Source organism: Pteropus vampyrus, unplaced genomic scaffold (genome assembly GCF_000151845.1).
Source record: "Pteropus vampyrus isolate Shadow unplaced genomic scaffold, Pvam_2.0 Scaffold276, whole genome shotgun sequence".
Lineage (NCBI taxonomy): Eukaryota > Metazoa > Chordata > Mammalia > Chiroptera > Pteropodidae > Pteropus > Pteropus vampyrus.
Genome location: NW_011889057.1, coordinates 2,648,504 through 2,787,309, shown reverse-complemented (window position 1 = coordinate 2,787,309; position 138,806 = coordinate 2,648,504). Strand labels below are relative to the sequence as shown.

The 138,806-nt window shown below is 46.8% G+C and overlaps 9 protein-coding genes, 2 long non-coding RNA genes and 1 pseudogene across 36 annotated transcripts in view; 6 read left to right on the top strand and 6 right to left on the bottom strand.

Annotated features, from left to right (window-relative positions):
- SPRYD3 (SPRY domain containing 3) overlaps positions 1-6,044 on the bottom strand; it is a 14,286-nt gene extending 8,242 nt beyond the window's left edge. The window contains exons 1-6 of the mRNA XM_011375849.2: positions 5,906-6,044; positions 4,078-4,224; positions 3,011-3,086; positions 2,393-2,517; positions 1,933-2,068; positions 898-1,083 (exon numbers count right to left, since the gene is read on the bottom strand). Coding sequence (XP_011374151.1) covers positions 898-1,083; positions 1,933-2,068; positions 2,393-2,517; positions 3,011-3,086; positions 4,078-4,224; positions 5,906-5,982 — 747 coding nt within the window. The 5' untranslated portion in view covers positions 5,983-6,044. The remainder of the gene's footprint in view (positions 1-897; positions 1,084-1,932; positions 2,069-2,392; positions 2,518-3,010; positions 3,087-4,077; positions 4,225-5,905) is intronic.
- Positions 6,045-9,520: 3,476 nt separating this feature from the next.
- LOC111729707 lies at positions 9,521-17,240 on the bottom strand. The gene is made up of 3 exons (XR_002776346.1): positions 16,962-17,240; positions 14,297-14,396; positions 9,521-10,471 (listed from the first exon to the last, which is right to left on the bottom strand). It is a non-coding gene; the product is annotated as an uncharacterized LOC111729707 (long non-coding RNA).
- A 147-nt stretch (positions 17,241-17,387) lies between these two features.
- IGFBP6 (insulin like growth factor binding protein 6) lies at positions 17,388-21,868 on the top strand. Its single transcript, XM_011375845.2, has 4 exons — positions 17,388-17,852; positions 20,548-20,687; positions 20,861-20,980; positions 21,538-21,868. Exons 1-4 carry the CDS (start codon positions 17,519-17,521, stop codon positions 21,658-21,660), a joined length of 717 nt encoding a protein of 238 aa, XP_011374147.1. The 5' UTR covers positions 17,388-17,518; the 3' UTR covers positions 21,661-21,868.
- A 119-nt stretch (positions 21,869-21,987) lies between these two features.
- Positions 21,988-32,493, top strand: SOAT2 (sterol O-acyltransferase 2). The gene is made up of 15 exons (XM_011375844.2): positions 21,988-23,174; positions 23,670-23,725; positions 24,251-24,387; positions 24,741-24,800; positions 25,149-25,256; positions 26,706-26,982; positions 27,525-27,594; positions 28,171-28,255; positions 28,740-28,785; positions 28,998-29,127; positions 30,078-30,175; positions 30,590-30,688; positions 31,193-31,328; positions 31,809-31,954; positions 32,155-32,493. Exons 1-15 carry the CDS (start codon positions 23,099-23,101, stop codon positions 32,203-32,205), a joined length of 1,575 nt encoding a protein of 524 aa, XP_011374146.1. The 5' UTR covers positions 21,988-23,098; the 3' UTR covers positions 32,206-32,493.
- Positions 32,494-35,224: 2,731 nt separating this feature from the next.
- On the bottom strand, positions 35,225-35,907 carry LOC105302666 (annotated as a pseudogene).
- Positions 35,908-47,776: 11,869 nt separating this feature from the next.
- Positions 47,777-68,319, bottom strand: CSAD (cysteine sulfinic acid decarboxylase). Of its 11 annotated transcripts, none has more exons than XM_011375833.2 (15): positions 68,197-68,319; positions 57,108-57,244; positions 56,698-56,824; positions 56,528-56,618; positions 56,063-56,169; positions 55,498-55,613; positions 54,930-55,009; positions 54,564-54,618; positions 50,682-50,798; positions 50,541-50,605; positions 50,170-50,251; positions 49,561-49,760; positions 49,349-49,400; positions 49,086-49,175; positions 47,777-48,153 (listed from the first exon to the last, which is right to left on the bottom strand). In XM_011375833.2, exons 2-15 carry the CDS (start codon positions 57,231-57,233, stop codon positions 47,980-47,982), a joined length of 1,482 nt encoding a protein of 493 aa, XP_011374135.1. In that variant the 5' UTR covers positions 57,234-57,244; positions 68,197-68,319; the 3' UTR covers positions 47,777-47,979. The 11 variants fall into 11 exon arrangements, with proteins under 11 accessions (XP_011374135.1, XP_011374133.1, XP_011374132.1 ...); XM_011375831.2 differs by lacking the exon at positions 68,197-68,319 and adding an exon at positions 67,842-67,970; XM_011375830.2 differs by lacking the exon at positions 68,197-68,319 and adding an exon at positions 67,678-67,745.
- ZNF740 (zinc finger protein 740) lies at positions 67,676-77,306 on the top strand. 9 transcript variants are annotated; one of them, XM_011375836.2, is made up of 8 exons: positions 67,844-67,947; positions 68,785-69,098; positions 69,649-69,773; positions 71,418-71,567; positions 71,897-71,986; positions 72,421-72,544; positions 72,844-72,962; positions 73,984-77,306. In XM_011375836.2, exons 3-8 carry the CDS (start codon positions 69,720-69,722, stop codon positions 74,071-74,073), a joined length of 627 nt encoding a protein of 208 aa, XP_011374138.1. In that variant the 5' UTR covers positions 67,844-67,947; positions 68,785-69,098; positions 69,649-69,719; the 3' UTR covers positions 74,074-77,306. The 9 variants fall into 9 exon arrangements, with proteins under 9 accessions (XP_011374142.1, XP_011374138.1, XP_023376442.1 ...); XM_023520674.1 differs by having other exon boundaries at positions 69,616-69,773; XM_011375837.2 differs by having other exon boundaries at positions 68,785-69,296.
- Positions 77,307-77,751: 445 nt separating this feature from the next.
- On the bottom strand, positions 77,752-91,187 carry ITGB7 (integrin subunit beta 7). Its single transcript, XM_011375829.2, has 15 exons — positions 90,658-91,187; positions 85,990-86,193; positions 84,164-84,365; positions 83,902-84,072; positions 82,937-83,178; positions 82,433-82,591; positions 82,058-82,153; positions 81,809-81,898; positions 80,680-80,826; positions 80,142-80,335; positions 79,596-79,819; positions 79,166-79,385; positions 78,819-79,027; positions 78,324-78,484; positions 77,752-78,068 (listed from the first exon to the last, which is right to left on the bottom strand). Exons 1-15 carry the CDS (start codon positions 90,898-90,900, stop codon positions 77,988-77,990), a joined length of 2,643 nt encoding a protein of 880 aa, XP_011374131.2. The 5' UTR covers positions 90,901-91,187; the 3' UTR covers positions 77,752-77,987.
- Positions 91,188-92,890: 1,703 nt separating this feature from the next.
- RARG (retinoic acid receptor gamma) lies at positions 92,891-113,486 on the bottom strand. Of its 5 annotated transcripts, none has more exons than XM_011375826.1 (10): positions 113,200-113,486; positions 112,373-112,439; positions 108,630-108,964; positions 97,716-97,864; positions 97,328-97,469; positions 96,491-96,651; positions 96,113-96,289; positions 95,513-95,717; positions 94,903-95,061; positions 92,891-94,156 (listed from the first exon to the last, which is right to left on the bottom strand). In XM_011375826.1, exons 3-10 carry the CDS (start codon positions 108,811-108,813, stop codon positions 93,957-93,959), a joined length of 1,377 nt encoding a protein of 458 aa, XP_011374128.1. In that variant the 5' UTR covers positions 108,814-108,964; positions 112,373-112,439; positions 113,200-113,486; the 3' UTR covers positions 92,891-93,956. The 5 variants fall into 5 exon arrangements, with proteins under 5 accessions (XP_011374128.1, XP_023376513.1, XP_011374130.1 ...); XM_023520744.1 differs by having other exon boundaries at positions 92,893-94,156; positions 112,373-112,436; positions 113,200-113,448; XM_023520745.1 differs by lacking the exon at positions 108,630-108,964.
- A 190-nt stretch (positions 113,487-113,676) lies between these two features.
- LOC111729715 lies at positions 113,677-123,541 on the top strand. The gene is made up of 3 exons (XR_002776357.1): positions 113,677-113,706; positions 121,240-121,307; positions 122,738-123,541. It is a non-coding gene; the product is annotated as an uncharacterized LOC111729715 (long non-coding RNA).
- Positions 123,542-125,993: 2,452 nt separating this feature from the next.
- MFSD5 (major facilitator superfamily domain containing 5) lies at positions 125,994-128,371 on the top strand. Its single transcript, XM_011375825.2, has 2 exons — positions 125,994-126,181; positions 126,762-128,371. The coding sequence occupies exon 2, from the start codon at positions 126,780-126,782 to the stop codon at positions 128,130-128,132; it is 1,353 nt and encodes a 450-aa protein (XP_011374127.1). The 5' UTR covers positions 125,994-126,181; positions 126,762-126,779; the 3' UTR covers positions 128,133-128,371.
- A 4,782-nt stretch (positions 128,372-133,153) lies between these two features.
- ESPL1 (extra spindle pole bodies like 1, separase) overlaps positions 133,154-138,806 on the top strand; it is an 18,860-nt gene continuing 13,207 nt past the window's right edge. For 2 of the 4 annotated variants that reach the window (XM_023520723.1, XM_011375820.2), the window contains exons 1-7: positions 133,224-133,408; positions 133,639-133,730; positions 133,939-134,994; positions 135,246-135,350; positions 135,516-135,636; positions 137,452-137,588; positions 138,606-138,799. In XM_023520723.1, the coding sequence (XP_023376491.1) occupies positions 133,396-133,408; positions 133,639-133,730; positions 133,939-134,994; positions 135,246-135,350; positions 135,516-135,636; positions 137,452-137,588; positions 138,606-138,799 (1,718 nt within the window). In that variant the 5' untranslated portion in view covers positions 133,224-133,395. The other 2 variants (XM_011375823.2, XM_011375821.2) reach the window with 2 other exon arrangements.

The window sequence follows — 138,806 nt, the reverse complement described above, 5'->3', positions numbered from 1 at the left end:
TCTGTTTTGCTATGAAAGACTAAGCTGAAAACAGCCTGGATTGGAGTGAGACGGCCAGAGGGTGGAGAAAAGGCTGAGCCCTGTACAAGAGGGCAGCAGAGGGACAATTCAAAGTGGGAGGCCTGGGCAGCCCACTAAAGGTCAGGGCAAGACCCCTGATTCAGCATCCCTTCACTCCCAACTGAGCATGAGGTGCAGAGGGGAGATATGAAAAATTTTCCTCTCTCAAGGTCCATAGGGTTGCCAAGAAAGTTTACGGTCCAGGGAAAGATTAAAGAAGGTATGACAATAAGATGTACAAAACAGCCAATTTGGGAGGGTCAAGGATTCTCACTGAATCTTTATGTGCCTCTATTCTCATCCTCTATAAAATGTAGGGGTAATACAGAAGAGATTAACATTGATGCTTACTCAACAAAGATCTCAAAGAACCTTCCCCCACATGCGTGGCACTTGTGACCACACCTGCCCCACAGCATGGTGAATGGAAAACCTGGGCCAGCTAAGCTGAAATCAAGCCTAAAGGGGCATCTGGGCATCCTGCCTCCCAATCTGCTCCAGCCTCTCAAAGACAGGTGTGCGGGGCAGCAGAGGACACCAGGTGCTGAAGGAAGCAAAAAAGGCAAAGGAGAACTACTATCTGTTCTAATAGTAAAGCTCTCAAATGAAGGGCAAGGGAAGAAAGAGAATCAGCACAAAGGAGAAAACAGATGAGGACTCAAAGAATCATTTCAAGGCCACGGGCTACTCTGCCAAAATTCCCATTTCCCTAAACCCTAAAAACGACATTGTCCTCACCTCCAATTCTAAGCAATTCAGCCAAGCTTATGTGGTCCACAGGTGTTCTGCCCAGCCCTCCCTACCCAACCCACTACTGCCCCACTGCCCCTTACTTACAGTTCCACAGACTCTGACATCATGCAGCCGGCCCCATTCATCCTCATAACTGTCCACCATCATGACACTGTCATCCTCACGGCCCAGCTCAGCATTGAGATGCAGCCGTACCTCCTCACCCAGGGAGTGCATGCCCACTGCTGGGAACAGCCCATCTGGGGACATGGGCATGATGGTGGAGCCCACCTGCAGTGGAGGGAAGGAAGGAGCTGACTTCTAACTCACTTTTCCATAGCTCATTTAATTCTCACAGGGTTCTTTTGACATGATGATGCAATAAATAATAATCACACACACTGACAGACAGTAAAACAGAGGTATAGAAAAATTCTAAAAGCTGTTAAATACTCCTGGCCAAGTAAGGTATCCAGAGAGCTAGAAGGCAAACACAGGTCTCTCAACTTGCTGCCAAATACTTTTGGTATGAGGGAGTGTGCAGTGGAGCAGGAAAGTACTGAGGCCTAGACACTGAGGGAGTAGGACCTCTCGGCCAAGGCCTGAGGAAGCAGTTTTCCCAGGGTAGGAAATGGTGCTGGGTAGGAAAAGAAAGAAGCCGTGTGGCTCTCTCCATGGGTTTTTATCTCATCTCTTCTCCACTACTAGTCTCTCCCTAAACATGGAAGGAGAAGTGAAACAAGGAAAAGAAAACACAAAAGGACACATCCTCGAAAATATTCTAGTGGAAAATCAGAGAAGACCTCCAGCTTATACAGCCAGGCCACAATCTCTTTTCTTCCTGCTCAAAATCCTCCCCCAAATCATCCAATTCTGTCACCCAGAACTTTTGCTCATCCTCCACTGTACTAACTGCCCCTCTGCATTTGTCATATGGATAATGTCCCAGCTTCCCCTGGGTAGGGGAAGTGCATTCTCCTACACACAAGAGACTTCAGAAGAACTTGACGCTGGACTGAAGGAGATGGGAACTAAGCCCGTGGGTCCCTGGGCAAGCCTCATCCAGCAGACTCTTATCACTCCCACAAATTCTTAAACAGCTTCAAGCTGTTTAAATCCTACTTGGGATTTTCCACTTACCCGCTTCCCATTTTTAGTGAAGAAGATCTGAGCAGTTTGCACATCAAAGGACACAGGCTCAATGCCACAGCCAATCCGGTCCCCGGAGTTGCACTTTGACCCAAACTGGCGGCCCTTGGCTCGGCCATTGTACAGCCTGTGGACAGAGCAGCACAGACACATGACCCAAGCCAGGCCTCCCGACTTCTCCCCAGTGTCAATAGCTGAGGCCACATCTCACTGCTCCCAGTCGCTCTGTGATGGAATCTACCTATGTCCTGGTGTGAGTCCCACCCTTCCCTCTAAGTCTGCAAACTTCTAAGTGTAGCCATCAAGCCACCTTTCTGTCCTAATCAGAAAAGTCTATAAAAATATCCCAAGATAGGTGAAGGAATAACAAAAGTCACTATGAGGCAGTCCTTTATATCTAAGATTCCTGAATCCAGAGGAAGAAGGTCAGGTTTCACAGGAGGCAACTCACTTGCCATCATCAGCATGGTAGGCTACAGAGTCAGGCAACCAGCCAGGCTGGTGATCCAAGCTGTAGTACTGAGGGACCAGCCCCACGGCAATGGTGCCACGGACCCCACTGTCCACAATAGACACCTGGAGGGAGAAGAGCAGGGCACAGTTAGCAGGGATGGGAAATGAGAACTGCTGGGGGTACAGGGGATGGGAGTTAGATATCAAAGAAGGCTGAGGCTCAAAGAGACAACACACATGGGAATCAGAGAAAGACAGGGCACTCAGAGGGAAACTGGGAGAGTGGGGGCCTATTTTACCATGATTACTTAGAAAATAATTTCCAATCGATGGAACAAGGTATGAGATGAAGTAGATGCCTGGATTAGGGAATAGGAAAAGACATAGGTTAAAATCCGGGATGTGGGTCAAAGTCTACTTAGATGAGGGGCAGAAGAATAGAAGGGACAGGGTGACAGGACTCCAGGGCACCTATCTCTCAGATCAGGCACCGCGCCATCCTGCGCTCTTTTTCCAGCCAACAGGACAGCCCTGATGGAAAATTAAAAGGCCCAGATCATGAATCTAGTTAAAAAACTCCTTAGAGCTTAATGATCTCACCCCCTGCTCTGCCCACCTCAAAGTAATTGCTGTCCTTGGTCAGGGGCCGAGAAGCCACATAGCAGCCAACTTCACCGGAGTTTCCATGGTAACTGAGGGAGGAATGAGTGGGGAGTTCCATTAGCAGCCTAGCCCAACAGTTGGGGGGAGGGCCTCAAGATCCCCAACCACCACCCTGCCAAGGCCAGCACAGAGGAGAATCCATTAGACCACACTTCAGGACATCTGCACAGACACCATAACAAGATACTCGAGGTCACCCACCCCTCCTGCTGCCTCCAGTCAGGGGCCAACCCACACCAGACCAATGCAAGCCTGGCTTCTTCATTTCCAGGGGGAAAAAAAGCAGAGATTCTCTTAATTGCCTATTATGGGTCTCACACTCCTGTCTAATCTCAATCCTTGATGCTGCAGCTTCAGCCCTTTTCCTTTGGCTCTGTCCTCAGAGGAACTGGAGAGAGGCTGGTCTTTATCCTCTCTACCAACGTCCTTTGTAGACTGGAAGACAGTTATTCAGTCCCCATGCCTGTTTTCCTGTCTCTAGGCTAAATAGCACTACTTCTTTCTCTCTTTAGTGACAACTTTGTGAGAGAGTTAGGCTCAGAAGGAGTCAAAGAAGGGGTTCGAGCCAGAAAAGAGAGAAAATAAACGCACACACAAACTAAAGGGTTGTGGAAGGTGGTGGGCAGGATGCTCTATATAAATGCCTCTCCCCAAACAGAAAATCCACTGCCTCTGAAATGGCCACTCTTCACCTAAGGCAACCCTGAGACGTAGGCAGGAGACCCAGACACTCCACAGACCCACTGGAGTCCTCTCAAAAAGTTACTTGGGCAACTCTTGAGGCCTCAGCAGTCTCCTGTCTCTCACATAACTGCTTCCAATGCAGACCAGGACAGTGACCCAGAGACACAGGCAGAAGAGAATGCAGGGGGAAGCAGCACACACCACTAAGGAAAACCTCAAGGTCAACATTCTCCTCCCAGTGCAGTGTAGACTGTCCTCTGCCTCTGAAAAAAACCCCTTTTCATCTCTAAGATCTAGCACAGAAAGGAAAATGTAAAAACACTCGCCTAAACTCACCTCAAAGTGTCTCCATCTACAAGAATGTGTTTGAACCTCTCCTGATACCGGAAAGCCCGGACCTCCCGAATCTCCCGGATCCGCCGGCGCCAATTCAGAAACCGGTAGTGCAGGTTGAGGTCATCCATCTTGTTCATGAGAACAAACCTGCAGGTGGGCAAAAGGGGCTTAAAAAGGGAGCAGGGCCCTAAGCAAAGCACCTCAGCCTGTTTGACCTAGAATGTGGAGAAGGCACTGGACTTAAAGCTAGTTGCCAAGATTGACCACAACAATCCCCATCTTCGTCCTTTCATTCAACATTTACTGAGCTCCCACTATGTGTACTGTTCCAGGTGCTAGGGATACACTGTGAAGAAGATGGATGGGACTTCCATTCTAAGAGGGCTTCCATTCTAGTCTGAGGTGTGACAGAAAATAAAAACGCATGAGAATGTTAGATAGTGGGGAAAAAAGCAGAGTGAGGTGATAAAGTATACGGGGTGAACTCCATCTAAGGAAAGCCTCTCTGAGAAGGTAACATTTGAGTTAAGAAGGAGCCAGGCACGTGACAAGCCCCAGAAAGAGCAATCCAGGCACAGGCGACGGCCAGGACACAGGTCTTGGGGTAGAAGAGAGCTGGCATGGTAGAGAAATAGAAAAGCCAGTATGGCAGGTGTGTAGGGAATGTGAAAGAGAATGTACAAGAGGATGAGAAGGCAGGAGCCAGATCGAAGACCAGGGGTCCTCAACTCCCAGGGCCGTGGACTGGTACCAGTCCATGGCCTGTTAGGAACCGGGCAGCACAGCAGGAGGTGAGCAGCAGATAAGCAAACGAAGCTTCATCTGTATTGGCAGCCGCTCCTCAGCACTAGCATCACCGCTCGTCAGGCATTAGATTCTCAAAGGAGCACAGGTCCCTGGTGCCAAAAAGGTTGAGGACCACTGCTATAGACCATAGTTAGGAGTTTGTATTTTATTCCAAGTATGATGGGAAACCTATTGAGGGTTTTAAGCAAGGAAATGACATGATGTTAAGGTCTGTCTGGTCTTAAAGATCATTTAGGCTGTTGGTTAAAGAACTGATCATAAGAGCGAGAATGGCGAACAATTAAGAGGTTGTCACACCAGTCCAGATGTGAGATGGCATCCACTAAAATAGTAGCAGTGAAGACTTAGAGTAGGATGATTCCATCCTGGTATTTAAAGCACCAACTGGTGCTAACATATGAATGAATGAAAGAATTTTTTCTGGGAGCCAGAAGTGAGAAAAAGGTGCGCTACTTTTCTCTTTCCATCCCCAAACCCTGATACAGGGGTCCCATCAAGGCCTGACAGTGCCCTGCACACAGTAGGTGCTTAGTAAGCCTTGGCTGGGCTGAATTCAAGCCCAATGCGCGTACTAAACCCTTTAGCAGTAGCTACAAGCCACCAACCAGGTGACTAGAAAGGTAGGCACCTGCAGGACAGCGGTAGGACTGCCTTCCCGGCACTCGGCCAGGATAGACCAGAGGCAGATGTTGGCGCCCCAGACCTAGGGGCATGTGATTGCCCAGAACTCCACAGCCATGACACCGGACAGGGGCGGCCGCAGCAGGCCCCGCCTCCATCCTGGGCACGGCCTGGTCACTCAGACGAGACCCGGGGGCAATGCGGCCAGGCTGTCAGTGTGACTACGCCAAGTCTCCCCAGGCCCCACACCCGGCCGTGGGTCCTGAGGGAGTAAGCCCCAGAGACCTGAGCGCAAGGCCCCGCCCATGAACCCGGAGCCCCAGGCCAGGACCCCCGCCTCTCGCCTCAGACTCTAGGGCGACCTGAGACCTCTGGGACACCGCCCCCGATCTCCGCCTACCGGGGCCGCCGCGTCCTCCTCATCCATAGGCCTCTCAGCTCGCTCTCTAGCTCTTCGGCCGCCGCCACCACACACATCCGGGTCCCCGCCCTTCCTACGCTCTCCGTCGCACGCCCCTCACCACCATTCCAACCAATCCGAAATGGCCTAGGATGAGAGGCATCTGCAAGAGCCAATAATAGGGCGAGGCAGGGTCGGGGCGCGCCCCGGTGAACCGGTACCTAGCGTTGGGCGGGGTCTGGTAAACCCGAGTGTCTGGAGGATGGGAGGCGGCGTCGTGGTGCGCGGGAGACGTGCTGGGCGGCTTTGGCATTGACAGGGCGGTCAAGGGATGGCTCCTGCCATGAGCGAGGCAATCGGAGAAGAACACTGCGCACCTACAAATACTGCGTTCCCTGAGCGCTCGTTCTGTGCCAGATCTGATGCTAAAAGCTTTGTGGGAATGTTCTTTTAATTTATTCAACAATCTTATGAAATGAATCTTGTTATTAGCTCCTTTTTGCAGATGAAGAGCCTGAGGCTAGCCTCCATAGTTTGTACGCTTAATGTAACAGTATGCTTTATATTCTCCTGATCTATGCTATTACCATGTGCTTTATATTCTCCCGAACTCCATTTCATGTCACCTTTCGCACATTCTGGAAAGGGCATTCCATTCTAGGAGAAGAGAACTTCAGATGCAAAAAGCGCAGTGGCAAGAAATGTCATGCAGTTCAGGAACAGAGAGGTTTGGTGTGACTTAATGAAAGTTAGACTGGAGTCATAATGTGAAGGAAAGAAGGACACTAATATTTATTGAACCCCTACTGAAGGTTGTTAATCGCCATTCTGAGGAGGACTTCCCCAATTTCCTCCCATCATCGAATTTCTTTTCCAGATAGGAAGGTTTTCCCCGTCTGTGTCCTCATATTATGTCTTTTACATCTCATTTATAGGACTTATTACAATCATACTTTTATTATTAAAGTTACTTCCGTATGTCAATCTGTCATTGCCTGACTGTGAGTTCCTTCAGACCCCGTGATTTATTGTAGGTACTCTACAAATGTTGAATGAAATGGAAACCATCATCATGTGACCGCTTGGCATACTGGAAATAAGACCCTGGATTACATAGTTCTGAAAAGTTACTCTCCCCAATTCGTCTCCAGCTCCTTCTGTTTCCTTTATTTCTTCTCTTCCACTTCCTCTTCCTGAGCTATGAAAATAGCCCGTCTAATGGGTATGTAGTGATATTCCATTGTGGTTTCAATTTGCATTTCTGTAATGACTAATGATATTGAGCATCTTTTCACATGCTTATTTGCCATTCATATATCTTCTTTGGTGAAGTGTCTGTTCAAATCACTTGCCCATTTTAAAAAATTGAGTCATTCTGAAAGTTCTTTATATATTCTGGATTCAAATTCTTTATCAGATATATGGTTTACAAATATTTTCTTCCAGTCTGTGGCTTGTCTTCTCATTCTATTAACAGTGTCTTTCAAAGAGCAGAAGTTCTTAATCATGAAAATGTCCAATTTATCAAGTTTTTATTTTAAGAATCATGCTTTTGGTGTTCTATGTAAGAAATCTTTGCCTAACCCAAGGTCACAAAGATGTTACCCTATGTTTTCTTCTGGAAGTTTTATGATTTTAGGTTTTGCATTTAAGTCATAATCCATTAAATTATTTTTATTTTGAAACAATTTTATATCTGCAAAAATAGTACATGGGATTCCATATACCTTTCACCCAATTTCCCCTAATGTTAACATCTTACATAACCATAATACAATCATTGAAACCAGGATATTAACACTGGTACAATACTGTTAAATAATTTCTAGACCTTATTCAAACATCACCAATTATCCCACCAATGTCCTTTTTCTTGTACAGGATCCAAACCAGGATCCCACATTACATCTACTTGTCATGTCTTGTTAGTCTCTTCTGTCTGGGACAGCAGTTCAGCCTTTCCTGAAGAGTATATGCCAGTTATTTTGTACAATTTCCCTCAGTTTCATTCTATCTGGTTTGCTCATTATTAGATTGAGGTTATGCTTTAACAATTTTCTTGAGATAAATGATTCATTTTGAGTTAATTCTTGTATATGGTGTGAGATATGGATCGAAGTTCATTTCTTAGTATATAGATATTCAATTGTTCCAGCAGCATTTGTTAAAAATACTATCCTTTCTCTACTGAATGGCCTTTACACCTTAGTGAAAATTACTTGAGCAAGTTAAAAAAAATACTTTTTTTTTTTAAAGAAAAGAAAAAACTCAATGTGTGGCTATATTCCTAGACTCTATTCTGTGGCACTGATTTGTCTTTATCTTTATGTTTTGATTACTGTAGCTTTATAATAAGTCTTAAAATCAGGTAGTATAAGCCCTCTAATTTTGTTCTATTTTAAAGTTGGTTTGAGCTATTCTAGAGCTGATCCTTTTCCACCTGAAAAATCAGCTTGCCAATTTCTACCAAAAAAAAAAAACAAAAAAAAAACTCAATCTTAATTTTAATTGGGATTACACTGAATCTATTTTATTGATTAATTTTGGGAGAACTGACATTTTAACAACATGAAAGTCTTCCAATCCACAAACATGGTATATCTCTCAATTTATTTTTCTACTTTAATTTATCTCAGCAATGTTCTGTAGTTTTCAGTGTGCAGATCCTTTGTCAGGTTTATCCCTGAACTATTCCGTATTTTGATACAATTGTAAATGTTACTTTATTTCAATTCCCAGTTTTCATTGCTAATATATATATAAATACAATCACTTACAAACATATGAAAAGATGCTCAACATCGATAGCTATTAGGGAAATGCAAATCAAAACCACAATGAGATACCATCTCACACCTGTTAGAATAGCTATAATCAACAGGACAAGTAATAACAAATGTTGGAGAGGATGCAGAGAAAAAGGAACCCTCATACACTGCTGGTGGGACTGCAAATTGGTACAGCCACTATGGAAAGCAGTATGGAGATTCCTCAAAAAACTAAGAATTGACCTATCATATGATCCAGCAATCCCACTACTGGGTATTTACCCCAAAGACTTGAAAACCCATATCCAAAAAGATATTTGCACACTGATATTCATAGCAGCATTATTCACAGTGGCCAGGACATGGAAGCAACCAAAGTGTCCTACGATAGATGACTGGCTAAAGAAACTGTGGCTCATGTATACAGTGGAATATTACTCAGCCATAAGAAGAGATGAAATACTGCCATTTGTGACAACCTGGATAGACCTCGAGATAATCATGCTAAGTGAAATAAGCCAGACAGAAAAAGTTGAAAATCACATATCACTTATATGTGGAATATAAACCTAAAAGCAACAAATGAACAGGACAGAGACTCAGGGACATGAGCAATGGACTAATGGTTACCGGAGGATAGGGGGCTGGGGAGGAGAGGAGTGGTAGACAGGGTAAAGGAGGTCAAATATAGGGGGGTTGGGGGAGGGTAAAGTGGGTAAAAGGGATCAAATATATGGTAGCTGAAGGAAACTGGACTTTGAGTGGTAATCACACAATAGAATATATAGATGTCAAATTATAATGTACACTTGAAATTATATAATTGTATTAACCAATGTTACCCTAATAAACTTAATTTTAAAAATACAGTGCAATCGATTTCTGTATATTGATTTTGCATATATTTGATTTTGATGTATGAAATTTAGTTGCTATTTCTCTAAACTTACTCTGATTGTCTAATATTAAATTCTAGACTCTCAGGACAAAATTTTAGGGAGGGAAAAATAAATATTTATTATAACCAGTGTTTTAGTACAGCCCAGAATACTTTCTTCAACAGATTTGCCAAAGACAGGCTATGGGAGGGCATAGCTGGCCTGCCGAAACCGCAAACAGCCCCAGGTTGTCTTTGGAAAGAAGCTTGGGGTAGTCTTACAGTTCAAGAAGAGGGAGAAGAGGAAGTCTAGTCTTTTCATGACTTTTCAGGCATCTTTTATCTATGATTTTATTAAATTTTTTCTAACTTCTTTCTTTTTCAGTCTGTGCTGTTTTTCATAACAATACATTTCTTCTGTTTATTCCCACACCACCCCAAACATAAGACTATCCTTCCTTTTATTTGCCTTAAAACAACCTCTCTCTGGCTCTAGAAATCACATGTGGTTTGAATATTTAGAGAATTTAGAGGGAAAAAACGTCTGTATTTAATTTATCCAAAGTCTTAATGTTTTTCTACATCATGAAAGTTTTTGTGTTGAAGTGAAAAGAGCATTGAACTTGGAATCCAGTGTATCTCACCACCGAGCTGTGTGGCTTTTGGTAAGGCATTTAACCTCTCTGATATCGCTTCTTATCTTGATATAATAATGGAACATTGTGAGAATTATGCAAAAAATAAATAAGCAATCAGTGAACTTGGGTCGAATCTGAATATCTCTGTCTCCTCTTCAGATTGGAGAGCCTTCATCTGTTTGGTTAGTGCTCACAGGCTGGTAGCCCACCTTGCTGAAACATTGCCTTTCCCTGCATCTCTTCCAGTCCAATGAGGTCTTCTTTCCAAAGCACATATTTCCAGCTGTAGACACAACAGTTTTGAAGCAGGGTAAGATCATTCATCAACAAATACTGAGTACCTTAGTGTGGGCCAAGAAATAAGTTAGACACTTTATTCATTCATTACAGAAAAATAAATAAATAATTGAGTGCCTACCATGTACATCACATGAATTATCCCTAACACTCATAACAATTCTGTAAAGTAAGTATTACAACTTCCATTTTATAGATGGAAAATAGAGGATATGGCCCCTATTTTAAAGGTGTTCATAAGCCAGTTAAAAGTAGACAAGACATAGTATATGAAAAGCTGCTAGAAGTACAAGACAAACTATAAGAGGTATTAAGAAGAGGCACATGATAAACAGCCACGTGGTTGTTAAAGGCAAATGCTGCTCCCTCTGCCTAGAGGCCTTTCTCTCAAGTCCTCTCACTCACAAACTTCTGCTTCTCTAAGAATTAACCAAAGTACCACCTCTTCTGTGAAGCCTTCTCTGATTCTTCCAGGCAAACTTAAGTTCTACTTCCTCTGTGTTCACTTGGCTCTTAATCCTTCTTATTCTTATATAGTGTCATTGTTGATTTGCTTGTCTGTTTTCTCCAGAGACTGTGAGCTCCTTGAGATTAGGGTAAACAAACTTATTCAATTACATTCAGAGCTTGATAATAAAAATTAGAGAATATGTGGTTAGAGAAGAAGGAGAAGTTTAAGAGTGTAATTATGAGCAAAAGTTCGGATGTTTGAATTCAAACAGCATATTTGGTCAAGGGGTAGGTAGTTCTTGTTGGGTAATAATAGAGTTATAGAACCAGTGGATTTAAAACCAAGGATATGGACTTGCTGCTAGAGTTAATAGGGAGCCATTGAAGATTTCTGAACAGAGGAAATTATATGCTCTACTTTCATTTCAGAAAGAATAGACTGGGTACAGAGTCTATCATATCTGAAAACTGGGCAGTCCATAGGAAACTATCATCATGGTTCAGGTGAAAGACAATGAGAACCCAAACCATCAGAAGCCATGGAAATGAAATATTTTCAGACCAGATGGGGGAACCATTAGGAGGGAGTAACCAACAGGAATGAGTAATTTCATGAAAAAGAAAAGAGTGGAGGATGACTGGGAAATTGAGAGAGTGATGAGACCAGTGGCAAAAAAATAAAGAAATAAAAGCCGAGGAATGTTTTGTGGGGGGAGATGATAAGTATGGTTTCAGATAGTTTGAGTTAGAAATAATGATAGGTGGAAATTTCCATTAGGAGCCTCGGAAATGTCTTATGATTATTTCTCATATTCTTCCTTCTGTTGCTTACTATTCTAATAGCTATTTCAGCCATGGCAACATATTAAGAGTTCAGAATTTAACCACAGATGTTCTGTGAAATGGCCCTTTTCCCAGACTAAGTGATCATATTAAAAGCCCTTGAGAGTGTAATCCATAGCCCATGAAGAGGCCTTTTGGAAATGGATTTGCCCAGCAGATGTTTCTAAGCAAAGACCTCCAACAAACATGCCCCCAAATTATTAGGAGGCTGGCGACAATGAGGCAAGTCATAGAGGGCTCAGGTGAGATCTGGATTCAAATCCCTGCTCCAGTAGTTCTTTCTTTAAAACCTTAGCACTCTCCTATAGAAAGAATATTGGGAATAATAAAATCACCCACCTTATAAATTTATAGTGGAGATTAAATGTAAAGGGCTTAGCACAGTTCTTGGCATATAGAAAATATTAGATAATGTAAGTTTTTATTATTATTATTATCAATAGTTCATGTGACCATCCTCTTACGGTCCCCAACCTTTTTGGCACCAGGGACCGGTGCTCCTATGAGAATCTAATGCCTGATGATCTGAGATGGAGCTGAGGCAGCGATGCTGGCGCTGGGGAGTGGCTGCAAATATGGATGAAGCTTCGCTTGCTTGCCTGCTGCTCACCTCCTGCTGTGCAGCCCAGTTCTTAACAGGCCACAAACCAGTTCTGGCCCATGGCCTAGGGATTGGGGTCCCCTGCTCTACTAGACTGTGATCTTGTTGGAAGCAGGAGACATGTCTTACTTATTTCTATATCCTCACCTCAGGACATGGCCAAAAATTGATAGTGACCACCAGAAGCTAGAGAAAGGCAAGAAAATGTTCTACTCAGAGTCTCAGGAGGAGCGTGGACCTGCTAGCACCTTGATTTTGGACTTCTAGCCTCCAAAACTGTGAAACAATAAATTTCTGTTGTTTTAAACCACCCAATTTATGGTACTTTGTTACAGCAGCCCTAGCAAACTAATACAATCCGTATGCATTCATATATATTTATTTCGTACCTTATTTAATCCAATATAATGTTATTTATTTTGTTGCTCAAGTTGTTTTCAGCTTTGACTAGTGGGAGCTCTTTCAGATTAGTTCTTATGTCTCTTTCATATCCTCCCACCCTTTTGTTTTTTTTTGAGTGCTTCCTTACTTTCTGGTTCTATAAGATGCTCCAGCTTATCTTAAATTTCCCTGCCCTAGACCTAGAATCAGCTGTTTCTGTAAGGAATTTTGTTTCCTTTTATTGGAGAATAGTATTTTGAAACCAAGATCGAAGTTCTAGGAATACTCACCACTGTTGGGGTGTCATTGCTTCTGGGCCCTCTCAGTGAAGGTAATACATGTGTTATGCTAACCATGTATACACACATATCTATACTTGTTTCTGTATCTAGCTCTGTGTGTGTGTGTGTGTGTGTAAAACATGAGTTCATACTGATGTCTCAGATTCTAACCAAGTACCACAGGGTTCATACTAGCCTTCCCCCTTGCTTATCTGTAAATTCTCTCCCAATGTCCATTACTTACTTGATCAACCTCAGTATATATGTAAAGCAGTTTCAAAAATTTGTAACCCATTAGCCCATGAGAGAAATTATCAACTAGAGTACAGTGTTTATGTAGAATATGCTGTTCTTTTTTTATCTTTAGACTTATAGTTTCTAGTCAACCATTGTTTTTCCAAAGTTACTTAGGTCAGCACCTTTTTTTCTTACCCCCTGCAGTGTGTTTACGCAGTAAATGTATAATACAGTTAGATTCATTTGTTACAGTCTACATTCTAGTATGCTGGTTGATTTTTTAAGTGTTTTTTAAGTGTTGGGGGGATGGACAGATAGAAACTCTTAGCTCCCTGAGAGCACAATTTTTCCCTACTTATGTTACATCCACATAAATAGATGCTCTATGACTCTACTGAATATACTTTTATTCATTTAATTACAAAAAAAAAAAAAAAAAAGCAAATTTCAGATCCCCAGTCACTGCTTCTTGTCTACCCGTGATTCCTAGCTCACAGCCATCTGGCTGACTCCGGCCCTGTCTAGAATACTGCTTTGCTCCTTTCCCAGCTCTTCTTTCTCTGATATCATTGGGATCCTGGGAATCTAGACAAAATACATATCATGCACACGTATACACACATACACTATTCTGCCCTCCTTGCTCCTTTATCTTTGTATCCGTTAAAGATGTGCTTTCCTATCTGAGCCTCCCTCCACTTCCATACCCATACCCATCTCTTCTCCCAAGCTCTATGGTAAAGACCTGTTCTCCTGAGGCCCAGTTTCCTTCTTCTATTGAACCCTGAACACACTCTGGGCCTCTTAACTCTTGGACCTTTACTCTGAGAGCAAGGAGGAAAAGAGAAAAGAGAGAGGAGGAGCTGAGAGGTGGGAGGGCCAAGACCACCCTTGGGGAGGGCTGGGCTCACTTAGAAGTATTTAATACTGAAGGAGCCTTAGGAAAGTTGCAAGGAGCTCCCTTCACCTCTCAATGCCCTCCCCCAAGACTGCCTTTGCTCCCACCAAAAACACTAACCTTTATTTGTATCAATTCCAAATCCTTGTATGGGCTGGAAGCTGGGGGCCCAGAGATGAAGAAAGTATGAGGTCCCAATCTCAAAGCACTCACAATGTAACTGGAAAAATAAGATATAAAAAAAATAAACAAAAATGTAAGATAGTAACACAATAATGGAGGTGAATTCAGAAGAAGGCAGACAGCTGGCTGAGCAGGTAGGGAAGAGGTGACAGAATTTGGTTTGCGGTAAAGGGAGTGTAGGGAGGGTTTAGTCCTTGTGAGCTAAAAGCTTAGAGTCCAGGGGAAGTAATTACCTCTGAGCACCAATTATACTACACCTTCATTTCCCCTTATCTCAGTTCAGGCCCAGAGACGGGAAACTGCCAGGGGTTCTGGGGAAGGTGATGCAACCAGCTAGCTGAAGATGGTGCACAGGGGTTCTGGGGAAGGCGATGCAACCAGCTAGCTGACGATGGTGCACTCCAGGGCCATTGTCCACAGGGCCATGAATGCCAGATGGGTTCTATGAGGCGTAGGGGGGTAGACACGGAGTACCACAAAAGGCCTTTGGGGAAGAGAGTCATACAAGCAGGACTGTGCCTCAGCAGGACAACTGGGAAGCTGTGTGTGGAATAGATGGCAGAAACGAAGGCTGGAGACCGGCTGAGGTCATCATAACAGTTCCCATCAGGCTTACAGACTTAGGCCATGTCATGATGTGATCACTGTCCTCCTCTCTGGGTTTTTTTTTAATCTATGGACTATGTCACAACTTGTCTTTCCTCAGACTGAAGCTCAAAAGGGTACTGGCAAGCCCCCTCCTTTACAGCCTTGTTCTCAAAAGGAAGTCAGCACCTGACAGTGCCATGGATTTGGAGGGAGGGGCTGGGCGTGAGAGATGCAGAATATAGCAATCAGGAGGACAGAGTGTAATGTGCAAGAGGAGGAGGAATCCCAGCAGAGTTTATTTATGGAAAAGCCTAAGTTATAGCCCAAGCTATTTAGCCTTTTCACAGCTCTGGCAGAAGCTTTCGGCAAACTCCTCTCACACAGAAGCCAGACAAATTCCCATGGGTTTGCACCTTGGCCCATACTACATACTGAGTGCCCACTGTGCTTCAGATCCCTGCTCTGGATGCTGAGGTGGAGGGTATCCCTACGGGAGAAGAAGCCGAATTCATGAGTCTCAGTCTGCAAGAAAGAGCCTGGTTAGACCCCAGCACCAAACATGCAAAGCTCTGGACATCCATGTTGGGGGAATGGGGAAAAGGAAAGTGCAGTACTGGGGTGGTGAGCTGTATTGGATCGTGTAACCAAGCTTAGACTTCAGGGAGGGACCAAGCTGGGGAGGTGCAAGCATTAAATCTGTAGGGTGGTGGTGGCAGTGTAGGATGAGGGAAGGGAGAGTTTGAAGAGAGAGTATTAAGAAGAGAGTGGTAGGTGTGAGAGGCTAGCAGAGGACCAGGCTTTTCTGCAATATAAATTACCAAGGAAGAGCACAAACATATTTTTAAAATCACACTGAGATCCTGCAGGGAGCACAGCCAACTGATCCCCATCCCAACTTCCCACAGGCCCTGTCTTATTCAGGAGTGGATTGCTGAAGCCCAGGAGAAAAGCTCTAGCCAGAACCATGTGCAGGACAAAATAAATAGTGATAAGAGTTTGAGGAAAGGACAGAGCTCTCCACCCTGGGGTTAGAGCTTGTGTCAGGAGATCACAGAGCCTCACAGGGTGGAGGAGAGCTGCCCGCTCCCACACTCCCACACTCCCACACTCCCAAACCCCCTCCTCCCCACTTGTCCAATCTCAGGGCTGCTGCTGAAAGACCCTACTCCCCAAATGCAGGTCTTAAGGTCCCAGAGTAGCTGTTGGGGGAGTGGGTGCTGGGAGTGCCATTCTTTTATTTCATATTTACCTAAAAGTTCAGGAAGTTCTTGCTGACATTCTTGCTTGGGGGCCCAGAATTTAAACTGATTCACTGCCCAGAACCCTTGTTTTAGGAAAGAATGAGATGGCTATTGCATAACCCAGAGCCTGGCGTTGTGGGTTGCTGAAGGCAACGGTCCTTCTTCCCTCTAGGAAGGAAAGCTGGGCTGGAAGTGTTGGGGATGGGTGGGGCACTCCCTGGGGAAGAGTAATGCTGGTGTGAAGAGACAGACTTGTGTAATGAGGGCCCTCAGCCACCTTCGGACAACCCCTGGGCATAGCACAACGTGATGAATACAGATAATTCACTGGATGATACTGGGTGGGGGTGGGATGGGGGACAGGTTCTGGGAAAGGAGAGGAATGGAGGGTAGGCTGACCTGAATGAAGGACTGAGGTTGGAAGTTAGGGGGTGCGTCCTGCTCTCTGACCACTGTTCCTAAGCACCAAGTGTATGGGTTCCTCTGACTTTGTTCCACCCCTATAATTTCAACTGGCCAATCTCCCCCTTCCCTGTCCCTGCCTCCCAGGTTCTCACCCATGTACACTGACCCCTCTGCAACCCTTCCAGACTCTCCTGACTCCGCCATAATGCTAAGGTTTCCAACAGTTCATTCGAGGTGTGCCTCCGCACCTTGTCCCCCAACCTTTTCTATCGATTTACCCAGTCTGGCCCCCCTGACACTCGTTTTCAGGGACACCTTCTCTTGCCCCACCCTCAGTATTACTCTTCCACTCTTTGCCCTTGACCTACTTTCTCCCATGAGCAGTCGGTACTCCCAAGACTCCATTATCCATCATCTCGGACTTTTTCCTCTTTTCATTCACCCCCAGCCCTCTCACGACTTCCACGCACAATCTCTCCTCTGTCCACTTGTAGACTGCCATCTTCTCACTCCCCACGGGAGCCCCTGCATGCCCCTGCAGCTACACACGAACTGGATTTCAGGTTTTCTCTTCATTCCAACTTCTGTCCTCTCCTCCTTCCACCGCTTTCCACCCTCCAGTTCCTCCAGCCAGCTGTCCAGCTCCCAAATTCCGGGCGAGATTCCCGGGAACAAAGCAAGAAAAATCAGAGTAATTTGGAAAGTAAACAGAAACCGGGAAGGGAGGGAGTAGAGAAGAGTGGGGAGGACGCAGGTGGGGCGGGCCTCTCCAGTCCCACCCAGTTTAGGGAATGCCTCTGCCTTTTTCCTCCCACCCTCCTTCACCTGGCTCTTAAAGGGCCTGGCCTCTGACCGGAGGCTACTTAAGGCAGTGGCGGGCAGCAGCTGCGCTACGACTGCTCTGGGAGGAGTGGACGGGGCAAAAATGCTGACCATGACCCCCCACAGGCTTCTGCCACCACTGCTGCTAACTCTGTTGCTCGCTGCCCGCCCAGGAGGCGCCTTGGCACGGTGCCCAGGCTGCGGGCAGGGGGTGCAGGCGGGCTGTCCAGGGGAGTGCGTGGAGGAGGATGCGGGGCTGCCGGCTGAGGGTTGTGCGGAAGCTGGGGGCTGCCTCAGGAGGGAGGGGCAGCCGTGCGGGGTCTACACCCCTAACTGCGCCCCAGGACTGCAATGCCAGCCGCCTGAGGAAGAGGAGGCGCCTCTGCGGGCGCTGCTGCTGGGCCGCGGCCGCTGCCGGCGGGCCCGCACGCCCTCGGGTGAGTCCGCGCCCCGCCCCTGCCCCGCCCATGTGAGACCCGCTACTCTCCAGGCAGGGTACTGAAGAGGTGGGCGCGGGTAGCCCTCCGAGGTCCTGCCGTAGACACTTCTCTGCAGCCCTGGGGGCCACGTTAGGGAGGTGAAGGGGCAAGTGCGGGGACGGCTGGAAGGCTGGAGTGAGGCTAGGTCCTGAGGATAAGGCAGGGAGTTGTCTGAGTTCTCAACATTCTTTGCTTCCTCTATCATTTGTCTTGAGGGGAAAGGGACGGGGTTATGGAGGGGTTTAGAGCCACGTCATATGCCACAGAGGCCCAACTCCTTCAGCCCTAAACCCCCAAGCTGGAAAAAGGACTCAGATGTTCTCAGCTTCCATTTGAAGAAAGAGGGAAGGAAACCCTAAGCTCCCAAATCCGCACACCCTGAGAAATATCTCTTCCTCTCTTAATATCAGGGTGTCCAGAGCACCTGAACATGAGGTCTAGAACAGAAGATTCCCCAAACCCAGAGTTATTTCAGACTAGACTAGGGTCAGAGGGCAGGCGCTTCGCGCCCCTGGGGAATGGGGTGAGAGGTGGGAAAAGAAAGAATCTGCAAAATCAGAGTTATGATTTAAAGCTGTTCAGAACCCTCTACCCACCCCACCCCAGGGAGGAGAATAGAAGGCTGAGTCATTGAGTGGGTGGGACAGAAGTGAGTCAGAACCCCAAAAACGGGGGGCAGCAGGGAGATGGGGAGGGCAGGAAATGCAAACAGCTCCCACTCCAGGGGTATCTGAGCTGCATCCATTGCTCTTCTGCCCCATCTCCCTGGTTTCTTCCATGTGAAGGAATAGGGAATTAACCTGCAGTTTCTTTCAGTCTCAAATGCAAGTATCCAGGCTGCTAGGGGTTCTTCCTAAAAGGAGTGGCCCAGGTGGGCCGGAGGAGGCAGTGGGAGCCTGGTCATGGTAGGGTGCCGAATGGAGGGAATGAGGGGCAAGGGCTAAGGAGTGTGGAGGGAAGAGGATCAGACTCCTACAGAGGAAGTGGCTCCAGCTGTGAGTAATAGGCAGATGGGAGCACTGTCTAGGTTTGAGGTCTGGGGAACTGAACAGAGCTTGCTTTGGGCACAGAGGGGGAGAAATGATCTTTCCAGCGGTCACAATATCTAATTTTACAGCTGGGTGAATTCCAAGCAGTGCATGCTCCCCTCCCTGCCTTTTCCTGCCCTGATGACCTGACTTATCGCCTCACCTTATGCCATCCTGAGATCGCCCCAGGCACCCCAGACACCGTGTGTAAATCTTCTCCAGAGCCAGGAGCAGACTGCAGGTTGGAAGCTCCTTATTCCCTGCATTGTTGCAACCTGCCCTCTGCCCATCCAGGGCAGAATGGTACATTCAGAATCTCACATGCTCTGGGACCACTGGAATTGAACTGGGCTGAGACACAGGGAACCAGAAAAGAGAGGCCCCCGCTGCCCCCAAAGTAACCACAGCTCAGGCCTAGGAGAGGTGGGCTGAGTCACAGCAGGGTCACAGCAGGGACACACGTTCCACTTGGGTCCCTGTGACCAATTCCACATCCGTTGCTCTTCTGCCCCATCTCTCTGCCTTGGTGCACCCCCTGTTGGCCTTCTGTGGAACAGACAGGTCTTTTCACTCCAAACCCAAGGCCTCCCAATGTATCCGCTGGGGAAATAAGGTTCAAGACACCCACCCACCCAGTGGATGCCTGAAACTGCAGATAGAGCCAAACCCTAAACAACTTCTTCGACTCTGCCAGAAATGTGGCAGCAGTTTCTTCATCAGCAGATGCAGCCTCTCCAGTAATTTTTATATTTTTCAGTTTAAACTTATTCTTGAATCTGTGTAACCATCCCTTACTTTCAGTAAATGTGTAGGTGTCACTTTATTTCAAGGGATTCCTTGCTGAAGTCTTCATATAAGCTCAGTGCTTTCTGTGGCAACACATTGCCTTCAATCACATCACATTTTCTGTTTGCGTCTTCCGCCCACAAATTTAATGTCTTTTCCATCTTAACTAGGCACTTACCACACACTGTGGCTGTAACTTTTGCAGTTTGAGGTTTGACAGCAAAACTGGCATGAATTTCTTTTTCCTTTTTCACGATTTGACAGATAGAAGATTCTTTGTTACTGTAGATCTCAGCAACCTCAGCATTAGATATGTTTTCTTTTTTATTAAGTCAAGAACTTTCACCTTTTCACTTAAAAGGCAACACTGGACAAAGGGATGATTCCTATCTGGGCGGGACAGACCAAGAGGGCGTGAGATTTCAACATATTACTCAGAACAGCGAGCAATTTAAAACTTATGAATTGTTTCTTTCTGGAATTTTCTGTCAAATATTTTCAGACCTCTGTTAACCACAGGTAACTGAAACCACAGATGTGGGGCAACTACTGTATTTGTATTTGTTCCCGATTTTTGCTTTTCAAAGCGCTTCTTCCTTATAAACCGTAAAACTTGTCTAGGGATGTTGTCAGTAAAGGTAATAATACCATTTACCAGAGAAAGAAGATGAGGCTGCAAGAAGGTAAGGGAAGAGCCAGGTTCTGACCCCCCCCATATTCCCTCTCTTCCACCCACTTCAGCGAGTAGGGGGTGAGCAAGGCTCTTTTCCATTTGGCTCTGGTCTTTGACATCTGGCTGATTTCTGGCCTCTTCTTCTCCCATCCTCTTGTGGCTGTAGGGGAAAATCCTAAGGAGAGTAAACCCCAAACAGGGACTACTCGCCAACAGGATGTGAATCGCAAAGACCAACAGAGGAACCCGGGGACCTCTACTACTCCCTCCAGGCCCAATCCTGGAGCTATCCCAGACACCGAGATGGTGAGTTTGAGGCTGGCAGGGAGCAGGAGGGGTAGGGAGCCCTGGAGATGCCCACCTGAGACTGCTTTCTTGGACTCAGAGAAGTCTCTCAAGTCAGTCCTGGTAGGGCCAGTGGACTGTGCAGTGGAGCTTGGCTGAAGTGGTTCTAAACTGCCTGCTCTCCCTTCCCCCAGGGTCCGTGCCGCAAACACCTGGACTCAGTGCTGCAGCAACTTCAGACCGAGGTCTACCGGGGGGCTCACACCCTCTACGTGCCTAATTGTGACCATCGGGGCTTCTACCGGAAACGGCAGGTAAGGCCACTCCTCTCCTCCTCTTGGTCCATCAGTACAGGCTCCTACCAGGAATTGGGGAGGGGGGTTCTTATATAGTTTTATAAATAAGACATTGTTCCTGCCTTTAAGGATCTCCCAACTTTAGGGTCTACACAGAGACTAAACAATCACACACTGTAGTAGCGGAGTTAGGCTGCCTAACTCAGAGGTGCACAAATGTGAGGCACATCAGAGTCACCTAGAGGGCAGTGAACACACAGGTGGCTGAGCCCGCACAAAGAGCCGGAGAATTTGCATGTCTAAGTCTGTCCCTGGTGATGCTGATGCTGTTGGTTTGGGAGCCACATTTTGAGAACTACTGTTCTAGCCTAGAAGAATGGCACAATTTTGTGGGTGGAGAAGAGGAGAAGCAAGGGAAGGGAACCCGGCGGGCCTTACAGTCCTGAAAACTCTCAGATGTTTCTGCATACTCAGACATAGGAGTCCACACGTCATCCCCTCCCATCATGGAACCCCTCCCATCTCTCCCGCTGGAGCCTTGGCCTCACCTCTGATCCATATGCCTCTCTCCCCAGTGCCGCTCCTCCCAAGGGCAGCGCCGAGGTCCCTGCTGGTGTGTGGATCGGATGGGCCAGCCTCTGCCAGGGTCCTCAGACAGCAATGGAAGCTCTCCTTGCTCCACCGGGAGCAACGGCTAAGGCCAGGTGGGGACCCACAGGGCCACTGGCAAGAGCATGGGGCTATCGTCTTGCATCATTTATTGAGTAATGAGTAACGCAGGGGCCCTGAGCGCCAAACCCCACCTTCAGGCCCTGCCCCATTGACCCTTCACCCCTGGGACCTCACACTTGGAAAGATTGTTGGTGTTGGCTTGGAGTGTTAATAAAGCTGTGTTGGGGTTCTCAAGTCTATGTCTCTGTGTCCACCTCTTATACTTCTGGAGCCTCTGGCCCTTTTCTCTACCTCCCTACCCCCCATAGCAGATCTCTTTTCCTGTGGACTACTTTCGGTCCTTCTTGCTGCGCTTGGAACAAAGAAGGCAGCCATTGGCAGAGTTTTCAAGCCCTGAAGCCTCACTCAACTAAACAGCAGGGAATGGGGGATGGGAGGTAGAGGTGGGGAGACATTGAGCCCATGGCCTTGATCTAAGGTTGTGATCTTGTTTCTAATATTGATCTTTGGACACAGGGGAGAGAAAGAATTAATAGTTAATAGCCAGCAGGAACCCAACAATGAGGAACTCTCAAAGCACTTACCCTTCTGTTACTTCCTACTAAAAAGGGAAAGAAATTATTATTTATTGAGCTCCTCCCATGGGCTGGGCCCTGGACCATGTGCTTTTATCTGGACTACCTCATTTTGTGTTTACAGTAATCTGGTGAGGTAGGGACTTTTGTCCCTGTTTTTTAGAGGAGGAAACTGTGGCTTTAAGTATTTGGGTCACTTGCCTGAAATTACACAGCCAAGAGTTAGAGGGAGGCTTTAAATCTGGTTCTTCTCTATGTGACAATGCCTGGAATTCCTTAGGTGCTGAAGACATGTTTGTTTTGCCTACATGCTAATCCAAGCAGGTGTAGGGAAGTGTTGACAGTCAGAGGCCTTAACACCCAGCACTTCCTGGAGGAGCCACAGTACCACAGTTGTCACAGGTGTCAAACCCATCGGAATACTAATCACATGCAATATAGTGTTTTCTGAGTCGACAAGGTTCTTTTGCACACCTTATCTCATGGTCTAAGGGAGCTGAGTGCACTGATACCTGAAGATGTTTCTGACTCCACCTCGACCTTCATTCAGCCTGCTAGGAAAGAGATTTCCCACAATGTGCATAGCCACCACTCCAGTGGGAGAGAAAGCAGGCTCCCTCAGAGCTGGGCGTCTGTGTGGTTGGGCTGTTGGAGGGTTGCATCCAGTCCATTCCTGGACAGCCAGCAGAACCTGTAGCTGAGAAGCACTGCCCTCCGGATCAAATAACCTATCATACTCCTGGAGGCCACCTCCTCCTGAGAGGACTTTAGTCTTTGGAGCTGTCAGCTGAGCTGAGAGAGATGGGACCTCTCCTGGCTGGAAGGCTGGGAAAGAAAGGAGGGAACACAGCAGAAGCCACCTGCTGCCTGGTCAGTCGAGCCTCACATCATGGAGCCAAGGGCAGCCCGACTGCGGAGGAGAGCAGGGCCCAGGGGAGAGCAGGAGAGCAGACCGTCCAGAGGAGGTGAGCCACTCTCTGGGAGGGTAGAAAGCTTGGGTGGGGTTGGACGTGGGGGTACCCTGTTGAGAGAGGCCTGCTGTCCACCTGCAATCCTGCCTGCTGTCCTGGGAGGCCAAAGAAGGCAGACCCTGGCCTCTGCCCCTAACCACCCAGCCGGGAGAGGGAAAAGTAAAGGAACATTCAGACCTCTGGCCTTGCCTTGTCTTTCTGATTCTCTAACCTCAGAGGGTGAATGGAGCGGCTTTCTGTTCCCTGGGTACTCTGTTTCCAGTAATGTCGTCAGGCTCCCTGCTTGCTGATGGCCCCCTCACACCCTGCCAAAATAACTTCCTCTTCTGACTGTCCTACCCATGATACTAGATATCAACTGGTTGGGGGCCGGGAGTCTGCTGAGCATACAGAAAGCATTTCCTGCTCTGAGGATGCCTCTGGGTTTGCACGAGGCAGCAGAACCCTAACTCCTTCCCCTTGGGTGTGCCCTTTGGCCCCTCCTCTTAGGAAATGTTGAGGCACATGGAAGCTCAGACTTGGTGCAATGGACCCGACATATGGAGGTAAGGGACCTCAGAGGTCAGAGATCAAGATGGGCAGGTCCTGTAGTGAAGGGAGGTGGAGGTGAGGACTGGCTTGGTGATAAAGACAATTTGTTTGGGGGTTCAAACCCCTCAGATCAGGTTAGAGCTAAAGGTTAAGATGAGGGGGCTTGAAACACAGGTCATCAGGGCAGGAGCCAAAAGTCATACCAGTGAAGAGTCTTCTGTTAGTGGGGCTAGAGGTCAGGAGAGGGAAGGCTGGGGTCAGGGAAAAGAGTCACGTCAGAGATGACAAGGTGGTTGGGATTCAGACTCAGAGACTGGACGTGTCACTCCTGTTGTTTTTCCTCAATCTTCACTGCTGCCATGGGAAGCCAGAGGGGGAAATTTCCTGAGGAACCTCTGAGCAGGAACCTCTGAGCAGGAACCGTGTTTTCTATCTAGCGTTTAGCAGTGCGCCTGGCACAAAGAACTTACTAAAATGTTGGGTGAAGGAGAGTATGGCTGACCGGATGACCGGACGGTGAGCCCTGCTTTGTCCTGTAGGCTGTGAAGATGCAACTGCTGGAGCAGTTTCAGGGTCAGCTGCTGGAGCTGCTGGATCGGGCCATGTCAGAGGCAATACAATCTTATCCACTACAAGGCAGACCTCTGCCTACTATCCCTCCAGATTCCTTGAGCAAGTAAGAATCTGAGTTGCCGGGGGCTGAGGAATGGCTGGAGCGGGCTCCTCCATCGTAAGGATTACAAACCATAAACATTATTTCACTTGCCCTTTGTCAGCATTCACGTGACTCTCACTTCAACCTTCCCTTTTCTCCTCTTACCGCCTCCGCCATCCTAGCACTGACCTCCACCTCTGGGCCTTGCTATGTCCTGGCCCTGACCTTCTGCCTGGTCCTGCCCTCTGACCCAAGCCTTGACCTTCCTGTACTATAGCCTTTGGCTCCCAAGTATTGATCTTCTGCGAGGTCCTGCCCTCTGCCCACTGCCTTCTTTCTTTGGGTCCCGACCCAGGACAACTGTCTCAATGCAGGACCCAGGAGCCATCCCTAAGGAAACGGAAAGTTTTCATCATTCGCAAGTCCCTGCTTGAGTAAGTCAGGAGTGAGGACAGGGGGTGGGAAGAAAAGAAAGGGCTTTGGGGATCCAGGATACCTCTGTTCTCATCCCCAGGCTCTAGGTGATTTTGGAGAGGACTTGGAAAAGATTTTTAAGGTTCAGTTTTTCCATTTGCCCTGGGCGTGACTGTGGAAGAAAGGTCACCAGAATAAGAAGTGTCTGGGCTGAAAACAGCTTTGGACAGATGTCCTGGCCACATCCCAGCTCTTAGATGGAAGTTCCCAATCACTAGGCCTCATTCTCACATATGTACAGTGCCTGAGCTAGTCCATATGACCTTAAGGACACTCCCACACTGATATCCAGGCCCCTGTTCCTCCAGTGAACTGATGGAGGTGCAGCATTTCCGGACCATCTACCACGTGTTCATCGCCAGCTTGTGTGTCTTCATCATCAGCACCCTGGCCATCGACTTCATTGATGCAGGCAGGTAGGCACCTCTTCTGACTGGGATAGGCACACAAATCGGATCAGACCCCTTGGGTCCCCAGGGCTGTATCTACCACTGGCTCGAAGGGGCACAGGTTCCCCTTTGATTATTGCACACACATCAGCATTGTTTTCAACAACGTTCCCACCTAAAACACGCTCTTAGCTTCTTTTTTCCACAGCTTTGGATGGCTCTTGGTCTGTCCTCCCAGAGTCAATCAATCACTCTGGGGACAACCACTCAAATACTTCTCAATAGGAATCTTGTCCTAAGGCAGATGCACACTTCCCACTCCTCTGCTCTCACACACTTCTTTCTAAGTTCTGTTCAATTCAAGTAACCTCCTTTCGGCACCTCCTAAGTACCAGCCCTGGGGGCCAGAAAGATGAGGAGCAGACCCCCTCCCTGTCTATGAGGCACTCGCGATCTTGAGGGGAAGACAGACATGCGTATAAGTGCTGTGGTGGGTCATTTTCCCCCAGACCTCCCCCTAACTCTGGGGTGAGCTTCAGAGGGCCGTACACCCCTGGGGGTCTATATTTGCATGGCCCCCACCCCCAAGTAGCGCTTAGGAAGCAGGAAAAAGAAGAGGATCAAGGGTCTGCAAGTTCAGCAACAGCACTTCCTTTAGGTAAAATTATTGCTAATCATCTGATAAAGAATAAAATCTCAAGTAAAAAGTTCAAATACACGTAAAGTAGCAGTCCTTCTTGACCACCCCTCAATTCCAGACTGCTCCCCAGAAGTAACATTTTTAACAATTTTGAGAGCTTCCCTCCAGAGCATTTTCTGTGCATTCCATTCACATGTATGTAAGAACCAAAGAGATGTATTTTGTGTGGTTTACATAAATAAGGCACTTACTATACCTATTATTTTGTTTTCACTCCCTAACAACCTAGCTTAGAGATCTTTCCATGTCAGTCCATTGATTTTAATGAATGCAGAGTCTGGAACTGCCCAGTTTCGTTTACTTAGTCCTGTTCATTTAATGAACATGTAGGTCGTTTCCAATTTTTCACCGTTGAAACCATATGCTCTTAATCTAAGCAAACAAAACACTCGACAACCTGCTTTGTATTAACTCAAGTCTACAGCTACAGACACTGCAAAAGAACAAAACAAACGAAAATCAAAGTTAAACTCTAAATATCTCCCATCCTAATACCTATCGCAGATGAAGTACGGAGCCCTTCTGCAACACCGCAAACTTCACAGAGGGCTCTAATGGTCATTTGGAAACCCATTTCCTGATACAGTCTCCTCAGGCAACGCCCTTTGCTAGAAGTCCCGGGCAACAGAGGTGCTATCTTGAATACCTTCATAGACGGAGAGCTCACAATTTTAGCAAGATACCTCAGTTTATCTTCCAAGAGCTCTGGCCGCAGAGGAAGGGGACAAGGATGAGCTACACATTTGTCTACTTTGTCTCTCCTTCCCCACTCCAAGGCTGATGTTGGAATTTGACCTGTTGATCTTCAGCTTCGGACAGCTGCCCTTGGCTCTGATGACATGGGTCCCCATGTTCTCGTCTACTTTGCTGGCGCCCTACCAGGCCCTGAGGCTGTGGGCAAGGCCCCAGACCGGAGGGGCCTGGACACTGGGGGTGGGCCTGGGTTGCGTGTTGCTGGTCGCCCACACCGCGGTGCTTGGCATTCTCCCCGTCCACATAGCGGTGAAATATCAGCTCCCGCCAGCCTCCCGCTGTGTCCTTGTCTTTGAGCAGGTATGGGCGGGGCCAATGGTGGGGCGGGGCAGGTGAGATTCAAAGGGTGGTGGAGGCCCTGGTGAGGGTGGACGCTCGATATGGTATTGGCGGGGCGGAGCTAGTTACTAGGGGTGAAGTTTGGTGCGAGGGATTTGAGCGAACTAGCAGGCTCCAAGGAAATGTAAACGAAATGGATCGGGCTATGTAAAAATAATCCGACTCCCCGGAGAGTCACAGGGGATTGGCCAAATGAAGGCTTCGCCCTGGCCTTTCCTGTACCGCCTTACCCTCGCTTCATCCCAGCAATAAGGCTATCCGACAAAAAGATAAACTATGGGCTCTGAACACACAGATTTTACGATCTGCTTCTTCCTCGCTCCCTCTTTCCCTCCTCTCTCTCCCTCTCCATCTCTCCATCTCTCCATCTCTCTCTCTCTCTCTCTCTCTCTCTCTCTCTCTCACACACACACACACACGCACACACAAAGGAGAGCACAGAGAGGTTAAGTGATCTGCTCAAAGCCACACAGCAACTTAACCTCCCTTCCACTCCATGTCAGGTCAGGCTCCTGATGAAAAGCTACTCCTTCCTAAGAGAGATTGTGCCTGGGATCCTTTGTGCTAGAGGAGGTGAGGCCTTCAGCTGCCCCTGCTGTGAACTCAGTCTTCTTGGCTGTTTGAATACAGCCAGAGCAACAGGATCCTCATTAAAGCTCTGACTTCCTAAGCCTATCTTGCCCACTGGGCACAGTTCTGGCCTCCGACTGGACTCTGTGGGCCTTAGACATTAGGTATTCTCAGGTCCCACCTTTGAGAGAGGGCACACACTGTTGCCTAGGACTTCTGGTGCTTTCCTGTTTCCAGGCCTAACCTGGAAAGACCCAGGCTATGAGAACCTTATATTAAGAAGTCAAAACAGAAAGAGAGAGAGAATGGGTGGTGGAACTTCTAGGTGCCAAATAAAGCTCCAGCATTAGAAAATGGGGTGCATGGAATGGAAGCAAAATAGGGGTATTAGAGAGCAGGTTCAGCTCCTGCCCAGTTTCACCTCCCAACTCCATCTCTAGACCCAGTATTCAGCCCCTGCACCTCTGTCCTGTCCAGCTGTCCACTTCCCAGTTCCACTGCCTTTCCCCAGCAGCCCCCCTCACCTCTGCCCTCTCTTCCTTCCCCCTTCACTGATGGACTCCTCTCACTCCCCTCCAGGTGCAGGTGTCTGGGCCCCCAGTTTCTCCAGCTACCTCTATTTCCTCTTCTGCCCCACACTCATCTACAGAGAGACTTACCCCAGGTAAGATCCTGTACCCTTTCCCTAAATGCCTAGGCCTATCAGAGACCTTGCCCTCCTCTCCTCTCCCTGAAGTCTCCAGCCTCACCCCAGACACTGGCCACTTTGTCCAGAAGCATCCCATCACAAAGATGGGAAAGAAATGGCAGGTAGACTACTTTTCTTCCTTACCCAGCCCATGGTGACACAAGGGTGATCAACTGTCATGGTTTGCCCAGGACTGTCCTGATTTTAAGGACTAAAAATCCTAGGTCCTAGACAATCTCTCAATCTGGAGCAAACACCAGATGGTTTGTCACCTTAGCTGACATCCAAGCTAAAAATCCATTTGCTATCTCCGTTAGGTGCAAAGTGTTTTAGGCTCCCACTTCCCCCAGATAATCCTCCCAGACCTGAGCAATTGAGGGGTTATGGAGAGAGGACTCCAGAACCTGGGCCCCCACCTAAGCCGGAAACAAGAAACATATCATTTCTATTGCTGCTGCAGGACACCCAACATCAGGTGGAATTATGTGGCCAAGAACTTTGCCCAGGTCAGAAGATAGGTTAGAAGGGTAGACCACCTGTGACTCATAGTGGCTGAAGGGGCATTTCTGGGAGTGGGATGGGGGAAGCCTGGGGAGGAGATCAAAGGGTGGTGTTAAGGGAAGAGGAGGCAGATGCTGGGCTGGAGTCCAATTCCAGAGTAAGGGGACAGCTGCTGGTGCTCCCTCTCAAAGTTAGGTGTCCATTATTTCTTCTCCAGGCCCTGGGCTGCATCCTCTATGCCTGTTTCATCCTGGGCCGCTTCTGTGTTCCTGTCTTTGCCAACATGAGCCAAGAGCCCTTTAGCACCCGTGCCCTGGTGCTCTCTGTCATGCATGCCACATTGCCAGGTATGCCCACTAAGGCAGGGCTGGAGAAGGCTGCACCCTGGGGAAGGCTTAGCAGGGAACTCCTCCTTCCCCTCACTCTTTACCTTCAGTCAGTTTCAACACCTTTTCCCTCTGACTCTCCTTTCACATCTGTCCCCTCCTATCATTGCTTATTGTGAGCATCTCAATTCAGATTGCTATCTGCTCGCCCTTTCCACAACAGCCTCCCAATCTGTGTTCCTCCCACCTGAATTTTTCCTTTCCCATCTGCCTCTGAGGACATTGCTGCCCAGGTGAACTTCCCTCCTACAGATGAATTGTTCCTGACTCTGCTTCAAAAGCTCCAATGACTCCCCATTGCTGGCATCTCCAGATAAGATTTAAACCTTGGCCTGGCATCCAAGGCCCTTCTGATATGTCACATCCCACCACAAGCCCAGCCATTCCCTGAAAGGCATGCACTTCCATGCCTCCGGGCCTTTGTTCATACTGACCTCTCAGCTAGGGATGTTCTTTCCCCACTTCTCAGCTGTAGAATCCAATTCCTTTTTGGAGGCTCGTGTGAGATCCCCCTCCTCTAGGAAGCATTCCTTTTTAAGCTGCCAATCACCATGACCCACCTTCTGCACTCCCAAGCACAGCAATGGTCACCATGCTTAACTCCCAATACATTTGACATTGATACCTGCTTGGACATGTTCCTCTGTCTCAGTCTCTCTCCCCCTCCCCGCACCTCTAACCACTCTGTGAACTCTCAATGACCAGGAGCTATGAGAGTCATCTTCAATCCCTAACATCTGTTGTGGAGTACATGAGCAAATGGATGAATTAATGTGTGCATGAATTAGTGAATGACTAATAAATGATGGGTAGGAATTGAGTCCTTAGTTGCTAGATGAGGGTTCCTCAGATCTTCCTGGGGGTTCCAGGTGGGCCAGTCTGACCTGCAGCCTCTTGTCCCCACTCACCAGGCATCTTCATGCTGCTGCTCATCTTCTTTGCCTTCCTCCACTGCTGGCTGAATGCCTTTGCTGAGATGCTACGATTTGGAGACAGGATGTTCTACCAGGTACAGCCTGGACCTAGGCCATTTGGGAGCTGGAAGCAGGGAGGGATAGAAAAGGATCTGGGGAGGATGGTGGTTATACCGGGTGTCGACTCAGCTATGCTGTCTATCTCCCACGATGGGAAATGCGCTCTTCTGGGTGTGGTTATAATGCCACCTTTCTATCTCCTGACCAGCCAGGGCTAACTGCTTTTGTGTGGATGGTACTTTGGAAAGAGGGAGAGTAGGAGGGAAGGCAAAGACCCTAGGTCCTGAAGAGGGATCTGGGAGAGTACTTGCTATCTCTATTCTGCCTGGATCCAGCCCTGTGGGAGAACATTGAAACGGGGCAGGGGGCAGGGGTGAGAAGCTGGGGCCTGGAAAGAAACAGGGTGATGCTCACCTTCTTTCCCCACCCTGACCCCACCCCTTCCCCAGGACTGGTGGAACTCCACATCTTTCTCCAACTACTACCGCACTTGGAACGTGGTGGTTCATGACTGGCTGTACAGCTACGTATATCAGGATGGGCTGTGGGTATGGGCTCTGCAGACCCCCTCAGCTCCAACAGTTAATGGAGCCTCTCTGACACATCCTCTCCTTTCCCCTTCTGCACCATCCACCTTTTCCAACTTAAGGGCTCCTTGACTTCCATCTGCTCCCATTCTACCCAATCCAATGGGCAGAAAATTCTTCTTGTGATCTAACTTCCTTCCTTGTCCTTAACTTCAGCCCCTCCACAGGGCCTTTCTGCCCTCCTAAGGAATGTATATATCAGTTTTCAGTTACCAAGAGTTGTCACATACATTTAATCTTCACAATAACCATTAGAAGTAAGTATTATATCCCCTTTTAAAAATTGCATCTAAGGCCCAGCGGTCTCATAAAATGCTCTTAAATAAGACATGTCAGCCCTTTTGACCCTAAATTCCGTAGTCTTTCCATTGTACCACACACCCTCCTGGCTTCCTTAAGGAAGGGGCTCTTTGTGGAGGGGTCCTAGGGAGACTCACTCCATCTTTCACACCCTGGCCCTGCCAGCTCCTTGGTGGCCAGGCTCGAGGGGCAGCCATGCTGGGCGTGTTCCTGGTCTCTGCAGTCGTCCATGAGTACATCTTCTGCTTCGTCCTGGGTTTCTTCTATCCTGTCATGCTGATACTCTTCCTTGTCATTGGAGGTGAGCTTGGCTTCTGTGTGCCACTGGAGGGGAATTCACCCAGAGGGAGGAGGCCTGTGCTCTTTCTCCTTGGGGAAGCCAACACAGAAGAGGATGTGCATGCCTTGTGAGAGAAGGCATGAGAGTTGTGTGTGAGAGTTGGGTGAGGAGAGACCTGGAAGCAGGGAGGGAAGCAGCATCGGGAGGCGGCAAGATTTCTGGCTGGAGAGGAGCATCTGAATAGGACACTCACAGAGGGAGGCAAAGGGGAAAAAATTGATGGAGGTTAAGAGGTTCAGTATGAGAGCCAAGATATTGAAAGGTAAACTGAGGAATCCTGGTTTTACATGAGCTACTTGAGGCCTACATGGGTTGTTGTAGCTGGTTTCAACATCTTTCCCAATTGGATCTTCCTGTTCCATTCAGGGCTCCTAGGAGAGCAGCCAGGGAGACAAGGCACAGGTATCTGGAGTTGGGTGACAATCTTTCTTCCTGCCTCAGGGCTGATGAATTTCATGATGCATGACCGGCACACAGGCCCAGCGTGGAACGTGCTAATGTGGATCATGCTTTTTCTGGGCCAAGGCATCCAGGTCAGCCTGTACTGCCAGGAGTGGTATGCACGGCAGCACTGCCCCCTGCCCCAGGTAAGGCACCATGACCCATTCTCAACTCCCTATCCAGGAGAACATGCCTTCCCTTCCTAAGACAGATGCCTATTGTTGCTCAATTCAACAGCTAAGATCAGGGTCAGGGCCTGGTTTGGGGGTGATGGCTTTCATGTCTTGGATACACAAAATGGGCACTAGGAGGGACCTCATTCACAACTCACCTTTCTCTGGCACAGACAACCTTCTGGGGACTGGTGACACCTCGATCTTGGTCCTGCCATACCTAGAGGTCAGGGCAACTTCGCTGCCCAGATGACACCATCAAGTTCTTCTCCGCCTGTGAAGCCTAGACCAGGGCTCATCTCTGTGTTCCCAGACTCAGCTCTGAAGCAAAGGGGTTTGGCATGCATGACTCCATCATGGAACTCCAGGGACTCAGATCTGTAGACCTGTGGACAGCTGAGCTCAGACTCAGAATGGTGGTGGTTCATTCCCTTAGATTGGGCATAGGGCCCCTCCCACTCCATGGCAGTCTAGACTTGGAGAAACTTGAAGAATTTTACACATTTGACAAATGTGGGGTGACTTAGAGAGATCTGGAGCCACCAAGGGCTTGGTTCTTTTATTTGTATTTCCAATACAATAATAAACTCTGTGTCTCTTTTTATTTCTTTCTTTATTTATTCATTCATCATTTGTTGAAGGCCCACTTTTGATAGCCACTATTAATTAAAGAGTTGTGTCTGCAGAGGCAAGACTTTATGGCAGGGAGGGCTGAGGGTCTTGGGTAACATCCTGCCTTACCTTCTCTATGCCACCCGTCTCTTTCCAAAACCCAGCCTCACCCCCTCTTCCAGCTCGACTCTTTTTTCAGCTGACATTTCCACACCCCTTTAATCCTTCTGCTCCTGGCAACCTCTAGCACATTTTGGGAGGCCACATAGCAGGCTGCCTTTCCTTCGCAGACCCAAGAAAGGAACAGACATTAGGCAAATCTTTTGACTTCAAGGGCCTCAGTTTCCATGGCTATAAAACGGACATTAAAATTAGGAGTGTCCTGATTTGTTTGAGGACAGCAGGTCAAAATATTCATATTCAGAACCATTCCAGAAACCAGACTGTGTGGTCGCTCTAAGGAGAGGGTCATCTCCATCCTTCCTACACAGATTCTTTGCCTAACCTGGTGTTGGAGAGACCTCTGGATCAGGAAAGGGGGAATATTAGCCCCAAGGAGGCTGAGGACCAAACAAACCAGGGTTCCTAAGAGAGAGAGGAGGTACTTTTTAAAACGTTTTAACAATATCTATAGTATGTCTTTCTATGTCAATAATATAGGTATATTTCATCATTTTAATTACTGCATGGCATTAAGTTACATGTATATACTATAATTTATTTAACTAATTACATACATTTCAATTGTTTTCCATATTTTGCCCTTAAAAACAATTCTAGGATAAACTTTCTTGTGTGTCTATCTGCACATCTTTGTGCATTTTCTGAGGGGAATGTTCTAGAAGCAGAATTACTAGAACATAGGGTTGGCTTACTTCAAGTTTTTACGCACTGTCAAACCTCCCTCTAGAAAGCTTACTTGAAATTAGTGTATGATATTGCCCATCTCCCACCCCATTATTGATATGGGGTTTTGTCAACTTATTTATTTTCATCAATCTGATAAACAGAAAATTATGTCTATTGTTTTTATTTTGCATTATACTTACTACTTTTAAAAAATGAATGCATTTTCCTATGTGTACTGGCCATTTTTATTTAATATTTTATTTATTTGTTTGTTTATTTTTGATAGGCTTTATTTTTTAGAGCAGATTTAGGTTAACAGCAAAATTGAGTGAAGGTAAAGCTTTCCCATATGTCCTCTGCCCCACACAAGCATAGCCTCCTCTATTCTCACCATCCCCCACCAGAGTGGTACATTTGTTACAATTGATGAACCTGCCTTGACACATAGTAATCACCCAAAGTCCATAGTTTACATTAGAGTTCACTCTTTTTTGTTGCACATTCAATGGATTTGGACAAATTGATTTATTTCTATTTTTAATTTTCTCCAGTTTTATTGAGATATTATTGACATTAAACCTATTCAAGTTTAAGTTGTAAAATGTGATGGTTTATTGTATTAATGAAAAATGATTGCCACAATAAGGTTAGTTAACACTTCCATCACCTCACATAATTACCATGTTGTGTGTGTGGTGATAACATTTAAGATCTCCTCTCTTAACAACTTGCAAGTATATAATACAGTATTGTTAATTATACTCACCATGCTGTACACTATATCCCCAGAGTTACTCATCTTATAACTGGGAGTTCGTACCCTTTGACCAACATCTCCCCCATTTTCCCCCAACCCCTAACACCTGGTAATCACATTCTACTCTTTATGAGTTTGGCTTTTTTAGATGTCAAATATGAGTGAGCTCATACAGTATTTTCTGTATCTGACTTATTTCATTTAACATAATGCCCTCAAGGGAATTTAGACAGATTTATAATGACATGTATCCACCATTATAATAAACAGAGTAGTTTCTTTGTCCTAAAAATCCCCTGTGCTCTGCTGAATACTTTATTTTTTATTTTGTTTATTTTCATATTTATTTTGACTGGCTAAACTTTAAAATTTTTCATTTTAATTTTATTTTTTAATTGTTTTTTTTTTTTCAAAATAATTATAGATTCACATGCAGTTGTAAGAAATAACAGAGGGAGACCCCATGGACGCTTCACCTCGTTCCCCCCATGGTAACATCTTGCAAAACTATACACGACTGTGTACGATGTCACAACCAGGATATTGACAATCTCATCAATATATAGAACATTTCCATCACCACAAGATCTCTCATTAGCCTTTTAGCCACACCCATTTCCCTTCACCTCATCTCCTCCATAGCCCTTGGAAACTGCTAATCTGTTCTCCATTTATATAATTTTGTCATTTCCCAAGCTTCATTTTTTTTTTTAATTTAAAAAATTGTATTTACTTAGAAGCAGAGTGGTATTCAGTTAACAGAACAACAATTATTTCATACAAGCTGCATTGGAGACAACTGAAGATGAAAAACTACCATCCCCATATATAGCTATGTTGTGCTGTGCACCCAATAAGAACCTGCTTGAAATTTCTATGCCAATTTACAACCCCCTTACTGTACCAGGCAAGGTTAGTGGCTACTGAAAATGCCCCAGGACAGAGCTATCTAAAGACACATTCAGTGACATGTTAACTATACAGAAAAAGACATTGTACAGTTTAAAAACAAATCTTACACAGTCTTACATTTCAATTTTTTTCTTTAAAAGGAGTGACTTGTGTACAGGGGGGAGGTTAAATGCTTTATAGACAAGAAGAAAAACTGTGCTAGAGCCAACTTATTCATCATCATCATCTTCTTCACCTTCGTTTTCTTCCTCCTCTTCTTTCTTTTTCTTGCTGTTTTTCAGCCTTGACAACTCCCTTTTTCACCTGTCAGGCTTTCCTTTAGCTCAGTATGCAGCAATATCCTTTTCATATTTTTCCTTCAGCTTAGCAAACCTTCTTTTCATAAGGCTACTTTTCATCTGTAGCAGTGTTATTCCACATCTCTTCCAGATTCTTTGCAACATCACCAATAGATAGGCCCGGATGCTCTCCTTTGATTTTGGGGCAATACTCAGGATAAAAAAAGAAAAAGGCCAAAGGAGGCCTCTTGGGTGCATTGGGATCCTTTAATTCTTTTTCATTACCCCTTTTAGAGGGGTATAAGTTTTCATTTCTCTTTCACAACAGACCTTGTCCGCCTTTGCCATGTCTTTAACTTTTCCTTTCTCTTTCACAGACATGGTCTTCAACCTTCTTGCACTCCTCTTATAAAACTGAGAAGTTGACTGAAGCATCTGGCTTGCTTCTTGTGCTCCTCCCAGCAAGTTTGCACAAAGAATACATATGATAACATTTTGCCTCTCAGCCTAGGATCTCCTTTACCAGTGTTCAATTATTTTTCTTCAGTGAGCACAGAGCCGCCCAGTGTCCATCTGGCTTGCACCTGCCCCAGCACTCTCTCAAGCTTTATTTTTAAAAATGTAATTATAACTTTAAAATGTAACAATAAAATATTTATATCATCAAATAAGCTTCAGTGTTCAAATTTCCAATTTCCTCAATTTTTTTAGTTTGCTTGTTTAAATCAGAAAACAAATAAGCTCTATACCTTGCAATTAGGTAAGTTTCTTTTTATCTGTAGGCCCCTATGCCATCTCTTAGTTTCACTTTTTTTACTCATCAGAAAATGTACGATTTTAGCTATTTCATTCAATGAATTTTGTATATATCCATGTAATCATCACCCAAAACAGAACCTTCCCATGCCCCCAGAGAATACTCTCACATCCCTATCCAGTCAACTCCTCAACAAGAGGCAATCGCCTTCTGATTTCTACTCTCATATATTAGTTTGATAACTTCATGTAAATAGAACTCTACAGTATGTACTCCTTTATAAATGGCTTCTTTTGCTGAATATAATGTTTTTAAGACTAATCCATGTTTTGTATGTATCCAACGTACCTTCTTATTTCTCAGTGGTATTCCATGAATGAATACGACATAATTCGTTTATCCATTCACCTACTGATGGATGTTTGGCTTGCTTCCAGTTTCAGGTTACTACCAATCAGGCTGCTATGAAGATAATAATATAAATCGTTTTGTGTGTAAATTTTTTCTTTTCTTTTTTGTAAATACCAAGAAGTTGGGTCATAGAGGTGATATATGCTTCACTTTATAAGAAGCTGCTAAACGTTTTTTCAATGTAGTTTTACCATTTTACTCTCCCACCAGCAATGTATGAGAATTCTAGTTGGACCCACAGGACTTCTCACTAATGTTTGATTTGGCTAGTCCATTTTTATTTAAGCCATTTTAGTGTAATTTTGATTTGCATTTCTCTGATGATTAATGGCATTGAACACTTTTTCATGTTTATTTACCATTAGTGTATCCTCTTTTATAAAGAATCTATTTAAGTCTTTTGCCCATTTAAAAAATTGAATTGCCTTTTTGTTGCTGATTTGTAGAAATTATATATTTATACATTCAGGTTATGAATCTTTTATCAGATATATGTATTATAATTTTTTTTCCTAGTTTGTGCCTTGCTTGTTTATTTCTTAATGATATCTTTTGATACATATGCTTATTTGCATATTCTTGGGAGGACAGTCAAGAGCTTTGTTCCATAGTTTGTCTTCATAGAAGGACACAAGGTTGCTGGAGAATAAGGAAGGTTAATAGGAAAACTTTCACCCTTTTGTATTTTGTGCTATACCAAATGGTATTTTGAATACTACCTACTCAGAAAAGAAAACAATAAAAATAAAAGAGTTTAGGAGTTAGCCATAGCCTGGGTCCATTATAGGTTTGAGCATTTTAAGCTTTGTAAACATAAAGAAGTTCTTTACCTAAAAATGATTCTCACATATATTGACATCTACTAAAGGATTCTATATTATATCCATTGATCTAGTTTTAGTTCGATGCCATCATGTTTAATTAAGGTAGGTTTAGAGGAATTTCTGCTATCTGGTATGCTGAATCTTCCTTCACTATTTTTCTTTTTTGTATTTTTTTCTTTGATATTCTCAGGAACGTTCTTCATGTGGAGTCTAAGATCATTTGATCCTTTTTTCTTTCTAATCCCTGTTGGCTTCTATTTATGGCCTTGAGGAAATGAAGGGACACATGCCTGAAGTTTGTATCATTAAAGAGTTTGGATTACTTAGACCTTGGGATTGATGCTTGTCATGTAACAAGGGTATGTATCAAGTATTTGCAAGGTCATAGAAATAACTGTGATTGCTTCTTTAAAAAATGGATTTGATAATGTATGTTTATACATAATCTAGTATTGAGTAATACAGTTTAACAGTTTTATTGAGAGATAATTAATATATGTAAACTGTATATATTTAAAGTGTACATTTGATAAGTTTCAAACAGGTATACAACTGTGAAATCATCACTACTATCAAGATGATGACTATATCATTCACCCCAGAAAGTTTCCTCCTGTCTATTTTATAATCTCTTCCTTCCGTCCATCTCCATCCCCAACCCACCATCCTAAGGCAATCACTGATCTGTTTTCTGTCTCTTTAGTTTGCATTTTCTAGAATTTTATATCAATTGAATCATACAGTATGTACTCTTTTCTATCTGGTTTCTTTCATTCTGCATAATTATCTTTAGATTCATTCATGTTATTGCATTCATTCCTTTTTATTACTCAGTAATAGTCCATTGTATTATAATTAGTTTATCTATTCACTAGTCTACCAACATTTGCGTTGTTTTCAAATAAAGCCATTACGAAAGAAACTGCTGGGAGCATTTCTGTACAAGTCTTTGTGTGGACGTATGTCTCATTTTTCTTGGGTAAATACCTGAAAGTAAAATGGCTGGATCATATGGTCAATGTACGTTTAATTTTTGAAGAAACTGCCAAATTGTTTTCTGAGGTGGTTGTACCATTATACACTCCCTCTAGCAGTGTATGAGAGTTCCAGTTGTTCTAGCCATTCTTGGCACACTTGATAAGGTAAGTCATTTTAACTTCAGCCATTCTAATAGGTGTGTAATATTATCTCACTGTGGTTTTCACTTGCATTTCTATAATGACTAAGGAGGGTAAGCATATTTTCATGTGCTCATTTACCATCAGTATATCTTCTCTGGTGAAATGTTCATTCAAATCTTTTGCTCCTTTTTAAATTGGGTTGCTGGGGAGCATTTGAGATTTTACTCCCCAGTATATGTCATCAGTTTGGCTCAAATAAACTTATAAAAATTTTTTAAAAAATAAATTGGATTGGTTTTCTTATTTCATTTTGAGTTCTTATATATTCTGGATACATGTCCTTTATGAGATAGTTGATTTGCACATTTTTTTTCCAGTTCATGTTTGTCTTTTTATATCCTTAATAGTGTCTTTCACAGAGTGAATTTTAATTTTTTTCATTTGGTGTTGATTTCTAATAATTTGAATTTTTTTGGCTTTTATTATAAGAAGCTGGAAAAATATAAATTTGGCTTTGTTAATATAATTATATAGAACCTCTCTACTGATGATGAAATCTATATAATATAGTAATAAAACTGCAATACACAATTGCAGCTAATCCAAGTCTACTTTCAAATAACACTACACTACTTCATGGGTGGTATGAGTTTCTTATAATAACAAAATAATCTTTAATTCCTTGCTCCTGTCTTTTACCATTGTTATCATTTATTTTATTCACATATAAGCATACATAAGCATATATGTGGTATAAACATAAGCATACACAGTCAAATATGTTGTTGCTATTATCACTTTAAAGTTATGTAAGGTCAATTAAGAATAAAAATAAGTTTTAATTTACTTTTACTTATTCTTTCTTCAGTGCTCTTCCTTACTTTATGTAGATCCAAGTTTCTGACCTATGTTATTTTAGTTTTAATTGAATACAATTTATCTGTTTGGTTTTTTTTCTTTTACAGACCATAGTTTTGGTGTGGTATCTAAAAAATCTTTGCCTATCTGGAAGTCACAGAGATTTTCTCCTATGTTAGAGTATAGAAGTTTTACTAATTTTGGTTTTACATTCAGGTATGTGATTAATTTTGAGTTCAGTTTTGTATGTGATGTGAGGTACATGTTAAATTTCATTTGTATGTAACCTACTGTCATAGAGCTATTTGTTGAAAAGACTATCTTTTCTCCACTGAATTGCCTTTGCAATTTTTTCAGTTTCTTAAAGCAAAAGCCAAGGTAATTGATTTGAGATTTCTTTTCTTTTATAAGTGTTTAGTGCTATAAATTTCCCTCTGAGCACTGCATTAAGTGCTTTCCACAAATTTTGATATGTTTTATTCAGTTCAAAATACTTTGCATCTTCTCTTTTGGTTTCTTCTTTGGCCTGTGGGTGGTTTAGAAGGATGTTCTTTGGTTTCCAAATATTTAGGAGATTTTTCTTGATATTTTTCTATTATGAAGTTCTAATTTAAGCCATTTTGGTCAGAGAATACACTTGGTATGATCTGAATTGTCTTAAATTTACTGAGACTTGTTTTATTGCCCAGAATGTGCTCTATCTTGTAAATGTTTAGTGTGTACTTGAAAAGAAAGTGCATTCTGTTGTTGTTATTCTTATTGTTGGGTAGAATGTTCTATAAATATCAATTAAGTCAACTCATTTAATAGTATTATTCAATCTTCTATGTCCTTACTGACTTTCTACTGGTTCTATCAATTATTGAAAGAGAGGTGATGAAATAATTATAAGTTTTTTCTATTTGATTTTAGTATAGTTCTAGATATAATTAGATATCTATAAATCTCCATGAACACTTAACAGTATAATATTTGCCAGGTTTATTGCTCACTGCATGCTTGTTCTTTCTCTGCTTCATCTTTCTCTAGCTTGACTTCTCTGTTCTCTAGCCAAATTTTTCTTGAGTATTTCCTCAGGTGATATATGGGAATCCTTTATAGCTCCAAATATCTTTCTCTTGCACTGACAGGTGAATACTTCTTCAGTTGGGTATGAGATTCCTGGGTAGCAATCCTTTTCTCTCAGTGTTTCCATTTTTATCTTCCAGTGTTGCAGATGAAAAGTCCTGTGCCAATCTGATTTTTTTCCCTTTTAGATAACTTGCTTTTTCTGTCTAGAAATTTGAAAATGTTTTTCTTTAATATGGAATTCAGGAGTTTCATGCTTACGTGTAAGTGTTTTCTTTCTCTCTCTCTCTCTCTCTCTCTCTCTCTCTCTCTCTCTCTCTCTCTCTCTCCCTCTTTCTCTCTCTCTCTCTCTTTCTATATGTATGTTCCTGTGCTCTTTAAGTCTGCAAGTTCACATCTTTCTTCAGGTTGGCAAAATATTCTTCTATTTCTAAATTATTGCCTCTCCTTGAAGGAATTAAGAAGTACATATTGGTAGTTACAAAACAGTTACAGGTATGTAAAGTACAACATAAGGAATATAGTTAATAATATTATAATAACTATTGTATGGTGTCAGGTGAGTACTAGACTTATTGGGGGGATCACTTCATAAATTATATAAATGTCTAACCACTATGCTGTACACCTGAAACTGATATAAAATAACATTGAATGTCAAGTGTAATTGAAAAAATTTTTTAAAAGGATCAGCACTGGATCATAGTGACCCATAATCCTTTCTTGGGCTGTCACTAACAGCTTTGAGTCTGTCATTTTAAAGAATGCAATTTATACTATAATTCTCTAAACTGATATATGTGTTTAGATGTACTCTCTGTGGAGTTCATAATAAAAACAATTAAATTGCAAAAAAAAAATGATTGCCTCTCCTCCATCTGTGTCTTTTCTTTCTTTTGGAACTAACATATTTGAATGTTAAGACTATTGAATCTATTCTCCAAGTCTCATATTTTCCTCATTTCCATCTCTTCATTTTATTTGCTCTGTGCTGCTTTGAAATATTTTTCCACTTGTTCTTCCAAGCCACTAATATGAGTCTCAGCAGTAATCAGACTTCTCTCTTTCAATACATATACTAATTTTCTTGTTGAAAATAATGGTTTTTAGTTCCAGAAAGTTGTGTGTGTGTGTGTGTGTGTGTGTGTGTGTGTGTGTGTGTGTACAGTACTTGAATCTCTTTAAGTGCTCTTAATATTTTCTTAAGTTGTCATATATCTCTTCAGTGGTTCCTATGCTGTCTGGTAGACAGGAAAACCAGCTATAATGACTTCATCCCTGTAGGGCCAAGGCCCTCTGAGTCACACTCTTCCAATATCCCCATGGTCCTGACCTCTGCTCAGGGGCTATCCAGAGCTGGTCTGCAGGCTCCTGCATGGTGAGAATAAGGAAGCTTCCCATCAGGTCTTGACACCAGGCCTTCCCCTTACCAAACTCCAGCTCATGCCTTCAGGTGCACACTCTACCTGTTGGCCCCAGCAGCAATAAGGCTAAGGAGAGAGACAGATGTTTGAGGATGGGAATGGAAATTCCCTTAGAACAATGGTTCTCAAGCTTGAGCATTCATTAGAATCACCTCCAGGGCTTGTTAATATAGACGGTTGAACCCACTCCAGGAGTTTCTGATTCGTTAGGTCTGGCGTAGGGCCTGAGAATTTGCATTGCTAACCAGTTCCCAAGGAATGCTGATGCTGTGGTCTGGGAACACACTTTGAGAACCACTGCATTAGAATACACCAAATCAAGTCCTCCTTCTTCTTCAAAATTATACCTCTTTTTATGGTAAGGAAATTAATCCCATGTCAGGAAGGCATCCTCTCCTCGTTTTACATTGGGTTCTTCCGCTTGTTTATAGTACTGAGGCTTGTACAGGACTGGGCTCCATCCAGGCCCTCTCCTCTACCCAAGCCCTTGAGGGCGCTTTGCTGCCCTGTCTCCTGGTCTGAGAAGAAGGCACCAGGAGAGGCCAAAGCGCCCAGAGCAGGATGTTCTTAGGTGGAGCTGAGTCAGACTGGAAGGCTTCTCCTTTGCACAGGCTTTCACCTTATGGTAGCCTTGTTTTACCCCATACCTATAGGGTGGCAGTGGAGCTGCCCGCCCTCCCTCCAGAACTCCCTGGGGTCAGTAGGGATGTGGGGTGGGAAGTGCCTAGAATAGCGGGGTGTGTGTACAGGCAGGGAGGGCTCTGGGACCACCTTCTTGGCCAGCAAGGGTCTCCTCCTGGACTAGGAACCACCATGTCTTCCTGTCTGGGATCTCTTCTCTGCTGCCTCATCTGAGTCCCCCAAACTCTGCACCCACCTTCTTGCTTCAAACACCTTCCCTTCACTCCTTTGATTTTGTCCAGTCTTCTCTTCAAAACTCCTTGCCTGTCCTGGGATACTTGCCCCACTCTTCTGCAACCCCTCCCGTGCAGTGGTCTTTGACTGCCATAACACCTCATACTCTGCTGTTGAGAGCATCTCCCTCCCATATTACTCCTCCTCTGCTCTGCTGTTTGGAGCTCTCCTCCCATATCACATGCTCCCTCTAAGATCAGGAACAAGACAAGGCTCTCCACTATTGCCACTGTTATTCAATATAACACTGGAGGTCCTAGGGAGAGCAATCAGTCAAGAGAAAGATATAAAAGGCATCCAAGTAGGAAATGAAGTCAAACTGTCACTTTTTGTGGATGACATGATTCTCTCTATATAAAATCCTAAAGACTTCACGAGAACACTGCTAGAAACAATAAGCACATATAGTAAAGTCTCTGGATACAAAATCAATATTCAAAAATCCATAACATTCCTATACTTTAATAATGAAGTGTCAGAAAAAGAAGTGGAAAAAATAACTCCTTTTGCAATTGTAACTAAAAGAATAAAATACCTAGGAATAAATCTAACAAAACATGTGAAAGATCTATATAATGAAAACTATAAGACTCTATTAAAAGAAATCGAAGAAGATACAAAAAAATGGAAAGATATTCCATGTTCTTGGATTGGAAGAATCAACATAGATAAAATGACCTTATTATTTAAAGCATTATACAGATTCAATGCGATACCCATCAGAATTCCATTGGCATTTTTTTAAAGAAATAGAACAAAAAATCATCAGATTTGTATGGAAGCACAAATGACCCTGAATTGCCAAAGCCATCCTGAGAAAAAAGAATGAGGCTGGAGGCATCACTCTGCCTGACTTCAAATTATACTACAAAGCAACAATAATCAAAATAGCATGGTATTGGCAGAAAAACAGACATACAGACCAGTGGAACAGAATCAAGAGTGCAGAAATAAACCCGTATTTATATAGGCAAATAATTTTTGACAAAAAAGCCAAAAACATAGTGGAGTGAAGAAAGCCTCTTCAATAAACGGTACTGGGAAAACTGGAAAGCCATCTGCAAAAGAATGAAACTAGACTGTTGTCTGTCACCACATATCAAAATTAACTCAAAATGGATTAAGGACATGGATATAAGACCCAAAACAATAAAGTGCATAGAAGAAAACATAAGAACTAAACTCATGGACCTTAGACTTAAAGAGAATTTTATGAATTTGACCTCAAAGGCAAGGGGAATAAAGGCAAAAATAAATGAATGGGACTACATCAAACTAAAAAGCTTCTGCACAGCAAAAGAAATCATCAACAAGGTAAAGAGACAACCATCCAAATGGGAAAATATATTTGCAATCAATGCCTCTGATAAGGGCCTAATATCCAAAATATACAAAGAACTCATACAGCTCAATAACAACAAAAAAACCCACAAACAATCCAATCAAAAAATGGGCAGAGGACCTGAACAGACACTTCTCCCAAGACATACAAATGGCCAACAAACATATGAAAAGATGCTCATCATTGCTATTAGGAAAAGGCAAACCAAAACCACAATGAGATACCATCTTACACCTGTTAGAATAGTTGTTATCAACAGGACAAGTAATAACAAATGTTAGAAAGGATGCCGAGAAATAGGAACCCTCATACACTTCTGGTGGGACTGCGAATTGGTATAGCCACTATGGAAAACAGTATGGAGTTTCCTCAAAAAACTAAGAATTGATCTACCGTAACATCTAGCAATCCCTCTACTGGGTTTGAAAAGATGAAAACTCGTATCGAAAAAGATATCTGCACACTGATGTTCATAGCAGCATTATTCACGGTGGCCAGGACATGGAAGCAACCGAAGTATCCTACGATAGAAGCTGTGGTACATATATACAATGAAATATTACTCAGCCATAAGAAGAGATTAAATACTGTCATTTGTGACAACATGGATGGACCTCGAGATAATCATGCTAAGCAAAATAAACAAGACAGAAAACGTTGAAAACTACAAGGTATCACTTATATGTGGGATATAAACCTAAAAGCAACAAACAAACAGGACAAACAGAGACTAATGGACATGGACAATAGACTAATGATTACCAGATGGTAGGAGCAAGGAGGGAGGCAGATGGGTTAAAAGGGGTCAAATATGTGGTGACAGCAAGAAATCTAACAGTAGGCAGTGAATATACAATGCAAAATATATATGGCTTACTGTTGATTTGTACACTTGAAACTTACTGGATTTCGTTATCCAATGTCACTATAATAAATTTTTTTTTAATTAAAAAAAAAGAATATGGACTTTAAAGTGTAGTGTCTATGTTAATTTCCTGAATTTGATAATTGTACCACTGTCATTTAAGATAATATTCTTGTTCTTGGATAATATGCACTAGAGTATTAAGAGATAAAAGGGCATAATGTATACAACTGACTCTCAAATGGTCCGGAAAAAAATATAGTACATATATAATGATAAAAAAAAAAAGTCAAAATGTGAAAGATTGATTAATTTAAGTAAAGAATATATGGAAATTCTTTGTAACTATTCTTGCAACTTTTCTATAAGTTTCAAATTATTTCAAAATAAAAAGATTTTTTAAAGGTACATAAACAGGAGAGAAATAGTCAAGTGAAGATATAGAATAGATAAAAATAGTTCCAAGTGACAAGTCAAATGCTGACTTTACTGTAGCTTTCTCCCTTCCATCCACTTTTCTAAAAAGGCTCTTACCCTTGACCTCAGGAAGCTGCCACATCCTAAGTGCCTCACTCAGCTTTTAGTTCCCCAGCTCCTGGCCTACCTCCCTGTGAAGGTACCATTTTTCTTCCCCAGGCATTTGGAGGCTGGCCTCTTGAACTCTTTGAGCCCTTAAAACCAAAGAAACCCCATTCCAACACTGCAACCCGCCCAGGTGTTCCCAACATCCTTGGTTCCCTGGGGAAATATAATTTCCCCAGGCCAAGGGCAAGATGGGTAACTTAAGCTGCCTCATCTTTCCCACAAGCAGTAGATTCACAGTGTACAGTTAATAAAAAAAACCCTAACACCCACACCTATGCATTATATATACCTGTCGACAGAAGCAGGCTAGGTCCAATGGGTAAGAGCTGCAGAAAGATGGTCTGAGTTTGGCTTTCATTCTACCATTTAAAAGTTGTGTGACTGACAGCAAGTCAACCAGTACCTTGAGCTCATTAATCATTCACTCAACATTACCCACCTATTAAATATCAGACTCCATTTTAGGAGACAGTGATACAAAATCCCTGCTCCCAGAACTTACATTCTACTTAAGTGAGACAGATAATAAATAACTGAAACATAGTATGCCAGATGCTTATTCATATCATGGAGAAAAAAAAGGGCAGATAAGGGAATGGTAAATCCAAGACTAGAGGGTTAAAATGTAATTTGAAATAGGGTATTTAAAGAAGGCTTCACTAAGGAGGTGATATCTGAACAAAACTCTAAAAGCAATGAGGGAGCAAATCACGTAGATGAATGAACATTAAGGCAAAAAAAGGACAGCAGGTGCAAAGGCCCTGGAGCAGGGATATGCCTAGGTTGAGGGATGACTGCTTAAGCTCTTTGAAGGCAGGGAAAGAAATTACACTGAGCAAGAGCTCAGTAAATATTGATGGGAGATGGGAAGCAAGAGAGGGACTGTGATATTCAGAGATTTTCAGGTTGAATTTCAGGAACAGAGGAAAAGTAGCATCAGTGTTATAAAGCTGAAGAAAAATAGGTGATCAACTGATTTTATGTCCTGTCTTTCTGGCTTTCTCTTAAAAATATTTCTCAATTGGAGATAATTCATGGAATTCGAAGATTTTTTTTTTATGTTTGCTTTCTGGCTTTGAATTGAAAATAAGGATTTTGTTTTTTTAGTTTGTTTTACTATATTTAAGACATTTTTCAGATATATAAATCTCTTTAAGATTAGGGCTTGGAATTCAAATTATTAATACTCTCACAATTTTATATTTGGAAGAAATCAAAATACCACTTATAACAAGAATAATGAGCTTATGGGGGAATTATTTGTAGTTATGAATAGGGCTTTTTTTTCCCTCCAAATGGTCAAGAGATTTGGATGTTCTTTTGCTATGGTTTGGACAGTTTGTATTTACCTCTTCAAATAACTTTGGATGACTTTTATATGACTATGTTATTATTTTCATAAATGGTATTTTTAGGAATTGGAAATAACAAAAAGTTCTGGTAGACTTGCCACTTGTCCTTAATTACTTATGTAACTAAACGCCTCTTTCCCAAATGACTGAGAAGCAATACCAGCCAGGGATTCTAAGCGTAAAATGGATATTTTTTAAAACGGTAGCAATAATAGAAGACATAACAGTGGTTTGGTTGCTGGGTTTTGTTTTTTTTTTAACTTAGTTTCTATTTAAATTATAAAAAACAAAATTCTTTTTTTTTTTTTGTGAGGATTTTTCAAGAATGATAAGTGGACAAGGCTCTGGTCTCAAGATACAATCAATGCCCATTTGTTTCAATATCACTAAAGTACAGTTAATTTTAGAAAGACTCCACTTTTGGTCTTTTCGCTCCCACTAAAGATTTTTTGTGGAAAAATTTCCCATTTTAGACTCTCATCTGCCTTTTAAAAAAATTAATTTGCATTCTTTCTATTATTTGATTGAAAGGTAACAAATTCTAAAACATACCAAAATAATATAGTTAAAATTTTAACTTTATTATTTTCCTATTATAAAAGTAATGCATATTTATAATATAGTAAAAGGTGGGGCACAAAAGGCATAAAGAAGTTAATTTTTAAATTGTCTATAATCCCATCCTAGGGAAAACTATTAACATTTTGGCATATTTCATCTGTCTTTTCCTCTGTATTTTTGAATGTAGCTCAGATATTACTATATATAAAGCAATGTATTCAGCTTTTTTAACATAATATTATATTAAAATTATTTTTCTCATATCAATAAAATCCTCTTTGTAAACATAATTCCAAAGGCAGAATAACATTCCATCATAAGGATATACTATAGTTTATTTAAACATTCTCCTGATATCAAATACTTAATAGCAGAGTTAGTAGGTCAAAGCATATAAACACTATTATAGCCACTTTTTCATAAAAAGTTTGATAACACACAGTGGGAATACACAGAGCCAGTGAGGGTGAGCGGGGGTGTCAAGACCAGCAGCCAGAAGGCGGAGGCTCAGAGGTCCTGGCCTAACCGTTCCAGCTCATTGAGAAGGAAGTCCATATCAGCCCGGGTCAGCGCTGGGTTGGCCACGACCATGCGGAAGAAGTTGCCCCGGGTCCCATGGGGCTGGTAGCCAATCATCATGGAGCCCTCCTTCACCATGCGCTCCTTGAGTATAGGGGCTACCTATAGATGGGGTGCAGAGAGCGTCCAGTTGCAGCCTGGGGTCAGGTGAGGGGTGGGGTGGCTTTCTGGCCATCAAGTTACCCAAGATACATTTCCCTCCCACCCAGCCATCTGCCGGAGGTAGAACCAATTGCTCTGATCCTGACCGTGGCCTACTTCACCTTTTTCTACCACATCTAACTTGCTTGGCCTTCCTACTCTATGCTTTATTCCCCCATCCTGCCTATCTCCAGGTTGTCATATGGACCATTTTCTGCCAAATCCTGACTTCTCCCAGATTCCCAACACTGCTTTAGTCTAACTTCAAGCCTTAGTCATTCTAACACCTTCTTCTCCCCTCTCTGAATTCCTGTAATGTATTTCATCTGTATCCTGTCATCTAACATGCATATTACAAGACTGCCTTGAACAAATAGGTAACTCTTGTTTTCTAAACATTACTCAAAGGCAAAAACATTGTTGTCCCTTCGTTTTATCTGTAGCACCTAGTACCAATCCATCCCTAGGGACCTATAACATGTCTCCTTTGCCTCTAAGAGGTATATCTAGACTGACATTACCAGGTTGTTCTGTCCCTGGTATCAGTGAGTCAAGCTCTTCTGTGATCTGTCTGCCTCACATCTGTCTTGGGCCTCAGCTCCCAGAAGAACACCCAGTATATAGCACAGAGGTCTATATACTGTACACTGGTGACTTCCTCTGCAATGTCCCTCTCTATCTTCTCACTTTTCAGAAACATGCCTTATTCTCCATTCCCATCCCCACAGAAATGAAGACAAGTTAGTGTTGTCTTCTAGTTCACGTCCCTACCTCTAGAGCAAGAGACCAGCAAAGAGAACTGCCGTGCCACTCACAGCCAGCAGGGGGTAGAAACACACCAGCTGCATCAGTTCCTGAAACTGGTTAACCAGAGCTGGGAAGAGAAAGCCTACCTTAGCCAGCCTTTCACTGTAATCCGGACTTTCCTGCTTGCCCCGCAGGCTGGGGGGCACAAACCAGAAACACACGTTGACGAACTCAGGCTGGGAGGAATGAGGGAGGGAAGAGTGTGAGCTGAGGAAGGTGGACTGTTCCCCTCTCACCACTCCTCTTCCTCCATCAGGGAGGGTTTTTTGTGTAGGATAGATTGTGGTGGATGGGGCGGGGGGGAGGGGAAGGGTACAGGAACATGCAGAGAGTACAGGGTAGGTCATACCTCCATGACCAACACAAATCCTTCCCGCTTCTTTATTTCCTCCACCAGGTACCTTCAAACAGAGAGTGAGAAATCACAGGTGGAGGAAGAAAGGCAGACATATAAAAAGAAAAGAGACCCAGAGAATGAGCTAGAGAGAGGCACTGAGAGCAGGAAAGGGGTATGAGGAAGAGACACAGAGGAGGGAAACTAGAACCACTCCTCACTCCTACCGGGCAAGGGCAAAGGCCTGGTCAACACGCCGCTCCAGCCCTTGCCCGCCCTGTGCCTTCCACATGAGCCACAACTTCAGACAGTCCACACGGCGGCCACACTGCACCACTTTGTCTCCTGTGTCCAGAGCCACGTCGTAGAACTTGTCTTGTTGGAAGAGGTAGCTGGCCTGGGAACCATGGCAGTGCTTGAGCAGGTTCTGTGAAGGAGTGGGGGACTGTCAGACCCCACTCTCCCCACGTAGGTTTCCTTTAGCACTATATTAGAGGATTTCTTCCTTTCCCTGCAACCAGGTGGCACTGATGGGATGACTGCCAACTAACTTGGACCTTTTTCTCTAGGTTTTCTCCCGACACTCAGAGTTCTTCCCAAACTCAACCCAGGATTCCTTTGATTACAACTTGGAGCTGGAAAGTTTTTCCTTTGCATGAAGACAAGCCACGGGGGAAGTGAGGGAGCCCACTACAGGGAGTTAGGGTGGTCACAGATTCAGCTACAAATGGGATGGTAAAGAGAACACAGTGAGGCCAAGTCTCCCTTGAAGGTGGGATAGAAAAGGATACAGAGGTCCAGGGTGAGAGATGGGGACAGGGCAGGGGCAGACCCACCGAGGTGTCCTGGAGAAGAAGAGCCGAGCACTGCAGGCCTGCTGTAAGGAGCTTGTGGGGATTCCAGGCCACGGAGTCAGCCCTTGAGTGGGTATAGCAAAGCTGGGTCAGCTGGCTCCTCCTCAAGTCACCCAACCAAGCCCCCCTCCCTTTCCAGTCCTCAGTAAAGGGGCTCCAGTTTCACCTCAGCCCAGCAGTCAGGAAGAATTGCCATGTCTACTGTCTGACCTCCCAGCCCCAAGCAACCATCTCTCCAATCCTCCTCTCACCAAACTCTCTCCCCTACTCCCATCTGAAGCTCCTTAGACTATGACCATTTTGTGGAACAAGAATTTGAAGGGTGGGATTCAGGGAGCAGGGTCCATATGCACCTCTGGATCCCATCCAGGAGATTTCTATGTGTCTGTGATAGCAAAACACTTCCACCCCAGGCGGCCTGTGGAGTAGAAAAAAACAGCAAGGGTTTGGCTTCAGCTCAGCCTATTACACCCTCAGGCCCAAGTCCCACTCACGTCCACATGCATCCACAGTCCGTGACGCTGGCACACATCAGCAATTGCTTCCAGGGGGTCAAAGGCCCCTAGTACAGTAGTGCCAGAGGTGGCACAGACCAGGAATGGCACAGCACCCTATTGAAAAAATGCAGAGAGAGTAAAAGGCTGTGAAGTCATCTCAAAAGCAACCTAGAGCCTGGTGCTATAGCCTAGCTCTAAACTCTCTGCATGTCTAACCCGGGCTCTTTCAACCTTACAATGTGTTACTGTCTCTTTTAATTTGCAGATGAAAACACTGAGATTCAGAGGTATTAAGAAACCTGACCCTAAGCTGAAGCTCCAGAGATGGAACCTAAACCTAGGTCTGTCTGCTGGTCTGTCTCCAAAGTTCATATCCTTTCAAAAAAATTTTTAATGTCTTACTGGAAGATCAAAATGATATTTTAAAAATTCTAATAGTACAAGTTTATAAAGAAATTAAATAGTATTCAAAAAAATACCACAAAGAAAAGCCCAAGCACAGATGGCTTTACTGATTAATTCTACCAAACATTTAAAAAGAATTGGCACCAGTTCTTCACAAACTTCCAAAAAAGCAGAAGAGGAGGGAACACTTCTGAATTCATTCTATGAGGCAAATATTACCCTGATACCAAAACCAGACAAAACATTACAAGAAAACTAAAGACAATATATCTTATGAATATAGACATGAAAATCTAAAACACACTAGCAAGTCGAAATCAGTAACATGGTATATAAAAAGAATTATATACCATAACAAACTGGGATTTGTCCCAGGGGTGCAAGCTTGATTTAATATCCAAAAGTCAATTAACATAATACAACCTATCAATAGAAAATATTTAAAAAACACACATTTCAATGTGGTCTATTGAGCATCTCAACAGACAAAGAAAAACATCTGACAAAAATCCAACACTCCTTCATGATAAAAACATTTAACAAATTAGGAATTGAAGGGAACTTTCTCAACCTTATATAGGGCAACTAAAAACCATGGCTAGCATCACACTCAAAGGTAAAAGACTAAAAGCCTTCCCCCTAAGATCAGGAACAAGACAAAAGATGCCCACTCTCCCCACTTCTATTCAACATTGTACTGAGGTACTAACAGGGCAATTAGGTAAGAAAATAAAATAAGAGGCATCAAGATTGAAAAGGAAAAAAAAAGATTTCTATTTCTAGATAACATGAAATTGCATAGAAAATCCTAAGGAAACCATTAAAAAAAACCAAACTATTAGAATTAATAAATGAGTTCAGCAAGTTTGCAGAGTACAAGACCAATATTAAAAAATCAATTGTATTTCTAAACATTAGCAATGAACAATCCAAAAATGGAATTAAGAAAAAAACTGCATTTACAAGACCATCAAAAAGGATAAAATACTTAGGAATAAATTTAACAAGAAAGTGCAAAACATATACTCTGAAAATTACAAAGCATCATTGAAAAAAAAATCAAAGAAGACCTAAATAAATGGAAAGATGGTCCATGTTCATGGATCTACAGATTGGACACAATCCCTATAAAAATCCCAGCCGGCTTCTTTGCAGAAATTGACAAGCTGATCTTAAAATTCATGTAGAAGTTTAAGGGACCCAGAGCAACCAAAACTATGTGAAAAACGAACAAAGTTGGAAGACTTATACTTCCTGATTTCAAAACTTACTACAAAGCTACATTATTCAAGACAATGTGGTCTACACTATCGACATGCAGATCAATGGAATAGAATTGAGAATCCAGAATTATACCATCATAATTACAGTCAACTGATTTTCAACAAATATGCCACAACAATTCATTGGAGGAAAGAATAGTCTCTTCATAAATAGTGCTGTGACAACTGGGTATCCACATGTTAAAAAAAAAAAAAAAAATGAAGTTGAATCCCTTTCTCACATACACAAAAATGAACTCATAATGGATCATAGAACTGAATGTAAGACCTAAAACTATAAAACTCTGAGATGAAAATATAGGAGTAAATCTTCATGAGCTTGAGTTAAGCAAAGCCTTCCTACATGTAACACTGAAAGCACGACTAACCCAAGAAAAAATAAGCAAGTTGAACTTCATCAAAATTTAAAACTTCTGTACTTCAAAGGACACCATCAAGAACATGAAAAGACAACTTAGAGAATGGAAGAAGATATCTGCAATCATATATCTGATAAGGGACTTATATCTAGAATAGAAGAAAATAAGCACATGACAGGATGCTCTACATCAGCAGTCATCAGGGAAATGCAAATCTAAACCACAGCAAGATACCACTTCACACCCACTAGGGTGGCTATAATAAAAAAGAGAAATAACAGGTGTTAGTGAGGATGTGGAGAAACTGGATCCCTCATACTGCTGGTGGGATTGTAAACTGGTGCAATCACTTTGAAATACAGTCAGGCAGTTCCTCAAAGGTTAAATATAGAGTTACTATATGACTCAGCAATTCCACTACTAGGTATATAATCAAGAGAAATGAAAAACATATGTTCACATAAAAACTTGTACAAAAATGTTCAGAGCAGCATTATTCATAATAGTCCCAAACTGGAAACAACCCAAATGCCCATCAACTGAGAAAGTGATAAATAAAATGGGGTACAGCCATACAATTAATATTATTCAGCAATAAGAAAGAATGAAGAACTGGTACATAATACAACATGGTGAATCTTGAAGACATTATGCTAAGTAAAAGAAGTTCATCACAAAAGACCATGTATGGTATGATTCTATTTCTACGAAAAATCCAAAACAGGCAAATCCATAGAAATACCAAGTACATTTGTGGTTGCCTAATGGGAAGTATGGGAGTACTGGGAATTGATGGCTAGAGGGTATGGGGTTTCTTTTTGGGGTGATGAAAATATTCTAATGTTTATTGTAGTGACGGTTGAGCAACTCCATAAATGTGTTAAAAACCATTGGATTGTATACTATAAATAGGTGAATTGTATGGCATGTGAATGGAATTATATGTCTATAATGCTACTACCCAAAAAAGTTTATACAATAAAAGTGATACTAAGTGTTCTAATTGCTGCTCATACTGCTACTCAAAGGTAACATCCATAAGTCAATAAATATACAATGTTCTAAATAACAATAGGCTCAGAGTGTCCTTTCTATACTGCAACTTGCTATATGTACTTTATATATATACACGGATACATATATATATACACACTTAAATATATAGTGGAGGTATTTTCATGTGTGTATATATTCCCACCTTATTCTTTTAAATGGCTACAGAGTACTCCAATAATAACAACAACAATAATGGCAGCTAATATTTACATATGCTTCAATGCTCTAAGTGCTTTACATATATCAATTCATATAATCCTACAACAATCCTATGTGATAAATTCTATATTATGCTCATTTCTGAAAGGAGGAAAGCAAGACACACAGATATACCATAATTTATATACAGACATTTAAAAAAATTTTTTTTAATTTTACACTTTGCCCAGTACACAGAATTCTACATACTATGATGATGATTTATAGAATAAATTCTAACAGTGGGACTTTGAATCAATGGAGAGATACATTTAAAATTTATATAGATAGTGCCAAAAGACCCCTCAACACCCTCCCTGTGGTGCTGTCTTGGGACTTCACTCAGTGACTCAGTCATGCTCCTGCCTCTTGGAGTCTGATCCAGCCTGCAAGTCTTGGAAGAGCCCCTGAGAGGACCACAGAGTATCCTCCCCGCTCAGGCTCCCTATGGAGCACTTCAGCCCACAGGAGAGATGTGCACAGAGATCAAGAAAAAGGATGAGGAATGCCTTGAGTAGGGAGAGCCTAAAGAGAAAGAGGGATCCTGCTCCATGAGCCAGTGCTCCTGACACACTCACCTCAGCCTCAGCCAGACTGATCTGTCTCTCCAGGTCCTCAGGGATCATTTTCCCTCTAGAAAAGAAAACTGAGTGGGTAGGGAAGTAACAGGTTCTCTAGGCTGGGAGGTAGAAGTGTTGAGAACAGGGTAATGTGGGGTTAGCCATGCAGAGGCCACAAGGTTGATACTTCCCTAAGAAGGGTAAATAGATCTCAAGGAATGGGGCAGGAGACTTTAGCAGGCACTGAGAGACAGAAGTGGCAATTTGCAGGAAAAGAGAGGGGAGAGAAGTCCACCAGGGGTATGGGCCTGTGGCCAGAGCTCCTGACAGCAGGAAGGTACACTGTACCAAGCCAGGTCAGGGCCACGTGGACAAGACCTTCACCTCTCATCTGCCTTGACCACTCGGACACTGTCAGTGCCAAGTCCCAGAAAAGCAGCTCCCTTCTTGATGGAGTAGTGACACTGTGGAGGAAGGCAGAGGGCACATTAAGCTAGGGGAGAGAGGGCAGGGAGGATGGGAAGGAGAGAGACTAGTAAAAGTCAAACATGAGCTGCAAAAGATAAGACCCTGCAGGCCAGGGCTTCTCAAGCATTCTTGTGTCTTCGAATCATCAGGGTGTCTGTTAAAATGCAGATTCAGTAGGTCTGGGGCTTGAGATTGTGCATTTCTAACAAATGTCCAGGTGATACTGATGCTACTAGTCCATGGACCACTCTCTGAGTTAGAAAGGGTGTGGACTGTGTCCATTGTACTTGTTTTTCCTCCCCCACCCCAGACAGACGGCAAGGTGAATGGGAGCCCCCTTGACTAGAAGGAAGCACATCTGCTTGCGGGCAGGCTGGCCTTGGAGAAGATGGGTCTGGGCAGGCAGAGGACCTCAATGATCTCAGATTCAGCTGACTAGAGATTAAAATCAGGAGCCCAGGGTAGGCCTGTGCTGCTTCCGCACCTCCTTTGATGTGAAGAGGGCCAGGGGTGGCAGTGCCCGGAGGCCCCTCCTCTTACAATCTGGGTAGCGCTGATAGCGGGCCAGGTTTACAGCGTACATGTTGGAAATGGAGCCACCTGTCACAGAGAGGGGATGGTGGCAGGAGGGAGAGACAGTGGGTCAAAACTGAAGCTTGCCTCCCCTGACTTCGCTGCCCCAGAAGAACTGATCAAAACACAAGTGATTGGCTCCCAGGCCACAAATTCCCAAGGCTCTACAAATGGCATGATAATAGCCCAGAACAGCCCAGGGATCCACATAGGGATCCCCTGACTATCGGCCTCCATATCCTGGGCTGCCCCTAGGACAGCCCCCACCTGGAGAGAGCAAGCACTGCAGCACTGATCCCATGGACTGTTTGGCAAACAAGATACAAGGTATTATTGGGCAGTCTCTCTGGTTTGGCCCCAGCCCAGCTGGAGAAGAAACAAAGAGGAATTCCCCCTCCCTGCCAGCTTAGAGCAAGAGAATGGTGGGGAAGGAGGAACACTTAAAAACATCAAAGGCCTCCCTCCTTCTCACGTACCAGGACAGAAGACCCCATCCCCAGAGCTCCAGCCCACCAGCTCCCGCAGTTTCTTCAGTACCTCTTCTTCCATGAGTACAAACACAGGGGCAATTTCATACGTGTACCTGCCAGGAGAGGGAACAATGAGAAAGGGAAAGAGGCGGGGGAGTCCCTCCAGGTGAGACTTTCAAGACTAGTGGGAGAGAGGAGGTGGTGAGAATGAATGAGGGAGGGGTCCAAAGAGAGGAAGGAGTTGGTGACAAAGAACCAGAGAAGCAAGAATGAAAACAAACTGGGGTCAGGAGCAGGAGAAAGCTTGGAGAAAGGGAGCCCAAAGAGCAAGAGAGGAGACTGTGCCAGCAGAGATTCTCAGAAACCAGAGAAGAAGGCAAAAAACCATTCTCTTCCCCTCCCCCTAGGGCACATTTCCAGAAAACCTATATCCTTTGTGGGGTGGTGGGAGGGGCTCTTGGCATGGCTCACTGGCTGGTGTTGAGGCTCTCGGTGACAATGCGCCCAGCCAGAGCATGGGGATCCAAACCTGAGAAGAGCTGGTTGAAGAAGTGAGGGTGACCTGGAGAAGGGGGCAGGGAGCTCAGAGTGGAGCTGGGTACAAACTCCAGACACTCTTCCCACCAGAACCCAGGGCTCACAGGTCTTCACGCTATAGCGGATCACAGCCCGGCACCGCTCCAAGATCTTCTCCTGTGACTCCCCCTGGCTCCGCAGCTCCAAATCTAGCAGCTGTTTCAGCTCCTTTGGCTCCTTCCACTCACAGACCTAGGAGGAGAAGCAGGAGATTCTGGTGGCCCTTACATATTCCATTGTCTGGCAATCCAAACCACATCTCAATACACACAACACCATCAACCTGCACTTAAAGCAACAAGGTAGAAATGTTTTCAAAGTGACACATGAATAAGGTAAATAAACAGTAAGACCCAGTAAATAATCCCTGAGGCTCACAGTGAGACAGTGATGAATTCTGGGAAGTAGCCTTGTTGGAGGAGGAAAGTCCTGAGCCAGGTTTGATGAGCAGGAAAAGGAGGGAGAAAGGACCCACCTTCTCAGAGGCACTGGTCCCTTTCCGAATGACCTCATCCACAACAATCCCAAATACATCCCGGAGCAAGGCTTCTGCAGCCACAGGGTCCCCATCAAGGGAGAAGAGTGGTTTAGAGTCAGCCATCAGGATAAAATCTGTGAGCAGAGCAGGAGTTATTCCCTATTCATCCTGTGTACCTGACCTGGATCTAACCAACAAGAACCCAACCCCGGGCCTCAGGCCTGACTCAGTCCTGCAGCTCAGTCCCAGCCTTCACTGTTACAGACGAGGGCAAGTGAGTGTCCAGGGAGAAAACCAGTAGAAAGAGGGGGGAAAGAAAATGGCAGTTAGCACTGAGTAGGTGGAATCTAGTGGCCACTGCCCACCTAAGGCAATGACAAGAGGCTTACCTTTACACTCAGGTCTCCGTTCAGGTGAGCTGGAGGCAGAGTACACAATCGGTTTTTCAGAATGTTAGGACCAGGGCAGCAGAGGGAGTGAGGTATGGGCAGCAGTCACATGACCATGACATCACTCTCGTGACCCTTGCCCTAAGGAAAACTACACAGATTTGAGATAGGGACAACAGGTTGAGATAAGTCCCCTGAATAATCATTAGCTGACATGAAGAAGGAGAAAAATGAGATGAGAGACAAAAACACACACTATATTAATTTCAGGGTTAAGAGGAGCAGAGAGCCAGCAGGAAGAGGGCCTTTCTACTGTGAATCAGAGGGTCCAGAGTAGAACGCATGGGAGTTATTTGGCAGGGAGACAAGTGTGGGTGTGGAGGGGGAGCCATGTGGGGGGCAGGAGGCTGGAGAGAGGGACAGGTGCAGGAAACTGCTAGAGGTGACCCTGGAGATTGCAGGGGGTGGAATGGGGGGAGGGCCTGAGAGAGATAGGTGGAGGTGAAATGGTTTAGGCAGGCCTCAGAGGCCAATCTCTGCATCTCAACCCTTAGAATCCTTTCAGAACTATCTTGATTTTCTAAAGCCCTCTCCCAGAGTAGAAATGAAAGGAGGTTACATTGAGGAAGCATTATGTTAAGAACTGTAACCTTGTGTCTTGCAGGCTGAGTGCTCAATAAACAGGGGGTGGCTGTTTGAAGTGTGCACCAGCTTTATTCAGGACAGGCTGCTGGGAATTGAGAAAGCCTTCCTGTCCCACTGGGAGCACACAGATGCATATGTAACAGTTACAGCCCAGGGCATAGCTGGATGCTAACTACAAGCACTATTCGGGGAAAGAAGAGATCCATGAAAGTTGAAGACTGGAGAAGATCTGTAGTGGGACTGGAGTTGAATCTTGAAAATGGGCAGGAGAAATGAGACTGGTGAAAGGGAGGATGAGAGGAACGTAGGAGCAGTAGAGGACAAATGCCATGAGCTTACACTGGGAATGAGTATGGCTTATTCTAAGGTCAGTGAAGGCACCCAGCTGGCTGAAGGGAGGGTCTGTAAGGGTGATACAGGAGACCAGCTGCACAAGATTATGGGGATCCTGGAATACCACGCAGGCCAAGGAATCGAAATTTATCCTGCAGAAAATGGGAAGACTCTGTGGCAAGAAATAATATGATGAAATTGATGTTCTCAGAAGACCAGTGCATAGTGGCAGGATGCAGAAGAATTAATAGGCTGTTGCTATAAACCAGGCAAGAGGTGATTCATACTTGAGTAAGAGTGGTGTCAGCAGGAAAAGACAGAGGAATATGAAGGCTTGGCCACTCGCCAATTACACTGAATTCAACACTTAGGAAATCTACATTGGAGGAGAAAGGAGAGTCAAAGAGGACCAAGCCTGGGTGACTGGAAAAGTAATGGTGCCCCCTGAAAGAAATTAGGATGCAGAAAGGGGAAGCTGGATAGAAAGTAAAACGGTTAATTCTTGGAAATACTCATCCAACTAGAGGTATCCCGGGACTACAGATACTCAAATGGGAGGAGGTAAGGCCCAGAACTCTGATGAGATCCTAGAACAGAAAGCAGATTTGAGAGTCAGGGTGCAGCGGAAGCCTTGTGACAAGTTCACAGAGATGGCCAGGGAGAGAGGGGTAAACACTAAGGCCTGGAGAACCCTCCGAATGAGGGGGAAAGAAAATGTGGAAAAGGAGGAATCTTCCTCAAAGTGGGCTACTCTGATGTAATCCACTGTCAATAGCCACTGGACTACACACTAGTTGAAAACACAGGTCCAAGGGACCCTGGTGGACCTACCTTGAAACTTTTCCTCAGTAGTTTGGGTTTGGAGAAAATAAGAGAGAATTGGCCCAGGCCTTGAAAATGAAGGAGTCAATCCTTCATCAGTGCTCACTCTAGCTCACCTGATGGGTGGCAGCAGTGCAGTGTTTAGGTCAAGAGGCATAAGGGAGAGAGGCTAATAAAAATAGGTACCATTGAAGTACTTACTCCACACTCTGAACTTAATATGTATTATTCTAATCTTCACAACCATTTCAAGTAAGTTTATTACCCACGTTTGAAGATGAGGAAATTGAGATTTCAGAGACACTATGTATGTAACTTGTCCAGATCACGTAGCCAATATGTGGCTGAGCTGGGTTTGATTGAACTCAGGCATGTCAGAATCTGAAGCCCCTGCTTCTAGCAGTAGAAGTGAAAAACAGGTTGCAAGGGGTTTGCAAGGAGGGAATGACTGGTGAAGAAAGAGAGACCCTTGGCTGGAAGGAGCTCTTTCCCAAAGTTCCAAAGAGAGGGTCTGTAGAGAAGACCATGACTCTGTCCACCTGGCACCTTCTTTATCCATTTCAAGTCAGTCACCTCTCAGAAATGAAATTTGAAGGTGAGGGCTCTGAATACCTCAAGTTTCCTCCTGGGGTAAAAAGGGAGGTGAGGCATCACTACCTTTATTCTCCACATAGAATCCTGTCCTGGGTACCTGAGAGAGGGAAGAGCCCCTGCCTACAGAGTTTTTCTTTTTAAAAGCAAGAAGGACATTAACCTGCAAGATAGAATACTAAAGCAAAGAAACATGAATAGAATTAGAAACAGAGCTTTAGCCTCTGGCTGAGAAGATGCTGGTAGGACCAAGTAGCATTTGTTCAAAACTTCACAAGTTTTCTTCAGTCTTCATGGGATCTCTAGCCCATAAACTCCTCACCATCAGCTCCCTCATACCTTTCTTTCCTTATACAACCTAGATTGTATGGTCCATCATTTCAGCCATTCTTTGTCCAAAATCCTCAACTCTCCAGCCCTGCGGTGCTTCCACCAAATCCCCCTGCAAAACCCCAATCCAATTGGCCACTCCCTCTCTTACCAAATCACCAGGACTGCTGCATTCTGCTAATGAAAACCACCTAACCATTTAAATTGGTATCGATATAAATTCATGGTGTCTGTGCTCATTACAATTAAACACAGCAGACTAAACACATATGTTCACCACTACTCCTTCTTGAACATCCACTAAAATTACATCAGCGGAATTTTAACTCCAGAAGAATAAAGCAAATGAGAAGAGAGACAAGAGGCAAGAGATGTCAATAATGGTAGAAGATGGAAAGCAGATGAAAAGTAGTAACTGGTTTAGCAAATGGCAGAAAGTCAAAACCAGTATGTCTGCAGAGGGCTATGCCAACAGGAAACAAGCTGGTTCCTGGGGCACAGGCCCAGAAAGCCTCTGGAATTGAAAACACTCGCTATCCTGAAAGGCAAGATGGAGGGGCACAGCTAAAAATATGAAAATTAGATGAAAACCTGTATAAGGAACATTTAGACCCCCCACTCTACTCTCCCTGCCCATTCGGCCCAGCAACTTCCCTCATCTTACTTCCAAAGCAGCAGGAGGTTTGTTTTCTAGAGAAACTGAAACAGGGAGACCTGGATTTAGGGATATCAGGCACAGCAGGAGGTTAGAATGAGGCACTGTACTGAAGACTGGAGGATGAGTAGGATGTTACATATTGAATGGACTCCTTTCTCCCAGTCAGCATTCAGAAACAGTAGCCAGGGGTAAACCCTCCAAGGCCAGAAGGCTGGAGGATTCCTCTCTTAGAAAAACTGACCTCAATAAGCCCCAGAGAAAAGACCTACTGAAGTTCTTATTTCAGTCCTTGTCCAATCACCTAGTCAGTGATGCAAGTCAATACAGCCTATCCATGCACATGGGCTCTCCTATATGCTTTAGTGCCTCACTCTTAAATGTGAGCAAATGGCCAGCCAAATCCTACCACACACTTGAGGAAAGCTCCTAACATTAATCACAGAGGTAAAAACGAACTGAAAAAAAGGCATTTGGTGGAAGAAGAGAAGTACAGGGAGTAGAAGAACGACTCAAAAATTCAAGATGACATTGCATCCATAAAAAGAAAACAAGTTGCTCTCAAAAAGGAACACTCAGAGAAGAGCTCTAGAATTTTAAGAATATGACAATTGAAATAAAAAAAAAATTAGAAATAAAATGAAGCCAAGAAAAGATAAAGCACAGAAAGATAAAAATATAAAGAGATGGGCAATAAAAAAGAATTTTAGAAGGTCAATCTAAAAGGCCCAATAGTCAATTAATAGAAGTTTCAGAAAGAGAAGGAAAAAAACAGAAGAAAGAAATCAAATCAAAGAAAGCTTCATAGAAGAAAAGAACAGAGTAAAAGAATCCACTGAATGACAACCGTAAAGACAGATTATAATATTGTCTCAGAACAATGGAGGATCCAAACACTTCTGGAGATAAAACAAAACAAATAAACCAAAACCAGGTCATAGACAAAGGACAGAGAATCGGACCACATCAAACTTCTCCAATACAGGATAGAGGTGAAGAGAATTCCCAGGACTGTTATGAAGGTATTAACCATCTTCAGAGGAAAAAAGCAACAGTGACTCTGCTTAACTGGACACTCAATACTTACTGCCTGGCAACATTACTATGTTCCTATTGTCAGCTCTATCTTTAATTCTCTGTGGCAACTATTTCAAAAATTTCCCACATCTCTGAAATTATTGACCTATCATCCTTCTCCTTATTTCTCTCTCTCATTTCAAATTTCTTAGAGATAATAAATAAAAGTCATCAAAACTTACTCAACTTTTTGTTAACTACACACTCTGGATTCTTCCTTCTCCCTCCCCACTTCCCATCTTCTCCCCTTCCTTCCCTCCCTCCCTCTTCTTCCTCCCTCCCTCCCTCCCTCCCTTCCTTTCTTCTTTCTTTCCTTCCTTCCTTCCTTCCTTCGCTATTCAGTATCTAGTATGTGCCAAGCACTTTGGTTGCTATTAGAGGTACAACGGAGAGCAAAAGATCACAGTCCTGCCCTCATGAAGTTCACGGTCTAAAAGCACAGGTCACAAACTAGAAGATAGTGAGCCAACTGTTACCTACAGACAAGGTTTTGTCTGGCTTACACAGTACATTAAAAACTTTTTTTAAATAACTGTCAATCTGAAACTTCCAGCTTCTCATGAAAAAAGTCAGAAGACCTAGCAACACTGGGCCTGATTTAATAAATTGCAACAATAGCCTGTAGTTGGAGTTGCCCCTTTATTATTAATATAGTTTTGTGTTCATTACGTTTTCTTTTCAACTTTTTTATTTTTGATTAAGCAATATACTCAGGTAGTTCAAAAATCAAAATGTATAAAAATATGAGTAGTGAAAAGTCTACTTCCCACTCCATTCCATATGCCCCATTCCCATTCCCACCCCCATAGGTAACCATTTTTATTAGTTTCTTGGGTAACCTTTCAGAGCTTTTAATGCAAATACTAACAAATACAAATACAAATTCTTATTTTCTCCTTTTTCACACAAAAGGGAGAATGGAAACTTTACAGTAAAGAAAGCTGGTGGATACCATCTTACCGAAGCGATCATAGCTAACATCACCAATAATGGGACAGAATGACATGATGGGCCTCCTGACCTGAGGTATTGAGAAGCATTCAACATCATTTATGTAATATTTCTGCCAAAAAACGCATAACCTGAATTTAACTACGAGGAAACATATATCTAAATTGAGGGTCATTCTACAAAACAACTAGCCTGTATTCCTCAAAAATGTCAATGTCATGAAAACCAGAGAAAGACTGAGGAACTGTTCCAGACTGAAGAAAACTAGAGACACTACAACCGAAAGGAATGAGTAATCTTAGATCGGCTCTTGGATAAGGAAGAAAAAAATCTGCTATGAACAACATTATTGGAACAACTGGTGGAATCTAACTATGAATGGCATCATAAATATTAGTATTCTATCAGTGTGAATTCCCTAAATTTTATTATTGCATTGTGGTTATATAAGAAAACAGTCTTATTCTTAGAAAACATATGCTGAAACATATAGCAGTAAAGGAGCATAAATACTGCAACTTTCAGCAGAAAAAGACAACACTGTGTGCATGTATCTACAACTATGTCTAGAAAAATAACAGCTTTATTGAGAAATGAGTCACATATCATAAAGTTTACTCTTTTAAAGTATACAATTCAGTGGGTTCTTTTTTAGAATATTCACAAAGTTGTACATCAATACCACTATTTAATTCCAGAACATTTGCATTACCCCCCCAAAACCCTATATCTATTAGCAGTTTCTCCTCATGCATTTCTTAAGAGACTGAAGATGAAAAAAATCTTCAAAATATTAACTGTGGCTATTTCTGGGTATTAGAATTATAATTTTATGTTTCTTATTTACACAATTCTATATTTTTATAGTTTCATATAATTTCATATTACTTATGTAATTAAAAGTTATTTTTAAGCAACAAAGAAAGTAAAGAAGGAATTAAGGGGCTATAAGAATTCCAAAATATACGAATCACCAAGCTCAAAAAACGATCCTGGTACATCATGTGGTTTCCCAACTCAATACACTATCATCAAAAAGGTCTAATGGTAACGAAGGTAGCCATATATTGCTCATTTCTATTACGCAGCCCCAGCTGACCTCAGAGAGAGGGATGGGTTCAGCTAGTTCAACAAACATTAGCTGAGTATCTACTTCTGTTGCTTGGCACTACCCTAGCCAGGCACTATGTCTATGCTGTGCGCTCCAGCTAACAGGCTAAAAGGAAGTCGGGCATGTAAAATAAAGGCATGCTCAACACAATAGAGTGTAAGCTCATGAAGAAAAGGCAGGACTGGTGAACAGTGCTCAATTGACCCAGTGCAGCTTTCAAAGATAAAACAATCAGGTTCTACTTAAGGCTATAGAGAAATGTTGCAGAAAAAACCTAATTGGTAATCATTACAATACTATCTGAATAAGTGATGGGGCGGGGTGGGGGGGAGGCTTGAGGGGAGAGGGTGCCAAGGAAGTGAGGAAAGGTCACACAGGAGGAGGCCTGCCTGTGGGCAATCGATTAGGGCAGTTGCTTATTAAAGCACTTTCTGCCAAGTTTATTGTTAGAGAGTAAAAACACTGCTTCTGTGCTATCTACCTATTAACAAAACCCACTGACTCAATACCAACATTAAAAGAAGTACCAATTCTCCCTATGTACACAGCATTTTCTCCCCTTCTAGACTGTAAACCCTTGGGGGTGCGGGGAGAACTAAGTCTTTGTTAAGTAAAGCACCAAATATAAAATAGGCACTCAAAAAAAATGTTAGTTTTCATTTTCTCACTCTCCACTCCCTTCTTCCAACGTCTTGCACAAAGGTTCTCAATAAACATTTGGTGATTCAACCAACTATTTACAAGTACAGAAAAATAATGCTGTGTTCCATTTACATTTGATTTGCATAAACCAAAAATCTGTATTAATGATAACTTGCAAAGGGTTTTTTTCCTTCTCAAAGCCTTCTCATCTATGATCTCATTCGTTTCTCACAGTAGTGCTGGAAATTAGCCTGAAAAGCAATCTTTTTATCCATCCTCACTTTCAAGATGAGGACTCTTGTGCCAGAGAGAATGAATTAATTTATCTAAGATTACAAAGGTGACATGGGAGCAAGCCTAGATCACTGATTTCTGACTTCTAGGCTAGTATCTCTGCCACTACATTAATGGTCCCTTTTAAATATAGCTTTTCTCACTAACTCTCATCATGTGCAAAAATAAACCGCAGCTAAGACAAAGACATAACTAAATATACGCAACTATAAGAACATCAGAAGGAAATACAGGGAAATATTTTTATAATCTTGAGGTAACATATCACAAAAACCCAAAAGCCACAGGCAAATTTGACTACGTAAAACTTTTAAAATTTTGTGTAAAGAAAGACACCATTAAAGCGGTTAAAGATGTCATGGCTTTATTTTTCCCCACTCGTTATTTTACCCACTGTTTTCAAAATGGTTTTTCTTCTCCTCGCAATTATTCCTTTCCATCTAAATTTTAAAATCAGCTTAAGTTCCATGCAAAGTCTTGTTTTAATTTAGAATTTAACTTAATATATAGCAAAAATTTATGTCTCTACAATGTTGTCTTCCTATTTATGGACATGGTAAAACTCTCCATTTAACCAACCCTTTTTCTTTCACTAAAATCGTCTGATTTTCTTAATACTATGACTTGCAGTTTCCTGTTCATTTTATTTCTAGAAATGTAATATTTTTTATTGTGCATGAGATATTCTATGATATTTTTATGATTATGTTGTTATATTTTATTATAAAATTTTTGTTTATCTTACATCTGGCCATGCTCCTGAACTCATTAGTTTTGTTTTGTCAATCGATTCTCTTTGTAAATGAATATATATCATATGAAAATAATGAAACTTTTGGGTGGCCAGGAGCTCTAGTAGAATATTAGGTTTGATCGTAAACATTCTTGTCTCATTCCTATCTTTGATAGAAATGTTTCAAATATTTTCCCTTAAAATGTAACTTTTGCTCTGGAAAAAAAAGTTGAAAGAAAAATGAAAATCCAAGAAAAAACTTTAAATGCATATGAAAAATAAAAAGTCAACATAGAATAGAGATTTCTACCAGTCAATAATAGACAAATGATCTTTTTTCCTTAATGAGTAAAAGACATGAAAAGACAGTTTACAAAAACAATTAAAATGGTCAAAAAACAAGAGATGCTCAACTTCCCTATTAATGACATGCGTAATAAAACAATGAAATTACTATTTTTCACCTATCGAATTGGCAATTGTATAAATAATTTATGGCATCCAGTATTGCCAACGTTGTAGGAAATGGGAATTCACACATGGTTCTGAGAAAGCATGGAAATGGTTACAAACTTTTGAAATTCAATTTCACAGAATCAATTAAAATTTAAAGTGCACAAATCCTATCTACAACTCTAATTTAAAAGGATAATTATATAAGGATGTTCATTATGGCACTGTTTATTTTTAAAAAATGGAACCTAAATGTTCCTCAGGATAGGTCTCGATAAATTGAAGTACAATATAAACTGGAGTACTAAGCAACAATTTTTAAAACGTAAACTAACTTAGATGTCTAAGATACATTGTGTGGCTCAGTGTAGGTGCTTTATATGTTCTGACTGAAAAAAAAAAAAGTGTATGAACACAGAAAAAGCCTAGAGGTATATATACCAAACTGATAAAAATGACTACCTTCAGGATTATGGGATAGTACAGGAGGAAATTAAACATTTTTGCCTTTTATTCTTTTGTGTTGTGTGGATTTGTTAAAATAAGTGAGCTAATTTTTAAAAAATTAAAGACATTTCTGTGATGCTTCTCTTATCTCAACTTTATGATGATCCTAAAAGCACAAGGACTTGCTCTCAGTGGCTCAAACATGGAACGCTCAGGGAAATCTGCGTGTAAAAAGTGGCTGGAAATTCTTGTCTTCTTTCATAAATAAAGATTTTTTCTCTTTTTTGGTATCTCCATTAATTATCCTAAATTCACAATCTGACAGCACTTACGGCAGAAGCTGGGACCTTAATGGAATGGACATTTCCTTCCATCAAGTGCACTTTGCAAGTCCATCTTTCGCAGAAACACTTCCTTAGAGCTAAAGTTGGGAGTTGAATTTGAAGAAAGGCTCAAGTTTCCATTTTCCTAATGCAGCCTACCCAGGGACAATCCTGTATGGCCAAGTCTCCAAAGAGACTAGTCTCCCACAGAATGGGAGTCCTATGGCTTTTTCCACAGAGGCCAAGGTCAGGCACTTAGCGAGTTTGGCATAAAGGGGAAAGTGGTAAAGGTTACCAGACTGGCCTCAGGGTGCGCGGACCACCGCTGGGGCACCTATTTTCAGATTATGGTTGGGTGTACACAGCAAGAGTGTGCAAAGACAGTTAACTCTTCTCCTAGCTGACTGGGTGGCCCCAGAAACTGCAGATCTAGACCTGATGGAAAGCTCAGGTAAAGACAACCTCGGCCGAGTTACGTGATAAGGCTGGGTACGAACTGTCCTGGCTCTATTTGGGGCTTCAGGGTCAGAAGCGACAGGAAGAACGTCTGCGAGTTAGTGAGAGAGACGTGACGGCACTCTTTCGAGGAGTCTTAACCAGCTCACACAGCAAAACCTCAATGCGCACCCAGCAAAGAATCATCTGAGGGCCTTCGTTCGTGCCCTCAGTGAAGATGGCCGCCAGGGCTCGTCCACACCACAGCGCACGCGCCATACCACTGGTCCTCCCTCTTCCCGTCCTTCCGCGCGACGACACCGCCCACCTCACTACCTGCACCCCGCTTCTGGCGTCCTCAGCCTCACCCCGTTTCTGGCTGCCCCCGCCCGTCCAGGCTCCAGAGCCCGGAAGTAGATATAGCTACTTGGCGGAGAGGACGAGGGGAGGGGGAAGTGCTTCCGGGGAAGTGGGCCCGGGGTTGGTGTTTGTAAACTTGCCTCGGTCCCGGCGGGGGCAGCGGCAGCCACGGGGTTGGCACAGTGTGCAGGGGCTTGGAGGAGGCGTCGCGCGGCGGGGGAGACAGCTGGAGGCCGCGCCTGGCAGGTAAGCGCACGCCCCAGGGAGCGCAGCGTCGTCCAAGCAGACGGCAGCGCTTCAGCAGCTCGCAGGCCGTGGGGCGCCGCGCGGGAAGGGGGAGGGGAAGGGAGGAGGGGCGCGTAGTGAAAGGAGGGGGCTTGCCGGGGAGGGGAAGGGGCCGCGCGCGCGCGCACCGTCCTCCGTCCGCGCGCCCGGCACGTCACGGGCCCGGGAGAGGGGGACTTGCTTGAAGGGGACGCGGGCGCGAGCACGCACCTTGCGCGCTTCTCCGCGTTCTTTGGCTTTATCCTCCGGGTTCGTGCGGCGGGCTCAGCTGCTGACTGGCTGGCTGGCTGGCTGGCTGGCTGTCTGGCTGGCTGGCGGGCGGGAGGGAAGAAGGGAGGGAGGGAACGCGCAGCGCCGGCTTCGCTTGCCTGCCTTCCACCTCCGCAGAGAGTTTCCGTCCCTTCAGGCAGACTCCGAGAACGTGCACGTGTAGCCCGGCCCAGTGCACACCGCCAGTACGGTTTCTGCCTGCTATCCAAGCCCCTGAGCTTTTCTCCTCCCTAGTTCTGACCACTTTAAAACATAAAAGCCCCGAAGGGCCTCCGCTCTTTTCTTCCATTCCTAAAATAGCAAATTCAAGCAGTTGGCCTGTTGCAGGTCCTCCGTAAGAGACCCCAGACCTCTTCCTTGCCTGAGAAACCAGTTTCTTCTCTTGACCTAGAAAGATAACTTCTTGACTAATGTCCTCTTTCTGAGCTTCACAGAGAGCTCTGAAAAAAAAAAAAAAGTTCAGCTCATTACCGGTTGTAGGTCTGAGAATGTTGCACCTAACAGTCCCATCTCCTTTTCTGGTTTCAGGTTTCTGGAACAGATCGTGAACTTCATCAAGAGAATTCAGTTGGAAAACCAAGACTTGCAGACTTTTTCTTCAGACAATAGGCAGGAACCAGACAGAGTCCAGGGATTCTTGAAACATCTAACTTCCCTTTGGAGGACACTAAGTTTTATTTGAAGACAAAGGCAGTTCATTATGGCAGCAGGACTGAACGAATGTGAAGAAGTTGTTACAGTGATTTGGTGACAGTTCTTCAAACAACAGTGTTTAAGGAAAAGTGGATCAAGAAACTCCTGAACTTTCGGGTTGCATTAAATGAGAAATCAGCATGGCTCAGGTAAAAAGCTCTAGAGTCCTCCTCCTTCAAGATCACTGGGAAACGTGTTTACAGTTTCCCTCTTGAATGCTGCCTTAGTCAACATATTGACCAACAGTGAGCCAAGCTCTGTATTAAGCACCAGGGGGAGATCTAGAGGAAGGAAAGGAGACAGGCCACAGCCCCTGCCTTCAGGGAGCTTCCAGTCAAATGAAGGAGGTAGGCTATACTGCATCACAGGCACTGATGGGACATTTGCAAAGCAACAGGCATTCAGTTTACACTTGGTACATTAAGTGCTGAGTGGCATGAATGAGTGAACAGTCTTGTGAATGCTTCATCTGTTTTTTTTCCCAACAGGAATTTATTGAGCTCCTATTACATGTAAGATATGGTGCTGGGGAGACAAAGATGACTAAGATTGTGCTGGTCACCAGCAAGTTTCCAGGCTAGTTGTGTTGGGTGTGGGGAGATGGAGCACACCACCTTGATTAGTGGTTTGCTAATAGTAGAAACTCAATGAATCTGTTGATTAAAGGAATGTGCAATAATTGAGGTATCACCACTGCAGAGGAAAGAGTGATAACTCTACCTGGATGAAAAAAGAAGATGAAGCTTGAAGGATGCATAGAATTTGGCTAAATGAACAGAACAGGGCATTCAAATGAGGAGAACTGCATGGGCAGAGGCTTAGAGGTATGAGAGAATGTGATAAAGTAGGAGTACCGCAGGTAGCTTGCTAGTTAAGGAGGAGAGGATTTAAATGGGAGGTACTTAGGGGGGTAGGATAGATAGTGATGGTTGGGAAAGTTAGGGTGAGGGAGTCGTTTCCTAGAGAATCAAGCAGAGAGTAAGCCAAGCGCCTTTTATGCACTGCTAAGGAATTAGACTTTATTCTGTAGGGAATGCGAACTCTGAAGAATGTTAAGCAATAGAGTGACATCAGATCAGTGAATTAGGAGGTAGTTGTCGTTGTGGGGGTACAGGATGGATTGGAGAGACAGGATGACCTGATAGGTTATTGTCATCCTCTGGGTAGGAAAACTATGTGCACACATCTCCAGAGCTTCTCCCAGCTTTCTTTCAGGGACCCTCCCCTACCAGTCTCACCATGATGGCAACCTAATTACAGTATAATTGGCTTTCATCCAGCTATATGCGTATCTTCCTCCTTTCCATGCAAAGTAGGAGCCCTTTAGTTTCTTCCTTTGTCTGTTTGCAACCCATTTCACATCATGTTTGCTCTTGTTCAGAGACTACTGCCTTTCACTAGTCAGTAACTCTTTGTACTGGGTACTGTTAAGCATTTTATATGCTAGTTTAATTTTTATCAATTCCGTGAAGATAGATACTGTGATAAATATTTTGCATTAAAGTAAATTTAAGCTTAAAGAAGTGGAGTGGTTTGCACAACATTATATAGTGCAAACAGCAAAGCTGTTTTTTTTTTAACCTCCAGACATTTCAGTCTAAAGTCCTTGAAGGTGAGAGAAGAAATTCCAAAATATACTGATTATCCAAAAGGAATGTCTTTATAAATCAATCATGGAAGTTTGCTTACTGTTTCTTAAAAGTTTCTTCAGTAGTAAAAGTATGTTCTCTAGTGCTGGCTAAACAAAATCAGTTTGAAAATGTAACAGTGAAAAGAGAAAATGTTCTTAAACATTCCTTAAGTAATTTTTAAACTATATGTGGAGCAGGGAGTGTAAAAAAAAATGGAAATGCACACATAAATGGGTTGGTGGGTCAAGAGTAATTATATATTTACCTCCACAATCCTTCCAAGTGGTTTAATTTTTATATCTGTTATAATTAACAACACTTAGGGAATTTAAAATCTGAAGAAAGAAATGACCTAATTTTACTGATAAACATATTTGTGGGACATGATAGAATATATATTTGGCACCAGCGAGGTCTGCCAAATTAGCAGTTGGCTCTGTGAAGCTGAGAGTCACTGAGAAAGGAAGAAGTTCCCCTAGAAATCTCTCATTTCACTGGCTCAGCAGGACAGACCCTGATGCCCACTCAGCAAGGCCTAGAAATACTTTAAAGTACTGTATTGATAGGTACACACACTGTACCTAGCACAGTGCTAATGATAAAAGTGTCAATAAGAATTATTTACTTGATCTATATCTAAATAATGGACGACAAGCAGTTTCTGGTGAGATGAGTTAGGGAGGACTCTTGAAGGAAGCAGGGTTTCACAGTAAGAAGGGATACCCCTAGAGAGAAGCAGTTTATAGCTGGGTGTAAAAGGTAGTTCTGTAAAGGATGGCAGCCTGTTTTTGCCCTGCCTTGCCAGGTGACCTGATACCTCATCTCCTTTCAACTTAGGCAAGTCTCCTGGCTTGTGAAGGCCTAGCAGGTGTGAGTTTGGTTCCTACTGCAGCCAGCAAGAAGATGATGCTGAGCCAGATTGCCAGCAAGCAGGCCGAGAATGGAGAGCGGGCAGGTAGCCCTGATGTGCTGAGGTGCTCAAGTCAGGTACAGCACTTGAGCCCATTGTGGTACCTGGGGGATGGGTGGCCCAAGCTCTCTGCCAGGAGATACCAAGCTTTGATTCTTCACTGCTCGTGTAGGGAAGTGGGGAAAGGGGATCCAGCTGGGGAATGAATGAATGTGGGTATTTTAGAGAGCTAAAGGTCTTTTTTGTACCTACAATCCCTTAAGACCAGAGTACTTGAGCAGGAAATGGATGAGTACTTTTTCTTAACCTTTGAGCAGATGGTTTACTCTCATAAGTTGCCTGAAAGCAGCATTTGGTCTCCTGTCCTGAGATGGAGTGTGAGTTTAGATTTGATTTATATTCAAAGGGCCACCGAAAAGACAGCGATAAGACCCGAAGCCGTAAGGATGATGACAGCTTGGCTGAGGCCTCTCATTCAAAAAAGACTGTTAAAAAGGCAGGTAATGGGGTTATCCTCAAACTGGTACAGTTTAGTAATGGGGTAATCTGTAATCCTCCTTTTTCCCCTCTATGGCTCAACCCGGAGCTTTCCCTAGATGTTTTGGTCCCCCTTATAGCCAGTGAGCATGTCACCCTGATTTCATCCAGAGACCACTTTGGTAGAGAAGGAGGGTTAGGATACATGTCCCTGTGGCAAAGGAACAGGCAGACTCCCTCTCAGGTCCCAATCAGAGTATTGAGTTTAACCAGACACATAGCTTAACCCACTCCACCTCTTCCTCAGAGGGTCTCTCTGACTCTAAGGGATATGGGAGATGACAGTATCAGAAGGTTTACTTTGTTCAGCAGCTGTAAATAGACCCTGAGTAGAATGGAGTCAAGAAGGGAGCAGAGAGATAGCCTCATAACATGCCTGATTATTGCCCGCAGGTGGTGGTAGTGGAACAAAATGGTTCTTTTCAAGTAAAGATTCCCAAAAATTTTGTTTGTGAACACTGCTTTGGAGCTTTTAGAAGCAGTTACCACCTCAAGAGGCACATACTTATTCATACTGGTAAGTCTCTTGCTCTTATTCAAAGGAGGAGGATAGTCTGTAGTTTAGGGGGTGCGTGTGTGCACACGCGTGCGCACTTTTTGTCGGGTTAAAAGAGTAAGAGAAATAGAGGAAAAAGATAAGTGAATGAGGTAGATTGCATGATTCTAAATCTAGTGTCACTGAGACCAGCAGCTTTGGGGTCTCTTCCCCATTAGGTGTACGCACATTGCTAAAAGTTAAAATTTCTGAGAAAATACCTGGAGCAAGGTCTCTGCCATGTGTCTCTTGACATTAACTTCTCTCGCCACCTGAACCAGGTGAGAAGCCATTTGAGTGTGATGTATGTGATATGCGCTTCATCCAGAAGTACCACCTGGAGCGTCACAAGCGTGTGCACAGTGGTGAAAAGCCCTACCAGTGTGAACGGTGTCATCAGGTAAGCTCACATGCTATCCATTATCCTATACACAAACCTTTCCTTCCTCAAGAATCAGGGCCAGCCCCCACTTCCTGCCTGAACACTGGTCACCTAGTGTTCCTGGCCATTATTGAGTTAGTTAGTATCTCAAGGTGAGGTACTAACTCAATAATGGCCAGGAACACTAGGTGACCAGTGTTCTCTGGCTTTGTGCAGCTGATCATGGAGAGAGATCATTAGAATAAGTGTAGTAATAATAGCATTTCTTAAGGGCTTACTCTGTGCTAGGCGCTGTGAGAGCATACTTGACGTAGATTATTTTATTCTCATAGTAACTCCATAAGGTGGCTGTGTTGTCCTCATTTCACATATGGGGAAATTGAGATTCAGAGAGGTTAAGCTTCCCAAGGACACAGCAGATCAAAGGCATAGCGAGGATTCAGTTGAACTTCAGAGTTGGTGCACTTTGGAGAAAGGGAAGTAATCTCTGCGCTGAGGGTCAGTATCTGATCTGATGCTAATGTAAGAGCCAGGACCAAAACAAGACAAGAGATGAGAAATAACAACTGATATCTCCTGGATGCTTTGCTAGGTTTCAAGCTTTGCTCCATGCTCTTACATTGAATCTTCAGAACACTAGAATGAAAGCTCCATGAGGCAGACTTTGTCCCTCGGATTCTTCACTCTGTCCACAGCCCCACGAACTGTACCTGCCTTGAGATAGATGCTCAATAAATATTTGATGAACGAAGCAGCCACACTGTGAGTAGGTACTTTTAGCCCCATTTTACAGATGAATGTACAGATTCAGGACTGTTAGATAACTTGCCCAAAGTTGCACAGCTACTTAGTGGTAAAGTCAGGATTCAGACTTGGAGCTTGCTTGTACTTAACCACTGTGCACTCATGTCATCCATGTACGTGTACTTGCTGAGGCTTCGTAGAATGGTTCATGTGCCTCCTGTGTGGGGAAGACAGATCTAGCCAAGAGGTAGTCGAGTTTCTCCACTCTGGCACTTAACCCTCCCTTTCTTCTCAGTGTTTTTCTCGGACAGATCGATTACTCAGACACAAACGGATGTGCCAAGGGTGCCAGTCCAAGACTTCCGATGGGCAGTTTTCTCTATAGGCGCAAGGGCCCTGGGTGGTGGGAGTGATCAGAAGAATCTACCGAAGAGCGCATCCCCCTCTGGTCTGATGGTCCCACCACCACCCCGTGTGTACTGTCCCCTCCTGGAGGAGTGGACCCAGGAGACCAGAAGAATGCATCAGGGGACAGCGGCCCCAGAGCCTCAGCTCTGTAAATAATCTGAGACTATGAGTATCTCGGGGAAGTTCCTACAGCATTCCTGGGTAGGGAAGCTAGTCTCTGGACCCTTGGCTGAGGTCATAGATGGGGGACTCAAGGTACAGGACCAAGACTGAAGTGTGGCGCCCACAACCTTGGACTCCAGCTGGCAGCTGAAATGGAAAAGATTCGGGAGAGGGATTTGTTTATTTGTCCTGTTTTTGTTTATTCAGAAGCAATTTCAGCAGGTGCACTGTGGATACAGGTAATCTGGAGGCATAGAGTCCTGGTCACAGGGACAGTGGTTGGTCCAGCCCTCCCCCAAAATTGAGCTTTTAGTTGCAAGTGATCCTCAGTGTTCCACAGCCCTGCACTTCATCACCTCCTGTTTGAAGGAGAATAGGATCAGGGATGACAGCTAAGCTTACTTTGGCCTCCTTATACACTGTAGGGACAAAAGGAAGAACTGTAGGAGGAGCACACGAGGGCTGGATCGAAGAAGAGTGGACAGGTACCTCTTATTTCCTATGGGGAAGAGTAAGATTTGTGCCGATGGGTGTTGTAATGGCCTATGCCACTGGTACCTAATGGGGTCAGCTCAAGTGCCTTTTGGAGGAAACTTGGGTGAGAGTGGCCCGTGAAGCTCTTTCCTTCTCTCTTTGGGCAGTTGATCTTGGAGATAGAATGTGGCTACCTCGCTGCCATTGACTCCTAAGCCAGACAGAGGTGTTGAGCGGGGAGTCATGGATATCAAAGTGGGTTCTCTCTCCTTGTGCCCTCTTAGGAACTACCCAAAACTAGTCCTAAGTTGAGTAACAACTGTTCAAGAAACAAGAATTTGGTGTCCTCTGCCATGACTGTTGAGCAGTGTGAGCTATTCTCCTTGCCCAAGTCCTATCACTGTATTCAGGTGGAGGAGAGAGGGTCTGGCCTTTGGTCCCAAAGAACAAGATCTTGGCTTCTTTCTGGCCATCCCTACCCAACAAAGAATTGGCCAGGCGGTGAAGGGGGGTGTGGGGGGGCGGGGGCGGGTGGTGCTGCAGAGAAAGGACTGAGGAAGAAACCTAATGTAGGTTTTTTTCTTAACCATATTCTTTGCTCCTCTCTGCTCCAACACCACCACCCTATCCACCCTCAAAAAGGTGATCAGGGGTGTGTGTGTGTGAGAGTGAGTGAGTGAATGATGTATTCATGTTTGTATGCTTGAAGATGGCATATTGAGCCAAACCCTTCTCTGGCCCGCTACTTAGGGGAGGATGAGCATAAAACAGCCTTCCCCCATACACACACCCCAAACCTGAGGGTGCTTGAGATTTCAGCAGGAGCTAAGGAACTCATTTTAGGGGACTGGAGGGCTTTGTTTTAGAGGGATTTTTAAGATCGATTCAACAGGTTGATGGTTAGGGTGTTTCTAACCCAAGCCAGGGGCTTGTAAACATGAATTTTCTAAAGTAAAATAAACCCTCTTTCTTCCTGCTAAGAAAATGATCGTTATGGAGGTTCTGGGGTTTGTGGCCTGTGTTCTGTCGCCTGCCCTGAACTGTGGGGTGTGGAGTAATCATGGAGACTTGGTAAACCTGACCAAGCTGTCAGTGGGGATCTGAGATGGCAACCTGTAGGAAATGTGATTTCATTTCCCAGAAAATGTAGGGAACAGCACCAGTAAATTCCTGCTGTTAACCTTTTCTGGAGGAGAATAGAGTGGGGAGGGCAGTCCTCCATACCTCTAATATACGAGGAGTTCAGGGAAAGAAAAGAGGCATGGTACTCTTTAGGTTTTTCTTGATGGCATCTGAGATCCTTTGTGGGGGGACTCTGCCACTCTTTGCTCTTCTACCTTTAGGCTGGCACTCCCATTGGTTGTGGTGCAGAACCTACACCTCAGTGTTTGGATCTGTCCTGTGGTCCCTATAAGCAGGGCATCTTTCTGCATGTGAGCCAGCCCCCTTCCTGCAAGAGGCTCTGCTCAGGTTGGAATTTGTCTGTTGTTCACCTCTGGGAATATGTTCTGTGAAGGAGGGTACATTTAGAAAATTCTGTCCTCCGAAAAGTGCTTTTGAAAATGGGAGGCCATGCTCCCTGCCAGACTTGCAACTAATCTGTTTAGGGTTGGGGGATAGTTTAGGGGGTGCCGTTTGGAGAGAATCACTTGAGTGATCTATGCCCCTTTGTGTGCGAATGTGTGTTTCGGTCAGAATGTGCCCTGGCCCCAAACAAGCCTTGGCTTCCTGCCTAGGTAGGTGGGAGAGGGAACCAAGTGGATGTGCGGAGCCATCCCAGAACCACCCCTGCCAAGGATTGGGTGTGGGAAAAACTCAGGAGCAGGTGGTTAGGTCAGTTGTCCAGATGCTCATGTTCTGTGGTCATGGATGTGTAAAGAGAGGGGAGCAAAGAGATGGAAGGAGTGATTTAACACCCAGAGGACCCAGGAGTCCCACTTATACCCAGGGAAAACACAGACTAAGACCGCTACAAAGGCTCCTGGGCCCAATGCCCCACCCTTCCTTTGCTGGGGTGGAGTCTAGCACTGGAAAGATGCCTCAGGTGTGTTTGGTGTAAAGGGAAAGGGAGGTAGGGCAGGCTCTCAGAGACCAAGACATGGAATTTGGGGACCTGGGAAAGAGTGGCGCCAGCTCCTGGGTGAGCTGTTATACCAGGCCCTACCAGCCCTACCCTTCCCAGTACCCCAAGTCTTTTCCGTCCACCCCTGACAGCCTCTTGTCATCATTTAGCTACTGATTGTGTCCCATGGCTTGACATTGGAGGGTTAAATGAGGCACTGAGTCCCGCCACAACTTTTTAACCCTGTCCCCAGATGCTCTTTGCCTCTACTGTACCCCTGGGGCTTTTATCTTAACAATCCCTCCTACCCTTCTTCTACACCCTTTTTTTTTTTTTTAATATACTTATTTTGCTATTGGGGGAGGGGAATATCAGATGAACAAGATCACTTTTAAATGGTAGTTTTTATAAGATGTTATAAACTTGTATCTTTTTACCATTAAAGTGCAGTGTATGTTCCTTCGTGATATATTTAGGCTATTTAAATAAAAAGAAAATGGGGCTTTTCTACATATTATCTCCTTGAGGAGAATATCCTCTGAGAAGGCTATCCTTTGAGGCCAAAGTGGTCTTTCTTTTTTTTTTTCCCCAAATAGAACCACCCTACAAATTCCAGTACCCTATAAACTACCACTTCGAAATTCCCCTTCGCCATAGATGAGCAACAAGTAGAAGTACAAACAGGGTATCAGTTATGAATAAGAGAAAACAACCTGCACAGTGAGACAGAATATTAGATACTAGTACATGGAATATATCTCAAAGTGTGGTCTGTCCTCCATCAACATTACTCTGGGAATCCAACAGCCCATCTGAACCAGCTGCTTCCCTGGCAATCACTTACTGGCTCTCCTACACATTTAAGTTTGAGAATCTTCCCCTGCCCTCAGGTGGCAAGAGGGGCTCCCAGCTTCACAGCCTGTTTTGACCTTGGGATAAAGCAAATGACAGCTTCAATTGAAAGTTAGACTTTATTGTATACATGGATGGGGTAAACCCCACTCCTTGTGAGGTAGGGAAACAAAGTTGCAACAGGAGGCAACCCTCTTGGGTGTCACTGAGAACAGAGTAGGTAGTGACCACTCCAGCACTGGATTAGTCTCCTACCCAGCCACTACCTGACAGACCCTCCCCCCACGTTTCCCACCATCTCCCCAGTGAGAAGAGCCCTAGGGTAAGTATCCTTACCCCCTTCAGAGAAGGGGACTCTCTGTCTCTTGAAAGCGAGGATTGACAGTGGTCGTGATGGCACTTTTGTAGAGAGGATTGCTGTCCTGGGGAAAGAGGTTGGAAATGATGAGGGAAAGTCCCAGGACTTCTGGACCTGGACCTAAAAGCCAACCTAGAACTTGAGCCAGACCCCAGGACTTGATGGAAGTTAGCAGAGGAATGGAACAGAGGAGGCACAGACCTGGGAGGGTGGGAAGGGGCTTCATGGTAGTTATCAGAGCTGAGGGTGGAATGAGAAAGCAACAGAGGACCTAACCAAGGAAAGCAAGTAAGACCCACTCAGTGGGCAGTCTCCTTACCTGCTTCCAGTTGAGCTGCTGCCGTTCCTTCTCAAAGCGATTGTATTCTCGACGGTCATAGATTTCTACTGAGAGCCGGTAAGCCAGGACCAGCCCCAGTCCTACTGCCACAATGCCCCCCACACAACCTATCACAATGGCCTGGGTGTGGTCTGCTCCCTCTGTAGGTGAGAAACAACACACACTTCTGGGTTCTGGAGCATAGGGATTGATGAACAGTTGCCCACAGTGTATGTGTATCCAGCCCCATCCAGCCTCCCCAGCCCTGCCTACTATTGAAAACGAACCCAGCAGGGTCCAAGGTTATCCTTAGTGCCCGGGGCCTTAGCCTTGTCCACTTGGTCCATCCCCTACACTTGTGCCTGGATTCATAGCTCTGCTTCAACCCCTAGCCAGGTTTCCCATTATCTTTACCTTTCTTCCCCAAGTTGAATCCCTACCCATCAAACTTCCAGGACTCCATTTGAAGTGTCCACAGCATCCCTGCCCACTTACTCTCTCGGGGTCTCACTCTCAGCACGACCCTGCCTCCAGCTTCATCCTCTATCAGGAAAAACAGCAGCTGGTTGTCCAGGGTCCTCTCTTTGCACCAGCCATCATCCAGGATAGGAGCCAGAGCCAGAGTCACGTTGGCATGAGCACAAGCCATGCTGCAGTTGGTAGCCAGGGGACCAGTTTCAAAGGCCCCACACTCTGCACAGTCCCTGTCCAGTGGATGCCAATAATTTTACCAGCTGGACAGTTGTCACCCACACCATATGCAGGAAAAAGCAGGCAGGTGGCAGTGGCCCAGCAAGCCCTGCTATGCCCCTACTCCCAAAATGTAAAACGTGAGGCCTCACCTGTGTGTCTCACATGGTGTCTTGCAGCCTGGGCACTGATCACATAGGGCACCATAGTATCCATCCAAGCACTGGCAGCGGTTGCATTTGCAGTGTCCATGCCCATTGCAGAGCCCTCCCTCGGGACTGACACAGCCATCTATGTCCCCACTGCATTCACACGCTCTGCCCGTGCGGTTGGCGTGACAGTGACACACTCCACATTGGCAGCGGCCAAAGCCTGGGACAGAGCCACATACAATAGACATCATAGGCTGCCTAGAACTGATATGTTCATGTGCATCCTATTCCCTCTCAAATATGCCAGACACATGCTCCAACTCCTATATCGGAATCTTTGTTACTCGCCCTTAGTGCCTTGAAGATCCCAGAGCCTAAATACCCTTGGGAGAACCACTCTGACCCTACCCTCCCCACAGTCTCCAGGTACCTCCACAGAGGATGCCCTCATGTCTCTCACAGCTGGCATCATCACACTCGCACAGGTGCCCGGAGCTCTGTCCACTGCAGCTGCAGCGTCCACACTGGCACTGTCCTTTCCCACTGCACAGGGGCCCTGTCCCATTGGGGGCTCGGCACCCAGATTCCAGATCCAAGGAGGAGAGCTCAGCTTCAGAGCACTCACAGAATCGACCCAGGCGGCCGGGAGCACAACTGGGAGGGGAAGACAGAGAAAGAAAATGTGGGGCAGAGAATTTGACCATCCCTTGACTTGTCTTTCACACTATCCTCTAAACCCAAGATCTCCCAAGAGCTAGAGATGGAAGGGTGGTTGAAGGGATACGAAGTACAGCAATGCACCAAGGAATAGAAGAGCAGAGGGAGTCCTGGTCAATGGGAGCATCTCAGCACATCTGAGAAGCTTCAAGTGATGAAAATCAGGGTGCAGTCTAGGATGGAAAGCAGAGGAAGAGGAATGCAGGGGCTGGTCATATGTAGAGAACTACATGGGTGAACGAAAGCAGGCAGCCCTCACCTGCACACCCCGCATTGTAGGTATCCCTGGCCATCACTGCAGTGGGGACCCTGGAGCTGAGTGTCACTACAATTACAATCACACAGTGTGTGCAACTCCACAGTCAGCTCCTCTGAGAAGCCAAGGGCTCGTAACCTCAGAAGATGGGGCTCTTGGAGGCAGTGGGTAGCTTGGAGAGTAACTAAAAAATTCACCTGAGGACAAGACGGGCAGAAATCAAACTAAGATTATATGCGCGCCCATGTGTGCATGTGCATGCACACATATGTACACACACACCCCCCCAACACTCCCAAACCCATTGATCATCCAGAACTCTATTCCTTAGTAAATTAAAGGACAAGGTCATGCTAACACTCACCTCCTAGCAATACACTTGAGGAAGCTGCTCATTAAATCCCTTCAGAAGGGATGGTTGGAGGACTACCCCATGCTTTTGCATTGTTCTCTCTGCTTGCCCCCCATCTTTTCCTGCCTGCTTCAATTTCCCACTCCCACCCCCACTTCCTTCCTTCTGCCTGTCTTGGCTGGCTCTCACCATCTGGTTGATTCGGACATTGTTGCACTGGCCTCGGTCCCCAGCCGCACCATCCCTCTTCTCAGGACCCCCACACTGAGATTCGTAAGAGATGCGGACACCAGGAGGGAGTGGAGAGTGTTCGAGAGTCACAGTGGATGACAGGCTCTGTAGAAAGAGAGTGAGTAACAACATGAAGATTGACTCCAGCCCCACATCATGCCCTCTCCAGCCATTCCAAATTCTGCCAGAACCCTGCCCTCAGCCTTCCTTGGGGCTCCTTCCATTTTGCCTAGTCAGGAGGAATTTCTGGAGGAAGGACCTGTGAGAATCTTGAGGGATATACATGAGGACCCAGAGGACTTTAACAGCATTTCTGCGCAGTTGCAACAAGGAACTGCTAGGGGTCAGCGGCTGGCCAGGCACTGTAAATGTGCAGTACCTGTGTTTTCAAACCCCAAATCAGGACATATAAGCTGTGTGCATATAAGGTCCAAAGGGCAATTCTCCCAGACTTTGTCCTGGGAAATTTGATGCTGTCTCAAATTTTCTCACCATGGCTTTAGGACATGGTCCCTGTAATCAATAAGTCTAGTTGCAGAGGTAAGACCTAAACCCAAGAAACAAGAATTTTTATGGTCTCTCTGAAGAATATCTGAATTGTTTATAAGCTTAATGAAAGCAGGCTCCAGATGTTAAATTCTTTATGAACAGACTGACTAGAAGACAAATCTCAGCTCTTCTATCTGTTATCTGAGGGACCTTGGGCAAGTCACTTTGCCTCCTTGTGTCTGTATCGCCATCTATAAAATAGGGATGGTAAGAGTTACCAAGCAGGGATTTTAGTAGGATTAAATGAGATAGAAAACAGTATGTGCACTTAGGACAGTGCTTAGCATGTAATAAAAGCTCAGTGAATATTAATTTTCCTTCTTTGCCAGAACAGGGCTCTATGCTTTGCACAAATCACTTAAGATTGATGAATGTAAGATTGGGCAAATGAACTATTAATGACAGCCATATACAAACTGCAGGTAGGAGCTGTGGTATGTTACCCAAAATGTGATTATTCCCTCTTAGTTCTGCCACCCCTCCTGAGAGCCCCCTTCCCACAGTGCCCACCCTCATTCTCCCCCAACTCGCCCCTCACGTTATAAGCGTCCATGATGAGCTGCACCACATTGCTGGAGTTCTCACTCAGCTCCCCCACTGCAGACTTAGGGATCAGCTTACTCAGCTCCTGAGTTATGAGGGGTTTCAGGAAATGGTGGGTCACAGCTCTAGGGAAATGGGCTTCTGGGGGTCTGGAAGGAGGATGTATGGGGAAGAGGAGAATAGATCTTTGAGAGACTTAAGGAAGGCTTAGGATGGGAGGGTCTGGCATTCAGACAGCTCTCACCTGGTAGACAGGCAGTGTGGCACTGGTGACAGCAAAGATGGGCTGGATGTTTGCTGCAGAGAGAGCCTGGGCTACCTGACCCACAGAGGGGTAGTCCTGGGGCAGGGAGTGGGCACAAGGTGAGCATAAGTCCTCCACAATACACAAGGTGCCCTTCATCCCAGGGAAATTCAGCAACCAAGATTCCACCAACTACAGGAATCCTGGAGGCTTGGCAAGGACGGAGGGTCTAGGGAGTGGGATAACACAGGTTTCTGTTTGAGCTGTGGGGGGAACTTCTGGGGAAGATGGCAGGGTGGTTATCAGTAAGGAGAGTGAGGCTGGGGGACGGGGGGGAGTCAGATGGGGAGGGTCTGGGGGAGGGGAGGGACTCACAAACTCTGGGCTGCGACTGTAGAGGCCATTGCTGTCCAAGTGGCAGTGCCCATCACTGGGCATGAAAATGCCACCCAACTTCCCATCCCCAGCTGTGTGGAATGTGTCATCTGAAGTGAACACCAGCAGCCGGGACACGTTTCTCCATCCAATCTGTTCCTAGGGTGGGGTGGGGCATAGGCTGTACAACTAGGCATGGCCCTTGAGATACCCCAGCCAGTGATGTGAGCCAAGGATTTGACCAGCCTTGTTCTGAGTCAGCTCCCTGTTTCTCTCCAGCCCCCCAAAGCAGGGTTGCTGCTAGTGGGAGCCTTCTTGTGAATGAGAAAAACATGCCTCTTCCTCAAGCTATTTAACTCCTATCTACTAGGAAGATGTTACAATAAATATGCAAACTACAGTGACTGTAATATGAATGACACCCCCTAGAATTGTACACTGCACAACCATAGGTGGCAGTCTTGGCCCCAAACAGTCCTTCAGATCACCGTCCCACCTCCTCACCTGGCAGAGTGCAGCCTGCAGAATGGCATCAAAGCCACCCTCAGGTGAGTCCAGGTTGCCGGACACACTCTGGCGCCCCACCTCCCGCTCAAAGGCCTTAGCATCCCCAGTCAGGGACAGCACATGGTGAAAGCTGAAGGGTGGCTGGCAGCGCTCCATCCGGGTGGGGCAGGGGTGGCGAAGCTTGGAGGGCACTGTGCTCACAAAGGGCAGCACCGTTTTGTCCACAAAGGAGCCAAAGCCTGGGAGAGAGAAGAAGTGAAAACTGTGCCAGAAGTCACAGGACAGCAGTGGGATGGAGGAGCCACTGCTGAGGACTAGGAAGGGAGGAATCCATGGGAGGTGGGAGGTGGTCCTAGAGGAGGTAATGGGAGCCAGGTGCTCCTATATGGCACCCAGTACCTGGTAGGGGCAAAGGGCTGAGACCACTGGCTCAGGAAAGTGGAGAATGGAAGAAATTAAAAGGACACATGAGAATCAGGCAGGGGTTTCCTGAAGGCAGAGAAAGAAGGCAGAGTGTAGGGTTTAGTATCGGTATGAGGCAAAGGAGGGGATGGCAAATGGAGAAGTGATGAGCGCAGAATGTACAGCCAGGGGCAATGGCATTTAGACTTTGTCCAAGAGACAGACCTGAGAGGCATCAGGGCAGTATCCAGGTAGGTAGGTACAGAGCACTGTCTGACCCCTAGGAGCTGTCTAAACACAGTCTCTCCAGACTCCGGGCTTCAGTTACCCCTCACTGTAAAATGAGTGGTCCTACTGGACAGTCTCTTAAATCCCCTCCAGCTCTGACCTAAAAGATGGATGTCTTTGGGGAGAGATGTCAGCAACCTGTGGCCTGTTAAAAATTGGGAGAGAGCAGGTGGGGCCCTTGTGTGTCCAGGATGTTGGCAGAGGCTAAGGTGGCAGTTGAAATTAGAGGCAGAGGGCTGGCAGGTGGCGGGGTGGGGCGGCACTGTGCTCACCAATGCGCACAGAATGTGTGACCTCCTGCAGTCGCACCAGCAGGGCGTGCCCGAGTTGGCGCACGAACTCCAGGTCATCCTTCATGGAATAGCTCAGGTCCATAAGGTAGTACAGGTCCACAGGGTATCCCTCAGCACGAAGGAAGCGGACCTGGAGCTGCTGGGGTTCCCCTGGTGGTCGAGGATGGAGCGGCAGGGGTATCAACAGGGTGCTTATAGATCCCTGCCCAAACTTCTGACCCAGCCCCGCCGCCCCTCTCACCTGGCCGCAGCGTGACCCGCACCCGTTGCGGCGCCAGCTGGGTGGCCCCTTCGCCACGGGCACCCTGGCTGAGTGGCTCATCCTGAAGCACCTCCTGCCAGCCTTGGGGTTCCTCCAGCTCCCCCACGGGGCAGCCCCGAGCCAGCAGCTCCTCTCTCCGGGCGCAGCGCCGTGCCTCTGCCTCCCCCGACGCTGTGAAGTTCTGCAGCCACAAGGGAAGGTGCGTCTGGACCCTAGTACCCTGCAGACCCCCAGCCCTGCTCCCAGCCTGCAATCCCCGCCACTTCTAACCTCATCCCTCTCAGTCAATTCCCTGAGCCCCTCTGATTCCCTCCTCCCCTCTTCCTTCCACAGCTATCCTTGAACCCCAACCTTTTCTTCCTTGTTAGAGCCCTATAGTACCCCATTTCTCCTCCCTTATCTCTAATCCCCTTTTTCCCCAGCAGCCTACCCTTCCCCTCCCTCTAGGGCCACAGACTTCCTGTTGAGACTCTCAGGGACCTCACCACCACAAAAAAAGGAGGAGCCTGGCCTCCTAGTCCAACCTCCCCTGCATGCTAAAGCCAAAATGGGAAGAGGATCAGGTTAAGACCCACAGTTCCTGGGAAAGGAAAGGGTAGAGACCCCTTTCCCCCATGTCTGTTACCCACCCCTGGGACTGGCTGGGAAGCCACAGAGGAAGGAAATGGTTAGAGCGGCTTCTCAGTGGGCCTGGGTGCCAGCCTCTGGTCTGGGGATTGGAGAAAGCAAACATGTACCTGAGTGTCCCAAGAGCCCCACCTGGTACCTCTGCTCTCTGCCTCCTACAGACTGTCTTCCCTTCCAGTCCTCCCAGATTTACTATGTACCTTTCCCCTGGGCATGCTCTGCCTCCTAGTGAGTTTGCCCTCATCTCTTATCTAAGTCTCCACCTTCCTGTGAGAGAGTTCTGCCCCCACCCCCAGCTCAGGCACCCCTCATGCTCTGCCACTCTTATGAGCCCTGTCTGTTTAAGGCATAAACAAAGAATAGCCTTGTTTGACCAGCTAGGGAGATAACCGGTTGCCAGCATCTTTCTTGACCACTGAGTAGCTCAAGCCTTTCACCCACAGGCTTCTAACTTTTTCCCCTCTACTATCCCAGTCATAGGCAGCCACATACTCCTGCCAGCCCCCAACACGGATTCAGAAACCCAATCACACACTTCTGCTATAGATTAACCCCCAATGTGATGGTATTTGGAAATAGGGCCCCTGGGAAGAAATTAGGATTGGACGAGTTAATCAGGGTAGAACCCTCATGATAGGATTAGTGCCCTAATAAGAAAGGACACCAGAATGCTTATCTGCAGCCCATATTCAAGCCAGCAAAAGAGCTCTCACCAGAAACTGAATCTGCTGACACCTTGGCCCTGGACTTCCCAGCCTCCAGAGCCATGAGAAACAAATTCCTGTTACTTAAGCCACCCAGTCTCTGGTATTTTATTATGGCAGCCCGAGCTGACGAACTTTCTCACATGTACACATGCATAATAGGTCCCTCTGCTTTTACAGAAGCATGAGTTCCAGCAATAACATACTCCTCCAAATTCATAGTCACAAGTCTTATCCATATATACACAAGGACACAGATACAGATATAAATGTACATGCACAGGAAAAGTGTGTGCATGTTTATGCACACACACACACAATCACACATAGGAATCCTATGTACAAATTCAGTCACACAGGACTGTGGAGTACACCACACATGTGCCCACACAGTCACACACATACACCTGCTCATGGCTGCCCACACACCAGTTGCACATACACCTACATGTGGCTCAAAAGCCTTCTCTTTACCAGTTGCTTGCACCATGCACAGCTTGGATGTGAGAGGATGCACTTCTGGCAGGAGGGGGCTGGCTGGCAGGACCCCGGCAGGGACAGATCAGGATCCCCCCATTCTGTGGCCTCCCCTGGGGATGAGATCTTGGTGTCCAACTCACTCCCACTTCTGCTCAGGACCAGCAGGAAAACAAGGACCATTGACAAAGCCACCATGGTCTGTAATAGGATATAAAGGGGGACACATGGGTCATTGGGGAAGACTCCCCAAGTTCTCAGTCCTCTAAACTTAGCCTGTGGTTATCCCTCTCAAAAGTCTACCCCAACTCTTATCTCCCCTCATAGTCTCACTTCCCCCTGTGGATTCAGCAGTTTCTTCAAAATGGCAGGAAGGGGCCAGTACCAGGCCATGGTAGGGGCCTTGGAGAAGACCTGTCCCTCCTGTGTGCAGACTTCAGGAGGTCAGGGTGGGCAGAACGGCCTAACTAAGATTCTGGGCACTGGACCTGGGGGCACTGAGGTCTACACTGAGGTCTGTCCACCAAGATTCCAAGCCATAGTGGAAATAGAACCAAACAGGAAACAGACCAGGTTCTGGTCCTGCCTCAGTCACTCACTAGCTGTATGGTAAGTAAGACTTTCTCTCTGGACCTTAGTTTCCACATCTGTAAAGTAAGAGCATTGAATAATCTGAGCTCTTGTAGCTTTTATAATCTTGGATTCTATATAAGGGAAGAAGATCATAGGCTCTAAATAAAATGAGAAAGGGAGTAGGAATGAGAAGAAAGAAAGCGGGAACAGATAAGGGAATATGTGAAAGAGGCAGAGAAGGTTAGTTATACTTGACTGACACAGTAACAAGAGGACTAAAGATCAGGCCATAAGAAGAACTTTCTAAAGGTCTGGGAAAACGGAGGAAGGAAGGCCGTGGGTGATAAAATTCTCTCCATTCTCTAGTTTGCACAAAGGGGATCCAGAATAGAGAAAGAACCAGAAGGCAGAGTAATTCCTGGGTTGACCTCCAGGGAAGACTAGACAAATTTCCAATTTTTTTAAAACATTAAATTTTGAATAGGCAATCCATTACCATGTTTCAAAAATCAAAAATTTAAATCCCAGTGACCTCTTTTACAGAAATGGAAAAGCTGATCCTAAAATTCACATGGAATTTTGTGAATACAAAACAATCTTGAAAAAGAACCAAGTAGGAGGACTCACACTTCCCAACTTCCCAATTTTACTGCAAAGTCACAGTCATCAAGACAGTGTGGTTCTGGCATAAGAACAGGCATATAGATCTGTGGAATATAATTGAGAGTCCAGAAATAAATTCATCCATTTATGGCCAACTGATTTTTGACAAAGGTGCCAACCCATTCAATAAGGAAAGAACAGTCCAACAACGGTGCTGGGATGACTGGATATCCACATGTAAAAGAATGAAGTTAGACTCTTACCTCACAACATATACAAAAACTAACTGAAAATGGATCAAAGGCCTAAGTATGAATACTTAAGCTATAAACTCTTAGAAAAAATGTAGGGGTAAATTTTCATGGTTTTGGACTTGGCAGTGGATTCTTAGCTATGACATCAAAAGCACAAGCAACAAAAATAAAAATAGATAAATTAGACTTCATCAAAATTTAAAACTGTGCATCAAAGGACAATATCAAGAGTGAAAAGACCATAGAATATGAAAAAATACTTGAAAATCATATATCTGATAAATATCCAGAATATATAAAGAACTCTTACAACTCAACAACAAAAAGACAACCCAATTTTAAAATGGGCAAAGGACTTAAATAGACATTTCTTTAAAGAAGGTAGACAAACGGCCATCAAGCACATAAAAAGATGTTCAACACCATTAGTCATCAGGGAAATGCAAATTAAAACCACAGTGAGATACTACTTCATACTCCCTAGTATGGTTCTAATTTAAAAAAAAAATGAAAAATAAGTGTAGATAAGGATGAGGATGAGGATGGAGTAAATGGAACTTTCATCGTTGCTGGCGGGAACATCGTTGCTGGTGGGAACAACCACTGTGGAAAATAGTTTGGTGATTCTTAAGTAAGTTAAAACATAGAATTACCCTATGATCCAACAATTTCACTCCTAGGTATATTCCTAAAAGAATTGAAATAGGGTGTTCAAATAAAAACTTGTACAAGAATGTTCATAGCAATACTACTCATAATAGCTAAAAGGTAGAAACAACCCAGTGTCCATCAGCTGATAAATAAAATGTGGTATATCCATACGATGAAATATTATTTGGCCATAAGAAGAAAGTACTGATACATGTTACAACATCCACAAACCTTGAAAACACTATGTTGAGTAAATGAAACCAGTCACGAAAGACCACAGTACTGTATGGTTCCATTTATATGACAGAGCCCAACGAGACAAATTCATAGAGATAGAAAGTAGATTAGTGGTTGTCAGGGGTTGGGGAGGAGTGTAGGATGGGGAGTGACTGTTTAACGGACAGTTTCCTTTTGGGGTGAAGAAAAAGTTCTGGAAATAGCGTTTATGGTTGCATAGCATTGTGGATGTACTTAATGCCACTGAATTGAACACTTAAAATGGTTAAAATGATAAATTTTATGTATATTTTACCATAATAAAAAAATCAAAAAGTTAAATCAGATAGTGAGAAATCTCCCGTTGTATCCCCGCTCCACCCTAGTTTCCATACCCACACAAAATAATCATTTATTATTACCTTTTGTTATAGTCTTTCTAGAGATTGTTTTATGCATTTATGAATTAATATAAACATATATACACTCTTTAAATAGAATCAAGTGGTAGAATTATACAAAGAATACACGAAGTTTTGCATCTTTTAACTACTTTCTTGGAGATCCTCCTACCCCCCAAAATAAAGAACTTTCTTGTTCATTTTTACAGCCACAGTTTTCCATTGCATGTATGTATCATATCATGGTCTCTTATGATGGAGATTTAAATTGTTTCTAATTGTTCACTATTGTAAATAATGCTGCAGTGAAAATTCACATACTTATTTCACATGTGCGCAAGTGAATCTGTAGGATAAATCCCTAGAAGAGGATTTGTAGAGTCAGTAAATAGGTATCATTTGTAATATTGGCAAATATTGCTGACATAAACTCCTTAGAGACTGTGCTGGTTTACATCCCCATCAGCAGTGTATGAAAAAGACCTGCTAACTCCTTGTAGCATCTGCCTCTTCCTCAGCCTAGGCTCAAATCCAGATGATCCGCATGGAGTGTAGGAAAGGGGTGGGGTGCCAAGTCCTTGACAGCCCTTGTCCTGCCCCCGACTACCTGTGACCTCATATATATATATCAATATATAGACATATTTATATATCGATATATATATATATATCGGAACCTTCTGTGAGAGGCCAGCTCAGGGCTCAGCCTTGGTGTAACCTCAGCCCTGCTTGCTCTGCACGCCTGTGGTCAGGGAGGCTGCAGATGCTGCTGCACGAAGCCCACTTTTGACTCATCTCTCACAGGTGGGGCCTCCATACCACACTGGTTCCCCAGACAGGACAAACCCAGAGACCTCAAGCCCAACTCATCTCCCCTAAAGGGGGCTCTGGGACTCCCAGGATGGCCCACCCCAATCCCCTTCTCCCAATTCTTCTCCCCCTCCCTTGTTCTCCCTTTCTTGGGGATATGTAACCTGCCACTTGCTTCTCATAGTCTGTTTCATTCTCCTCTTCATCCTATTCAAAAATTTGATTTTATATCTACTGTTTTTCTCTTTTCCACTTCTTCACAGTTCTTCGTTTTGCTTTTTCTTCTCTCTCTGACCTTAACAATCGAATGGCAGAATCTTTTTACAAATGGAAATCTGGATCCCAGGTGGTAAGTGACTTGCCCAAGGTCACGCAGTGCATTAGAGGCAGAACAGGGACTGAGGCAAGGCAGGACCTATGGTTGGTTTGCTGCTTTTCTCCCCTCCAGCCCAAGCACCATCATCATCGAAAGTTGTGCCCTCTCCCCACTAATCCCAGTGGGCTCTACCTAATCCCCTTTTTCTGTCCTTGGGGGACTCCTTAAGTCTTCCCTTCTCTCCCTTCATGGTGGTCCCATTCGCCTGGACTTAATTCTGGCTCCAATAAACACCCTACTGTTCTCTTGGCAGCTGAGAAACAGAGCTTCTTCCCATGCAGATCTTCCCAAGTCAAGCAGAACCCTCTACTGCCCACTTGGAGTCACTAGGAGGAAACAGAACTGAGTTACTGGGCCACAGTTCTCCCAGGAGTGTAGGATCTGTGGCCAAGATACCGATCTGGAGAAGGTCTGAGCTGAGCATTAGGCATTAAGCAGCAGGGATAGCAGCTGGGAGTAATGCTGGGAAAACCCTACCTTGACACAATCCTTAGGATATGGCAGGCACTCAGATGATAGCACTCATACATTCCCACACCTCCTTTTCCTCCCTCCAGCCCCATTCTTGGGGAATTGATGCAAGAGAGATAGGTAGGAGGAAGGAGGGCTTGTGAAACTGGAAGAGGGAACAAGACAGGGGATCTTAGGAATGCAGAAAGGAGTTCAGAGCCTTTTTCAAGTTTCAGCTGAACCCAGGTCATCAGAACCCTCTTCCCAAGAGGTTGAGATCAGGTGGGGCCTGAACTAGTAAGGAGAGATAGGACTGTGCCCAGATACTCACAGGTGCGAGCAGAGCAGCCTTTCCTCCATCCGCAGCAGCAGCCTTTGTGTACTGATCTGAGAGGCTACAGAGGAGGAAGTGACACGCCCGGGGTGGGGGGAACTTGGAGGGGGTGACTGATCTAGAAAGTGGAGCAGACAAGGGTGGAACTGAGAGCCAAGGGAGTTGATAACAGAGATTTGGAAGAAGCAAGCAAGGAAGCTCATCTATTGAACACCTAACAACAGGTGTTGAGTATATCATGTTGTTATAATTAATCCTCACAAAAACCTCCTGACATAGGTGTCAATATCTCCCCAGTCCCCTAGTTTTACAGATGTTGAGACTTAAAGGTAAGAAGTAAAAATCTTTGCCTAAGGTCACATAGCTAGCAACTGACTGGTCTGGGATTTAAATCCAGGTCTATCTGCCTCTCAGTTGATGATCTACTTCCTCATACAGGAACATGATAGGAAAAAATGTGGAGGTAGTAAGTAGTGTAGAGAGGGGTAGTAACCATTGTTCATTTTGAAAACCCTGTGTCCACTGTATTATAGCTGTATTAACTGCCCATTGTTCATTTTGAAAACCCAGTGTCCACTGTATTATAGCTGTATTAACTGTCCACTTGTATTAACTGCCCAAGTTCAAATCCTGGTTCTATCACTTACTAATAGTGGGACTTTAAGTAAATTACTTACCCTTTCTATGGCTGTTTTCTCATCTGTCAAACAGAGCTCACAGGATTGTTGTGAGAATTAAACAAGATAATTCATATCTATTGCTTAGAAGAGAACATGGCACATACTAAGGGCTTGAAGAGAGAATCAATGGATGAGGTATAATGGAGGTGAAAAGTAGAAGCTTTGAGAAATTCAAGGTCCAGATAGCTGAGAAGCTGGAGAGAAAGGCACAGGGCCAGGCTCACAGAATGAGACTGGGGCCAAGGAGCCAAAACAGAAGTGGATGGAGCCTGGGAAAGGGATGGAGGCCACCTGGGAGAAGCAGAGTACAGAATGGCAGCTGGAGCTGGAGCAAGGATGAAGCCTGTTAGGAGACAGGGTTGTGGAAAACATTCACCCCTGGCTCATACTTGATCACAGGGAACTTTGAGAAGGAACTGGACCCAAGGTCTATGTTCGCAGGTCTCTTGCCTCTACCAGAAGTGGCACTCCTTGCAGGAAGGACTGACTGAAGCCACTGCACCTAGCAAAGTGCCCATCTCGTAGCAGGTGCTCAGTAAATGGAAGGTAGATTGTAGGAGTGTAGCTCCTGTAGGGAGCCACTAGGGAGAAGGGGCTCCTTCTCTGGGTGGACTTCAGCTGGCCTCAAGCTATGGGACTTTTTACCCTTCCCCCACAACCGGAGGTTACCATGGCAATGACCCCTCCTACCCCATAGGCCCTGTGGTTTCCTCTAGAGCTTCTTTCGCTTTCTTCTTCTGCTTTCCCCCCCTCTTCTCTTCCCTATTCTTATATCCTCAACCTCTCATTCCCATATGCACAGGTCATCAATGAAGAAAGCCAGGCTCAAGGTAGGCAAGGCACTGGCCCAGGGAAGAAAGTGGACCACAGGATGTGATATTGAGGGGACGTCACATAGGACAAGGGGAAGATAAATACAGGGGCACAGTGGTAGAGGCCAAAGGCAGTGGGGCAAGTAGGGGCAAGGAGAGATTAGGACAGAAGGTAACAGTGGAGTCATGGAGGCTGCGTGGACGTCATGGAGTGAAGAATGGGGTCAGAAGGGACAGAGAGAGTGACTCATAAAAGTGAGGTCATGAAGGGTGGTAGAGCTCATAGAGTGAGGGGTTAGTATAAAATAGAAACACTGTAATTTAGATTCCGGCTATGGGTCTTTTCTTCTGGGGCCAGAGACCCTCTTGAGAACCAAATGAAGCGTCAATGAACTTACTCCCCAGAGACAAGCAGAGACGTACATATATATAACTGAGGGTAGGGACAGTTTAAAGACCTCTGAGGCTCATTCCTGCCTTCCCAGAGATCTATAGGATCCAATATAAGAACCCACACTGGTAGCTGTAGGTGGCCCAGACACTCGGGGTGGGCCCTGTGAGCTCCCTTTCCTCCCACCCTACCACCCCTTCCATCCAGGCACATTACATCCTATTTCCTTGGGCCCACTAAGAAAACTGCAAAATCTAGTAGATTAGGAGCTCCCCCTCCTCACCCAGGCCCTCTCTAGGTCAGCTGGTCCTCTCCCCCACCACCATCTCTCCCAGGTAGCCACATCCCATGAGTTTCCATCACTTTATTTTGCAAAAATAGAAAACTCAGCAATATGCGATACAGCGGGTGGAGGATAGATGTAAACAGAGGGGAGGGGACAGCACCCTGACCCCCCAGAGAAAAAGGGGAGCCAGTGGGAATCTTATTTGGCAGCTAAATACAAACTGGGGATTGGAAGAAGGGAGGGGTTACAGGGGCCCTGGGCTCCCCCTCCCAAGACCCCAAGAGGAAGGGGTCAATTCCAGGGTGTAAACAAAAGCTAATAAATAAATAGAGGCTTCCTCTGGGTCAGGGCAGGATCAGCTAAGCAGCATCCACCCCCTCTCCCTAGGCCAAGCTGCTCTTGGGGTCGGGGGGGGGAAGGCACTAGGGGGAGAGGGGTCCCTTGGCCCCTCTGTAGTGTAGGAGTCCCTACCCCGATGGCTGAGATGGGGGGCAGGGGGAGCCCAAGGCACACGACAGGGCTGGGGAGGGGCTTAGAACCGAGGGCACAAGGTAAACTCTGAGCCCAAGGAAAGAGGTGCAGAATGGACCTGCATCTGTCCCTTTCAGCCTCTGGCTCCCCACAGAAATGCAGGGCCCAGCCTGCCCCACCCTGACCTGGTATGAGGATGGGGCACAGAGGGCAGCTTGCACCCGGCAGGTGCATTACGCAGCATTAGGCACCAAGGGCAGCGGCAAGAGGGTGGGCTCAGCCCTCCCCCTGTGCCCCCCTTTTGGTCTCTAGTGTTCCTGTTTGCTCCCAGAGGCCTAAGCACCTGGCAGAGAAAGGGGCTATGGAATGAGACCCTGCTATCTGAGGGGCAGTGCTGAGATTTTAGAGTCCAAACCGAGGCTCACCCCTCTGCCCTCTTTCCTGGTGGGAGCAGGGCAGGCCCCCGACACTGGAGAGGGAGCCAGTTAGAGGAGGAAGGGGATGAACACAGAGGCACCCCTGGAAACTTTGGCAAAAACAAGGAGTTCATTGGAAGGGGTGGGGAGAGAGCAGAGCAGGTCCTCCCCGAGTCACTGGCAGTGTCTGGGAGATGGTCAGTCTGCTGCCTGGAGCCCCAACCCCCATGGCAGGGGAAGTCAGGGGCCCTGGTCAGGTTGGGGGCTGTGGGCCCCTTTGCCCTGACCTCCAGGAACCTCATCCTCGCTAGAGGCCTTAGGGTGGGGACCGGTCTGCGAGGAGTCGTCCTCAAACATTTCAGGGTTCTCCAGCATCTCTCGGATCAGGGGAGGCATCGGGCCTGGAATCTCCATCTTCAGGGTAATGGCCCTTTCTGCTCCTGCAATGAAGGAGCAAAGAGTTTCAGCGGGGCAGAGGCACATGCCTTGAGGCTGCCTCCTTGACCTTTCTCAGCTGCCCTATGACTCCCCTCTGGGGGCTCCCAGTACAAGCCTGCCACCTCTCTGTCCCAGCTCACCCTCTCCTTAATTTAGGGTTCCTGGGGACCACTCCTTTGCCTGGAGCCTCTATATGTCCCCTCTGCCAAGTTACTGCCCATTTGTTCTATCAGGCTGCCTTCTCAAAGATCACACTGTGCCCAACTTCCAGCCCCACTTCCCAGGCACTCCACCCTCTAATATCCAGAGCTTGCCAATTATTCCTATGCCCATTCTTAATAACACTTGTACCTACTTATCAAACACTATCTTCCAAGCATCCTTCTAAACAAGCACTTTCCAGTAAAATTTTCTGTGATGATGGAAATATATGCTCTGTCTAATACAGTAGGCATAGCCACATATGGGTACTGAACACCTGAAATATGGCTACTGCAACTGAATTTTTAATTCAGTGCAGTTCTAAGCCCATTGTTTGTTAATTTGTTTAGTCCTTACAATAACATGAGGTTAAGTATAAGCAGGAGAACAAGGCACAAAGAGTAAAGGAATTTGCCCAAAGTCTCCCCACTAGCATGTGACAGAGCTAGTTTCTAGTGTAGGCTTCCTGGTTCTCATCCACTCTGTTCTTGTCTCCACCTGTCCAGCACATCTAGGAAGAGAGAGGACAGGCTCACTCGTGACTAACCCTTGGTGCTGATGCCCCGGAGGTCAGTGATCTTCATGAGCATCCTCGGGAACATGTAAGGCTGGCTGGGCCGCCGCCGGCGGGCATATAGCCTCAGGGCTTCCAGCAGTGGCTCCTGCAGCTTGTCCACTTTTTCGGGTTCTTCCAGGTCCATGCGATCTATGAGGACAAGCACACTGGAGTGAGAGAGGAAGATGTGGAGAGGACAGTGACAAGTAGCTGATCCACAACTGGCCCTGCCTCCAGGCCCCAAACTTTGTCCCACCAGCCCCTCACTTGTTTTTCCCTGAGACCTACCCAGGCCATCTTCCCTGTTCCAAGCCCTGTACCTTCTCTCCTTTAGTAAGAGGTTTGCTCTGGTAAGTCACTCCTGCTCAGATCCCTACGTCAGCACCAGTGTCTGGGATCTCTTTAGCTTCCCCCTGGCTCTACCCCTTTTAGTCCTATGTTCCAGGCTGCGGGGAGCCTGCATTGGATCTAAGAAGTCTGTGGATGGGGCCAGATACAACAATCCCAAGGGGAGAGACAAAGGTCTCCAGCCTGGTCAGAAATCAGGTGTGAGATGTGCTGGGAGAGGAAACCAAGCAAACACCAGGGGGCTCCCTCGCACCTCCACAGATGAGGCAGATAGCACTGAGCAGCCCTGTCTCTGTGTCATCCATCTCCAGTGGCAGAAGCTGCCCGGCAAAGGCAAAGACAAGGTCTGTGAGGGGACCAAAGCCAGCATTGTGCATTTGGGTCCGGTTCAAGGTTAGGCCATCGGAGAAGGTCATGGTGTCCTGCTCTGGGGTGTACCTTGTGCAGATTCGCAGCATCTGGAGGTGGACAGAGGGAGGGTTAGTGCTGTCTCTGGAGAGGGGTACATATGGGGGTGGGGAAAAGAAGGAATGACATGCACATGGAAAATGAAGAGGTTAGGTCCAGAAGGAGAGCAACCTGAAGCAGGCATGGGGAGAAAAAGGTAGAGACGTGGAAGATCTGAAGCTTGGGGAAGGGAGAGAAGTCAGAAGGAGGCAAGGTGTCCAGAAGTCTAGGATCAGGTCTTAGGGGTAGGGTTTAAGACAAAAAGGGCTTGAGTTTCGAGGAGATTTGGGGAGTCTCAGATTGGAGTGGGGAGGTGAGAGAATGAATTCTTTGTATGGACCAACTCCTTGGTCTCATATGAGGGTCAGGCTGTGGCCAAAGACACACTATGGGGTTATTAACTTACCAGGATGTCCAGGCAGGCAGCCTTGAGCAGAGTGATCTGGTCAGCAATGCTGAGCCCTGTAAAGCCAGGCAGCCGCTTGGCAAACTCCACTATCTTGATGATGCACTTGGTGGCCAGCTCACTGAACTTGTCCCACAGCCCCAGATCCAGCTGTACCCGGTGGTCTGCACTGGAGTTCTGCAGGGAGGGCAGGAGAAAATGTAAGGTTAAGATCTGCCCTGCAAGCTGTCTTCTTTCTGCCAATACCCCAAACACTCCCCTCTGCATTCTGATGCCCTCCTTGTCCTCAGCACCAGATCATGGCTTCCTACACAACCCCTACCCATTCCCCAAAGTGAATGGTCCCCTGCCCTCACTGGGGCCTTGCCCACTCCTCACCGTGGTGTATTTGCCCAGCTGGCAGAGCGAAGGGAAGGTCTCCTGATGGGCTTTGCTGACCTTGGTGATGAGCTCTTCTAACTGGGGGCTCAGCTCATAGCTGTCAAGCAACCCTTCTTCTTTCACCTCTTTCTTTTTCTTATTTCGGTCATTCCGCACAGCTTGGGGGTGGAGGAGCAAAGAGTGGGTCAGGACTCTCAGAACCTCCCTCTGGATATCCCCTTTCACCCTAATGTAATGTGCTCAGTCCTTATATGAACATCTATTCACCTTGAGATTCTAGTCAGTGTCTCAGTTTCCCTATCTCCTACATTAGCTCCCATTTCCAGGCTGGCTCTCCCTAGCCCCACCCAGGGCCTACAGCCCCTGCTCCCTCCCCAGGCCATTCGGCTCCATCCTGCCCTTCCTGTCACCCTGCAGGAGCTGGGGGAGGGGGCGGTGTGAGGGGGGAGCAGGATATGCAGGCGGCAGGATATCCACTTATAGCCTTGGCAGCACAATGGCGCAGGGGAGGGGGGCACCCCAGATCCACCTCAGGCTCGGTCCTGGGAGCAGGGGAAGGGACTGGCAAACCCTCCTCTCACTTCTCCATGAAACAGGGGAATGTGAGATGGTAACCCCATTCATACACTCAGAGGAAGGGTTAATTAAGCTCTGAGATGGGTGAATGGGCAGGGTGGGGCTTCCTGGGTGAATGGAGCTATCAAATAGGACTGACCAGAGAGGAGGCAGCACCCCAGGGCAAGCTAGATCTCAGAGGTCAGGGGAATGGGGATGGCCAGTGGGAAAAGGTGGCAACCACAGACTAGGACAGGAGTGCTCCTTCTCAGGGCCTACCTTCCTTGGACATGCCCACTTCAAAGCACTTCTGTAGCCGGCAGTACTGGCAGCGATTCCGGGTTACCTTGTTAATGATACAGTTTTTGTCGCGGTGACATGTGTACACCATGTTCTTCTGGATGCTGCGTCGGAAGAAGCCCTGGTAGTTGGGGATAGAGGAGTGTCAGTGAAGCAGGGTACTGAGAGCACCAGCCTCTCAGAGGCCTTGCAAGTTGCCCCAGGCCTGACCCAATCTATTAACCACCTATGTGCAAAGCATCCCCCTCCTACCCCAGAGGGATGCCCACTCACACACAGCACATCACCCCTTTGCTCTGGTTCCTGGTATCTGATCTCACCAGGTAACTCTGGATGCCCTATGCATCCACCCCCACCATGTACACACCTTGCAGCCTTCACAAGAGCTGACCCCATAGTGGTAGCCAGAGGACTTGTCATTGCACACGAAGCACGGCTTGTAGACCCGAGGAGGTGGTGGGGGTGAGGGCGAGCTGGGCACCATCTCCTCTGAGCTAGTGCTCTGCGTCTCCACCGCTGGGGGGCAAGCAGTATGATATGAGGATTGGAGGAGAAGGACCCCTCAGAGCTCCAGACATCCTCATCATACACACACACCCATTCCCACTTCATTCTGCTCAGCAGCGATACCATCACAACCACAGTGATTTAAAGTGCCAACGACCACATATGGCTCCATAGGAAACACTTCCAGAAACCCCCAAACAACCACTATTACTGCACCTCCCACAGCCTAGCCATCTCCCTTCACAATAATGCCAGCCCACGGCTTACACGACACTGTTCAAATCTCCAAATTCCAGGCCAAGGCCATCCTGGAAGTTAACGTTTCTGGGCCTCATTTTCCCCAGATATAAAGTGGGTAGGTGCAGGGGTTATGGTACATGGCCCTGAACTCTTTACTCACTCCTTATCACATCAATTGATAGTTGTCAGATAATCTACTTTCCACCATCCTCCTCCTCATGAGGCAATAGATCTAGGGGTGATAGGCCATTACAGGCCACCTGTAGCCAGCACCTGGCTAAGTGACCTACTAGGCTACTCAGTAGGTAGAACAGGACCTCATTTTCTCTCTAGTAGTACAAGGTAGATAATCCTCAAGCTTTTCCCTCTCATAGTGCCCACCAAATAACTGCCAATGTCATTTTCCCCAGAAACCACTGAGACAGTGGAGCAAATGGGACAGAGGTATCAGAAAAGTATATTAGAAACTATGCAACTATGCAACAGTTTTATTTTACACATTAAGGAACTGGGGCCAACAGAGGGGGACGAGCCCAGTGCCACACTGCCAGTTGACAGTGAAGCCAAGGCTCTCAGGTCTTCCAACTAGATCTCACCTGAAACTCACAGAAGTTGGGAAAGGAGAGGCTGAGATATTTGCTTAGATTCTCAGGTCTAGAAGCTGTTGGGGGGTGTAGCAAACTGGAGAAGTCAGGTGACACTGGGTAAACAGGGCTGATGGGGGAGGGGAGCTATTGCTGGACCTTCTCTGAGCCTGTCTTCACTCCTAAACTTCCCCACAAATACCCGTTTACAGCTCAAAAGAGGTTTCAGCCCACACCACACCACACCACACCACACCACACAGTGTGTGAAGAGGATACCCTCAATTTAGCAAGCTGCTAAGTAAACCTTTTTTGGGTGCCTGGTTGACCTTCAGAGGCTGGAAAAATCTATAAATTATTCAACTCGTAGGACCTGTTCCCCAAAGCTGGAGACCCCAAAGATTGCAAGAAAACCCTAAGACCCTCCGTAAGGAGTGTCCCACACACCCACCTCATGAACACCTTCTTCCTTCTAACCCGCTGCAGCCCACCTGGTCAGAAGTCCACCCCATGCCCCAGAAGGACAGAAGAAAAACCCAAGATGCCGGTCCAGGGCTAGCTCCACCCACCCCACAGAAGAGAAGCCCTTCCACCCCCCAACACATGCAGACACTCAATTAACATAAGAATCCTGTTGGAGGGAGAGCCCCCAATAAAAAAGGAGAGAGAGGAGGGGAGGAAAGAAGGGTGCTGAAGTCTCTTCAGACTGGGGAGGAAGACTCTGAGGGGGCTGGGGCTAAGAGATGTGGGACCAGATGGAATGCCTTTCAGGATCCCTCCAGGTATCCTCTAAGGGCACAAGTGCTGCCACAGGCCACTGTGTGGGGTGGTGTTGACTGCTGACACCCTCCCTGCCCACAGAGCGCTGCCTCATTTCCTCTCTTTTGAAAGGGCCTAGGTGTGGTCAGACTGGAATGGGGCAGTGCCAGCCAATTATAAGACTGGAGGCCACAAGGAGACAGGCCCAGGGGCAGCTTTTCCTGTCTAAGTGGCACTGTTACCTCTTCTTAGCACCCCTCTGGCACACCCCCCACTCCCTGAACCCTAAAGTACAGACCAGTGGGCAAAGGGCAAAGGAAAGTGAATTGGGTCAACTTAATTCAGATCCCCTTCTCAGTCTGGGGCCAAGCCCCCACCTTTGGGATGCAGCTTCTGGGCTAGGCTTGGGCTCCTGCTGAGGAGAAGGGGGTGGGCTCTGGGTTTTTCTTCTTTTAAAGCCCAAATTGCTGAAATTGAGGAAATTCCTGGCCAGGCTGAGCGGAGCTTCAAACAAACTCTTTATAACCGGCTGTAAACGCTCCCAGCTGCGAGGCCCAGGGCTGAGAAGCCTGGACTCACAATCTGCCACACACCACCTAGGAGCCACACATTTTCACGTCAACAATACCCAGGGCACCGAAGCAGACATATCACCAATGGGCTCCTATACCACAACCAGACCCCGGCACAGGTGGCATAAGGGCACACTGACTCCAACCACCCTGTGGAAGTGGACACACAAGTCACAAAGCGGACATACAACACCCAGCGCTCCACTTCACATTTGCAACTGATCAGCTCTGCTACCAGACAAACACCAGGGCCTGCCAACACAGCACCAGGACACTGAAGCTTCCAAACATGCACAAACATACCACATGGCCCTCCTCTCAAAGGACCTTTTTCCTTCCCTGGTTTAGACACCCAGGTCTAAACAACATTCTCTAAAACTGTGTGGACCAGGCATGAAGTCTACCAAGACCCTAAAGGCCAAAATTATTGGTCTAAATTGAAATGCAAAAACAAGTGCAAGGGGCCTCCATAGGCCTAAAAAAACAAAAAAACAACAAAACGGGGTACCTACCCAGCCTCAACAAAACCCCTTCCTGGGAGATTTTCTCCACCTCAACACCTCTCCCAGCATACCCCAAATCCACATCCTATTGGGCAAGGAGAGGAAGGTTAAGGATTCACAAGGATTTGATGCAAAGCAATAGTTCCATGCTTTCTCCTTCCTTTAAATGCCACACTTTTTATTATTGCACCCCCCTCCACCCCACCATCCTAAAGTACTGTCTCCTGTTTGCCACCTCCCTCTTTCAGTCTCCTGGTAGTTAAATCTGAGCAGCTCTATCCTGGAACAAAAAAAAAAAAAAACACGAACTCGTAAACAGCGCTGCTGAGTGCCAAGGAGTGAGGCGCGTTGGCGGGGGCTCTGTGACCCCGCGGGCGCACTCCCCCAGCGCCACACACCCGCCCCTTCCCAGTGTGCCCCCAAGCCCCTATTCCCCAGGCGTCTGCACTGGGCTATGAGCGCGGTCCCGGCCCCGGTTAATTTCGGGGGGGGGGGGTTCCAGGCTTCCCTACCCGCTCCTCCCCACACCCCATCCCCGCCAGGCACTTGGGCCCAGGCTTCAAAGCCGCCTCTCATCTGGACTTCATTTTTACTGCCTCTCAATCCCCAGCTTTTTATTACCGCTCTGGAAAGGGGTTCCAGGGCCCCAGGCCTGGCATCTCCCATTTCATAGAGAGGAGAAGATGGGTATTTGGGGACCCAATGATGTACTCCCCACCCCCGTGCCACCTCCAGGCCACCCCCAACCACACACAGACTTTGCTTCAAACTTTTCGCTTCCTACTGAAGTTGTGTGTGTTGAAGCCATAGGAAAAAGTCATCTCTCTGCACACAACCTTATACATATTTCCAAATGTTTCTTTTAAAATGGGGGAGGGAGACGCCAGAGCCTAGCCTTCACCCGGTTGTGTGCACCACCCCTTCCACCCTATACCGAGAACACACAGGATGCACGCTCGAACACAGCACTTTCCAAAGCCGCCCCCGCAGCCACGCAGGGGCACACGCCCTCCCGGCCTCACGCCACAAACATCCCTACACAGGGCCATGCAGACCTGCCAACGCTATCGAGGGGCGACACTGCCTGGAGAGACCCCTTCACTCACACCCTCACCGCCTAGACAAGGCGCTGCACACTCCTGGGATTCACACGCTCTGCAAATAATACTTTTTACACTCCCAACTTCCCTCATGGACTTTACAAACACCACCCACGGTCCTGGGTGCCATATCCCCCTAGGGCCACGGACTGCGCGCACAGACTGCCAACACACCTTGGTCTCTCCCTATCCCCAGGAACTCTGGAGTGGCATCAACCACAGATCCTAGCTAAACACCCACCATAAAAACCACACACTCCAAACACTACTGCACACACCCAAAGGAGTCGCTGAGGCCCCCACGTTTAAAGGGCCAGTACCTCTCTTTCCTATACACCCGCCCTCGCATAGAATCAGAATCTCCGCTCACACCCCAGTTCCACCTTTTACATATGGAAGAGTGAGCCACTGCCCCTCCTGCACCCCACACCCCACCCCCGGGTTCGGGTACCTACATTGCTGACTGGAGGGTTGCGGCCAGGCAAAAGACTCAAGTCCAGCGAAACAGGAGCTGCCCGTGGCTCTGCGCAGCAAGCCGGCCCCGGGCCCGACCGCTCCGTACAGCCGTCGCGGACCCGGGGCAAATGTTTCCATGCAGTCGTACATCGCGACCCAGCTTGGAGGGACGCTGGGTGCTAGGAACACCAAAGACCCGCAGCCGATTCCCCCTCCTCCCCGAGCGGCGCCCCGCTCCTGGAGGGGGGAGGGGGAGGGCTAGCATAGGGCGCGGGGCTGCATGGGGGGTATGGGGTGGGCGGGGAAGACGGGGGATCCCCAGCAGGGGAAAGGGACTGGGCGGGGCGCAAAGCCGGGGCAGCCGCTTCTGCAGCGTTCCGGCTCACTCTGGGCGCCTCAGCGGCTAGCACTGGGGAGACCTTTTGTAAAAGCGAAGCCCGGAGGGGTGGGGGGTGGGGCTTGGAGAGCGAAGGGGGCCGGGCACCGAGATGAGCAGAGCTGGGAGTGGAGCGCACACACATTACATATACACACTCGCACCGCGGCTCGCTTGCTTGCTTAGACACACATCCGTGCATGCATTTATCTTGGCAGGCGTCACGATTTGCAAATAAGCAATAATGCACATGCATATCTGCACGCACATAAGATCATAGATGCACACACGTTTGTGTAAGCACACCTGCTTGCAAGAACGCTTGCAGGCATTCTCCAACCTGGGAGGCTTTGCAAGCATTTGCACTTAGGCGCATGCCTTGGTCGGGGATGAGGGAAGGAATGGAGGAACCAAACACATGCATTTCCTTTCGAGTTGTCCCTCACCCCTAACACTCCCTTTTTCACACAACTCAATACAGGCAGGGGTGTCAAGGATGACTGGGGAGAGGAGGACAGGAGGTTCCCGGCGCGGCAGTTCTCCAGAGCCCAGAGACCTGCGCTACCTCCACCCCCTGGTTCCCAGGCCTGGCTCCTCCCTCTCCCTCCGCGCGCGCGCGCTTTAGGGCCCAACAGTACATTCCTGCGGCTCCGCGCGCGCGGCCTCCTTCTTCCTTCCCGTCTTCCCCGCCCCCGGTCGGAGGGCCGGAGCGCGCTCCCGCCGTGAACTCTCCGGGAACCCCCCTCGGGGCGGGTGGCCGGGCGCGCTTACCTCCTCCTGACCCGGCCCCGCCCCACCCCGCCCAGGCAGTCGCCAGCGCCGGCGCGGAGTCCCCCGCCCCCTCCAGCGCTGCCTGGAGTCTACCCCTCCTAGCCTGGGTTGTCCTACCTCCGCGGCGTCCCCAGCCACCTTCCTCCAAGTCCCCGAAACCCCATCCCGCGACGGACACTCCCTAAGCGCTTCCACTGCCTCTCTCAATGCCCCTTCCTCGACCCTAACTTCATTTTTAGAACACAAAACTACCACCCCTGTTCCTACAGCCTCAGCTGAGCCTTAGACGAAACTGCCCTCCTGCGTGCCAACTCCCCTCCCCCAATTGCCCCAAATTGCCAGATGCCCCTCTCGGCAATAACTGCAAGTCTGGCATTAACTTTTCTCAGCCATTAAATATCCCCGCCATTGGCAATAACCGCCCCCTCTCCCTTTAGTGCCACACTTAGTGTCCTTCAGATCTCTAAGGGCCGCTTCCCTATTCTCTCGGTTGCCCCTGCCGGGCACTGAGCGCCCTCGCCCGGCGGAGAAGGGGGTGAGTGGGCGGGAACTTGGCCACGTCAAGAGTTTGCCCTTGCCGAGCCGGGCCAAATGGGGACCCTGGCCCCGGGACAGCGCCAGCGGCGGCGACTCCCGGAAACCGCCCCCTCCTCCGCGCCCCGCCCGCGGCCCGCCTGGCCGCCCGGCCGCCCGGCGGGCCGGCCCAGCCGGCTCTGTCAGCGCGGCTCACTCGGGCAGCGCTGGGGAAGCGGGAGCTGCGCCCGGCCCGGCCCCTTCCCCGCCTGGCGGTTGTGGCTGGGCCAGGGCGGGGCACGCTTTTCTAAGAATCTGTTGTACCGGGTGGGGGGCGCACTAGGGTGCTGCAGGAGTAGGGCGCCAGTTTGGAAAAATAAAGAGCAGGAAGAGGTGCCAGAGTAGGCGAGGGAAGGGAAGGCAGGCGGTTAGGAGGGCCCCGGGTGGCTGCCGGGGACCGAGGCAGGGCAGAGCTGAGGAGGGCCCGGCTTGCTGAAGGGAGGGCGTGGGGTGGCAAGGCTGACTTGGGGTCTTGGAACAGAGATGAAGAGGGAATGCAGAGCTCTTTCCAACTCAGCGTGAGCTCCCTGCTCTTGCCCCTAACCCCAAATACCCCATTTCTAATCCGGCCATCCCCCAACCTAAAAGAAAAAAAAGGGTGATAGACTTCTGAATCAGAATCTGGCTAATGGCAAAAAAAAATTAAGTGCAAAATGGGGTGTACCCCAAAAACAAGGGGAAAGGAGCCCTGATTAGTCAACTCCAGGCTCAGTCCCCACCCACCCACCTACCCCTCCCCCTCTGAAATCTGAAAGGTCCCAATTAAGTCAGGCCTGCCTGGTTGGTAATTAGAACCAGAAGTGGCCAGGCCACAAGGAGGGGGGTTGGAAGTGGGGCACAGGAGGAGTGGGGGGAGGGCTCCAGGAAGTCATGAGTGCTCAATGCCCCCCCCTTTCTCTTTACCAGATGCACCCCATTCCTCATCACCCCATCTGTGTGTGCTTCCCAGGCATTGCAGGAAGAGGGAGGCTTATAAGGGACCAGGCATTAAGGGTGTCAGGCCCACCCTTCCTATCAAACCTAACCCCCCATTCTAGACAGTCTTAGTACAGCCTTGAGGAGAAGGTAAGAGAATGGGGGACTCTAGTGCCCCCTCTTTTCCCCAGTCTCCCCAGCCCTTATTGCAGCAATTAGACCCATTAGCCTTCTAGCATTTCATGGGAAACAGATGTTCTCCACCAGCCTGGTGGGAGTATGAAGGGGGGCTGCTGCCTGACTCACCCCCTTTCCTATGATCCCCACCACCAAGGCGTACCCCTCCCAGCTAGAGCCCCACAAAGGCATGGCCCAAGAGGCAAAGAGAAGTGCACCCTTCCCCCACTAACCAGGCTATTAGCACTCAAGAGTCTTGCATGGCCACCCCTCAGAGCCTCTACCACTCTGGCAAGAATGAATTTGGCCAATGAGAGACAGTGGAGGGAGGGGAGAGCTAACTCTTTATGCACCCCTTCTTTCCCCATCTCCTGCCACCTTCTGGATGGGGCTTGAGGGTAACTGGCTCTAAATTCCTCATGCTAAATTTGCCTTTTCTTCCAAAACCTTCCCTCAAAAAAACTGAAGAGGGGGCATTTCAAAGCATTTCAAAGCAAAGAAGGCCCCACCCCAAGGGTAAGTCCTAACTTAGGAGTCCCACCTGAAGGGCAATGGGAGGGGGCAGCAAAAGAGTTGGGGGAATAGAGAGGTGTGAATAAAAGACTGAGGCCCAAAGCAGGGATGTGAGGAGTGCTGGCAGGATGGGGGCTGGGACTGGGTAGGGGGCCAGGAGAGGGGGGTGCAGCCTGGGCCCCAGCAGCGGCGGCTTGCCCGGCTCCCCCCCGCCAGAGAGGTTTCCTGTTGCAATCAAAGCCCCGTTTGTGTCGGCCGGAGCTGGAGCCTGAGCCTGAGCAAGAGAGATCGGGAGGGGAGGGGAAGGAGGCAGTGGGCTGGGTTTTTTCCTGGAGGAGGCCTTACTGCCGCCTGCTCACCACCCTCACCCGCCTGCTTGTTCTCCTAGCCTCTCCCAGCGTCTGGGTTCTCTCTGTCTGTGCCTTTTGGCCTGTGTATTTCTCTCTCATCTTGTTTAGGTCTCTGTGTCTCTTTTTCAGTTTTAAGTAGAACTCTATTACTTCCTATGCCAGCCTGCCCTCAGTTTCTCCATGTGACTTAATGTGGTGTACAGTCTGGGCTTCTTGCCCCAGGAAAACTCACCAAGTTCAGAGGACAAACATGGCTAGATTCTCAGGACCATAGATAAATATATCACCTCAAGAGAGGAAGGAGGACAAGGCTTCCTTTTCCTCTCATCACACTCTGTTCCCTGCAGTCTTGATAAAGCAAACATACAACACATCAGTAAGAACAGACACCAGGGTTTCATGTACATGTGTGAGCACGCACACCCCCCTCTGCTTTCCCATGCATACAAGCCCGTGCTTGCCTTGGCAGCACATGTTCCCCTTACCTCTCCCCTCCTCCACCACACGGTTCTGAGATGCCTGCCTCACCCACTCAGGCCCCTGGAGAACCCAGGAGGTGGAACAAGATGTCCCTTATCAACAGGATGTCTCCAAAGTGCTAGGGACCCATCATAGGATCCAGGAACCAGCCCCAGGGAGAAATTCAGCCTCCTTCATAGACCACCCTCCCTCCCATAGACTAAGAGACAGAGAGTGAAGAGAGAGACACAGATTCAAGGTGAGTGTGGCTTTAGCATCAGACTCTGGCCTCTAATTCCTCCGTCTCCATTAAATGACTCCAGCCCAAAAGGGACACTGGTTCAGAAATAAGAGACCACACTCTCACCCTTCTGCTGATCTCCCAACTGTGGGAGGTCTCTCAGACTCCAGGATCCCTTCCCCTCCCCTCTGTCTCCCTCTTATTTACCCCAGGTGCTGCATGCCCCACTCTCATGCAAGCTGTCTGGACCCAAGCCTTCCTTCTCCTCCTCCCCGCCACTGCCTCTCTGCCCAGGCCTGTCCCCCACTGTCAGCCGCACCCTCCCCAGCTACCTGCTCTGGTTCTGGCTCCTCCCTTGGAGTTCTCTTTTCAGCCCTTCTCCTTCAGGGCAGGCTTTGGCGATAAAGCCCAGTTTGACCCCCTTTCCCTACCTTGACCTCACTTTGAACCCTGCCCTTGATCTCAGTGTGTCGAGGGCACAGGGGCACAAGGAGAACTTCACTGAGGACTGGCTATGACTCTCAGCATTCTCCCCACTACCAATCTCTTTCTCCTCTCCCTCCCTTGTGCCTTTCGTTGCCTCTCCCAGAACCTGAGAAAATAAAGTCCCAAGGTATTGAGCTGTATGGTTCTCTGTAAGAAGTACATTCATAGGGGGAGGGTGGTTCCTTCTCACTTCCCCAGGCCCCAGGATAGATTCATGGGGTGTAAATGAGGTAGGGGAAGCCCAGCTGAGGTTTCCAAAAAGGGGAGCTTTGTGCTCTCTTATTCACCTGCACACCACCCAAATAACCCCTGTTGGACTACAGACTTGCCACCGGCAGGGCTCACCAATACCAGACACACCGTCAGCAGCCCTATTAAATCCCGCCTCACTCCTCACACTGACTCTTTGTTGCACACACTGGAATTCTGTATCTGAGCAGTCTCAAGGACATGCTGTGCACACACAACTGCATATGGTCCACACACACACACACACACACACACACAAACACACACCTTCTCCAGATGAGCACACTCTTTCCAGTAGAGCCGCCAGCCCCGTCTAGTCACCCCTTTATACATCCTCACAACCCTCCAATTGTTCTCCCTAAAAGGTAGGCCCCCTTCTCTCCCACCTTGCCTTCTTTCTCCAAGCTTGTGGAACTATAAAGGATGTATCTTTATCTTTTTGTCTTTTCCTCTTGTATCTGTTTCCGTTTCTCTGGAACTGCTCTCTGTCTCTCATTCTATCACCTCCCCTTCTTTCCAGGTAAGGCCTTCTCTACACCAGCTCACATGCTGACCATTCACCCCACAAAGCCCAGCATCCCAGCCTTCCACTTCATGGCACCCATACCACTGATGGCCTAGTTGGGAAGAACGACTACCAAGTGGGAGGAGAAGGAATCCAGAGGCAAGAGGAGAGGGGATCCAGAGGGAAGAGGAGAGGCCTAAGGCTTGCCTGCTGTCAGCACTCAAAGGCTTAACTTAAAGTGGGCAAGCCTGAGGGACAAGTAGGGATCTGCACAGCACGTGGGCACTTTGCCAGACCTAGAGGGAGGGGAGGAGTCCAGAACCCACATGGATGATAGGGAGGATGCTTCTGGAACACTCCCTCCACCTCCCTGGATTACTTCTGGTGCAAGAGGCACCTCCTTGCAGCTGTTTCTACCCTTTCCAGAACCAATAGGAGAGTTTCTCGACCCCACACATCTTTGGGCACCTGGCACTAGATTCCAATCCTCTTTTTGCAGCCTCCCCTAATTCAGAACAGTTTCACCTCTTGATCACAGAGCCAGCTGATTGACCTCCCAGACTCCTCCACTTCCCACCCTAGCTCCCCGCACCCCCCATTACATGCCAACAGCAGCCTCAGACTTTAGCAGAACCCCTCCTTGGCTCCTGTACAAAGGTATTCTCCTCCACTAGTTGACTCACTCAAGAGGCAATATTAGACCCCTCCCCCCAAATTTAGGCATGCTACTTTCCCATCCTATTTCAGCAGAAGAACTCTCATTTGCAAACACTTCCATTTGCTCCACATCTAGATCCCCTTCTAGCCACCCCTGTCGACTACTCCATTAGATCAAACCCCCATCCCTGCCTGTCTTCCTAACTGGAGTACCAATTTTCTATATCGCCCACCCTCCAAATGTCCTGTTTTCACTTGCCCTTATCCCCCAATATATATGAAACTCACACAGAGAGGCCATCTCCTTGGGGAGGTCAGGCTGGCCCAGGCCCCGGAAGCTAGGACTCAGCATCTCAAAAGGTGGAGACCCCCTGAGTGCCCCTGGAAAGGCAAAGGGGAAGCCAGCCCCTGGATAGCCAGATCCAGGCCCCAGGGCACCCGCCGCAAAGAGTCGCTCCTTATTGGTGGCCATGGCAGCTGCAGTATGGGAAGCTGAATCCCCTGGGGTCTGCAGTGGGCAAGGGAGGTCTTCAGCCACAGCCCCTGCCCATGCCCACTGCCGCCCTAGCCTGGGAGGCTCCGTGCCCGCCCTTCCTGGCCTGCCCACTGGATCTCCAAGAGTCCTAGGGAGAAAGAGAAGAAAAGGAGGAATGAGAGAATGATCACTCTGATGTTCCAAGCCCATGGCCCTCTCTCAGTTGAAGTCTCTTCCCTCTGTGCTGCTAGGGTTTATACTGCCCTGGCTCAGAGCCCAAGGGGGAGAAGGCAGGGCAGATGCTTAGGCAGGCTCAAAGAACCTTTTCAAGGAAAGGTAAACTGGGTTTCCAAGGTGAATGATGGTCTTAGGACTCCTGGCAAAGAAAGCTCTTAAGCTGAAAAGTGACCAATAAGCACCACAACTGGGCTAGACATTGAATTTAACCCTCACATCAATCTCATGAAGTAGGAATTATAATTCCCATTTTGCAGATGAATATATGCCTTACTGTTAAATTGTATACCTGAAACTTACTGGATTTCGTTAACCAATGTCACCATAATAAAATAAATAAACAAAAGCATTTCACAGATGAGAAAACTGAGGTTAAGTGACTGGCTTAAAATCACAGAGCTGTAAGTGGTAGAGTCAAGATTCAAACTCTCTACCATTGTAGAGAAAGCAAGGATATCTCTGTTGTAACTTTGGGGCCCTATACCTCTCTGGAGAGTATAGTGCAATGGTTGGGAACATGGACTCTGGAGCCAGACTTCCTGAAATTGATCCCTACCACTTGGCTAGCTGTGGGACCTTGGGCATGTTACTTAATCTCTCTGTGCCTCAGTTTCCTCATTTGTCAATTGGGAATAAAAATAGGGCCCACTTCATAAGGGTTAAACGATCTAACATATGTAAAGTGTTTAGAATATTCTAGGGCACATGCTGAATGCTATATGTCTCATGTTATTTCTGTTTGTATCTTCTCTTCCTCCATACCTCTCTTTTAATTAGCATTTCCTTCTCTCTGTCTTCCTCAATATTCCCTATCCCAGTTTCCACTCCTAGTTCTTTCTGCCTCCAGTTATCTCTCTCTCCAGTTATATCTCTCTCCCTAACCATTCTTGCACCCTCTACTTCAAATCCACAGATGTCGATGGAAGCCCCACAGTGGACCAGGGATGATGCCAGAGAGTTCCTCTCCTTGTCCTCAGCTTACTTTTCTTCTCCATCTCCTTTTCTCTCTGTTTCAAGGAAGCCCTCCCTACATACTCCCCTCCCTCAAATGTAGCTTGACTCCTGAGATTTTTAACCTGAGCCCAAGAGAGAAGGAGGAGAAAGAGGGAGAAAGGAAATAGGAATCCTAGGGCTAGGCAGGTAATTCCTCTCCTGATGCCCTGACAAGGGAAAGGTTGGCTTTCCCAGGAGCCCCAGAACCACCCACCTCTCTAAGGAGCTAGGTGCTGGGGAAGGAGAGCTACCCCAGCCTGGGTACCTCCTCTACCAGCCAGAACCATGATGGACTGAGGTGAAAAAGGGTGGAGAAGGACCAAAAGAGAGTGAAACACATAGAGACCACAGGGCAGGCAGGCTAAGAGGTAGGGGATAGGAATTTCTGCATCTCTTTCCTTCTAAGGTCAATATCTCTCAGTCTGTGTACCTCTACTGTCTTTTTTCTTTCTACTGTCTTCTTCCTTCCTTCCTTCCTTCCTCCCTCCCTCCCTTTCTTTCCTTCTTTCCCTCTTTCTTTCTTTCTTCCTTTTCTACTTCTCATCTCCTTTGGCCTTTAAGCTCCTAAGGGTAAATTGTCATGGCGGTTATAGGAACTCAGACCCCCAACACCACCACCCTTCGCTCAGTCTCAATGCATGAAGCAGCCCTTGCCCTTTACTAGGCAACACCCATATCCCTAGCAGCCTCAGATTCTTCAGCCCAGTGTCTCCCCAGGCCCTAAAAAGTCTGAGCTTCAAGCCCTCAGGGTCCCACTCCTCTTCTTTCCCCTATTCCCTGAAGTCCTCATCCCTGATTAAGCCCAGGTAGAGCCAGGAGTCCGGGGCCCCTGAGGCCCCTGGGCCATAGCTCAACAGGCTGGGCTACATTCCAGGTAGATTAACCTTTCCAATGCCAAGGGTGAGACACTACTAGAGCCCCCCCCACCCCATCTTCCCCAACCTGACTTGGACTGGGGACCCACTCTGTGCTCCAGGCCTCATTGTCCGCTCCTCACCTACAGATGGTAAACAGAGGCTTAAGGATAGGGCAGGAGGATTTGGGAGGAGGGGGTCTTAGAGAGGGATATCTCTGACTCCTGGTCCTTACCAAGGAATGAAGCTATAAGGAGTGAAGGACAGCCCAGCTCTCCCTGGCCTTCCTTCTATCTTGTCTCAGAGAAGGAACTTGAGAGTTGAGGGAAGACAAGGAGAAAGAGATTCATCCTATTTCTGAGCCTTGGTTTCTCTGCTTGGCTGGGAAGGGAAGGGGAGGGTCTTAAGTCAGGGCGGAGAAAGGGTCCAAGGAATGGAAGACTGTGGTACAGAGAGTAAAAGGATATCCTAAACTAGGGACCCGGATGCCTTGGGTCTTTTGGAGACCTATGGAAGAGAAGAACACTTCTCCCAAGATGCCACCTCAGACTGAGCGGGGACTGACTAGGGGAAAGGGGCCCATACAAAGCTGCTTCTCTTAGAGCTGAGGTGGAGTTGAAGGGAGGGCATGGATGAAGGGGGCTTCCGGATGGAGGTGGGGGCGTCTCCCTGCTGCCCTACCGGCTCCAGAGTCTGGAACAAAGCTGCTCTTGTCGGCTGCTCTCCACCCGCTGCCCCCCTCCCCTCTGTATAAACACGACCACCTTTTTCCATGACCCCATCCCCAGCCTGGGCGGAGAACCCAGGCATCCTCTGCTCTAGCCTGGGCCCCCAGCCTGCTCTCCAGGAGGCAGCAGTGGGCCTCGTTTTTCTGGCTTTGTGCCACCCTTGGAGGAGTCCAGACCCTTGAGTCTCCACCTCTCATCCCCAGGTGCCCTCCCTCTACCCCACTGGCCCCAGGGAGGGGCAGTGCCCAGGAGGCAGGCAGGCAGGCAATGCCAGTGGAATGTGTGTGGGCATCAGAGGGCATGGGCAGGGTGGGGCAGAGGGGGGAACTGGAGGTGCCAGTTAGGTGGCTTTCTGAGCCAGGGGTGGGGGTGTGCCGGGTGGGGGTGTGTGCACTGTGCTGCCTACCAGGCTCTAAGCCACAGCCTCCGTTGTGTGTGTGTGTGTGTGTGTCTGTCTGTCTGTCTGTCTGTCTATTTGGGATTCCCAAGCTCCAGGCACACTATCTCCTGCCCTCTCCCCTATCCTCTTTCTTCTTGCCTTAAGGATGTGAGACATTGCCTGTGGTCCTCAACCCCATCTCAGTATCTGAGGAGTAACTAAAGGCAGGAGCCTCAGACTTGAAGACTGGGATTGCAACTGCCTGGATGTGGTCCCCAAAAGGGCACAGTCATCTCTCCTTCTTGCTCTTTAGACCCCTCCTCAGGCTCCCTTGTCCCCCCACCCCCAACAATGCACATTCTTACCCTCTGGCCACCTGCAGAGATTCCCTCCTACATACTGGGTCAGGTTGAGGGGACTGGACTGTAACTGCTAAAGACAGAAAGACAGCGTCAGTGGGGCTCCAGACCAGGACTCCTGGGTCCCCGCCCCAGTCTTCCTGTTCTTCCTTTGTTCTGTTTGGGCTCCCCTCAAGAATACATCCAAGGATCCCCCCCACCCCAACCTTAGCTGGAGGGAGCCAAAACTCACACTCACATCTAGAGATGGGGAATCCTAAACTGTGGTTCAAGGAAACTTCAAAGATCCCTATCCCATCCACTTGTCCCTCCAAACCCTTGGACCCAGAAGGCCAGGATCACTCTGGTAGGGACCCCTTTCCTTGCCCTGCTGATGTCCAAGCGGTTCCATTCCACTAGGGAAGGAGCAACTTGGACTAGCTTGGACCAAAAATCCACCCCTCAGGCTCCCAGGGGAATCCTGAGGGAGGGCAGGCAGTGGTCTTTCCTCACAGGAGGGAACCCTATCTTCCCTCACACTCTATGTATAAACTTAGGCTAAAAGCCCTCTGGCTGAAGATTCTTCCTCAAATGCTCTCCCTCACTCCTCACCCAAATGGAGCAACGATAAAGCCCAGCCAAGCCCCTGCTTGTCTCAGATCTTCCCCATTCCCTTCCCACATCAAGACTGACCCCTAAGTCGGGGCAGGAAGCTACCCTCAAACCCTTCTGACAGCCTGACCAACCCTGGGAGAAAAAGAGCTGGCGTCCTCCTCGGCGCCCCCGCCCGCTGCCCACCTCACTGGAGGACCCAGGCGTCCGGGCGGGCGAGCCTGCTCCCCCTCCTGACTCACCTGGAGGGGAAAGGAGGAGAAAGGGAGGCCGTGGAGCCCCGAGGTCCCGGCGTAGGGCGATCGCGGGGTTGGAGCGTCGCAGTGTCAGAGGCTCGGAGTAATGGGGGGCTTTGGGGGGGCACGGGCTCTAGGCTGGGACTGTCCCGGGGCCTCTCGGAGCCTGCCCGCCCACGTGACCGCCCCAAAATATCCGACACATTTTCTCCCAAACCGCACACTGACTCTGCAGGCGGGGACACGGAAAATATTTTCTTTCTTTTTCTCCCTCCCCACCCCCCCACCTCCCTCCCAGCCCGGCTCCCTCCTCCCCCTCCCGCCCTCGCTCCTCCCTCCCCTGCCTCCTGCCCCTGCCCGGCTCCCTCCTCGGTGCCCTGGGGCTGGGGGGCGGGGGGTGGTGGGAGGGGGGCTGGGCGGGGCGGCTCGGGACGCCTGGGTCTCTCTGCCCCTCCCATTTGCTGGGCTTCCGTGGCTCCATCCCGGGGAGGCCGGGCAAGGCTGGCAGAAGAGGTCAGTGTCCTGGGCCCATGATGCCACCCTTTCTCTCTGGCACTGTCCCCCTTCCTGCCATCTGAGGGTACTGTTTGAGTTCTCTGGTCAGGCTGTGGTTGAATGAGGCCAGTCTCTGGTACCTCCCCAGAGTAGGCAATGGGAGCTGTATCCCCTTGCTCCAAGGGGTGGAGTGATAGGGCAGGGGTATGCCAGAGCAGATGCCACAGTCTTTGCCCTTTGCTTAGCTTTCGTCTGCAGAGCAAAGTAGTCTCTGCTTCCCTTTGCCTACCCTAGATGGTCCTTTGGTCCCAGGAGCAAACTGGTTTAACTAGTGGGGATTGCGAGGGGTGCTGAGGCCTGGGCTCAAAGACCTCCTCCCTTTCACCCTGCCTTGAATAAGCTCCAGGAGTTAGGGCAGCTGGCTCCCCGGCTGCCAAAGTTATCCCCATCTTTAGGCTTGGATCTGGAGGGGGAGAGACTGGGGAGGAGGGCAAGAGGAACTGTGCTGGGAGTGGGAGGAGCCTTGGGCTGGGTGTGAGGGAGAAAGCCCTAGCCCAGGGTGTGTGTCTGCCTTAACCAGCGCTTGCCTGCCTGGTAGATGCGCCACGAATGTGGTTGACTCTGGGTGTGTGTGCGCGCACGCGCGCGTGCGCATGCTCACCCAGAATCAGTTAGTGTCTGAGAGAGACATTCTCTGACTTTATCATGACCACCACAGACTGTCAGCCCTAGAATGGGAACCCAGGGTATCAGTCTCTATTCTACTGAGGACAGAGCGAGAGAAAAGAAGGGGTCTGAAGTCCAAGTTCTGTGCATGGACCTTAAGCAGTCCCACAGGGATTAGGAGTGGGAGTGAGAAAGTGGAGAAGGGCAGCAGTAGCAGAGGCTGGGCTAGGCTGGAAAGAGGCACCCAAAGGACCTTCTCGGCAATCCCCGGGGGTGGCCAGCAATGGAGACATGGACTTCTGATCACATCACATTTTCCGTACTGGAATCACTCTGCTCTGTCCTCGCTGCCACCCTGAAGGCCAAGTGTCCTCCCTTCTGAAAAAGGCCACTTTTGGTAGCCAGAGTCAGATGAAGGAGAGGGGGAAAGAAGGGGCATACTACGGCTATCTCTGGAGAACAGAAGACGTCAATGGGGGGCAGACAAGGCCCTCCCTTTCACTCCAGGGGTGGGAAGAGCTGGGAATAGGTACTCCAGGGTCCCGTCCCCAGGTGGCCTGGCTGCTGTTGACTTTGCTTGGTTACCCTGGGAGCAGCTCTCAGCAGTGTGGGAGGGGCAGGTGTTAGGGAGTTGGACCCAGGCTTCCAGGCTGGGGTGGGATGGCACCCTGCCTGTGTGGCAGGGATCTTGCCAGGAGGCTGCAGAGTTAACCCCTCCTGCCCTGGGGGTGGCAGCTGGAGGATGGGCCCAGCTGCGGTTTGTGAATGTGGCCCTGATTCCCCGCTTCCCCACGCCCCGCCCTGCACATCTGTACTTGGTTTACAGTGAATGAGTCTCCTGTCCTCATGAACCAGGCGAGGATGCCACTCCCTCCCAGGCCCCTAGCTGGGCATCTTAACACAAAACCAGGAACCACCACCTCCCAACTCCTGTGACACTCTCTCTGCTTGGTCTCTCCCTGCTAGGTTTCTCTTCTTTCAATTCTTCCCTTTCTCCTTCTTAGAGAGGTTCAAGGGCTGGTCTCCAGGCCAAGAGCTCTGAGACTATGCAATTAGGGTAGCAAATGGGGACAGGGAAGCTAAAATGGGGGACAAAACACTTAGAATCACCTAGAAAGAGAGAGCAGGTCTGGAATTCCATTTCTTTGCCCTCCTCTTTGTCCTGGTTAGTCTGTCTGCCCCTGTCCTTGTCGCTAGTAAATGTTCGTCTATCCATCCACCTTGGTAACTGTGGCTCTGCCCTTCTGGAAACCTCCTCGGTCCCCAGCCAGGGACAGCAGCCAGGAGGCGATGCCCAGGAAGACCCGCCCTTCAGGATTGCCAGGCCTCCTCAGGACCCAGTGACTGGGGTCTGTCTAGTGGCTGTAGCAGTTTGGAAGTCAAAACAAAGTGCTGAGACAGGACTAAGAAACAAGGAAGAGAGGCATTTGGAAGGTTTCAGATTCTTCTCTCCATCTTGCAATGGAGCCAGTCTTCTATCCAGGGATTTCAGGAGGAGGCTTCTGAAGAGGGCCTCCCACTCTGGAAACTGGTGAAGAGAGTTCCCCTCATTTCTCTTTCTCTTGGGTCATCTTTATTTCTAGGCTTTGCTCTGTTTGTGGTGGCTCTACTTGGTCACCCTGGCAACTTCGAGAAATAGTGTCTTGGGGGCCCTAGGAATAGGCTTCCTTTGCTCCCCTCATCACAAAGGCTAGAATGAGAGATCGTGAGAGGGAAAGGATCCATATACCTGTCCCACCTGCCTTGACTTTGCTATATTGCCCCATCCCAAATTTTCACTCGCCCTCTCCCCATCAGCATCAGGACACTGAATAGATAGTTTTCCCCTGCCCAGTCTGGTACTGGGAAGGATGTCTTATGCCATACTCAGAGGTGGCTGGCAGATGTCTGCGGGAGGTTGAGGGAGCTCCGTTTCAACCCCCAAGGACATCATTAAGGCACGGAAGTGCCATCGGGGCTTGGAGACCAGGGCACCCAGGAGGGTGTGATGAAAACATGTTTTGTACAACACGTGTCTTCTCCTTTTCCTTCCTCCCTTCCTCTCTCATCTCCTCCCCTGCTCTGTGCCAAGGCTGGTGCCTGCCCTGTCCTAGGTCCTTGCTCAATTCCACCCTTTGTACCAGGCCTATTCTGTGCTTGCCAGTTTGTTGGCTCTCCTGGTGAATAAGTGTGTGTGTGGAAGGTCCTTACCAGTCTCAGTGCTGCCCACATCCCCACATAGAATAAGGTCCTGATTTTGAAACACAGGATTTCAGAACTAACCTAAACAACTCTAGGAATTTCTTCTCTAAACATGTACTTTTCATGAATTCAACAAATCTTTATTAAGCATCCACTGTATGCCAAGCACTGTGCTAGGCCCGGGAAATACCCAGATATGGTTCCTGCCCTTGCAGGCCTGTAGGCCGGGGAAGCAGTCAGATGTTAACCAAATAATTTACAAAATTGCAAGTGATAACCAGTGTGGAGAGGCATAAGGTACTATGAGAATGGATAGTAGCCATTTTTACCCCAGCCAAGGAGATCAAGAAAGGCTTCTGGGAAAGAGTGAGTGGAAGAGTGGAGAGCAGGGAGGGCAGCAGAAGAGTATGTGCAAAGGCCCTTGAATTGGGGTGCTGGCTCCCAGCCACCCTCCTCCCCCAGAAAGAAGAGAGACCTTCCATTCCTGCTCCCCACCTAGCTTTGGATATGCCACAAAGGAGGGATGGTAAGTACCTCCTAATGGCCAAAGCAGGACCCTGGGACACCTGGTAAACCTGCCCTGGAATGATTCTATCCATTTCTTCATCTCCTCCAGAAAGAGAAACAGAGGCACAAAGAGAAGATGAATCTATAGGTTTAGGCCTGAGATTATAAATGGAAAGCAAGGCCCCATGTTTTTGGCAAAGCCCTCTGAGTGAGGGATGCTTGCATTTGCCCAGCTGGAGTCTCACTAGAGGCTCCTCTGAGCTGTTCTACCAGACACCCCGCCCCCTCTCAGATCCAGCCCTGACCTGTCCTGCTCCTGGAATGAGGAGCAAGGAGCATGTCTGCCTCCACGGTTGCCTAGAGTGTGCGTAAGGTGAGTGCTCCAGGTGTCTGCCAGTCACCGTGTGGGTGGGTGTAGCAGTCTGTTTTGTACAGAACCTCCATTCAGGAGTTAGGGCATTATCTCTCCTCTGTACACTGGGGGGCTTCCAGTTCCTCCTTTCTAGATCCCAAGGTTCTAAAGTTCTTCCTTTCTGAAGAAAAGGAACTGAGGGCCCTTTGGAGAAAGAAGCAGGCTTCTTTGTGGCTGTGTCTCCTCCAGAGTTGGCAAAAAGTTCATAGGACCAATGGGGTTAAGTTCCAGCCCTGCTCTGACCCACTTTCCTCCCTGTGCCCACATCCCCTAGGGCCAGGGTATTGGGTGGGGCCACCCTGGCACCCTAGCACCCACACCTGGGACTTCCCCGGATGGAAACTCCCAGACCCTGGTGTCTTATCTCCCTTGCCAGCTCCCACCAACTGCCTGGGATCTGTTCAGCTTCAATCAGATCTCACTGTCTGCCAGCTCTTGACCAGACTACATCCCAGCCTTAGCCTCAAGAAGTCCTGAGGATCTGGGCCCGTCTTTGATGTCTGGTTGCCCCTTCTAGCAGACTCCTTTGAAGAAAAGGTGTGGGGCTGGGGGAAGAGGGTTGGGAAGCTATTCTTTGTTGAGTACCTAAATGTTCCAGGCATTTGCTAGGCACATACATTTGTATATTACTCATTTATCTAATCCACACAGCAGTACAGAGAGGTAGCAGTTATCATCCCCATTTCATAGAATAGGGAGCCGAGAACCAGAGAGATTAAGTGACTTGACCAATATCACACAGCTAGGAAATGGGAACCCAGGTCTTGGTGATCCCGAGCTCTCTTCACCACTGCAGGCTTCTTCCTCTTCTGCAGTTATCTGCCTCTCCATGGGATGAGAGACTTGGGGGAATTCAATTCAGTCTAACTCGGCAAACAGTTTTTGGGGATCTGCTATATGTCAGACAATGATAGGTATCAGAAATACAAGGAAGATTGATGTCCTCGAGGTCTGATGTAAGATGTATGAACTAGGAATATTTAACTTCAACATAATAATCTGGATGAGGCAGCATGGAGCAGTAAAAGAAGTGGTACTTTTATTTTCTTTTCCTGAAAGAGCATATAAATATATTATGAACAGTGTACAGAATAAATTGGAATAAAATAAATACCTATTCAACTGCTACTCAGGTCAAGAATGAGAGTATTGCCTACACCTCAGAAACTTTCATGTGTTTCTTCCATAATTCCTTCCCTCCCCTAAGAAGTAACCACCATCCTGACCTTTGTGATCATTATTTCCTCGTTTTTCTTTATAGTTTTAACACCTATGTATGTATTAAACAATTGCTTAACTTTGCTTGTTTCAAGGCTTATATAAATGGAATGATACTGTATTATTCTTTTGTGTCTTACTTATTTTGTTTGTGAGATATATCCAAGTTGTTGCATATAATTGTCTTTTTCATTGTTGCATAATATTCAGTTACATGAATATACCACAGTTTATTTTTTTTTTACTCTACTATTGGTGGATGTTTGAGTTGTTTTCAGTTCAGGCTATCTAATTCTGCTAAGAACATTCTTGTACATGTTTCCAAGTACACACATGTAAGAAATTCTCGAGGCTACCAAACTAAGAATCAGTGTATGTTCAGGCAATCGCAATTTTATCAGGTAATGCCAAACTGTTTTCCAAAATTGTTTTACCAGTTACACAAGAAGCAGAACATTCTAACCAGGGGCAGGAGTAGGACCAAGAAGACCCTAAACTTTCTCGCCTAAAACACCTCAGTGGTTTTCCCTTTTTCTTGGAATAAGATTCAAGTCCCTGCTGTGTCTCCCAAGGCCTCTGCCTTGCTCTCTACCTCTATCATTATGACTCCGCTTTACTCTTTGCCCTTGCTGTCCCTCCTCTGGAATGTTCTTCCAGTAGATATCTCCATGACTCCTCCCTCACTTTCTTCAGGTCTTTGCTAAAATGTCACTTCTCAGTGGCACTTTCCCTGATAACCCAATTTTAGATTGCAACCTCCATCTCTCATTATCCCCTTCTCAGCTTTATTTTTCTCCATAGCCCAGCCTCCTGGATTCCATTCGGCCTCAGGCGGCTTTCCCCTGGTCTGTCAGGGCTTGACAGATTGTGTCTCTCTCAAAATCCTTAAGGGCTGTCATACCTGACTGTTTGGGGGCCGTCTAGCTGCTCCTCTGATGGATCCATCTCTCTGAGTCACTTTATCACATCACCATTTTTTTCATTGCCATTTGCATGCTCTGAAATAAGCTAATATATTTGTTTGTTTACCCTTTTTGGTTTTGGTCCCCACTCCTCACTCACTACCTCTCACTTTTCATCGGAGCTCCATAAGAGAGGAAACCTAGCTGTCTTTTCCAAGCTGGTTGTCAGTCTCCCAGAGACTGCCGGGCATCCCCACACCCACGCCTGGGACTTGCCCTGTCTAAAAACACCCAGGCATCCTCCCTCAGCTGCCAGCTCCCACCATATCCTTTGCTCAATCTCAGAGCACTTCTGTTGCTGCTGCTTGTCCTCCTCCTCTTCTTCCTCCTCCTCCTCTTCCTCCTCCTCCCCTTCCGCCTCCTCCTCCTCCTCCTGCTCCTCCTTATTCTTCCCTAAGTCCCCTACAGAGACTGTTTGGGAGCCTGAAGCAGCCATTCTGGCCATCAGGGCTGGAGAGTGATGGGCGGGGGTCCTTACTTAGGTAGTTATCAGGTTCCTGGAGCTCAAGAAATACTTTTTGATTGAATAAAGGGGAAAACTTCAGAGACTATAGGACCTTGCCAGGTGGGAAAAAGAGAAAAGGCACTCTAAGCAGAAGGAACAGTGTGAACAAAGGACTGAAGGCATGAAAGCGCACGTCTTATTTGAAGTACATGTCCTCGTCTGGTGCAGTTGGACGATTTTCAGTGGAGAGGAGGGTGGTTGAAGAGCATTGCCGGGCAGGCCTGAAATGCGAGGACTGTGATGGGAAGGTCTGATCTGCCTGAAGGATCAGCAAGGCTCAGCAGTGTCTTAGGTTTAATCCTGCCTCCACCCCTGCCCCCACAGCCTGCCCCTCCTACTGCACCCCTGCCCTCCCCTTCACCCAACCCCCAGCTTGCCTGCTCCTGCAGCCTAATGGACTTCTCTCTAGGCCTACGTCTGGGGCCTCGGAACAAGAAGGCAACCCACCAACAGCCTCCTGCACCCTCTGGGCACGGCCCACCAGCTGCCTCTCCTTGTCTGTCCTGTCCCCTTTCTGCCTGTGCCTGCACCTGCCCTGGCTGTCTCCCTCCCACCTGCTCCTGTACTGCCTATCCCTCTCACGCAGCTACCTGCCCCTCCTGTCCCAACCTCCCTGGACCACCCTGCTCCTGCTCCTGCCCTCCCTGCCCTGCCTGTCCTCCTTCAACTTGTCCACACAGCTCCTGTGTCCCATGCTCTGGTCCACACTCGACCTGCTGCCACCCCTCACCTTGCCCCATTTACCCTTGCTCCAAGGGCCAAGCTGCCTGTCCGAGCTCCTGCTTAGGCTACAGTGACGGCTGTGGCCAAGGGCCTGCCTGGGGAACTCCAGGCTCCATTGGCCACTGCCGCTGCTGCTTCAGGGGACAGCGCACCTCCCAGAGGCACTGTCTGATAGTCTAGATGGGCTATTGCCCACCCCTAACCCCCAAGCAGGAGGCAGAAGCTCTGGGTGGAGTGAGAGGGGTCACCTGGACCCCTCACTCAGGCAGATAAAGGCAACAGGCTGCTCAGAGCCCCTGGCCTTCCCCTCAATCCTTGAGGTGAGAGCGAGTATCTGCTTTGAAGTTAGTTTCTGTGTATGTTCTTGCTGGTTCCAGAACCTCCTCTTCTGCAACTTCTGGAATGGAAACTGTTCTTCTCAGAGCCTCCTCCATGGCCCCTGAAGGTGAGCAAGTTGACCATTTTCTCCCTCTAGTGAGCCTCCCTTGGAGACCCTTCTTTGCTCAATTCCTCTGCAATTTACAAGGATAAGATAGATTCTTCCTCTAGAGGTGGTAGGGGAATCCTTTGAAAAGGAGCCATTTCTTACCCCTTGGACCTCTGCCCATATCCCCAACTGACCCAAGAGTCTCTTGACCTCTTACCTCTCATCTTAAGTCAAGTGAAGATGGTCAGTGGTTCTTGGACCAGAAGAGGAGGCTGAACAGAGGGTTTCTGGCTCCTCCCTCCCCTTGGATATTATGGCATCTTACATGGTCCTTTGCTTCTAGAAACCTGGCGTTCTCTGTGTGGCTGTCTTGTCTTTCAAATCTCTGAGTGCTCGCCCAGCCTCATGACCTCAATCTTCCAGGATTAATTCCATCCGTGACATCTATGCTCATCTGGCATGGGGGTGAGGGAAACTGGGAACCCTTGACTCAGGTTCCCAATGATCCCATTCACACAGGGCTGCCCAGCACTAGATCCTAAGCTGAGAGCCTCTGGGCCCCCTTCCACATTTCTCAAGTTCTCTGACACTAGTCTTTTTCAATCTTCTCTTTCTCATCCTCCTTCTATAGGATCCTTTGTTCTTTCCTTTTTAATCTCTATCCTTCGATTTATCTTTCCTTCTATTCTTCTATTCTTTCTATGTCACTCTGCTTTATTCCTGTTTCCTTCTTACTCTCATCACTGGGGCATTCTGCTTTCACCTGTGTCTTGACATCTGGTTTTTTCCACTTTCTATCTTTCTAATTTTCTCTATTTCCCCTTATAATTTAAAATCTACTTAACATATATGTCTTTTTCTTTCCCCTTTCCCTGTCTCAATTTGTGTCTTTATGTCTATTTTCTTTTTCTTTGTCTTTCAGTTCTCATATTTCTATTCTTTTCTGTCCTATTCTGCTTCTGGGTGCATTTCATTCATGATCTCTCATTTTGTTTCCCTTTCTGTGTTTATCTCTCTTCCTGTCTCTGTGCCTAGCTGTTTGTTCACTTCCTACCTCTCTTTCTGCCTACCCATATCTCTCTCTCTCTCTCTCTCTCTCTCTCTCTCTCTCTCTCTCTCTCTCTCTCTCTCTCTGTTCTGCAGCTACCTGCACACTAGGCCTGTCACATGCCCATCTTGTTGCTATCCAAGCGCCAGGACATCAAGCCTTCCAGTATCTGTCTGTCCCCCCAACACTCCATGCCCTGGAGTAAGTGGGGGCTGGACACAGCTTCAAAATAATCCCTCCTTTCCCCACCCACTATCCAGGCCATCCATCCTTACTCAGCTCTAAGCCCAAAACTTTTGAAAAATGATGCTTCTCTCAATTTCTTATTCTTAAAATTGGCAGTTAAAAAGAAAAAGAATTAAGCATTTATGCTGCCTATCCTATGTAAACTATATTTCAGGGTAGCCAAATAGCTGTAAGTGGTGGAGAAACTTGTTATTTATAGAAGAATTCCAGCGAAGGTGGAAAGAATATGGAATCTGAAAAATCACAATTTTGCAACCCTTAACGAAATAATTGATCAAAACAAATATCTACAATGAATGAAACCAAGGATGATGGTTGATGGAGAACTTTACAATGGAGGAATCAAGCTGTCATCACCTGACACCCTGATGAATCTTAGCATCACTAAAAGGGGCACAGCCACACACCATGTACTTCCTGTTGTGCTGCAGTCTGAAGGACTCAGCTCCACCTATGAAGGAGTCTTGCCAAACAAAAACATTGAGCACGATTCTAATCAAAAGTCTAGACCTAACCTCCATTTAATAGGAAATACTTGGGATGGAAGAGCAGATTAAATGACGTAACAAGGAAGTAAGAAGACACATCCAGAATGTGGGATATTCTAAAGGAAATCTGACCCAATTTCTTCAACTACAGTCCATGGCAGCGGGGAAAAGATGAGAAGGCACATGAAAAGACAACTACCACATGGAACATAAGGATCTTGATTTGGTTCTTGATTTGGACAACCCAATTGTAAAAAGACATTTTCAAACAATTAGGGACAGTTAATTATGGACTGAGTGTTTACGATGCCAAGGAATCAGTGTTGATTTTGTTAGATGTAAAAATGACTGTGGGGTTAAGTAAGAAAAGGTCCTTATTTTCTAAAAATGCATACTAAAGTGAAGAGACATATTTAATTTTAAATATTTTGGCAAATAAAAAAAAAGACAGAAAGGAGTAGAAGGAACAAAGTGACAAAATCAATATTGTTGAATTAAGTATATAGAGGTCCATAGAACTATGTTCTCTACCTTTGTGTATGTGTAAAAATTTTCATAATAAAAGTTTTAAATGTTGCTCCTTTGCATGGTTCCTAGTAACTCCCAGAGCATCTTCCCCACCTGCCCTGAAAGCCAAGACTTCCCCTGTGTGACTCCCACATACACTCCCCAGACCTTCCTGCCCTCTACTAGAAGTGTGTCTTAGAGATGAATTGCACTCATGGGCTGCCCTTTGTCCTTTACAGTCATCTGCTGGCACATTCTCCATATCTAGGATCTTTCCCAGCTGTGCCTCACAGCTCTGAGGGGCCAGGGGAACTTTGAAGAGTAAATGTATTATGAATAGGTCCTAAAATAAACAAAAATAATCCAAAACAATGTAATCTTGCTTTAAGTCTCTGTCAGGTGTTTTTGAACAGAATGCAACTCAATAATAGGAGAAAACTGGTCTCAGTCCTGGAAGAAGGCAAGGAATGTAAGGTCATCCTGTCCCACTCCCTGCCTTCATTCAGGTTAACCTCCACTCCCAAAGAAAAGACCACCAAGAATTGAGAGACTGGGTGTCATGAGTTCAATGGGCTTCAGTCCAGGGCTGGGATAGAGGACATTTGGGTCACTCATGCCCTCACTCCCTGAATGACCTTGGAGAAATCATAAGTTCTGAGTCTTAGTGTTTCTAGATGAGTGCATGGGAACCACTACCCCTTCCTACTCTCTAGAAGTTTGCCATTTAGGGATGAAGGCACTCTGGAGCTTGGATATAAATCTCAGCTGTTTCCTTTATCATAAGAAAGTACTTCTCGAGATGTAATCCTAGACCCTCCTACCCTCCAAGCTTTCGTATAAAGAAAACCTACATTTACTAATTACCTGTGCAGCTAGGTGAACTCATTTAATCTCAGAAACCATATGAGCATGGAATTGGAAAGATCTGGGTCCTAAATTTGACTCTACCTCTCACCATGTGACTCTGGACATGTTACCTAACCTTCTCAACTCTGGGGGTTAATAATAGTACTTACCTTAAGGGTTGTTGTGACAGTTAAATTAGATAATTCATCTATAGCTGTTGGCCCGGGACTTCTTAAAATAGAGCTTAGGTACATAATAACCATTTGATAAGTGTTAACAGCTAATATAGGCCAGCGTTTTTTAGAGTAATTTACATGGATTAATTTATTCATTCATTCATCAAATATTTATTGGATTATTTTATGTACTAGTAACTGTTTTAAGTACTAGAAATACAAGTGAACAAAATAGATCAAAATCTGTTGGGAGACGAGATAGTAAATAAATAAGTAAATTATATAGTATGCCAGATGGTATTGTGTTATGAAGAAAATGCAGCAAAGGAGAATAGGGAGTTGGAAGGAAATCAGGTAGATTAAGTAGTGTAGTGGAAGTAGTGTTGTTGCTACTTTAAACAAGATGGCCCAAAAAGTAAGGGATTGTAAAATGACAAGTTCCTTGCAATCTGTGAGGTCAACCAAGGGTTGCCTCGCCTAAAAATATAAGATAAAATAAAAAATGAACAAGATGGCCAAGGATGGCCTCTCTGATAAGGTGACATTTGAACAGAGAACTAACTGGTGGCTCTGAGGAAGGGAATCATGTGGATACCTGGGAGCACTAGGGCACAGTGTGCAAAGGCCCTGGTAGTAGCCAGTACAGGAGCTGGAGGGAGAATAGTAGGAGATGAAGTCAGAGAAGTAGCAGAGAACAGAGGACAGAGGGGTTTGTAAGCCATTATAAAGATTTTGGCTTTTATGCTTAGTGAGATGAGAAGCCACTGGAGGGTCTGGAAGAGGTCATGCTAAGGCTGGAGAGAGGTTAAATAACTTTTCCAAAGTAACACAGCTGGTAAGTGGCAAGAGGTGGGCGGTCTTAACCCTGTGCTGCCGCTGAACTTCAGCCTTCAGTTATAGGCGATGCTTTCCTATGACTTCAGACGAAGAAATTGGGACACTGAGAAGTTATGTGGCTTGCCCGAGGCCAGACAGCTGGTAACTAACAAGGTTGGGATTTGAATCTTTGTCTGCAGCCGGAGTCCAAGTCCTTTACACCACACTGCCTCCCTCAGGTGTCTGGGCCTTACTGACTTCTGGCCTGGAAGTCACTATAACGGAGAGGGGGAAACAGAGGAACCCGTGGATTCCTTGGGAAGCTCCTGCCCCTGGGGCTCTGCGTGATGTGGGCATCTCTAACTCACGGCACAGAGGAAGAGAGAGAAAATAGGCCTTTATTTAGGGGTGGGCCCGCAAGTATCGAAAGCCGCAGGAGCCGGTGTCACAGGAGGGTAACGAACGACGATGGACAGGGAACATCAACGCCCCAACCTCTAGCAGTCCCCTACCCAGCGTCGGGCGTTCGGCGGTGCGCCGGTAGGGGCAGGCAGGCGGAGGAAGGCGGGGTTTAAGCGCCGCACCCCTGTCACGTGACGGGACTATCATGGCGGCGGCTGGAGGCCTACCCGGCTCCCGGAAGCAGGCTGTGAGGGGCGGGTGCGCTGCTGGAACCCGAACCGGAGCCGGAGGTAGAGCGGCCAGGGTGGCCGGGCGGCCTGGAGCCGGACGTGTCCGGAGCGTCCCCGCAGACCGGGGCAGCAGGTGAGACGGGGTCTGGGCGAGGGGCAAGCGGGTGTGGCGGCACTGGGTAGGGGCTAGGGAGCGCAGGGGGCTGCCCGTGACCTGGAGGATGGGGAATGTGAGATACGCGCGCGTGACCGTGAAGGAACTTGAGAGGCCCGCGCGGGCGGGAGGGATGCCTGGGACAGATGACAACACATTGAGGGCAAAACGGGCTCCTCAGAGAGAATGGAAGGAAATAGAAGGAAGTATGCAGAAGCTGTCGTGGAAGAGGGCAGCAGCCCCTTAATTTGCGGGGCTGGGATTATTTAAGGGACTCCCTCTTTCATATGCCAGGCAAGGGTGGGGTGAATGCTCATCTTCTTCCCTCTCCTCTTACCCCTCCCTGCCCCACAGTGTCCTAGGAGACAGCTCTGGCGGGCCACTCCTCCCACCCACCCAACTCGTCCCTCCGGTCTGAGCTCTGGGGGAGTGGAGTTGAGGGGTGGGGAAGTGCAGTTGGCAGGGGGTAGGGTGGAGCTGCCTTCTGCTTAGACACCCAGCCCCTTGACAGTGCTGACTGGGCAAGAGATGTGACTTTGAAATCCCCTTCTTTCCCCAGGTCGTCCGGGGGCCCGCCATGCTGGTGACTGCCTACCTTGTCTTTGTGGTTCTCCTGGCCTCCTGCCTGGGATTGGAGCTGTCAAGATGCCAGGCCAAGCCCCCTGGAAGGGCCTGTAGCAATCCCTCCTTCCTTCGATTTCAGCTGGACTTCTATCAGGTCTACTTCCTGGCCCTGGCAGCTGACTGGCTTCAGGCCCCCTATCTCTATAAACTATATCAGCATTACCACTTCCTAGAGGGTCAAATTGCCATTCTCTATGTCTGTGGGCTTGCCTCCACAGTACTCTTTGGACTGGTGGCCTCCTCCCTTGTGGATTGGCTGGGTCGAAAGAAGTCTTGTGTCCTCTTCTCCCTCACTTACTCTCTATGCTGCTTAACCAAACTCTCTCAGGACTACTTTGTGTTGCTGGTGGGCCGAGCACTTGGTGGGCTGTCCACTGCCCTGCTCTTCTCTGCCTTCGAGGCCTGGTACATCCATGAGCACGTGGATCGGCATGACTTCCCTGCTGAGTGGATCCCAACTACCTTTGCCCGAGCCGCCTTCTGGAACCACGTGCTGGCTGTAGTGGCAGGTGTGGCAGCTGAGGCTGTGGCCTGCTGGATGGGGCTAGGGCCTGTAGCGCCCTTTGTGGTTGCCATCCCTCTCTTGGCTCTGGCTGGGGCCTTTGCCCTTCACAACTGGGGAGAGAACTATGATCGGCAGCGTGCCTTCTCAAGGACCTGTGCTGGGGGCCTGCGCTGCCTCCTGTCAGACCGCCGTGTACTGTTGCTAGGTACCATACAGGCCCTGTTTGAGAGTGTCATTTTCATCTTTGTTTTCCTCTGGACACCTGTGCTGGACCCACATGGGGCCCCACTGGGCATTATCTTCTCCAGCTTCATGGCAGCCAGCCTGCTTGGCTCTTCCTTGTATCGCATTGCTACCTCCAAGAGGTACCACCTTCAACCTATGCACCTACTCTCCCTTGCTGTCCTCATCGTGGTCTTCTCCCTCTTCATGTTGACTTTCTCCACCAACCCAGGCCAGGAGAGTCCAGTGGAGTCCTTCATCGCCTTCCTACTTATCGAATTGGCCTGTGGGCTGTACTTTCCAAGCATGAGCTTCCTGCGGAGAAAAGTGATCCCTGAGACAGAGCAAGCTGGTGTACTCAACTGGTTCCGGGTGCCCCTGCACTTACTGGCCTGTCTGGGACTCCTAGTCCTCCATGACAGTGATCGCAAAACAGGCACTCGGAACATGTTTAGCATCTGCTCCGCTGTCATGGTGATGGCTTTACTGGCAGTGGTGGGGCTCTTCACCGTGGTAAGGCACGATGCTGAACTACGAGTGCCTTCACCCACTGGGGAGCCCTATGCCCCTGAGCTCTAATCCTATTCCAGGACAAGGGGCCTGGGACAGACTCTTGAATCCCGCCTCTCCAGGATTTTGCATATCTCTCTGACTGACTGTGACTGTCTGGCCCTTCAGCGTGTCTTTGGGCCCCCTCCTGCCAGTGCTTTGGGTTGAGAAGCACGTGGGGATGATGGCCTGGAAAGAAGATGCCAAAAGTTACCTCTGTGTTGCTCCCTTTCCCCTTTCCCCTAAAAATAAACACTTTTAACCGATCATTGATTTGATTTACTCATCCTCACCTGAACCCACCTTAATAGTTTTTGGTGGGTGGGCAGCTGGAGGTTTTGAGGGTAGAGGTGGGGTTACCAGTGGAAAGTTTGCATTTCTAGCCTCTTCAAGACTCCAGCTTAGACTGAGGTATGGAATTACTTCTCTGCAGAAGTGGATGGGAAATACCCGAGGCTCCTAAGTCTTTCATATCTTGTTACCCTGGGAACAAACACCCTCCCCAGTTGCCAAGCAAAAACCTTGCTCTACATCCAAGGTGAGATGATCTCTGGAGCATGTGGAACGAAGATTCCAGGGGCTTGAGCTGCTTCTGTGACCACCCTTTGGGGCAAATCAAGGAACTTCCTACAGGAAGAAGGTTGCAGCTCAGCACATGCATGCTACCTACCTTCTACCTCTGTGGCTATGAATGCACCATTTGTCCAGCATCACCTGGGTCCATCAGGTTCTGTATCCTTGCATGAAATCTAAGTGAAGGGCTTCCAAAGGGAGAGAGTAGTGACTGGCCTAGGGACTGAGACATCTTGTCCGTACCTGACTCTCCCCACCCAGACTGAGGGTGAGTGAGCCATCAGGGCAGGAAACAGTACCAGTGGGAACACCAGTTCTGTGGGCCCCTCCCTGCCTCACCTCTGATGGTATCTGCCTTTCCTCCTCCCACCAACACCTGGGCTTCGCAGGGGAAGCAGAGCCAGCTTTAAGAAGGGTGGGGATGGAGGGAGTGTAGACTCAAAGGTGTGTCCTGGAATGTACTTGAGATGGGCATGGGGGACCCACTCTTCTGGAAAGGAATTGGCGACCTTTCCTTGGGTCTCAGACTACCCAGACAGGAGAAGGCAAGATGTTCCAAGACCTGCGAGTCCCAACCTGTGTGGAGAGATAGCATCAGCTACTACTGGAGGAATGCAGTGTGGATGGGCATCTGCAGGGTGAGGCTGAGGTGGAGGAAGAGTGGTGGTCTCAGGTCCCTGCTCAGAACAGAAAAAAAGACATGTTCTCCCACCGAGGCTGCAGGGAATAGAAGTTGAGGTTAAGTATGGAAAAAAACAGATACCTTTGTCTTCTCCCATCTTGAGGCTAAGATAGTCTGTTACAATAACTCCACTTCCTCTTTCTGCCCTCTTGAGCTAGACATAGATATATTTTATAGTTATTTGTAGACTTTCTGTCTCTTTTTATGGTACTATGATCTTGAGGACAGGATGAAGTTGTGTCTTATTTGCCTTTGTCTTCCCATATATGCACACAAGTAGGTACTTTGCCCATGACTATGTTCAATGAATGTCTGGAGAGGAAACGAGCTAGCTTACACCTGGCTTTTTAAGAGCTGCCCATTAGGCAGCTATTAGACTAAAATCTAGAGCCTAGTTAATGATTTGTTATTTTGGATGACAGTAATTATTTTCGATGTAAGTATGAGGGGGGCCCACATTTCAAAGTGATGGGGTAGAGGAGACAAATTAATGAGGTTCCTTTAACTCTGTCCCTGCTGAGCTTTCTTCAAAGGGGCTATTGGCAGATGGAGTGGGGAGGGTTCTTTCCTGTCAGACTCACAGGGTGTTAAGAGCCCAAAGGCATTTTAGAGATTTTCTATTTGGCTTTAAATATTTTTTAATTATTTTATTGAGCACCTACTATATGCCATGCATTGTATTACCAGGTTCTGGTGACTTTTTTATTCAAAAGCAAAATCCCCTTAAAGAAAGGGCATATAGCAAGTGAATGGCAATGCCAAGGCTAAACCTTGCCTCTTGCTGCCTGCTCAATGCCTCTTCTATGACATGTACTGCCTGTGTCCCCTGGGCCTTCACCTACTTTGCCTTTCCCTCTCTGGCCCTGCTCCCTCATCCCAAGCCCTGTCTTTGGAGAAAGGCAAGAGAGTGAGAGAATTCAGCCTTGGCCATCTGGTCCACTTTTGGGTTTCTGCGCATATGGGTCAAATGAAGGATTGGTTTAGCAGACGCACACTGCCTACAAAATGCTGCTCATGGTACTTAGCTAATAGGCAGCATAGGGAGCTGGTTAAAAGTGTGGAGCCAGAGCTTGACTGCCTAGGTTCAAATTCGTGCCTCAATTTCCTCATCTGAAAAATGATAGTATCATTTCTACTCCATAGGGCTCTTGTGAAGATTAAATGCATTACTGTATTTAAGAGCTTAGAATAGTACTTAGCCCACAGTGTAAGCATTAGATAAGTGTTTCCTTTTGTATTTTTTTTTTTTTAACTTTTTCAGTTCAGCTGAGCCCATCGGATTTGGGTGTGAGAATGAGTAGCTGAGGCTGTAATGAGGTGTAGAACTTTCCAACAAATCCCAGTGGCTGGGTGATTCCCAGCAGTGTTTATCTTTGGTGCTGGCCCAGATAGATATATCCAGCTATCTGAGAGGCCTTCGACTTTGGGGTATGTGAGCAACTGAGTAGGGTGTCAATATGTTCCACTTGAACTCATTTCCTCTTCCTCAAGCGGGAAGGTCAATTTGGTGTCAGACTTGATACACACCACCATCTTTCACTAAAGAGGCTCCTGATTTTCTGACTTTCCATCCAGCTGGACACATGATTATTTGATTTGGAGCTTTTAAATGATGTTGAGAGCAGAAACATCCCAAGAAACCAGGAGCCAAGGGACAAGAAGGCCAGAGGACTGGGGCATGAAGACAGTACTGGGTTCTGAGGCTTGGAGGACTACCTCTTCCTGGAAATTCAGTCCCTGCTCAGGGAGGAAAGGGGGCTGTTCCCAGCTAATGGCCATGGCCCTTTGGCTGGGACTAGGTTCTACTCTTCATTACTCTTCCCCTAAACCCAGTCTTGTGGTTGTCCTTGTCCCTTTTGTTATTTTTGCCACCACTTCCCCACAGAATCATAGAATAGAATTATAAAATAAACAAAAGTTTGTCATTCTTGGGATCAGAGCTAATGTTATAAAAATACTTCACATTTGCTTTAAGTTTTTTTACAATAAAAAATTTAAATGGGCTTATTGTAAATTTTTCAAATGCGAATACAGAAATACATATTTAATATGAACATGTAAGTGTAAATCTGTTTATATAATATTAAAATACATATATTATTGATATATAACTAAATTATAGATCTACATATAGAAATATAAGATGTAAAAAATGACAAGCTCCCTTAATCCCACTCTTCATACCACTGTTAAATGGTATGACTTAATTTTTTTAAATTAAAATTGAATCATACAATTCATGCTGTTCTGCAACTTGTTTTTACATAACACTATGTCTTGTTTTCCTCTTTAAAACAGTTAAAATCCACAGGAAGACTATAATAATCACTTGTGTATCTTTTTATATCATCTTTATATGTCATTATATGTAGGACATGCTTTTTAATGGCTGCAAAGCATTGTTAGGACCTTTGGAAAGCATTTCAAGGCTATTTGAGGCTGGCAGAACCCTTGGGAGGCAGTGAGGCTTGATGTTGCTATCCCCATTTCACAGATTAGCAATAAATTGAGCTGGGACTAGAACTCGGCTTCTCTGTCCAGACTCACATTCAAAGCTCTCTCTACCATCCTGTGCTGTCTCTTTATAAACTTAGAATTCAGGGGAGGAATTGAATTATGTGACTCAGGTTCATATTGGTCAGCATTTATTGATCTCTTGAATTTCCTACTTGTAAGAAGTAGAAGAGGAATAAAAAAGGGCAAGTTCTCTGCCCTTGAGACACTTAGAATCAAGTAGATAAAATAAATACACTGGAAAAAATTCCTAGCACCCTTGCTGTACTACATGTAAATGAGCACTGATTGCTAAGATGTAAGCAAGAGGAACTGAGTACTGGGGGAATGATGTATTCATGATTTATGAATACCTCCTCTCTCCTGGGTCACTTACCCTACAAGAGGTATGTGTGTAATGTCTATAACACAGCACCTGCGTTAATATTACCATTCCAATGCTGAGATTCTTTGGAGATGTCGCTCTTGTTTTAAATAGTCTTGTCTACTAGATTCTCAGCTCATAAAAGAGGTTGATGACAAAGAAAGACGATGATAGAGAAGGATGAATTATCCAATAGCGCTCATCAGGAAAAAGCTAACTGGAAGACAAGAGTTTTGAATTCTTTGGTGGAGGAAGGAAAGAGAAGCAGATCCAACTGAATCTGAGTTTGGGGAAGTAGTTAGAATTTACCAAACATTAGTCATTAAAAACTATGAAATATCCCGGTGAATAAATTTTCCTAGTTCTTTCCGTCACTCACAACCCCCATTCCACCCGCCAACCTCCATCCCCCATCAAAGAGCGCTAGATCCTCTGTCTTCCTCATACAATCCAATTGATGGAAGGAGCAAGGCTGGAAGGTAGAGAGAGCTAGAAGTCCCCATGGTATTCATGTCAGTGTCCCCAACAAAGTATATTTTAAAAGAATTCCATGAAAAGCTATGCCCTTTTTTCCTAGTAAGCTAAACTTCGTGAATTTCCAAGTAAGTTTTTGTTGTCCAGCCTATCTCTCTTCTCTTGAAATTTAAACTTACTGAGCTCTGAAGATAAAGGGGAGAAGGAGGCATGCGGCTGGCCTTCCTGATAGCTACTACGCGACGGGTAGCGAGGAACTTCACCTTGACTGGAAAAGGTGGGAAAACTCGCGCCCCCAAGAGGCCATGACGCCCAGAGCAGCCGGACCCTGCTGTCCAACGTCACGTGACGACGCAGCTCAGCGGGTAAACTACAACTCCCAGTATGCCGCGCGGTCCGCCAGCGTTACGCAGCTCTCGCTGATTGGTCGCTGTAGATATTTGAAAGGAGGGGCTGGCGCGTAAACGAAGGTTACATTTGGATCTTTGCGGAGAACTTGGTCTGGCCGGTAAGTCCTAGACTTGGGAAGGTGGGGAACTCCGGGGCTAAGGCCCGGTTTGACTCATGAGCATGTATACGCAATGAGGCGAATGGGGTCCCCAAAGCTGACCTGAGAAGAGGCGGGGCGGCTCTGCCAGGCAGGGTCGGGAGACCTCAGGACGTCCTGGTAGGCGCTGAACAGCTCGATGCAGGCCTCCGGTATGGGAGACTGGAATGGGTAATGAGGCCAGGGATCGGCCCGGAGGAAGGATAAGGGAAAGCGTCTATTTATAACGGGAGCCCGACGTCCTAGCGTGGGCTTTTTCCCATAACATTTTGACGAGATTTTTTGCCTCCTTTTCCCACGGCCTTCAAGCCCTTCACCCGCCCTTCATTTAACCCCATTACGAATCTTCTTTGCCGTCTCTCATCTGTTTCCTTTCCCCTAGCCCTCGGCGCCATGAGGAACTTCAAAGGAGTCAACTTTGGGACTCTGCTAAGCAACCCGAAGGAGGCTGAAGAGTTGTTGCCTGACTTGAAGGTTGGGGATGTTGTTTGGCTTTGAATGTACCTGGCTTTGTTTTGGGTTTTTTGGGTTTTTGGGTTTTTTTGTTTGTTTGTTTGTTTGTTTGTTTGTTTGTCTTATTTGAAGAGACAGATTAGTAAATCTGAGCAACCCCATTTCCAGTTCCTCTCCCTATCTCTTTCCCTCTTTTGGTATCTCCATTCATATCTTCCTCTTCTCCTAGGAATTCCTGTCCAAGCTTCCAGCTGGTTCTTCCAGCTGCCGATTTGATGCTGAGAGGAGACAAGCTTGTGATACCATCCTGAGGGCTTGCAACCAGCAGCTGACTGCCAAGCTGGCTTGCCATAGGCACCTAGGGAGCCTGCTGGAGCTGGCAGAACTGGCTTGCGATGGCTACTTGGCATCCAACCCCCAGTGCCCACCCCTCTACCTGGAACGAATTCTCTTCATCTTTCTGCGGAATGTTGCTGCACAGGGAATCCCAGAGGCCACACTCCGACTTGCTCGGCCCCTTCATGCCTGCTTGGTGCAGTGTTCTCCCCAAGCTGCTCCCCAGGACTATGAGGCTGTGGCTCGGGGCAGCTTTTCTCTGCTTTGGAAGGGGGCAGAAGGTCTGGTGGAGCAGCGAGCTGCATACTCAACTCGACTGAAGGCCTTGAGCTTTCTAGTACTCTTGGAGGATGAAAGTACCCCTTGTGAGGTTCCCCATTTTGCTTCTCCAACAGCTTGTCGAGTGGTAGCTGCCCATCAGCTCTTTGATGCCAGTGGGCATGGTCTGAATGAAGCAGATGCTGATTTCCTAGATGACCAACTCTCCAGGCATGTGATCAGAGCCTTGGTAGGTGAGGGAGGAGACTCTCCTGGTCTCTCTCCCCAGAAGGCCCTTTGTCTCTTGGAACTCACCGTGGAACATTGCCGTCGCCTCTGCTGGAGCCGCCTCTACACCAAGGCCACCAGGGCAGTAGAGAAAGCCCAAGATTACCTAAGGAAAACCAATCTGGCCCCCAGCCTCCAGCTGTGCCAGCTGGGGATTAAATTGCTGCAGGTCCAGGAAGGAGGACCCCACGCAGTGGCCAAGCTTCTAATCAAGGCATCAGCTCTCCTGAACAGCAGTATGGAGGCACCATTGCCCCCACTGCGGGCATTGTATGACAGCTGCCAGTTCTTCCTCTCAGGCCTGGAGCGGGGCACCAAGAGGCGCTATGGACCTGATGCTATTCGGGGCCTCTTTGCTTTTCTTGGCGGGTACTACACCCTCATTCAGCAGCTACAGGATGGTGTGAGTTAAGGACCTAGAGGTAGGGTGGGAATGTGGTTCTGTGGACTATCAGGCTAGGGTCTTTGGTAAGATCTGGAAGCCCTGCCTCCCTCCTTGGTAAGGTGCTCTCTAGACAATGCCTGACCAGCCAGCAAGCAGCCTAGTCTATCCTGAAAGGGCAGTGGCCCCTCCTGATGTCCTTCCTACACCCTGGGCTGCCTCAGTTCTCCAGGACTCTGTCCCTCAAACTAACCTTCCCCTTACTTCCTCAGGTCTTTGCGGACTCCTCCAAGCAGTACCAGTCTTTGGTTCAGATGCATTTTCAGGGACTTCACCTCTACACTGTGGTGGTTTATGACTTTGCCCAAGGCTGTCAGGTACTGTCTGGGAATCAAAAATCCTGGACATGTCCTAGGGTAACGGTTTGCTCCACTACCCTCAGTAGAGCTTTGGGGTTGCTTTGGCTTTGGGTATGGGGTGGGGCGAATGTCACCTTGGACCTATTATGTCTCCTCACCCTCAAGCCATTTTTGTCCCTTCAGGTAACTGATTTGGCTGACTTAGCCCAGCTGGTGGAAAGTTGCAAATCTACTGTTGTCTGGATGCTGGAGGCCTTACAGGGCCTGTCAGGCCGAGAGCTGACTGACTACCTGGGGATGACTGGTTAGTGCCTTGGGGCCCAGATATAGGGTTCTTGGGAGGGTCGTCACTCATTAGGCAGGCAAATAGCACTTGCTGGATGGTTTTGACCATTGTGGGGTCTCCTTATGGTTTAAGGAGCCAGTGAAAAAGATGTTTATAAGTATCAATTACTCTATATTTAACAGCAGAAGAGAAGTGATGGTGATGAGGCTAACTTACAATAGCAGACACAAATTTTTCTCGTTGACTTTGAAATCTCATTTGGTAATTTGTTTCATGAAAACATTTGTACCCGATATGCAACTTTATGACCTTTCTATACATTTAAACTTTAAAGACCATTTATAACTTAAATTTTTAAAAACCAGTTAACACATTCATATGGTTCACTACATGAAAGGGCATGTAGTGAAAAGCCTCTTCTAATCCTAATCACCCAAGTTCCCCTCTACAGAGGTAACTAATATCAATTTCTTATGTATTCTTCTAGAGATACACTATGTTTCTATAAACCAACAAGCACATATACTTCTCCCCACCCTTTTTATTGAAATATGCATACAGAAAAATACTAAGATCATAAGTGTACAGCTTGATGGATTGTTTTACAAAGTGAACATAGTTTGTAACCACCATCTAGGTCAAGTAACAGCATGACTTAGATCCTGGAAAACCCTTCCTTGTACCCGCTTCTAGTTACTACCCCCAATAGCAACCACTATCTTACCAGCATAGATAAGTTTTACCTATTTTTATATTTTATAATAAATCGTCCCATTTTACGAAAAGCATGGCCCTTTGAATAATATAAACCTAATGGGTTCAGCACTGGAAGGTTTACTTGTCATGTTTATGTTTTCAGTGGTCGAACCTAGCCAAGATGAAAATATCACCAGGAGTCATAAGAATTAATATGAAAATTCTTCCCACAGAGTATTGAAGACTGACTTCATTTTATCTCAACCATCTATGTTGATATCCAAGAAGCTGTATAAACTAGGATTTAAGAAAGTTTTATTCATTCAACAAATAATTTATTGAGTATCTACTATGTGCTAAGCACTCTTCTGAGTATTTGGATGTTGTCAGTAAACAAAACGAATATTCCTGTCCTCATGGAGCCACATCCTGGTTGGGGGAGAAAGATAATAATAGAATAATTGATTATCAACATGTTAGAAAGCGATAAGTATGTGGGAAAGGAAAAGTAGAGCAGGATAAGAAAGAGAATTAGGAGTTCAGGGTGTGGTAAGGGGGTCAAGTTACCATTTAAAACAACAGGGTGGTCAGGATAGGCCTCATTGAAAGAGTGACATAAGCGAAACTTGGAGGATGTGAGGGAATTGGCTATGTAGACACCTGAGAAAGTACATCCCTGGCAGAGGAAAGAGCCAGTGCCAAGGCCTTAAGGTAGGAGAGGATCTGGTGTGTTCAAGGAATATCAGGGAGGCTATGTGGCTTTGGCAGAATGAGGGAAGGAGAGAAAGGTAAATGACAGGCCAGAGTGTTCCCTTAACATGCTTACCTTTGAAGCAAGATGAAGACAGAGATTGGCATGTGAGGAGAGATAAACCCTGTGTGGGAATGAGGACTCAGCTCTTGTAAAATGAGTGCAGAGGGGCTGGTTGGTGTGTGATTGTCTTACTGGAATGGAGGGCGTGGGCTGACTTAAAGCAGGAAGGGGAGCGCTGCCCCTTTCTCATTCCCTAGCAACAGGAATTCCTGTCTGATTTGGAAGCTGCTGAGCTGACCGCAGGTTGAGCTTTCTACTGCCTCCTATAGGAGAGGGCAGTGGGAACTATTCCTGTGGTCAACTGTCCTTTCTCTCCCCTGCAGCCTCTTACACCAGTAACTTGGCCTACAGTTTCTATAGTCACAAGCTCTATGCCGAGGCCTGTGCCATCTCTGAGCCCCTCTGTCAGCACCTGGGCTTGGTGAAGCCAGGCACCCATCCTGAGGTGCCTCCTGAGAAGGTATGAGGGCAGGAAGGGAGGTTATATTGGGGGAAGGAAGAGGCTTGAGTAGCATGAAAGGGCTTGGCCAGGACCCTGCCTTGGAATAAGGTGTTAGGAGCTGCACGTTGGCACCATACCTGGGGCAGTGTTTCCCAAACCTCATTTGTACTGTTATTTACTTATTATTTTGATTGATTCACTTTTTATATTTAACTTTGACCCAAGCCAGTGGATCTCAACCTGGCTGCATGTTAGAATCACCTAAGTAAACTTTTAAAAAAATTCTAATGCTTGCCCTTAGCTAATTGCATCAAATTGCATCAGAATCTCTGGCACTGGAGCCCAGGTATCTGGATATTTAAAGTGTTCCCCCGAGTGATCCTTTGGGCAACCAGAGTGAGAACTACTGTCTTAAAGCAAGAATACCCATGAAATGAGGGGTTGGCTGGATTGGCGGGCAAGGTGGGTCATAAAGGGCCTTGGGTTTCATCGTGAGGGAAGTTGATGAACCTCTAATGGATTTACATGAAGACATAATAGCAGATTGGCATTTTGAATTTCTCTGGCATCACTGTGGTGAATGAATAGATTGCAAGGACAACACTGGGTACCCAGTCTGCCCTAGTAGCCTAGACAGAAAAGGATTGGTTTCTGAACTGAAGTGGCTTTACAAGGGATAGAAAGAACTGATGGGAATAAGAAGTCAAGGATTAACCTAATAAATGACTGGAGGGAGAAGAGTCAAAGATGGTCTTATGTTTCTGACTTAGGCAGTTTGTTGAGAGAAGGATTACAGGAGGAGGAGTAAGTTTTCAAGGGTGTGGATGATGAATATATAGGTAGAACAGATGGAAGCCTCAGGCTGAGAGCACCCAAGGTATTTAGTTCTTACGTGTATGCTACCTTGGGGTAGGGATCATAGCCAGAGGGCCCCCACCACAGGTGGTATTTGTACCTGTGCATACCTGTCCTCTTTCACTGTACAGATTCATTGGTTCCCCTTTCCAGTCTGATCTGTTCTCTTTCTCTGGTCAGTTACACAGGTGCTTCCGGCTGCATGTAGAGAGTTTAAAGAAACTGGGTAAACAGGCACAGGGCTGCAAGATGGTGACTTTGTGGCTGGCAGCGCTGCAGCCCTGTGACCCCAAATACATGGCTGAGCCAGTCACGTTCTGGGTCCGGGTCAAGATAGATGCTGCCAGAGCTGGAGACAAGGAACTACAGCTGAGGTGAGTT

Excerpts from the sequence above, each read along its gene's own strand:
- IGFBP6 (XM_011375845.2), top strand. The coding sequence starts at position 17,519 with ATGCTGACCATGACCCCCCACAGGCTTCTGCCACCACTGCTGCTAACT. Across the intron at positions 20,688-20,860 it reads CTATCCCAGACACCGAGATG|GGTCCGTGCCGCAAACACCT; the intron begins GTGAGTTTGAGG and ends CCCTTCCCCCAG. Across the intron at positions 20,981-21,537 it reads GCTTCTACCGGAAACGGCAG|TGCCGCTCCTCCCAAGGGCA; the intron begins GTAAGGCCACTC and ends CTCTCTCCCCAG.
- SOAT2 (XM_011375844.2), top strand. The coding sequence starts at position 23,099 with ATGGAGCCAAGGGCAGCCCGACTGCGGAGGAGAGCAGGGCCCAGGGGA. Across the intron at positions 26,983-27,524 it reads GTGTCCTTGTCTTTGAGCAG|GTCAGGCTCCTGATGAAAAG; the intron begins GTATGGGCGGGG and ends ACTCCATGTCAG. Across the intron at positions 28,256-28,739 it reads TACAGAGAGACTTACCCCAG|GACACCCAACATCAGGTGGA; the intron begins GTAAGATCCTGT and ends TTGCTGCTGCAG.
- CSAD (XM_011375833.2), bottom strand. The coding sequence starts at position 57,233 with ATGGCTGACTCTAAACCACTCTTCTCCCTTGATGGGGACCCTGTGGCT. Across the intron at positions 49,761-50,169 it reads TTCTTCTCCAGGACACCTCG|AACCTGCTCAAGCACTGCCA; the intron begins GTGGGTCTGCCC and ends ACTCCTTCACAG. Across the intron at positions 49,401-49,560 it reads CAGGCCTTTGCCCTTGCCCG|GTACCTGGTGGAGGAAATAA; the intron begins GTAGGAGTGAGG and ends CTCTGTTTGAAG.
- ZNF740 (XM_011375836.2), top strand. The coding sequence starts at position 69,720 with ATGAACAGAACAGGGCATTCAAATGAGGAGAACTGCATGGGCAGAGGC. Across the intron at positions 72,545-72,843 it reads GCACATACTTATTCATACTG|GTGAGAAGCCATTTGAGTGT; the intron begins GTAAGTCTCTTG and ends CACCTGAACCAG. Across the intron at positions 72,963-73,983 it reads AGTGTGAACGGTGTCATCAG|TGTTTTTCTCGGACAGATCG; the intron begins GTAAGCTCACAT and ends CTTTCTTCTCAG.
- ITGB7 (XM_011375829.2), bottom strand. The coding sequence starts at position 90,900 with ATGATATACTCAACACCTGTTGTTAGGTGTTCAATAGATGAGCTTCCT. Across the intron at positions 86,194-90,657 it reads AGGCTGCTCTGCTCGCACCT|ACCATGGTGGCTTTGTCAAT; the intron begins GTGAGTATCTGG and ends ATCCTATTACAG. Across the intron at positions 84,366-85,989 it reads GTGCATGGTGCAAGCAACTG|AACTTCACAGCGTCGGGGGA; the intron begins GTAAAGAGAAGG and ends TTGTGGCTGCAG.
- RARG (XM_011375826.1), bottom strand. The coding sequence starts at position 108,813 with ATGGCCACCAATAAGGAGCGACTCTTTGCGGCGGGTGCCCTGGGGCCT. Across the intron at positions 96,290-96,490 it reads AGCTGGGCAAATACACCACG|AACTCCAGTGCAGACCACCG; the intron begins GTGAGGAGTGGG and ends CCCTCCCTGCAG. Across the intron at positions 94,157-94,902 it reads CCGGGGCATCAGCACCAAGG|GAGCAGAAAGGGCCATTACC; the intron begins GTTAGTCACGAG and ends CCTTCATTGCAG.
- MFSD5 (XM_011375825.2), top strand. The coding sequence starts at position 126,780 with ATGCTGGTGACTGCCTACCTTGTCTTTGTGGTTCTCCTGGCCTCCTGC.